This window comes from Hoplias malabaricus, chromosome 6 (genome assembly GCF_029633855.1).
Source record: "Hoplias malabaricus isolate fHopMal1 chromosome 6, fHopMal1.hap1, whole genome shotgun sequence".
Classification (NCBI taxonomy): domain Eukaryota; kingdom Metazoa; phylum Chordata; class Actinopteri; order Characiformes; family Erythrinidae; genus Hoplias; species Hoplias malabaricus.
In genome coordinates, this window is record NC_089805.1 from 48,092,706 (window position 1) to 48,236,884 (window position 144,179).

The 144,179-nt window shown below is 40.2% G+C and overlaps 2 protein-coding genes and 1 pseudogene across 4 annotated transcripts in view; all 3 read left to right on the forward strand.

The window, feature by feature from the left end:
* The first annotated feature begins 16,574 nt into the window (after positions 1-16,574).
* On the forward strand, positions 16,575-27,758 carry LOC136699114 (uncharacterized; annotated as a pseudogene).
* A 28,474-nt stretch (positions 27,759-56,232) lies between these two features.
* LOC136700262 (cytolytic toxin-alpha-like) lies at positions 56,233-82,149 on the forward strand. Its single transcript, XM_066675542.1, has 6 exons — positions 56,233-56,262; positions 56,374-56,482; positions 57,582-57,674; positions 70,264-71,682; positions 72,600-72,842; positions 81,938-82,149. Exons 1-6 carry the CDS (start codon positions 56,233-56,235, stop codon positions 82,147-82,149), a joined length of 2,106 nt encoding a protein of 701 aa, XP_066531639.1.
* A 58,636-nt stretch (positions 82,150-140,785) lies between these two features.
* LOC136699536 (stonustoxin subunit beta-like) overlaps positions 140,786-144,179 on the forward strand; it is a 49,745-nt gene continuing 46,351 nt past the window's right edge. For all 3 annotated transcript variants that reach the window (XM_066674317.1, XM_066674316.1, XM_066674315.1), the window contains exon 1: positions 140,786-140,834. In XM_066674317.1, the coding sequence (XP_066530414.1) occupies positions 140,825-140,834 (10 nt within the window). In that variant the 5' untranslated portion in view covers positions 140,786-140,824. The remainder of the gene's footprint in view (positions 140,835-144,179) is intronic.

A 144,179-nucleotide genomic window follows, 5' to 3' on the forward strand; every position in this document is an offset into this window, starting at 1 on the left:
TGAGGGCAGTAAAGACCCCGGGGGCAGTTCCTGGAACAGTCAGGCTCAGTGTGACCCCAGTGTCCTAAATCTGCCCCTGCGGTCCCTCTCTCTGTCCTCCTGACCGTCCCCGTCTTCAATAAACCGCTCTGTCCCTCCCCCTCATCTCCTCTCGTCCTCACAGCTGGTGTGTGGTGAGGGACTGGAGAGGATTGTCCAGGTGGAGGTGGACACTGGGGGAGGAGGAGGACACTCTTTAATGTCCCAGAGAGTGTGAAGAGCTGTGGGGGTCTAGAACAGCGCTGGAGAAATGGAACTGTCATTCATTCATTCATTCATAAACAGGAGTGAAGTGTGGTTCTGATGACCATAAGTTACATACACAATAAATAAACACATGTACTTCACTGAAACTCTGAAATAAAACAAGCACTAGTTCATATTTGTAACATTTTATTTCTCTGAGAATATGATCAAAAGTAAACATTTCAAAACTAATATTTTGTTAAAAATGTATTTCCATAACCTCTCCTCTCTGATCCCTTCTTCTTTTACCTTTCCCTCAGAGGGAAGAAAGGAAAGAACTGGATCTCTTTTCACTCTTTATTTTAGAGCAATATTTCAAACCCTTCCTAATATTTCTATTGCCCTATGAAGATAATATTTCTAATTAATAATATTATAATAATATTTCTTCCTAATATTTCTATTGTCCTGTCTTCCGCTTCTGGTCCTGTTCTGTCCCCAGTCTTGTCTCCGTTTTCTACACCTGTTCTGCCTCAGTTCCCGTCCATTGTTCAAGCCCAGTCTCCTCTCAAGTCTCATGTTTCCACTCCCATCCTGTCTAGTCCACTCTAGTCCCTGTTACAGTCTGGTGTCTCGCCTCCCGTTTCCACTCCAGTTCAGTGTTCCGTCCCCGCTCAGGTTTTGTCTCAAGTCCATTCCTCTTTTCAGTCCAGTGTTTTGTCACCCATCTCTTGACCTGTCTTGTCCTGTCTCCTGTTCCCTTTCGTAAGTCGCCTGTCCAGTCTCTTATTCAGTCCCTGTGAGTAGAACCAGAGACTTTCTTTACTCCTCTTAGCGGCATTTTTTTCGTTCTAAAAACGACTAGCAACAAATCGAGCTTCTATTTCTGGTGTTTTTTTTGTAGCTGCTTGTGTTTGGAGACTGACTTCTATCACTCTTTCTGACTTCTATCACAGTTTCTGTCCAGTGGGTGCTGCTGAGCCCCTCCACCGTCACAAAGCACTCACAGGCGGACACACTTCACATGGGCCAAGGCCGTTTAAGCCTAGCTCTGCTGGCCATTGAGAGGACACTAGTCAAGTCCCTGGAAAAGACGCCTTGTTGGTACCACAGGGTCACAGATCGTTTTCTTGAAAAGGAACGGGGGGGTAGAGATTACGTATAAATAAACCGACACATTTTATGATGTAGGCCGAAATTGAGCTTCCCCTCCTTGAAAGACCAGCACCTGCCACTGATATATTATATATATATATATATATATATATATATATATATATATATATATATATATATATATTTCAATTGTAGGGTCAAGTGTATATCTTAGTAGAATTAAACAATGTTAACATGAATAGAACAATCTGTTACTGATAAATATTTTATAAAACAAGTATAATTAATAAATTTGAATGTATCTGTTGCTATATGAAGACAAACTCATGCAAATGTGAAAATATACACAGAAGTAGACACGATTTAAGCATATTTAGTAAATATATTCCTTAGACTAAATATATTTATAAATATATTTAGAGCGCATTTACAATACATTATCTAGATGTTTTGACTGAATTATAAATATATATTCTATAGTTTATTAGTATATTATTCGTTTTCTGAAAGGTGGATTGAAATATAATATTTAATTTCACATTTAATATATGTGAAATTGAATGTAAAATTAGTATGTCTAAAATCTACATAAGTATACTTAAAATAGTTCCATTTTAGCACAGTTAAATACACTTATCAGTTAATGTTTGGCCTTTACACATTTTGTACAAAGTAAAATAAGATTTATAAATATATTTTCCTTATGGACATTCCTTACCAATATACTCTGTAGTGTGTCACAATATTTATGTATGAGGCATGACCATTTAAGGACTTCTGAAATTACTACCTATCAATCTGTCAGAATATTTCCTTAAAGAATATGAAAAGTCTGGATGAAGATATAATATTGTGTCTGTTTGACAGTACTTTGCTAACCACTGGCTCTAGAAGATATTTAACCTAAAATGCAACTCTGTGATGAACCATCCAACAGTTGTCAATTTTTTCCACACCTCAGTGCCTTCTTATGATGTCTGAAGAAGTCTTCAGTTACAGTTTCTCACATTTACTAAGAAGCGTTTCCTGAAAAGTCATCCTTATTCTGCAAAGTAAGTATGAGTTGCTAACAGAAACTGTTACGCAATACTCTGATTTTTGTGACACAACTGATAAAATACACAGATTGACCTTTACTTTAAAAAATAATAGGCAACTTTTTACATCAGATTATTATGTATATCAAGAAAGATTAGTCTTTGTATGAACTACTTTTCTGTATGAACCTTTTCTGTATGACTAGGATAAGAATGTACCTTAGTCACTGCATTCAGGCAAAGACAGACCACACACTGATAAAAAATATTGTGCTTGATCTACTTAAAAATATGAAGAGATCTTTTTGCATCAGATTGTTATGTAGATCAAGCAAGACTACTCTTTGTAATTTTTTGTGCATGAAAAACACATTTTAAGCAATCAAACATATTTTTTAAGTAGATGCAACTTATTTTTGCATGTAGAGTCAATATAAAATTTCATGTAGAGACAACTTAATTTTTCAAGTAGTCATCTTTAATTTGAAAGTAAAGTCAACATTTCCCTAGTCATTGTTTTGTGTGTGAGCTACTTAACTTTAAAAGTTTCAGATGTCTATTTTGGGGAGAATGAATGCATTCACCAAATATCTTGTGTATAAAACTGGCATTTTGGTCATGAGAATCTAAATTGGCAGGGTTTAAAGTCTAGAAATCTAACATGAGTCAAACATTTGCCCCACTTTCATCACTACAATTAACCAAGTGTTTGTTACATACTTTCATTCAGTGTGCTTGTCAAGATCGAATCACTTGTCAAGCTACAGTGTCACAGTGAGTAACTGACCAACACAAGAAACAAAACCATAGCAGATATTTATTATTTTAAAAAACAGAACATTTCCCTTTATTACTGAATTATACAGAGTCTGGGAATGAGCAAACAAGCATTCAAACCTGTGCATATCTCATGCAATTTGGGCACCACACATTTAGAATTAGAACACCTGTATGCTGTTATCATGAGCCTGCATAAAAGCATATGTACAGCAGTACATTTAGGAGTTAAACACTTGTGAATTCAACATGCTCCAGCTGCATTGTATTTATGAAAGTTTTTGTAGTGTTAGGGCACTGTTTGTATTTTAGTCAGCATGCAAATTTATGTTCACTATTAAAAAAAAACTTGCACAAGCAATAAAAAAACTATGTAAATATTGTAAAAATAATCATCTAACAAATATTATTTTAGCTTCCAATGAGTCCTGGAAATGTAGTATTTATCTCAGCTTGAAGACGCAATAAATCAATAAATAAAAAACTATTAAGGAGAAAAATGTATCAACCATAACGTAAATACTAAAAAACAGTCTACAGTCTAGTTTAGCCTGTGTGTCTGTGGCCTGGTCCCAGCTCTGGATTGTCAGCAGCTGTTTAAACTACTCTGCTGACTAAGTAAAAGACTATGTGCTATGCTGCAAGTTACAGTATGTTACTGCTGGCACCCCTAAAGGAGTAGCTAACGATAGAGTCTCCTATAACCAGAGCACTTTTAACAGGCTCCTCAATGGGTGCTTTGCTGAGCGGGGTAAACCTGTTTGATACGCGAATCAGAGGAGCGTGGTGTCCCAGTGGGCTAGCTTTGGCCTCAGCGTTAGCATCAGCCTTAGCTTTCTGGCTATGTCACAGAGACGTCACACATTCACCCCACTGTGAGGGCTCTAACGCCAGATTCAAGAGGGTGCTGACACTCCCGAAGGCACCCGGAGTTGCTAGCACTGAATCTCACTGTTTACCCCTTGATAATAATAAGTCCTGGATGCGCACTTCTAGCTGGTCCACTTTATCCACCAGAGAGCTAACTAGCTGACACTTAGCACAAACACAGCCACTATCATTATCGCTAGAGGTGGAAAAGGGGGTTAAACTAAACATGCCACACTCTGAGCAGCAAAACAGCCAGTAGTAGCAGGTACTTACTGCTTTTGGTTGATTTAGGAACTTACACCAGAAACGTTACTGCAGGAGCAGGTGGCAGTTTTAGTGCCTCTGTAATAAATAATCCCGTGGAACCATTTTGTTGGTTCTGGTTCTATAATATCAGCAGTAGCTTACTAAAGTTATCTTTAAATTACACAAAACTCTTCTGATTTTTGTTATCATTTCTACAACAATATGAAAAGTGGAAATACTGTAGAATCTAATTAACTAAACAACTTTATTCTTACCTTCAGTCTGACGTTGGTTCAGTCGTTTGCATTTGCTGCATTCGTGTTCTGCTTGTTAGCAGGTTTGTATGTTTGTTCCTGAGGTGACCAAATGCTCCAAGCAGCGTTTCCCCACCCCATTCCACAACGAGGCTCACGGGATCTATAATAGTATTGTTTTTAAACAGGCGAATCCACAGGAGACTTCTAATTTCTGTGTTCAATTCTATGGCCATAGTTAAATATAAAACTCAGATTGTGTAAAATAACCCACTGCTCCTCCCACTTCACAGTCATATTGGAGCAGAATAAATACAACAAGATAATTTTTTGTTGTGTGGGTGTACCTAAGAATATTGGCTGTGATTACATAAATGCGTCTTTGCATCTTTGCTTTTGCGGTTTTGAGCGTGTGTAGAACCAGGCCCCCAAAAGTTACAGGAAAGCGATACGTTGGTGAGCTTCGAAGAGATCACGGATATGGGTGCGGATGTATAAATGATGTGCTTGGGAGGTCCATCGGCCGAGTGTCTGAATGGTATGATCTGAAAGGCCTTGATGGTAAGCTGTAGAGGCAGCACCGATCCTGAAAGAGTGAGCGGAAAATGTGCTGGGTTAAGATTACTACGTGAAAGGATTCGTCGTAAGTGGGACTGAAACCAGTGGCGAGTGGCGACCGAACCTGATTTAGTTGTAAACAATGGATCGGATTGGGAGGTACCTTGAGATAATCTAAGCTGGAGGTAGCGTGTAAGAGGTTCATAGGGGCTTATAGGGGAAGGGAGTTTAAGGAGAAATATTTGAGAAGAATTGTGAAATTGGAAACGAGACAGAGAGTCAGCAATAGGGTTAATGTGACCAGGAATGTAAACTGCTTTTAATAGAAATTGATGGACGACTGAGTGCCAAGTGAGGCGGCGGACGAATGGCATGTGACTGAGTGAACTGGAGCGTCCTTTATTAATAATATGAACGACTGATTCATTATCTGGATGGAGAAGGATGACTCGGCCAGTCCATTCATGTCCCCAAAGAACTGCAGCAATGACAGCGGGAAAGAGTTCGCGGAGTGCAATGGAGTCACCGCAGTCTAGCACTAGACGGGTGAATTGATCAGGCCAGGAAGATGCGAACCAGTGTCCCTTGTAAAAACCTCCATACCCCACGGACGGGGCTGCGTCGACGAACAAATAAACGTCCTCTGGGTTAGCTAGTGCGTCATTATAAAAGAAAGAGATGCCATTCCATCTGTGGAGGAGGAGCAACCAGAATTGTAGCTCTGAAGCGCAGGCTTGGTCCAGGGAGATTAACTGAGAGAGAAAAGAGGCCGAAGAGGCTAGGTGCAGCAAATGAGAGATGAAGGAACGACCTTGTGGGATAACGCTCATGGCGAAATTAAGATGCCCCAAAAGGGAGAGGAGTTGTCGTTTGGTGACACGTTGAAAAGTAAGAAATTCAGGGAGGAATTCAGTAATGCGGGCCAGCTTGTCATGTGGGAGCGAAGCACGAAAAGAAACTGAATCCAGAAAGATGCCCAAGAACTCAAGTGAGGTAGCGGGGCCAATAGTTTTCTCGTAAGACAAGGGAATGCCCAGGCAATGGAAAGCGTAACCACATCAGGCTCTGATTCAGCACAGAGAAGGTTGGAGGCATGGAACGAGGAGACGGGCAGAACCACCAAACCTGGGGAGAAAACAAACAATAGACCATCAAGGAGATAACATACGAATGCGGGGTCAGGGTGGTGCGAGAGGCAGCTTGCGAGCTCAGGAACGTTGACAGGGGTGGAGAGAAAACGGATCAGTCAGCTGTTACCGAACTTAGGCGGCCGCTTGGTGCAGCTTGGCCGAGCATGTGCTTGAGCGCAGGAGGTGCATACATGAAGGAACCTGCAGGAAGATACAAAGCAGCCAGCGGAATTGAAATTATTGCAGATCATAGAGCCATTAAGAAAGAACAAGCGTCTACCGCGGGCATCACGGGAGCTAGAACAGGTGATACGCTGATTGGGGGCCTGGTCAGGGATGAAAGAAAAATAAGGGCCCGGAGTGGGCGCCGGGGTGGCCTGGGAGCACGCAGAAGTGGGATGAGAAGGGTTGCCGCACAACCCGCAGGAAAGTGCAGTTCAGCCAGCGAAAATGCGGCAGTAGAGCTCCAAGTCGAGTGCACCCCAGTAGGATGGAATATTCCACTGTTGCAAGCGGGCGGCGGCCTGTGCGGAGAAGAGCCGGTGGTAGTCGTAAAAACCAGAGCCTCCGAAGCGGACTGCGAGGTTGAGGATGTTGGAGAGGTAATCGTCCAATTCCTGCCTGCGGGCAGGGAAGGAGGAGCACACCACGTCGCGATAGAGGGAAAATGCGAGTGCGAATTCGGAAGTTGTGAGGAGCTTGGAAGCTCTGTGCTCTGAAGTCTTCAATGAAAGGGTCACATCCCCCACGTCAATGGAGCGGGGTGCTGTACAGGAAGCAATAAAGAGGACAGGTCAACGTCCGCACCTTGGAGAATCTGCTGACGAAGGGTAGGCTGCACCAGGGGTGGATTGAAGACACGAGCATTGGGAGGAGGAGGAGCTGGAGCAGTGGTGAAGAGAGAGAATGTGGCGTCAGGAGCTCGGGGTGCCGGAGCGAGAGGTTGACTTGCAAAACCTGGGGAGAGAGAATCATTATGATAAACAACGGGATACTCGGGATGCCCGCGAGGGGAAGGGGGTTGGGATGATAAGGGTAGGGGGTTGGGATGATAAGGGAAAGGGGTTGGGATGATAAGGGAAAGGGGTTGGGATGATAAGGGAAAAACAGGGTAGGTGGAAGAAGTAGTAGCAGGGGGAGAGAGAGAGCAGGAAGATCAGAAGCACGTAAAAGGGGAGACAAACGAGAAAAAACGGAAGTCGGGGCAGGGTCGGGCCCAGTAGCGCAGACAGGAGCCAGATCTGTGGCACCAGCAGGGGGCACTGAGCTGGTGAGGGGGGCCCTTGCGGGGCGTCCTCGGCGCCGCGTCGCAGGCGCAGTGACGTCATGGCGCGATGGCGTAGGTTGAGCGGGAAAGACCCCATCCTCCGAGGTAGAAGCCGAAAACAGGGAAAAAAGGGGGTCCTCTTGTTGGCTGAACGAGCGAAGGGGATACCGCGCTCTCGGAGCACTCTCTGGAGGCCCGCCACGGTCCAGTCAGAGATGGACGGAGAAGCGGGAGAAGCCGGATCGGGCCGTACTCGTCCGACGGTGAAGGAGGGCTGCCGAGTGCGATGGTCGCGGCGATGAGGTCGCTGGGGAGGAGGAGAAATCGGAGAGGAGCGGCGTCCGCGCGCAGAACCCGCGAGTGTGGAGCGGGAATGACGAGAGCGTGCGGAGGAGCAGCTGAAGTGGCAGGTGAGGCAGGCACGACGACTGCCGAACGCAGTCTCTTAGTGCTGATGACAGGGGTGGCGTTTGGGCGATCGAGTAGGGGAAGGAGAGAAGAGCTCGTGGTCAGAAGCGAGCAGGTCGAGATCCACGGTACCAGTTGGCAACTCAGTGACGCAAGCAGGAAGCGCAAGACTAGCGACTTGATTGTCACGGAGATTACGTGAGGTTGAAGGGTATAAATAGGCCTGGGGGGAGGAGCGTGGGCGTGGCCCAACTCCCAAAATTCTGTTATAGTATAACTTCAATTGTTGAGGAAAAATGCATAAGGTCTTGCGTCTTGTCTTGTGAATAAATGCAGATAAATTTCAAACTAGATATATGCATGTAAAGGCACAAACTTACGGGCGGCACGGTGGCGCAGCAGGTAGTGTCGCTATCACACAGCTCCAGGGTCTTGGAAATTGTGGGTTTGAGTCCTGCTCCAGGTGACTGTCTGTGAGGAGTGTGGTGTGTTCTCCCTGTGTCCACATCGGTTTCCTCCCACAGTCCAATGTTGGTAGGTGGATTGGTGACTCAAAAGTGTCCATAGGTGTGAGTGAATGTGTGTTGCCCTGTGAGGGACTGGTGCCCCCTCCAGGGTGTATTCCCACCTTGTGCCCAATGATTCCAGGTAGGCTCTGGACCTACAGTGACCCTGAACTGGATAAGCGGTTACAGATAATGAATGAGGCACAAACTGACAGTTTTATTGTTAATATCACAAAACATAATTATGCTACATTTACATTTGCTCAGATTGATTTTTTTCAAATGTTCAGCTCCTCCGACCCTGGCGACTTCATCCTGAGTGCACTGTCATGATTTGACCTGGCGCTGCCCAGCATCCTGAGCTCCACCAGCTACTCCTGATGATACATATTCAGCTCCTCCAAGAGATGCAGTGTCAATCAGGAAAAACTGGGGTGTCACCACCACAGAGGCCCAGGAATCCACTGCTGTGCCACTGCAGGGCAGATTTGCCAGTTTAAATTGTTCGTTGCCACAGTGTAAATCCCACTCTTCAATAACAGCCCCAGTTGTATGGAGAGAGATTAGTCTCAAAATACTTTACCAATGCATAAATGTTAATCCACAAATTAAACACAAGTCACAAATATGTTTCACTGTTCACAAATGAACACATCCCAATCTGTGTCTCACGGTCTGCAGTTTGTACAAATACAGTTACATTCATAAATACATGTTTTTGTTTTTCATAGATATATCATACTTTTATACGAAAATAAATACATTTGTTTAAATTTACATTGCACATTTGTGTAAAGTCGAAGTCTCGAATTTAAAATTTATTTGTAAATTGTTGAATCTGCGTTTGTGATTCGAGTCACTCACGAGTTTTCCGTGACGTGCATTTGTTCATTTCCTCTCGCAGGTTTTTGGATTTTGAGACTTTCCTTTCGCTTTTCACCCGCTCCAAATACAAATGAAGCCTGATCCACAAATGTGGCCAGCAGGAGAACAAGACACCGCTAGGTGGCACTGTTGTTTTAGGACGTGTGGGGACAACTTAAATGGAGACGCACTTGCGCAATATTTAATGTGGAAGTTCGAACAAAATGCCGCCCAAGCCGCTGAATTCAGCTTCATATCACAAACAGCTAGGAGCGGGGGATCACTGAGGAACACTTGAAGGTGCCCTACATTTAAAACTGTGAATAAGGAGCTAACTTCAATGTTCTAAAAGTGTTTGTTTTATATCTGACTGTTGACTCCATGCTGTTAGTCTGTAGATGGTCATGGTAACTGTATTTAGCATTTTTCCTCATCTTCATGTTTATGTGGGTGTTTTTTCTACACTGTAAAATAAATTCTGTACATTTTACAGTAAATTACTGGCAGCAGAGAAGCCAGTAAACTACTGTAAATTTAAAGTAAATGTATTGTAAATTTAATTTACAGTTTGATACTGTATTATTGTATTACAGTATTCCATTTGGCAACTGTAAATTTACAGTATGTTATTGGCAGCACAGACGCCAGTAGAGTACTGTACATTTACAGTAGCTGAACTGTATTTTTTTAAACAGCATTTTACTGTATTAAATTATCACAGCATTAGTTTTCATACTGTAATTTCATTACAGTATAATTACTGCTTTGGCTTGTCATTTACAGCAATTTACTGGACATTGTTGTAATTTTACATGATCTACAAATTTTTAGAGGCTGTTGCTGTCTACGTATTTTAAGGCAAATTAATGGCACCAAGAAATTACCTTACTCAAAAACTCCAACTTCACAGTTCCACTTTATTATACTTTATTAGGTATCTGCAGTTATACTAAGATATTTTTAAGCTTTGGATCTGGAATAATACAAAAAAGCATGAAAACATTTGAGGGAAAAATAAATTTAAAAATTAAAACAGAAAATCCTCTCTGATGTCCATCCAGGTCTGTCTCAGCCACATTGGAGCCTAAAAGTAATAGACTAAAACACAATAACAAAAGTATAACTACATCACCAGCACATAAACACCTTGATTAATGATCTTTAGGACAAAGTATAAATCACTAACTTACTAACTTAAAATCTTACTGTGTAGCTGAAAGCTGTGGGCAGGATTTCTACACAATGCATTCAAAGTATTTGCAAACCACCTCAGGAAGAGTCCTAATATAGAACCAGTTTAAAGGGACACTGAACATCATAAATATGGAGGAACTTGATACAAATTTTGTTCTAATTTATGACTTATTTTGAAAATCAATCCTGCTAATAACATTGCCTATAGCAGGGAAGGTTATTGTACTTTTATGGTTCAGTGAGCTGTACTCTCTCCTTTATGCAGTCGAACTACTCTTCCTTATTGGTTATGCTACTTTTCATTTAATCTTTGCTTTTCTGCGTTTATACTCCTCTAACTAACTTGACAGTTAGTTAATTCATCTCAAACACATGGCCAACATTTGTGAACAAAGCTCATACTATGTGTTCATTCCATCCCCCACTCACAGGAAAAAAATGTTTCAGTTCTGTGTCCTGGCCCTGAGTTCGAAATGGGTCACAAATTAAGCACAAATAAAGAAGCGCACACAGAAAGGAGACTATATTTATTAAAACATAGTATAAATTAGTGCTGGGCGATAAAATTATATTCATGTATTTCATGATTAATTTTTGCTTAGTAACGATAAGCTTTGGGTAGTAGAGCTCGATAAACCTTCATTTAAAAAAGACTATGATAGGTTTTATTCAAGTGCTTGTGTGTATTTGTTAAATAAATATATTAAATACATTATAGTCTCCTGTTTACTCTGTGTTTTGGAGTGTATTTTGTCTGGTATGGCGAACCCCTGTGAGAACACGTAAAAAAACTTTCTCTCGTGCGCAGGTGAACCCGGTGAGTTTTTCTTCACTCAAAGTGTATTTTCCTCCTGGGAAAAGTTTTCCCGTTTGCGAGAGCAGTGTTCTTTGCCTGACATGGTTTTCTTCACACAATATTATTTTCTCTGCTCGCAAATTTTTAATTGGATCCAACACCATAGATCAGGCTGTTTCTCTTAAATAAACACTCCCAAGGGCGGAACAATTTCTGCCTTGCACTCTGTGATTCTGGGTGCTCTCTGGACCCACCGCATTCATGAACTGGATAGGCTGTTACAGACAATGAAAGAATGAATGTGCAAAACTGAAAATATTCTAGCTTTCCCACTGTTCTAATCCTTCTAATGGGTTAAGTGAAATATTTTCACAGTTCAGCACTTGGGAGTGTTCATTTATTTATGAACTTAAACTCTTCTTAATCATTTTTTTACTCTTTCTGCTTGAGGTGGTAATGCCATAAGAATGTTTTCATGACACAAGACAGATATTTTAACTTTTGTGTGGTAAGAAAATTTTCATTCATTGTCTGTAACCCTTATCCAGTTCAGGGTCGCGGGGGGTCCAGAGCCTACCTGGAATCATTGGGCACAGGGCAGGAACACACCCTGGAGGGGGCACCAGTCCTTCACAGGGCAACACACACACACACACACACATTCACTCACACTTTTGAGTCGCCAATCCACCTACCAACGTGTGTTTTTGGACTGTAGGAGGAAACCGGCGCACCTGGAGGAAACCCACGCGGACACGGGGAGAACACACCACACTCCTAACAGACAGTCACCCGGAGCAGGAATCGAACCCACAACCTCCAGGTCCCTGGAGCTGTGTGACTGCGACACTACCTGCTGCGCCACCGTGCCGCCTTGTAAGAAAATTTTGTTCCAGTGAAATCTTTCCTTGTGGATGATTAATGGACATACTATGTGCAGATACATGGTAATGAACATTTAGTGTATTCAGGCTACGTTTTCAGAAGGATGTCCTTTGTCACAGTGTGACAAAATGTTAATATCGCGGTAAATATTGAGATTGACCAATATAGAAAAACTTATCGTGATAACATTTTTGTCCATATCTCCCAGCACGAGTATAAATGCAGAAAAAAGTGTAAATAAAAAAAGTCTAAACACAAAAGAGGACTCTTAAGGAAAAAAAGTGTACACTGAATGGTCACTGGATTATCTTGTTTCTACACTCGTCGTCCATTTTATCAGCTCCACTGTCCATACAGGAGCACTTCATAGCTCTCCAATTACAGACTGTAGTCCTTCTGTTTCCCTGCATACATTCTTATCCCCATCTCACCCTGTTCTTCAGCTCTCAGGACCCCCACAGAGATCATTTTAAACCCCGTAATATCACTGCTGGACTGAGAACAGTCCACCAACCAAGAACATCCACCCGACAGCGTCCTGTGTCACTGATGAAGGACTAGAGGACGACCGACACACACTGTGCAGCGACAGATGAGCTACTGTCTCTGACTTTACATCTACAATGTGGACCAACGAGGGAGGAGTGTCTCACAGAGTGGACAGAGAGTGGACACAGGGTTTAAAAACTCCAGCAGCACTGCTGTGTCTGATCCACTCTACACCAGCACAACACACACTAACACACCACCACCACGTCAGTGTCACTGAAGCGCTGAGAATGACCTACCACCAAAATAAGATGCTCTGTGGTGGTCCTGACCATTAAAAAACAGTTTGAAAGGGGAAAGAATGTATGCAGAGCAACAGATCGACTATACACTGTAACTGTAGAATTAATGGGATTATGTAGATTTTAGGTGTACAAATAAGTTTTAAAGCATTTTTAGTGTCACCTATACTTATAACTCAAACATTATCATGCCATTTTTCATTTTATAGTAAATATTGTGATTTTATTAAACATAAATTAACCTAATGAATATATTCATTACTGTATTTTTGTTATGAGATCCATCAAGGAAAAAAGTGCTGAAAAGGCATGTGTATAGATTTGTTCTGTCCTTTTGGATAATATTGTTTCCAAAAGTTTGTGAGTTGGTTTAGACAATTTAAAGATTTTGATATTAGCCATTGTAAAAGTAGCATATTAACAGTTCATTTTTAGGGTTTTTTAAATAAATAAAATGTCAATAGTATTTTTAAATACTACACAACTTTTACCATAGAATGACAAAAGAGTTTGAGAATGTTTGAATTATTAATTACAATTATATGTTACACACACAAACTTGTATACCAAATAATTTGGATGGTAATTACCATATGTTTACCTTTACATGACTTTAACAATACATGCAATACAAGTATTAGCTGACTTTCAGATCCAAACATCCATTTCTGTCTATTAGGCCTTACACCTAAAAGCAAAAAAATCCAGAAGCCCTCTGCCATGTCAGGGGTCATATATAAAATCATATATATTTAAATACTGAATAAAAACAAGGGCGGCACGGTGGTGCAGCAGGTAGTGTCGAAGTCACACAGCTCCAGTGACCTGGAGGTTGTGGGTTCGATTCCCCCTCCGGGTGACTGTCTGTGAGTAGTTGGTGTGTTCTCCCCGTGTCCGCGTGGGTTTCCTCCGGGTGCTCCAGTTTCCTCCCACAGTCCAAAAACACACGTTGGTAGGTGGATTGGCGACTGAAAAGTGTCAGTAGGTGTGACTGTGTGAGCAAATGTGTGTGTGTGTGTTGCCCTGTGAAGGACTGGCACCCCCTCCAGGGTGTATTCCCGCCTTGCGCCCAATGATTCCAGGTAGGCTCTGGACCCACTGCGACCCTGAACTGGATAAGGGTTACAGACAATGAATGAATGAATGAATAAAAACATTGTGCTAACAGAATTATCATTAGTTTACACAATGCACTTAATATAATAAACCTGCTGGCACTCTTTATCTAACCTCAAAATACAATTACTGACACAACCCTAGAAAAATAAATGAATAGAAAAGACGCTGTAGACAAAAAGCTTTTAAACTCTTGGTATGAAACTATTGGTTCTGGGATGCATGTATGATAAATGCATGTATAATGCATGATAAGCTCATGATAAATATGAGCTAAACTTAAATGATAAATGGAGAGGTAAATTTTTAAACCATATACAAATAGTTTGACTGATATCTTAACTCATTTAAATTTACTGCCACAGCGTATTCTTTTTGATGTGTGGAAGAAAGACTGGAGACAGTGGGTTCACTCTTCAAACCTTTAATGGACAGAGATCTCTGGAGATATCACTTCACAGCGCAGTGGGAGTTACATCTGAGAGGCAGTTGTTACACACACACACACACACATATCCTCCCTCAACTTCCTCTATTGATAAACTGTAATTTTCAATATTTTAGTTCATGATCTCAGCATGTTTTCTGCTCAGGACGTTTTTCCTGTTTTGCATTTTTGGACCATTTGGACATAATCTCTATAGTCAAAAAGTGGCCTTCGGGAGTTTCCTATTTTCACCTTGTGACTGGGTTCATGTCCTTTTTATCCTGTGACTGAGTCCATGTTCTTTTGATGTAAGAATTAACCTTTCCTAAGCAAGCAAGCATGTATATACTTTGGCAGTAAAGAAATCTACTTATTCAAAATAGCCATATAATTCCAACATTACAATCTTAAAACGTGTCATACCATTGTTCCTAAGTGATATGGCTGTAGAATGCACCGTGTTCAGTATCAGAATTCAATGGTTATATTTAACGAAGGCTTAGCTACAACTACAGTCCCCTAACTGTAAAAGCGGTGAGCTGGCGAACAGTAACGAACGCTGTCACACATGGGCGCGCTGTTCAAAAAATGCTGGACTGTAATTCCAAAATATTGTACAGAAACGAATATTTACACAAAAAAACAGTGGATTATTCTGCACTGACAAACACATAACTTACACATTCAGTTTACTGATGTCGCCGTACCGCGACCCTGAAATGGAGAAGCGGAGAAGAAAATGATGATGATGATGATGATGTCGCCGTAATGGAAGGGACTAAAGCAAGGAATAAATTGGGGTATATAGCTCCAAAATGCATAGTAGTTTATTACAATAGCTAAATAAATGCAGCTAATGTCACACAACCTATATAGCCACATACTTCTCAGCTTATCATCAGTAAGGTTAGCCAACTTGTAGATAAATTAACGACAAGTCAGTCATGCCCATTAACTTACATTCTGTACTTTAATTAATTTACATTGTACCTGTCGCCTGAGTACCTCAGATATGACGGAGTGGGCTTACCGAAGCCCTGCCGAGACTTTAGCAGACTTGCTAAGATGCACAAGCTTGCTAAATAATATTAGAGGATTAAAGTGCTTTAAAACAAATGAACAGCACCATATTTCTCTCATTAAACGAGACTTAAGTTGATCATTAAAACTTCTACACCGAGAACACTTCAATAAATGTAAATTTTACTCACCTTTATGACTGTGTACAGTGGAGCTGGAAGTCTGAGGTGATTTCAGGTCTGAGGTGAAAATGTCACATGCTCACATCCAAATTTAAAGATGAGGCTGTTACGCAGCCTACGGAGAGCAATTATATAAAACTCGATATATATATATATATATATATATATATATATATATATATTACATAGAATGACTTTAGACTAAAATATATTAAACTCAAATGGACAGGTTTATAAAACACCCTATTCAACACTTCTGTACTTATTAAAGAATACAAGAAACACCGCACTCTGATAAGCAATTTTCATGTGGAACAGACAATAAAATTGCACTTCCTGCTGATTTGTCCATTAAATGCAGTAATATACTGTACGTTCTTTTGATCATTTGGCATGTCCCACAATGCCTTGCTTAAAACAGTACAATACTGTAAAACAGAATTACAGTACCTTACTGTTGAAAATTCACTGTAAATTTACTGCAATTTTTTACAGTGTTTGTGTATGTTTATTGTTTGTTTGTTTGCTTGATATTTGGCTGTGTATCTGTGTTCTTCACTGGGAGAAATCATTCCGTTGTTTTGGTTATGTCTAGCCTTGAGCTAACTGTAGATTATTTTAGCACTTAGCTTAGTGTCAGTTTATTGAAGGACACTAGCCCATTTCCTCTACCATTAAACTAAATTAACTAAATTAATTATTTACCCGTGAAGGACCTATTCTGTGCTCTGATTGGACACCCTGTGGAGGGTGTGTAAAGGGCCCTTGTTCTCCTTGTGGTAGCCACACCACTGGGAGGGTCAGGCACCTGTCCATCAGGAGCTCTATGCCTGAGTTGTCCTTAGTGGCTGATTGGTGGGACTGAAGAGAAGGGGAGGAGCTGATCATTATAAATACAGGAGATGTTCACATCCATCTTCACTTCACCACATCCTGACTGAGAGATCAAGCTCAACTGTCTTCAGCCCTGAGATGAAGAAGCCACCACAACCACATCCAGCATCTATCAGGAGCCATGGTAAGACTCTCTCCCTCTCTCTCTCTATCTCCCTCTTTGCCAGTCTCTTGCTGTCTCTCTATCTCAAACCAAATAAAATCAAATTTATTTGTACAGAGCTTTATACCACTGATGATCTCACAATGCTGCTTCATGGAATTCCAATAAAGAGAAAGTGTTTTGTCAAAACATGTCAAAAACATGTAAAAACATAAAGAATGTAAAAATCCCTGGGGTGAGCAAGCCAAGGGCAACAGTGGCAAGGAAAAACTCCCTCAGAGCTGAGGAAGAAACCTTGGGAGGAACCAATGCTCACAAGGCAGGACCTATCCTCCGCTGGTCAATCTACTGGAAATAATGCAAAACTGTGTAAAAATGCTTAATTAAGAACTTCTCAAAATATAGAATTAAACTTTAATTAACATTGGTTTAAAATGGTTTGAAGTTACATATGTATACCACTATGTGAAATTAATTCCATTTAGACAATCAAAATGAGTGGAATTAATTTACATGTATTTAAAATCACCCATTTATATGAACTTATATAGGAACAAAGGAAGCCACATACTCTGTGTGTTATTGGGTTAAGAATGACATAAAACATGGGTTTGTCTGAATAATATTACTTTGTGTAAACACAATCATTTTTATATTGAAAAATATATTGAAAATTACTGGGAATTGAGAATTCCCAGTAAACAGAGAGCCCCAGCTCTCTTGAGTGCTCTCAGTTCAGAGTTCAGCTCTTCGGAGTTCAGCGTTTCAGCTCTCTTTAGGCTTCTTCAGAAGCTTTCCAGACTCTCTTATGGCTCTCTCTTAAACAGTCTTGGGCTCCTCAAGCAGGGTCCAGACAGAACAAACCCAGAACATAGAAAGAAAATGTAGAGAGAGAAGAAAAGAGGATGGGTGGAATGAAGGAGAATTCGCTTCCAGCCCGGAAGCTCAGCTAAGAGAGCCCAGAATTTCCAATCAGAAGTTTTATTTTTATTTCTAGTAGAAAATCTATACAGGGTGGGCCATTTATATGGATATATCTTAATAAAATGGGAATGGTTGGTGATATTAACTTCCTGTTTGTGGCACATTAGTATATGGGAGGGGGGGGACTTTTCAAGATGGGTGGTGACCATGGCGGCCATTTTACTTTAAGTTCAATTTCGGAGACAAGAACCTACAATGGGTCAATGAGCATAATTCATTAATAATAATTAAATCTAGCTAATTCTGCTATACAATATGTAAAGTCATCCAACATGATGACCTACTTGTCCAAGCTGAGACTGGACAGGTAAAGACATTACATATTATATAATGGCTCCTAAACATGGAGCTTAGCAAAATGAATTAAATAACTGATTATTAATAAAATAATAATTAATTATCACTGACGCCGCTACATATTAATTAATTAACCCAGGCTGCAGCATTTTGAACTAGTTAAAGTTTACTTAAATTTGGTGTATCCTGACAGTAGTGTGTTAAAATAGTCAAGCCTTGATGTAATAAATGCATGTACTAATGTTTCTGCATCATGCACAAATGCAGGGATAAGGCATTTCTAATCATGGTGATTTTGTGAAGATGTAAAAAAGCTGTCCTAGTGATACTGCCTATGTGTTGATCGAATGATAAAGATTTTTTGCTGCTGAACCAGTTTTAACTGGAAAGTCAGCAATATTTAAAATTAAATCTGATCATTTATTTCTTGCCACCTTTGGACCCAAAAACAGGACCTCTGTTTGGTTACTGTTTAGAAGGAGGAAGTTACTCAACATCCAGCCTTTCACGTCTTTTACACTGTCCTGCATTTACTTTTATCTGTGTTTGTCATTGGGCTTGGCTGATATGTACAATTGCGTGTCGTCTGCATAACAGTGAAAGTCAATGGCATGGTTTCTTATAACTGTGCCTAGCCATAACATGTATAATGTAAATAGCAATGGTCCTAAAATAGAGCCTTGCGGAATTCCAAATCTTGCTTTATAATAATTGGAAGATAGATTGTTTACTTTTACAAACTAATAACTTTCCATTAAGTAAGATTTGAACCATGATAGGGCCGTCAATGTCATTCCAACCGTGTTTTCTAAACTTTCTAGGAGAATATTGTGGTCTATTTTATCGAAAGCTGCACAAGGTCAGATCAGAGGCAAGACAAAGATCATTTGTTATCTTGACTAGTGCTGTCTCAGTACTATGATGTGGCCTGAACCCAGATTGAAATTTTTCATATATATAATTCTTATGTAGATATGAACTGAGTTGTTGGGCCACACCTTTTTCTAAGATCTTGGACAGAAATAGAAGTAGGCCTGTAATTAGACAATATGCTAGCATCAAGATTTGGTTTCTTGATTTGGCTACATGGCCCAGGCTAAGGGATGAGTTTACTATAGATAAAAAAGAGGATTGATAACAGCTGGTAGTAATTCTTTGAATAATTTTGTGGGAATTGCATCAAGCATGCAAGTTGTACAGTTTGCTAAATAACATTGAAGTCTGTGTAGTTCTTTTGTAGCTTCAGTTCAAGGCAAGGCAAGTTTATTTATAGAGCACCTTTCATACAAAAGCAATTCAAAGTGCTTTACAGAAGAAACAGTTAACCCTCCTTTTATGTTCATTTGTCAGGAACTGCAATGATTGTTCCCGGGTCAATTTGACCCGGTGCATGTTTAATTATCCAAAAGATGTCTGAAACAAAAAAAAAATCCTAACAAGCAGTGTGAATATGTCATTACTAACTCCATTACTAATTATTCTATCAATATTTAGTGCAGTGGTGTTCCTTACTTCCACCAGGTAATGGTTCAATTAGGATAATTCACTCGTTTTACATAAAAAATACAACTTTTTTTAATGTTTCACCACTTTATTACTTTTGAACAACTGGCTGTACATTCTTCCTTTGACTTATAGACCCCAGCCAGGATGAGGAGCCCCAAATATGCATCTAAATGTGTTTTATTTAATGTTACACTTATATGGCGCCTTTCTAGAAACCCAAGGACTCTTTACAATCAACACTCATCATTCAATCCACACACACACTGGCAAGAAGCGTGGCGTATATTTTAAACATAAGGCCTTAAGTGCAGCATGGAGCCCCCAGAGGAAACCCATGCAGACACGGGGAGAACATACCAAACTCCTCACAGACAGTCACCCAGAGTGGTGACTCGACCCCCCACAACCTCCAGGTCCCTGGAGCTGTGTGACTGCGACACTACCTGATGCACCACCTTGCCACCTCAATATCAGGATCATTAGAATCAGAATTTAGCTCAAGATAGTCTTCGTCTTCATACACATCATCCTCTATTTCACTGTCATGATCAATGATGACTTCCACAGCTTTCTGGACTGTCATCATTTTGCTTCGGCTGCTCATTTTGTAAAGGTCTGCCTGACACTGTGTAATGTTGGTAGGACTCCCATGCAAAGAATGTTTTTTGTTTTGCCCCTCCCATGTTGAGTGTCCACTGAATGTGGGTGGAGTTTTCCTGCGAGAAAAGTCATAACATCTGCACCAGATATTCTGGTCTGGTTCTGTGCTGTGATCTCTCAGCAGCAGTGTTTAGCAGCTGAATTTCCTGGACCAGTTGTGGTACCAGGAGTAGAAGACAAGACTACAGAGCTATACAAAGCATGGCGCTTGGGTCTAGTTTCAATTTGCACCCATTGCCCATCTCTAGCTGTACTCATGGCAGTGTTGCCATCCACCATGACCCTCTGGTCTGGATCTGTGTCCCTCCACTGTCCGCTGCTCTGTTAACTCCTCAGCCTGCTGTCTGCTGCCCGTACTCCCACTCACTGTTACTCCTCGCACAACTCCGGAATGCTCGTCCTTAAACTCTGATAGCAGCTTCTGAAAATCTCTTTCCAAAGCTGTCATTCTCTGTAGAAGTCTGTAACAATTCTGACAGCACGTGTTGAACAAAATGATGAGGCATTTCACAAGTTTCTTCTACTGTAGCCTGATGAAAATGTCCTGGTTGTTGGAACAGTCCTGGTTCCTAGAGCAATCGCACTAATTTAAAAAGTATCAAAAGCAGAAAATATTCAGTTTTGGCTTCGTAGTGCTGCTGACTTGTGTATATTTAAAAGCTCAGATACTCTATCACAGAAAAACAAGTAGGTTTCGAAAAAATAAAAAGGAACAAAATAAAAGATAGCAGAGCTAAGCAGCAAAGTGTCTGAATGGCAAGGAAGCAGGAAGCAGGAAGCAGTCCAGTGTAAAATGTACTTTGTTTTAGGTTATAATTTGTAGTGGGGCTTTTTTTGGCAAGTGTATAGTGATGTTGTTTTGTGTGTGTAATGTCAGTGAGTTGAAGGTCACTGAGTCTCAAGACAAGTTGGGTTAGAGGACTCTATTCACAGTTCAGCTCCTGACTACTCAGTGCTGTACAGAGGAGTGAGTGAAAGTCATTGGATTTAAAGTGCATCCAGAACTTCAGAGCTATTTTCTCAATGTTTAGTATGTAGTGCATAGTAGTAGGCACTGTTTTAACTCCACCATGCAGTAGTGGGTACTCTCCTAATTCCACCCCACATTAATGGGCACTGCTTTAACCCTGCCCTGCATTAGTAGCTACTGTCCTAACCCGTCCCGGCAGTAGTGGGTACTGTCCTAACAGTAGCGCTAATCGGGGGATGGAGGGGAGAGTTGGAGTTAGCCATGCAGAACTGGGTCAAAGCATTGGCACAATATTTATTCTTTTATATATTTATTTATTTATTATTTGTCTCATTTCTTGTCAAGGTTTTTTTTTTAAATGTGCATGACAGCTAAAATACAAACTGTGCCAAAAACATTAAAATCTGTCATATGTCACCCGAAGCTTGTATTTAACAGGAGATAAGCTCTTGAAATAATATTGTGCAAATGCATGGTGTGTGAATGGCAGGTTATATGCCCATTTGTGAATGCTCGCTTGCTCGATCTCAGCCAAATGGCGGATTTTACATAGTTCAATAACAAAGGGACAATTTTCACCAACAAAGGGCAGAGAAATCAACCAATAAATCAAGATACAAAATACAATGGAAAACTAATAAAATACAAAAAAAAAAACGAATTCTAAAATAAACTATAGTCAAAAAGCAATTAGTCTAGACCAACTAATCTCTCTCTCTCACTGGAGTGTTGGCACAAGTGGGCCGATTTTGTATCTTACTCGGCAGCCTGAGCATTTGCACAGGTAGCGCTGGCTGATTCGTCATTTTACTTGACAGCCGGAGTGCTAGCACAGGCAACACGGGCCGATTCGTTATTTTACTCAACAGCTGGAGCACTGGCACAAGAGGCATGGGCTGTTTAATAATTTTACTAGGCAGCCAGAGGACTGGCAGAAGCGGCGCAGGCTGATTTGTTATTATACTCAACAGCTGTATGCCGGCTAAAATACCAACAGCCCCAAACACTAAAACATGTCACAAATAGACTTCCTCTCTCATCTGAAGCTGCTATTTTGACATTTGTTATATTTGTTTTCTTGTTATAATTTTGTTTGTATATTTGTTTTATTGTTATAAATATATACGGGAAACCCATCCTCCTCGGGTCGACACCGGAGAAACAACAGAGAACAGAAGTAAAAGTGAAATGATGACAGATGAAGGGGTTACAGTGATGTGAATGTAGTATATTAGTGATGTATGAGTCTGAGGAAGGAGGAGGCGATCAGTGATTCTGTGAGTTAATTTGAGATGAAACAGCATGGCCAAGCATGATAATGTAGATGAGACAAGGCCAGGAAACCTTTTACAGGACACAGGGGCTGGATCAGAGCAACACGTGGAGAGCAGCAGGACATCTCAAAGCATGAGAGAGACGGGAGAAAGAAAACCAGACAAAGGGAACAAATACAAATACAGAGGTTAGTAGGGTCATGGTAAAGAACGGGAAAAAATGTCCTGCGAAAAAAGCTTCCACGGGTCAGGCAAGAGAACCCAGCAACAGACAGTGTGTTGGCAGTTACTAGAAAGCTAACTAAAAAAGCTGTAGCTATGGTGATATGACAGGGTTAATACAGAACAGTGATAATATGAAAACCAGCCCGAACACCAATAGAGAAGGAGTAACCTGAAGGTGAGTGATTAACCAAAAGCTTGTTTGAAAAGGTAGGTTTTTAATCTAGATTTAAAGATTGAGAGGATGTCTGAGCCACGAACAGTAACCGGAGGCTATTCCAGAGTTGAGGAGCTTTGTGAGAAAAGGCTCTTCCTCCTGCAGTGTTTTTCTTAATGCGAGGAACTAAGAGTAGATGGGCATCCTGTGAACAAAGTGTACGTGACGGGCGATAAGGTATGAGAAGTTCACCCTGGCTGCTGCATTTTGAACTAACTGAAGCTTGTGTAACGCTTTGCACGAGCTCCCTGCCAGGAGCGCATTGCAGTAGTCTAGACGTGAAGTTATAAAAGCATGCACTAGTTTCTTTGCATCTTTTAATGATAAAATATGCCGAATTTTGGCAATATTGCGTAGGTGGAAGAAGGCGGTTTTGACTGTATTGGATATGTGGGTATCAAATGTGAGAGTCGAATCAAAGGCTACACCTAAGTTTTTAATGATGGTATTGTGTTTTACTGTTGAATTATCAAGATTAATAGCAGCATTTCTGAGTGAATGTATCTGAGTATCTGTACCTAGTAACAAGACTTCAGTTTTATCAGAATTTAACATGAGAAAATTTTGCATCATCCAGTCTTTAATTTCAGTTAGACATTCTGTTATTTTATGTAGACAAGCAACATCATTAGGTTTGGCTGATATATACAGTTGTGTGTCATCAGCGCAACAGTGGAATTGAATCCCATGCTTATGGATTAGTCGACCCAGTGGCAGCATGTAGAGTGTGAACAATACAGGGCCAAGCACTGATCCTTGTGGAACACCATATTTAACTAAAGTATGATTAGAGGATTTATTATTCAGATAAACAATTGATAACGGTCAGATAAATAGGATCTGAACCAAGAGAGGGCAGATCCTTTTATTCCTACCAGATTTTCCAGCCTATCAAGAAGCATCACATGATCTATGGTATCAAACACTGCACTAAGGTCAAGCAGCACCAGAATAGAGATATAGCCCTTATCAAGTGAAAGGAGTAAGTCATTAGTTACTCTTGTTAGAGCTGTTTCTGTGCTGTGATTTGGTCTAAATCCAGACTGAAAAATGTCATGAATGTCATTGTTTTGTAGATAAGAGCACAACTGCTGTGACACGACTTTTTCTAGAATCTTAGCAATAAAAGGGAGGTTTGATATCGTCCTGTAGTTTGCGAGCACAAGAGGGTCAAGATTGGGTTTTTTAATAATTGGTTTGATTACCGCTAGTTTCAGAGGTTTTGGTACATATCCAATGTTGAGGGATGAGTTTATTATTGTGAGCAATGGTCTAATGACTTTAGGTAAGATTTGTTTAAATAATTGTGTTGGTACAGGATCCAGTAACATGTAGTTGATTTAGATGAGCTAATTAAACTAAGCAAGTCATTTTCATTGACAGAATTTAAATAGTCTAAGTGCACCTCAGAGCTGGCGGGGGGTTCATCAACAAGAGCCGATGTGACTTTGGACTGATTTTGGATTTTGAGGCGAATGCAATTAAATATTCTCATTAAAAATCATATAAAAAAAATTTAAATGTATATTTATTGATTGCAAAATGCTGCTGCCTGACTTTTAACAGGATCATGAAAGAGGGAGCACATAACTCCCATTCTGGACTGCCTTCACTGGCTTCCTGTGCATTTTTACCATTGCATTGCATTTTACCTGTGCATTATTTCCAGTAGATTGACCAGCGGAGGATAGGTCCCTCTTTGTGAGCCTTGGGTCCTTTCAAGGTTTCTTCCTCAGCCCTGAGGGAGTTTTTCCTTGCCACTGTCGCTCTTGGCTTATATAGTAAATAGGAATAAATAAATAATAATTGTATGTTTTATAATTATCTATGTATAGCACTATGTTTCAGCTTTCATTGTTTTTAAAATGCTCTATCAATAAAGTTGAGTTCAGTTGAGATTCAATGTGGCTTCAAGCTAAGCTAAAGGTGCTAAATACTACTCTTCCAGGACTTAACAGGCTAAAATTGTGTTATTCGTTAGTTCATTATTTTTTACAATATTTACTTTTTTTGTCTCATTGCTTGTCCTGTAGTTTTTTAGTAAACCTAAATTTACTAAAAAAATGCCAACTAAGACCCCAAACACTACAACATCTTTCATAAATGCAAGTGTTACACCAAGAATAGGGCAAATTAACAACTAAAAGAAATTAATCTTGATATAAATTTATTAATCTCCCTCATATATATATCACATATTCTTGAAACAAATTTAAAAATATATAACTACATCTATATCTTTCTATCTCTGATATGTGTAAAAGTGTAAATGTGTGTTGCAATAAGAAAATTAAAAAAATGCACCAAAGTAGGGAAGAGAAATTAACAAATAACCCTAGATCAAAATTACAAAGAAAAATATAAACTAACAAACTGTAAGAAAAATGATACACCTATAGCCTATAGGTGATTGTAATGCATCCTTAGGTATCTAGAAAGGTGCTATAAAAGTCTAACAAAAAATAAATAAATGAATGAATTAATTAATTAAATATAGCAGCAACTATAAATATAAGGGCAGCAGGGTGGTGCAGCAAGTAGTGTCTCTGTCACCCAGCTCCAGGGACCTGAAGGTTGGGCGTTCAATTCCTGCTCTGGGTGACTGTCTGTGAGGAGTGTGGTGTGTTCTCCCTGTGTCTGTGTGGGTTTCCTCCTGCTGACTGTCTGTGAGGAGTGTGGTGTGTTCTCCCTGTGTCTGCGTGGGTTTCTTCCGGGTGACTCTCTGTGAGGAGTGTGGTGTGTTCTCCCTGTGTCTGTGTGGGTTTCCTCCGGGTGACTGTCTGTGAGGAGTGTGGTGTGTTCTCCCTGTGTCTGTGTGGGTTTCCTCCGGGTGACTGTCTGTGAGGAGTGTGGTGTGTTCTCCCTGTGTCTGTGTGGGTTTTCTACGGTGTGCTCCAGTTTCCTCCCACAGTCCAAAAACACACATTGGTAGGTGGATGGTGACTGAAAAGTGTCCATAGGTGTGAGTGAATGTGTTCCCATCATGCACCCAATGATTTCGTGTAGGCTCTGGACCCACACCTCCCTGAACTGGATTACGTTACAGGCAATGAATGAATGAATGAATTAATTAATACAGCTATATCTCTCTCTTTCTGTTTCTCAGAACACTTGTGTCTTTCTCTGCTTTGTCTCAGTTACACCCCTAATTCCAATGAAGTTGGGACATTGTGTAAAACATAAAAACAGAATACGATGATTTGCAAATAGTTTTCAACCTACATTGAATTGAATACATTACAAAAATGAGATATTTAATGTGCAAACAGATAAACTTTGTTTTTTTTTTTTTTTGCAAATATTCACGCATTTTGAATTTGAGGCCTGCGACACATTCCAGTTGGGACAGGGGCATGTTTATCACTATGTTACATCACCTTTCCTTTTAACATCAATAAGCATTTGGGAACTGAGGACACTAATTGTTGAAGCATTGTAGGTGAAATTCTTTCCAACGTCATTTAGGGGTTTTTTTTCTACTGGAAAAATAGTTGTGGAGTTATACAATACCCAACTCTACTCTGAATTGTACATTTACTGATGTGCTATGTTTTTTTGTTATGTTGTCTCTGTGAGCAGCATAGGTTAAATTAATATCCGTTTTGTCATTGTTACCTGTGCAGATAAACAGACTAAACAGACAAGTTTTGCTGTCTTTACTCTGTGTTCAATGTGGTTCATGATGAGGATTTTGTTACCTGTGCAGGTGTGATGAATGGACTGCTTCTGGTCTCCCTCCTCATCTCTGGGATCACAGGTGTGGAGGGGAACATGGACATCAATGCGCTGAGAAGAATCATCACTTACATTGAGAACACGTAGGAAACTATCACTGCAGCTCTTCATTAATCATAATAACAAAAGTAAAATCATGTGTCAGTATTTATGTCTGTCAGTATTCATAAGTCACCATTTACAGAATACGATGATCAGTATTTATGAGTGTTAGTATTTGTCTGTCGGTATTCATGAGTTAGTATTCATAAGTCAGCATTTAAGTGTCAGTATTTATGAGTGTCCATATTTATTGTAAGAACTGTCTTCTCCACAGGTACAAACCAGATGATGTTCCTGTAGCATCTTCACCTACGGGCAAGAGTTATGAAACCCCTCAGTATGCAGTTGCCATCCGGGTCCCCCAAGCACTCTGTGAGAGTAACACTCAGGAGCCAATCACAGGCCTTCCAAACCGAGATGATGTGGTGAAAATACTTAACAACAGCAGTATGAAAGCTGACAGACGGTATGTGGGAAACAACCTGATTGCTGCTCGACCTAGAGGCTCGAAAAGAAATGCTGTACACTCAGAGCGCCTTCTGCTGATTGAGAAGTCACAGAACTCCCAGAAGACTCCCATGGATCTCCTGATTCATAATCACCCGAATGACTGTGTTGTGTTCTACACCTACAACTCACCCTGCGTGGAGCACTGCTTGAATGAAAGCAAAGATGCTGATGAGATTGCTAGATGTATGGCAAAACAAAAAAGAGGCCAAGATGCAAATCCTGTGATTAAGTGTATCATTCCCTCACTTACCATGTTACAAACCCATACAGGTCCAGCCGCCTTTGTGTTCAGTATAATCTACCGCAATGATAAAAACATACCCAACCATAACCGTCTGAAGGCCATGTTGCCTGTGGCACACCAGGTGCCCTTGTATCGCTGTGAGACAGGGCAGGCTTGTATTATGTGTGGTGACAGGAACAGCAACCAGCTTGATCCTAGGTGTTAGTTTTGGTAGAGAATAAGAAATTAAACAGAAATCAGCAAAGCCGTGTTTTAGTTGTCACTTCATTTAATTCTCTTTTATTTCTTTGTTTCTGAATTGGAGAGTAATCCAAGCTAGTCTCATCAGGGAAAATAAAGTGTATGTGTGTATTACAGCCTATAGCACACGTGTAAATGTAAATCTTGCCTTGCAGAATCATGCATTTCTTGTGGTTCAAATGTAAATTACCCCACCTGTAAAACAATCAATAAAGACCTGATTATAATGCAGCACTGCCCTGAATTGATGGGATTTTTATGTTTGTTTTCTGGTGTTGTGGCTCCCTCTAGAGGAAGTCTTACACTGCTCATCTGATGCCATTCCTCAACACAGTGTACAGTAATTAAAGGTAACTAGAGGTGGGGGCTGTCTTGGCCTAATGGTTACAGGATCGGGCTTGGTACCCCAGGACCGGCGGGAACATCCATGGCTGAAGTGCCCTTGAGTAAGGCTTTGAACCCCAAAAACCCAGGGATGGGTGCCCGCTGCTCTGGGTGTGTGATCACATGCACTAGTGTGTGTTCACTGCCACATATGGGTTAAATTCAGGAGACACATTTTGTTGTACAATGACAAATAATTGCATATTTCATTTCATTTTTTGTATTCTGTGATTCTGGTGAAACGTTGTTGATATTTGAGCTCAGTGGTCAGTTAGATTACACCCCTCCCTTAAATCAAGGCTACAGTTCAGTCTGTGTCACTTCACCACACAGAGCCAGGACTGTGTACAAACACACGCACACACACTGTAAAAAAATACATTTTTTACAGACATTAACCATAGAAAATTACAGATGTTTTTCTGTTTTCCTGTAAAAAAAGAATATATCGTTGAAATACAGGAAAATCACTTTTTTAAACAAATCTGTTGTAAAAGCACAGTGAAAGTCTGTAAGTATTTTTAAATTACTAGAATCCTCTGTCTTATAACAGAACTGTACAAGTTATCAGTGTTAAAAAACAGTAATTGTTGGAAAAACACAGACCAATAATATTTTATTACGTACTCTGTGTGTTTATTTAAGATACAGAATATTGTTTTTTTTGTTAGCTGTAAATAATAAACACATCATAAAACCAAAAGAAAGTCAATTTAACAGAACTGAAATTACTTTCAATACATACATGAAAACTTGTAGCTCTTTAAATATTATTGTTGTAATATCAAATTTACTTGCAAATGTTAAGTAAAATTTACTTGACATCAAAGGTAACATTTGAAAATATTAAGTAAATCTTACTTTATTCTATTTAACTTTTTTATAAAATATTTCAGACTCATTAAAATATTAAGTAAAGCTTGTCAGTGTTTTATGAATTAAGATTTTATTATATTCTATTTGATATTTTAGTTTATATCAAGTTATATTACTGACAATTATGATGTAAATTATGATAATTTTCATTTGATAAATGTTACCAAATACGTAACTGAACGTATCATATCACAAATCACTCAGAACACAATCACAATGACATGGGAAAGTCTGGAAACCAGTATTTAATTGTTCATTCAATAATATCTCTGATCATTTGGAACAACTGTAGAATCAACCATTTACATTCATTCATTCATTCATTCATTGTCTGTAACCCCTTATCTAGTTCAGGGTGGCAGTGAGTCCAGAGCTTAACCAGAATCATTGGCAGCAAAGCGTGAACACGCCCTGAAGGGGGCGCTAGTCCTTCACAGGATGACACACATTCACTCAAACCAACAAACACTTTTTTGAGTCATGAATCCTCCTACCAATGTGTGTTTTTGGACTGTGGGAGGAAACCGGAGCACCAACCATAAACATATATAAATAAAATAAAATAAAATAAATTCAGCTGACAAATAAATAACAGCAAGACTGGCATTAACCAACAAAACATGCATACCCTCTCTGATATAGAACCTAATTCTTCTGTTATTTATACTCTTAACAAATGAAAACAGTATGAGTGAAGGTCATCAAGTGCTTACAGTTCTGTAAAACAATGGCCATCTTGAACTTAAACTGTTAATATCACTGCAGTATACAAGGCTAGCTATATTTTAGACTTTTAGCAACATCAACAATCAATGTCTCTTAAATAAATCATCAAATCTATGTCTGTATCTCACCCACCCACTTCCATCCCTATGCAATGTTCTTTACTGTACTATACTGTATCAAAGGTCAAATGTCTTTGTTAGTAAATATTTTTGTGTCAATATTATCTCACTCAAAGAACAATCTACAGTGTCACATATGAAATGGTGCCTTTCAAATAGTCAGTTAAAACCTTACATTCCTCAGAGAATATTCAACAGTGTTTTGAAGAGGCAAAACTGAGGAGAGCAAGTCTGTGTCTGCACAACGGCATCTGAAGGTTCACCCAAAGAGTGGAAGTTCATTAAAAGACAACAGTGGTATGTGAGCGGAGAATACAACCAAACAATGTTTGTGCAAGTGGTTGGTAGTTATTCGCAAAATGAAAAAGAATAGTAATATTGTGTAGCGCAGTGTTGAGGGTATGCAAGAGAAAAGAAATTAGCCCCATAAGCACTACCACATCCTGGCAACATCTTTCTTTCAAGAAGGATGGATACATCCTCGGGATCCTCTCCATCATCACCACAGACAACCAGGATCCTGATGTGTCGAGTAACGTCACTGCATCTGTCCTGCTGCATGAAATCAGAAAGAAAAATTAAGTTAATTATATTGAAAGAAACTATCAAAGTGATTCAATTTTAAATGACATCATTATTAGGACAAAAAAAATCAACACACACTAAAGACAACCATCATTAAACATAGCTCAAATTACCTTTTTATTCTATTTGGAGCCTATTTTATGGTGAGCTGGCATTAGTAAAACATTTAAGGAAGATGCTCTTAGCAATAAATTGTGTGCCCATGCAGCTTTACTTAGCAACACTATAGTTTTGAAATGGAAAAGCATGTGTAATATTAAATAATTTTGAAAGAATTTTTGAAAGAATTTTTAATGTATTTTTTTGAGAAATCCTCTAAGATGAATCTCTATTTTCATCCTGTTGCCTTCCCTTACAGCTGCACTTTAATAACATTAACCCTACTGTACTGTTTTTGGGTTACTTTATGGCAGACTACAAAATTCGTCTTTAGGCTGCCTTTAAAATGTTAAGATGAATTAAGTGTGTTTTATGGAGCTGTCGTGAGGGGGTCTTCACTTGTATTAGAATTATGAATTCATTACAATAGATATTTGGGATGTCGACTTCCCTTCCCTAACACCATTTACTGTGGTCTTATTTCTCCCGTTTCTGTGTAGTGACGCTGCTCGGTGGGAGAGATTTTGAATCACGCTCTGAAAATAACTTCGAATATTTCCCAATATCTGCCCCATGTTGCATCCTTGCGTCCTGTGTAGTAGCTGCTTGGTAAATGGTGAGAGCAGTGGAAAACAGTAAAAGTCAATAAACAATTTATAAAAATGGTCTTACCGTTTATCACAAACAGCATAAAAACCGGCCTAGTGACAGTGTTTAAAGTTTAATTATCTGAAAAAGCTGCTTGAGATTAACGTTAATCATCGCCAGCTAATTAATGTAAACTAACATGAGCACTTTGAGCAATAACTCAAGCTCCCAAAACACACACAGACCAGTATATTTTCACAAATTTAAAAATACAGGCAATAACTTACATAACTGTGGTGACAGCTCGGCCAAGCTGCGCCTCCACAACTGCTCCAAAACTTCTCCTCACTGCCTCCTTCTTTGCTCCTAACGTCTCTGTTAAAAACGGCGGGTATCGTGTCTTGTATCATGCCAAAAGGGCATGCGTGAATTTGAACACGCTTTACTTCAGTAAAATCAGCTTAGTATTGTTATTATTACGTTTATTTAGGGTGACCAGGACATGTCCCCTTTTACCAGGACATGTCCTCTTTTTCAGACTTAAAAAAATGTCCGGGCGGAATTTCACATACGTTCGGGATAGAATTTGGAGAAGCGTTTCGTTCACAAACTAGTCCCGCCCTCCCCTACTCCGATTGGTTCGCTTGAGAAGGGGGCGTGGTGAAGTAGCCTAAACTCTTCTGATTGGACGGTCTGACTGTAGAGCTACCGTTATTGGTCGATGACCTTCTCTGTAGACTTTTAATTGGTCAGTCTGCACGTCAGTAGTCCCCCTCCCCCGTTCCCCTGAGACGTGTCCTCTTTTTCACCATCTCCGATCTGGTCACCATTAAGTTCCATATCAAATAAATGGCATTCAATCAAAAACAATAGCTTCTGCAATTGATCAAACCTAGAATTATGGTTTTTAAGTAAAATATCTGTTAGGTTTCCTCTCTCAAATTCAATACAATGCAAATTAATACATCGGTTACCAAACCAGCTGTAAAATATGTTAAATAAAATACACAACTACTCACTCACTCATTAAAACAGAGCTTTGTTTCACTATAAATTCCCCCTAAACAAAGCTCTACATAAATTACACAACGATTCACTGACATTTATATGTAGTAAGTATTTGATGGCGTGCAAATTAAGTACACTTAATGAAAAATATAGTGAGAAATAAAAACAATAAAAGTATAAATACAGAAGCAGAACAGTTATATTTATACTTCAGTGTGACTAAACTGTAACTCATTAAGGTCAGTTGATTAGGTTTAATGCCTTTTTTTTTTGTCAACAAGTGCCCTTCAAAATGTGTAAATCCCTTCAGTGTGAAGCATTTATGAGGATAAATCCCCGGTTTAGTAAATTAATTACTTTGTTCTTACAGGACAGTAGTGACAAAAAGTTCCTTTACCCAATAAGAGTATGCCCATGGTGACATCTGTCACAAACTGAAATGAAGCAAAATGGTTAACATGTCACATCAGGATTTGAACCTGAAAATAGCTTCAGAATATGCTGTGACCCCTTTGACACAATAAGAAAAGGTCCTAATGAACAGCTCATTTGTTCTGTTTTATACTCCTTTTTGTCATTTAATGTAAACAGGGTCTGGGCTCTGATGGGTTAACAAGTCACCCACCATCTTTACTTCATCAGCTGCCCAAAGAAAGAATGCTCCACAACTTTAAGATCTAACAATCCAAAAGGGACAGGATTTTAATATCTATGTTGAACATAATATTTTTATGTATTTATTTATTTTATAGCAATGCGCTGGTCCTGTATATGCACACACAGAAATACCCACTGGGAATACAATTAAAAACCACAGCATATATTAATTCAAATGTCTAGGTTTAGGAAAATCAAGTAATTTAATAATGTCAAACTGTTCAGTAATTTGTTACTCTTTTCTTTAAAATAGGTGGTAAATTGCAAAATTAGCTCAGTTATTTTACTGAATTATATTTTTTACAGAATAAACGCGTAAACAATAGAAAATTATGTTGGCAAGCAGTTCTGTCATGCCATGTTTTAATGCTCAGCATCAACTAAAGGTAATGTTCTACTTTTATTTCTTTCTAGATAACTGCTGTTTTGCTGTTCTATGGAGTTAGTAGCATTCTGACATCAGGCTAATGTATGAGACATTGCTTTACAATAGATTTGGCCTAAATTTATTTTTATATTAATTAAAAGACGATAGAGGGTGCTGTGCTGTAGATCAGTCTGAGTCTGAACACGCTGTTTATAACTGAATATAACTGGTACAGTTCAGGAGTAGAGTCTGTATTTACTCTTACAGATGATAGAGGGCGCTGTGCTGTAGATCAGTCTGAGTCTGAACACACTGTTTATAACTGATTATAACTGTTACAGTTCAGGAGTGGAGTCTGTATTTACTCTTACAGATGATAGAGGGCACTGTGCTGTAGATCAGTCTGAGTCTGAACACACTGTTTATAACTGATTATAACTGTTACAGTTCAAGAGTGCAGTCTGTATTTACTCTTACAGTCGATAGAGGGTGCTGTGCTGTAGATCAGTCTGAACACGCTGTTTATAACTGATTATAACTGTTACAGTTCAGGAGTGGAGTCTGTATTTACTCTTACAGATGATAGAGGGCGCTGTGCTGTAGATCAGTCTGAGTCTGAACACACTGTTTATAACTGATTATAACTGTTACAGTTCAGGAGTGGAGTCTGTATTTACTCTTACAGGCGATAGAGGGCGCTTTGCTGTAGATCAGTCTGAACACGCTGTTTATAACTGATTATAACTGTTACAGTTCAGGAGTGGAGTCTGTATTCACTCTTACAGATGATAGAGGGCGCTGTGCTGTAGATCAGTCTGAACACGCTGTTTATAACTGATTATAACTGTTACAGTTCAGGAGTAGAGTATGTATTTACTCTTACAGATGATAGAGGGTGCTGTGCTGTAGATCAGTCTGAGTCTGAACACACTGTTTATAACTGATTATAACTGTTACAGTTCAGGAGTAGAGTATGTATTTACTCTTACAGATGATAGAGGGTGCTGTGCTGTAGATCAGTCTGAGTCTGAACACACTGTTTATAACTGATTATAACTGTTACAGTTCAGGAGTAGAGTATGTATTTACTCTTACAGATGATAGAGGGCGCTGTGCTGTAGACCAGTCTGAGTCTGAAAACTCTGTTTATAACTGATTATAACTGTCACAGTTCAGGAGTGGAGTCTGTATTTACTCTTACAGATGATAGAAGGCGCTGTGCTGTAGATCAGTCTGAACACACTGTTTATAACTGATTATAACTGTTACAGTTCGGGAGTAGAGTCTGTATTTACTCTTACAGATGATAGAGGGCGCTGTGCTGTAGATCAGTCTGAACACACTGTTTATAACTGATTATAACTGTTACAGTTCAGGAGTGGAGTCTGTATTTACTCTTACAGATGATAGAGGGCGCTGTGCTGTAGATCAGTCTGAGTCTGAACACACTGTTTATAACTGATTATAACTGTTACAGTTCAGGAGTGCAGTCTGTATTTACTCTTACAGACGATAGAGAGTGCTGTGCTTTAGATGAGTCTGAGTCTGAACACGCTGTTTATAACTGATTATAACTGTTACAGTTCAGGAGTAGAGTATGTATTTACTCTTACAGATGATAGAGGGCGCTGTGCTGTAGACCAGTCTGAGTCTGAAAACTCTGTTTATAACTGATTATAACTGTCACAGTTCAGGAGTGGAGTCTGTATTTACTCTTACAGATGATAGAAGGCGCTGTGCTGTAGATCAGTCTGAACACACTGTTTATAACTGATTATAACTGTTACAGTTCGGGAGTAGAGTCTGTATTTACTCTTACAGATGATAGAGGGCGCTGTGCTGTAGATCAGTCTGAACACACTGTTTATAACTGATTATAACTGTTACAGTTCAGGAGTGGAGTCTGTATTTACTCTTACAGACGATAGAGGGCGCTGTGCTGTAGATCAGTCTGAGTCTGAACACACTGTTTATAACTGATTATAACTGTTACAGTTCAGGAGTGCAGTCTGTATTTACTCTTACAGACGATAGAGAGTGCTGTGCTTTAGATGAGTCTGAGTCTGAACACGCTGTTTATAACTGATTATAACTGTTACAGTTCAGGAGTGCAGTCTGTATTTACTCTTACAGACGATAGAGGGCGCTGTGCTGTAGATCAGTCTGAGTCTGAACACACTGTTTATAACTGATTATAACTGTTACAGTTCAGGAGTGGAGTCTGTATTTACTCTTACAGGCGATAGAGGGCGCTGAGCTGTAGATCAGTCTGAACACGCTGTTTATAACTGATTATAACTGTTACAGTTCAGGAGTGCAGTCTATTTTACTCTTACAGACGATAGAGGGCGCTGTGCTGTAGATCAGTCTGAACACGCTGTTTATAACTGATTATAACTGTTACAGTTCAGGAGTGCAGTCTATTTTACTCTTACAGATGATAGAGGGTGCTGTGCTGTAGATCAGTCTGAGTCTGAACACACTGTTTATAACTGATTATAACTGTTACAGTTCAGGAGTGGAGTCTGTATTTACTCTTACAGGCGATAGAGGGCGCTGTGCTGTAGATCAGTCTGAGTGAACACACTGTTTATAACTGATTATAACTGTTACAGTTCAGGAGTGGAGTCTGTATTTACTCTTACAGACGATAGAGGGCGCTGTGCTGTAGATCAGTCTGAACACGCTGTTTATAACTGATTATAACTGTTACAGTTCAGGAGTGGAGTCTGTATTTACTCTTACAGACGATAGAGGGCGCTGTGTTGTAGATCAGTCTGAACACACTGTTTATAACTGATTATAACTGTTACAGTTCAGGAGTGGAGTCTGTATTTACTCTTACAGATGATAGAGGGCGCTGTGTTGTAGATCAGTCTGAGTCTGAAAACTCTGTTTATAACTGATTATAACTGTTACAGTTCAGGAGTGGAGTCTGTATTTACTCTTACAGACGATAGAGGGCACTGTGCTGTAGATCAGTCTGAGTCTGAACACACTGTTTATAACTGATTATAACTGTTACAGTTCAAGAGTGCAGTCTGTATTTACTCTTACAGTCGATAGAGGGTGCTGTGCTGTAGATCAGTCTGAACACGCTGTTTATAACTGATTATAACTGTTACAGTTCAGGAGTGGAGTCTGTATTTACTCTTACAGACGATAGAGGGCGCTGTGCTGTAGATCAGTCTGAGTCTAAACACACTGTTTATAACTGATTATAACTGTTACAGTTCAGGAGTGTAGTCTGTATTTACTCTTACAGGCGATAGAGGGCGCTTTGCTGTAGATCAGTCTGAACACGCTGTTTATAACTGATTATAACTGTTACAGTTCAGGAGTGGAGTCTGTATTCACTCTTACAGATGATAGAGGGCGCTGTGCTGTAGATCAGTCTGAACACGCTGTTTATAACTGATTATAACTGTTACAGTTCAGGAGTAGAGTATGTATTTACTCTTACAGATGATAGAGGGTGCTGTGCTGTAGATCAGTCTGAGTCTGAACACACTGTTTATAACTGATTATAACTGTTACAGTTCAGGAGTAGAGTATGTATTTACTCTTACAGATGATAGAGGGCGCTGTGCTGTAGACCAGTCTGAGTCTGAAAACTCTGTTTATAACTGATTATAACTGTCACAGTTCAGGAGTGGAGTCTGTATTTACTCTTACAGATGATAGAAGGCGCTGTGCTGTAGATCAGTCTGAACACACTGTTTATAACTGATTATAACTGTTACAGTTCGGGAGTAGAGTCTGTATTTACTCTTACAGATGATAGAGGGCGCTGTGCTGTAGATCAGTCTGAACACACTGTTTATAACTGATTATAACTGTTACAGTTCAGGAGTGGAGTCTGTATTTACTCTTACAGATGATAGAGGGCGCTGTGCTGTAGATCAGTCTGAGTCTGAACACACTGTTTATAACTGATTATAACTGTTACAGTTCAGGAGTGCAGTCTGTATTTACTCTTACAGACGATAGAGAGTGCTGTGCTTTAGATGAGTCTGAGTCTGAACACGCTGTTTATAACTGATTATAACTGTTACAGTTCAGGAGTGCAGTCTGTATTTACTCTTACAGACGATAGAGGGCGCTGTGCTGTAGATCAGTCTGAGTCTGAACACACTGTTTATAACTGATTATAACTGTTACAGTTCAGGAGTAGAGTATGTATTTACTCTTACAGATGATAGAGGGCGCTGTGCTGTAGACCAGTCTGAGTCTGAAAACTCTGTTTATAACTGATTATAACTGTCACAGTTCAGGAGTGGAGTCTGTATTTACTCTTACAGATGATAGAAGGCGCTGTGCTGTAGATCAGTCTGAACACACTGTTTATAACTGATTATAACTGTTACAGTTCGGGAGTAGAGTCTGTATTTACTCTTACAGATGATAGAGGGCGCTGTGCTGTAGATCAGTCTGAACACACTGTTTATAACTGATTATAACTGTTACAGTTCAGGAGTGGAGTCTGTATTTACTCTTACAGACGATAGAGGGCGCTGTGCTGTAGATCAGTCTGAGTCTGAACACACTGTTTATAACTGATTATAACTGTTACAGTTCAGGAGTGCAGTCTGTATTTACTCTTACAGACGATAGAGAGTGCTGTGCTTTAGATGAGTCTGAGTCTGAACACGCTGTTTATAACTGATTATAACTGTTACAGTTCAGGAGTGCAGTCTGTATTTACTCTTACAGACGATAGAGGGCGCTGTGCTGTAGATCAGTCTGAGTCTGAACACACTGTTTATAACTGATTATAACTGTTACAGTTCAGGAGTGGAGTCTGTATTTACTCTTACAGGCGATAGAGGGCGCTGAGCTGTAGATCAGTCTGAACACGGTGTTTATAACTGATTATAACTGTTAAAGTTCAGGAGTGCAGTCTATTTTACTCTTACAGACGATAGAGGGCGCTGTGCTGTAGATCAGTCTGAACACGCTGTTTATAACTGATTATAACTGTTACAGTTCAGGAGTGCAGTCTATTTTACTCTTACAGATGATAGAGGGTGCTGTGCTGTAGATCAGTCTGAGTCTGAACACACTGTTTATAACTGATTATAACTGTTACAGTTCAGGAGTGGAGTCTGTATTTACTCTTACAGGCGATAGAGGGCGCTGTGCTGTAGATCAGTCTGAGTGAACACACTGTTTATAACTGATTATAACTGTTACAGTTCAGGAGTGGAGTCTGTATTTACTCTTACAGACGATAGAGGGCGCTGTGCTGTAGATCAGTCTGAACACGCTGTTTATAACTGATTATAACTGTTACAGTTCAGGAGTGGAGTCTGTATTTACTCTTACAGATGATAGAGGGTGCTGTGCTGTAGATCAGTCTGAGTCTGAACACACTGTTTATAACTGATTATAACTGTTACAGTTCAGGAGTGGAGTCTGTATTTACTCTTACAGGCGATAGAGGGCGCTGTGCTGTAGATCAGTCTGAGTGAACACACTGTTTATAACTGATTATAACTGTTACAGTTCAGGAGTGGAGTCTGTATTTACTCTTACAGACGATAGAGGGCGCTGTGCTGTAGATCAGTCTGAACACGCTGTTTATAACTGATTATAACTGTTACAGTTCAGGAGTGGAGTCTGTATTTACTCTTACAGACGATAGAGGGCGCTGTGTTGTAGATCAGTCTGAACACACTGTTTATAACTGATTATAACTGTTACAGTTCAGGAGTGGAGTCTGTATTTACTCTTACAGATGATAGAGGGCGCTGTGTTGTAGATCAGTCTGAACACACTGTTTATAACTGACTAACCGTTACAGTTCAGGAGTGGAATCTGTTTTACTCTTACAGGCGATAGAGGGCACTGTGCTGTAGATCAGTCTGAACACGCTGTTTATAACTGATTATAACTGTTACAGTTCAGGAGTGGAGTCTGTATTTACTCTTACAGACGATAGAGGGTGCTGTGCTGTAGATCAGTCTGAGTCTGAACACACTGTTTATAACTGATTATAACTGTTACAGTTCAGGAGTGGAGTCTGTATTTACTCTTAGAGACGATAGAGGGCACTGTGCTGTAGATCAGTCTGAGTCTGAACACACTGTTTATAACTGATTATAACTGTTACAGTTCAGGAGTGGAGTCTGTATTTACTCTTACAGGCGATAGAGGGCGCTGTGCTGTAGATCAGTCTGAACACGCTGTTTATAACTGATTATAACTGTTACAGTTCAGGAGTGGAGTCTGTATTTACTCTTACAGATGATAGAGGGCGCTGTGCTGTAGATCAGTCTGAACACGCTGTTTATAACTGATTATAACTGTTACAGTTCAGGAGTAGAGTATGTATTTACTCTTACAGATGATAGAGGGTGCTGTGCTGTAGATCAGTCTGAGTCTGAACACACTGTTTATAACTGATTATAACTGTTACAGTTCAGGAGTAGAGTTTGTATTTACTCTTACAGATGATAGAGGGCGCTGTGCTGTAGACCAGTCTGAGTCTGAAAACTCTGTTTATAACTGATTATAACTGTCACAGTTCAGGAGTGGAGTCTGTATTTACTCTTACAGATGATAGAGGGCGCTGTGCTGTAGATCAGTCTGAACACACTGTTTATAACTGATTATAACTGTTACAGTTCGGGAGTAGAGTCTGTATTTACTCTTACAGATGATAGAGGGCGCTGTGCTGTAGATCAGTCTGAACACACTGTTTATAACTGATTATAACTGTTACAGTTCAGGAGTGGAGTCTGTATTTACTCTTACAGACGATAGAGGGCGCTGTGCTGTAGATCAGTCTGAGTCTGAACACGCTGTTTATAACTGATTATAACTGTTACAGTTCAGGAGTGGAGTCTGTATTTACTCTTACAGACGATAGAGGGCGCTGTGCTGTAGATCAGTCTGAGTCTGAACACACTGTTTATAACTGATTATAACTGTTACAGTTCAGGAGTGGAGTCTGTATTTACTCTTACACCAGCTCATATTTGTACCATTTTATTTCTAGGAGAATATGATCAAAAGAAAACATTTCAAATGTAATAATTTGTTAATAATGTATTTCCATAACCTCTCCTCTCTGATCCCTTCTTCTTTTACCTTTCCCTCAGAGGGAAGAAAGGAACGACATCATGGAGAACTGGATCTCTGTTCATTCTTTATTTTAGAGCAGTATTTCTAACCCCTCTCTCCAGGCTCCATAGCGACTGTTGCTAGGTTGGACAAGCTTTTACAGAACTGTGGAATAAACCCCTTTCAGACCAATGACAAGCTGCAGAGATTTTGTTTAAAGACGCAGCCTGTTTTTTCGCCACTGATTCTTCATGTTACACTGACACCTAGTGGTCTGTCTGTGTCAGAGACTCTGTACCAAACCTGTTCTAAAAATGACTGCCCCCATGTGGGGGACCCACTCTCTGGAGCTTAAATTGGTGCATTATGGGACGACAGAGCGGTTTAATTCTTCACATCATGAGAACTGCACTTTACAGAAAACAAAGTAAAAATAATCAATAATCACTTTGATAAACATTGTTTGCTACTTTTTGCTTTTAGAGCAGGACGCCTGGTTCCACTCACCACCACTGTCCACTGTTCTGACACCTGGAAGTTCCTCTAGAACCAGAACTCTGTGTTTACGTCTCCACCAGAGGAGGATGCAAAGAGTTTGAGAATCTGTTGCACAGTTGTGATCCAGAGAAAAGCAGATTACCACAGGGCAGGACAATTGACTATTGTGGAGGACTAAATTAAAATTGCAAAAATTAAAAATAAATACATTATAAATAAAAGAATAAACTGTAAAGAGTACAGACAATCTACAAATGTATAAAGGTATAAAAATGTTATTTGATTTTAATTAAGATTTTATTCACATACATCTTTATTTCCCTATTATTTTCCATAATTAATTTATCCCCTCGTTATTTATTATGTATACATTTATTTCTACATTATTTATCTGTTCTTATGATAAAGGGGCTGTCCTTCGGTGATGTCACAGTGTGTAAACGTTCCTATTGGTTGATCAATATCAGCTTCCGTAGAGGGATTGGACATGTCTTGCTCTGTCAGTGGTGTCTCTGAACAAGGCCGTGAGTTGACGGCAGCAGACAGAGAGAGCTCTGAGACTCGACTGAGAATTCAGATGCAGATTATTAACTCTTCTGTGTGGAGGCTGTGGCTGAGAGTCTGTTCAGTTTTGCTGCGTCTGCTGATAATTTGGAGGTGTTTCATAATAATTTCCTGTAAAATTTAGATCTTGCACAAACATCTCACATTCTCCTCTAAAGTTGTCTCTCAGCATTTATCTTTGGAATCAGTGTAAGAACAGTTCACTGTAGAGCACACGGTGTGTGTGTGTGTGTGTGTGTGTGTGTGTGTGTGTGTGTGCGTGTGTGTGTGTGTGTGTGTGTGTGTGAGAGTGTGTGTGAGTGTGCGTGTGTGTGTGTGTGTGAGTGTGTGTGAGTGTGTGTGAGTGTGAGTGTGTGTGAGTGTGTGTGTGTGAGTGTGTGTGTGTGTGTGTATGTGTGTGTGTGCAGAAGTTCAGTTTCTTATTGAGCCTCATGTCGTGTTCTGAAAGTCTTCTATCCTCTGATCACACCACTGAACTCGTCAGTGTCTCCGACTCCTTCACTACGACTGATAATGAAGAGCTGGATGCAGAAGGACACAAGATCCTCTGTGACCATCCAGCAGGATCTAATCTGATGTCTGGACATCTCAGCTCTCAAGGCATTTTCATGGAAATGATCAACTAATAAGAAATGAGACTGAAAGTGGTCTTTGAGTAACCTTTATTGAGAGCAGCTAAAAGCATGCACTAACACTACTCTGCTCTGCCCTATCAAAAGAAAAAAACTTTTTTTTTATGTATGTTTTATACCTACACACACACACACAAGCACATCATCATCATACAAAGAGTTATTTTGTAACTGAGCCACCGATAAGGGAAGAAAGAGATAACAGTTTTGTGCAGAAACAGAGTTCAATGAACCTGCTACATCTCGTGCTCATTAAAACAGGAAAAAACCTCCTTGATACCTTGGATGCAGGAGTGTAACTCTTTCAAGCTGCACTCCTATGAACTCCCATCCAATTCCTCAAAGACTCAGTTGGTGAAACAGTCTAAAGACAGAATAATGCAACATACATTTCATAAAACAACTCATCTTTATATAAAACAAAGACCTTTACTAATAAAAACCATCCACCAAATAATGCAGCCAACCAACTCCCCCAATCATTGCTAACCTCTTGGGGTGTGGTTACTGCACCTCTCATGTGGTCTATAAAATTGGTCACATTCTCTGAAACATCAGGTATATAAAAAACAACATAAAGTGTTCATCATAGCACAAACTTCTCCTTGCTGCATAGTTATTAAATCTAAAACTTGTCTATGTTGTATGACTGCGGCCCTTAAAGCCTGTTGCTCTATACTAAAGGCTTATCGCTCCTGTGGTGTCATTCATTATTATCAGGATTTCATATACAAGTTCATTCATCTTTCACAGGGCTGTTGCTGCTCACAGGCTGCCAAAGATAGACCAGACAATGACTGCTCCCAGAGTGGTCGATGGGGGTGTAGAAGGTTCCTCCTGGAGATATCAGGAGCCCCAAAACCACCAGACACAGGAAAGCCATAGCCCTTTCGTTTCTTGACGTACCTGCTCTCAGAGAGGCACTCCCCTTCTTCCAGCAGTCCCGACTTCTAGGGACTTCTATTTTTTACAGGGAATATAGGTGTTCTAACTGGGGAATCCAGACATGGAATCATTACCCCTGCTTTCAATAGAGATTGAAAAACCGGTTTTATATCCTATATGGCTTCAGGTTTTAGGGTATTGGTGTTGTTTAGGCCTATAAGAGCTCTTTGGAGTGATTGTTACAGGTGCACACCCTTTAATTAACCCCACATCATCCTTTGTTTTAGCCCACAGTGTTTCAGGGACCCCAGCTAGCTCTTCCTCAAAGGGGTGTTCCAGCCGAGGTGTCTGAAAGTCCCACTGGTGTTCTGATACCAGCTGCACTGCTCAGTGCACAAGCACAGTACAGTGCAGAGGTTTTCTCCATGCCTTGTAATGGGCACTGTATTCAAGCCCCGGTGTGGCCCCAGGTTCCTATTAGGAACTCCAGGTGACTCTGAGCATCCATGGCCCCACCTCCTTCCATTGAGCTGAGGTGGATGCCTTTCCCAATGAAATGTGGGGTACTGACTCATCCACATTAAAACATGTGTTTTGTTCAGAATTTAGCGAGACACTGGCAGCCACTCACTCCTCACTCCAATAGAGGTGAGTGCTGTGGAGGGTTTCACCAGGAGTGTCTCATTCCAGGAACTCTTTTTCATATTCCTGGTTAGGCCCTTCATGTACATATGAAGTACAGTGAAGCTGGTCTGAACACATGTAATCTGGAAAGTCGGTCACAGCCTGGGCCTGCCGAAGCAGGTGTCCAGCTGGGTCCGAGGTTCCCTTTATCAGCTGCCATTGATAAGCATACAAGGGGGTGTGGGCATTATATTGTACTAATTGAAGATCATTCATCTCCATTCGAACTCATTCTGAGGTGCTAGTCAATACACATCCCAATTTGCACATTAAATTTGGTGCTAGTAAATTTATAGGGCATACATCGGACATTAGAAAGGAGTGAATGATCTGTCTGTCTGCTATATTACACTGTACAGGTATGGAATATTTCTCTACAGTAACATGGCCCCCTGCCCCGAGGAATTTACAGTTTTCCCCGACAGGGCAGTTTAAATTGTTTAGTCTGAATCACAGAACATGCAGCTCCTGAGTCTACCAAAAACGTTAATGCCTTGCCATGTACCCTCATTATAATTAGCAGGAGCCCAAAAGGGGTGGAGCTCAACTGTTTTGCATATAAACAATAATAATGGTTAGTTACTTCCCTGTCAAGTGTCTCTGGGTGTCCACCCCGTCCCGCCGCCGCCTGTCATTCATCAACCTGCTCCTCAGCCGTTCTGGCTAGACCTGAAAGGGTTAACCAATCACGATGATCCCCTCCTGTTCGCTGGTAACCAATTAAACTGGTTCTTCCTCTAATCAGCGCTGCCTTCAGAAAGATTCAGAGCAGTGATTGTGAGCATTATGCCATGCAGGGATTTCCCTTTAATCGTAACTGCATGTATATGAATATTTTAGAGGCTAATGATCACAAACATTTCCAGTGAACCCTGCCCCTCAGCAGTGGCCCCTGTGTCTGAGTAAAGCAGAGTGATCCCTTTACCACTGTGTGTTTACAGTGAGTGTCAGAGCGGTAAGATCAAGTTCATGTCCCATGCCCGGGCACTGTTACTGTAGAGATATTCCTGCTGTTTGTTCATGTGTTTGTGCAGACAACTGTCTGTGTTGTGAATGTAACTGTTCACAGACTCGCCTCTGTGCTACTCTTGTAACTGGAGGCTTCCACTAGAGGGCAGACCAGAGAAAGGCGCAGTTATTGCAGATTTGGCTCTGACACATTCATTCATTCATTCATTCATTCATTGTCTGTAACCGGTAATCTAGTTCAGGGACGCGGAGGGTCTAGAGCATACCTGGAATCATTGAGCGCAAGGCGGGAATACACCCTGGAGGGGGCGCCAAATCTCATGAACAACTGTGTTTACTTTCAGTTTCATTCTGACGTCATCACTGTCGTTCTTTCCTCAATTGAAAATATACAAAGTCTGTCTCATCAGATCACTGGGTATAAACTGATAAACTTCAATATTTCTTTGTATGTATTTTACATAAGTATTTATTTCAGCATATTTTAGACAAATTGTGTTAATAACAACAACAATAAAAAATATTATTATTACTATTATTATTATTATTATTATTATTATTATTAATGATAATAATAATAATAATTTTTATATCATAAGCAGCTAGGTAAATACCAGTTTACCTAAAAGTTTTTATTAGTTGTGATATTGGCACTGAACTAAATACTCAAAGTCTAGGCCTGTGACTGTCAGAGTCATCACTCCTAGATCAGTCCTAGAAAAAAGTGTGCCTGTCATTTTAATTTGTCACAGTAATAGACCATGTAAAAATTAGAATCAATTCAAGTCAAGTCAAGAGAGTTTTACAGGACATACAAAGGATTGAAATTACGTTACTCTCCTCTCCAAGATGCAGTAACATTTAACAAAAAATAGACTAAATTCAACTAAGCTAAGTACATCAATATATTAAAGTGTACATATAGTTATATACGTATATACCTGTTTTCAGCTCACAGACTCTAGTCTCACAGTTTCTGAAAAGATATGACTTTACCCCATGATGTGAAGGCTTTACATTCACAAATATGTTAAAATAACAGGCACTTTGTAAAATGTTGATCAAAATATCCAACACCAGTTACACCGAGTTGATCACATGTTCAGAAACGAAAGAACATACCGACTCTGGCTCTCTCTCATCTTTACTGTTTAATTAAAGCTGACAGAGGCACTGACAATAAAACAGAAATAAACCAATGCTAGGGTTCTAGGGGCTAAACAAAGCCAATCATCTCTTTAGTGTCACTTCAGAAAGGGCTTCATACAGCTGTGTAAATGTAAAGACCAATCACGTCAAAAACACAATATTTTCTCAACATGAAGAAATTACAAATTTGAAACCCAAAGGCAGAATTAGAAAAGGCTTAACTTTACAGGTCTGTCTCCCACAGGTTTAAGCCTAGTCCTGGGTCTCTTAGCATTCAGAATGAAGAGGCTCAGCTAAAAGGGTACAGTCTGAGACTAGGCTTAACCCCTTTCTGGGAAACAGACCCTATAGGAATTAAACTTGAAGAATAAACAACAATCTTACAACATGAAGACTTTTCTAAAACTACTGACACCAGGCGAGTCCCAGGGCAGGTCACAGAGAGGACCGTGGATCTGTGAACCCCGAAGTTCTTGGGTCCCTTCAAACTGATCAACGACATCAGAGTTCATCAGAAACTGAGTGTTTGTAAAAACTTTCAAATGTAAACTAATGCTTTAGGCGCTGTTCTGGTGTTTGTTGTAAAGGAGAAATCAAGCTTAACACTAGTTTTAAACAGAAACAACAGCAATCGTGAGTGTAAAACTGTTGCGCTGCATGTGCACGTGAATGGAGTCTGATTCTGGGGGGGCTCTGTTGTTCTGTGACACACATCACATCTCTAGGTGTGCAGCAGCTTTCAGGGTCCCTCCAGAAAACGTTCTCTGTGTTGTGACTGGATTCACAGCGTTTCTGAACTTGATGGATGTCATTTTGTTGTGGACTTTACATGTATTTCAGTAAAAAACTTATATCTCCATTTTCCGACTGCATTTTTGGTAAATAGATACACTAGCGGTAATGCTACTGAGCACTGATTGGCTGACGCTGGAGTTACAGCTGGTTACGACACCACAGCTTTGTTTGGTGGTAACTACAGCAGGGAGTTAACGTCCTCTGGTCCTGGACTAACACTAATGAGACTATCTGTATTTTTTAAACATATACATTATTACAATAAAGGATTATTAAATTAGTGTCTCACACATTGAAACACATGTAGTGTACATTGTTAGACACAGCACACTACACCAAATAATATCCCAAACATCCAGAGTGAAGAATGAAGTGTGTAAATGATTAGATCACTGAAGTGTACAAGAGCAGAGCAAATGAAGTTATTTCATAGAGGAACTACGTCAGTTCATCGTTATCTTCATACTGTAAAGAGCCCTACACTATAAACAACACGACTAACTACAATAAACTAAACGTCCCTCTCTGAGTTTCTCTGTGTCAGCTCTGTCTCCTGCTCTGAGAGAGTCTGAGCTCAGGGGGATTTTAGACTCTAACCTGTTTGTACTCTCTGTAAAACACACTCCAACACAAAGCCCTTCTGTAAGCTGCTCTGGATACGAGCGTCTGCTAAAGGCTGTAAAGGTCAAAGCTAAGACAGATATTAGCATGAGACAGAAGCACATTTTATAGGACATTTGTCTATTATTTATTCACAGACACAAACCTGAAAATGAAACACTACTCTGTCAGTAACACTTCCCTCCTGATGTCTGTGGTTTCTGAACATTTGACGTCTACAGGTTTGTGTTTGAAAATGTCCTGCAAAGAAAAATATAAAACCCCAAATCCTGAAGATGTCCATCCTCCTGCCCCCAGTGATCTGAGCCCCTGCACTCGCTGTGTGGGGTGTGGGTCAGAGCTCTGGTCAGAGCACATTACTGAGGGGTTTGGCCCTGGAGCCTCACTGGGCACTGACCCGGACAGGCTCCTGAACATTTAGTCGACACAAAACAGTGGAAAACTGAAACTAAGCACAGTTTCCTAATCGGGAATCCTCTGTGTATCTGCTGCTCTGAAGTCCCTCCCCCGTCTGCTCTGGGCGACTGCTGTAAAGTTCACACTCACTGACTTCATCCTCACAACTGAGACACTTTTACAAAGTCTTTAAACTGGAGTTCAACAGTTTAAAAATATGTCTGCGGTGGGGTCTCAGACATTTGTTACTGTTCTGTGTTGAGGAAATGACTGCATTTCTTTTGTATAAAAATGATCAGATTTTATAAACTATGGTTTTATTTGAATTCTCCATAGAAACACATTCATTTTTAGAGCGCCCTCTAGTGTCTGACAAACCCGGAAGACACCAGGAAGGTACTTCTCTCTGCACCAGCCCTTCCTTCCTTCCTGTGTCTGAAAGTGAAGAGACTGCTGTTTGTGAAGATCAGGAGCAGAGAGGAAAACTGGTAACATTTAACTTACCTGAAGATTATAGATATTTCAGTGTGTGTGTGAGAGAGAGAGACTGTGCGTGTGTGTGTGTGTGAAGACGATAAACAGTAAAACTAGAAGTAAATGAGGAAATTTAACTTTCAGGATTACATATGTTTATCTTTCTTCTGTGAACAGAAAAACATGACGTACAAGAGAATGGATATATATATATCTCCATTCTCTTGTATGTCATATTTTTCTGTGATATGTATATCTCAGTGGCGGATGCTGGTCTTTCAAGGAGGGGAAGCTCAGTTGCGGCCTACATCATAAAATGTGTCGGTTTATTTATACGTAAATTCTACCCTCCGTTCCTTTTTAAGAAAATGATCTGTGACCCTGTCGTACCAACAAGGCGTCTTTTCCAGAGACTTGACTAGTGTCCTCTCAATGGCCAGCAGAGCTAGGCTTAAACGGCCTTGGCCCATGTGAAGTGTGTCCGCCTGTGAGTGCTTTGTGACGGTGGAGGGGCTCAGCAGCACCCGCTGGACAGAAACTGTGATAGAAGTCAGTCTCCAAACACAAGCAGCTACAAATAACCCACCAGAAATAGAAGCTCGATTTGTCACTAGTCGTTTTTAACAAAGAAAATGCCGCTAAGAGGATTAAGAAAGTCTCTGGTTCAACTCAGAACAGACTGAAAATTGAATGCTCCCACTGATCTTTACACCAAAGGATCGCTGATTCGCTCATTTCGCTGTCAATCAAAAAGGGATTCAGCCTCAGACAGATCATCCAATCATCATGCAGAAGCTGAGCGTCTGGGCCAGCCGAGGCCAGCCCACTGCCCCATAGACCCCCAGAGACGCTGAGCGTCCGATGGGCGGGACAAAGCCCAGCATTTATCCAATGACTCGTCTCGTTTCGCTGCACTTCGCTATTGAACTCTGTGGATGCTCAGCGTCCTCACTGTTTAAAGCACTGTGAAGCTGTGGGAATGATTGTGAGGAAAGCCACGTCTTTACCAGTGATAAGAAGCTGATTCTGAACAAAAGTTGAGCACGTAGTGCATATTTATTGAATGACATGTACACACAACAGTATATATTTGATCACTTATTTTTTTACATTTTAGGGGAAGCTGAGCTTCCCTTGCGGTCTTATATAATTCATAAAAAATCATTAATTAAAACAATTAATTGTTTAATTTAATGAAATAAATGTATAAATTAAAATAAACAAATCACTAAATAAATATTGAATATTTGATTAATTGTATTATTTAAATATTTATTTCTTGCACCTTGCACAATGAAATAATTAAATAATCATTCGTCAGTGGGCGGGGCTAACTCAGAACCAGCCAGACTGATTGGCTAGATGGCAAATCTCAGGAGATTTAAATGAGGCGTTTGAGATGTTTAATAAGACTATTTAATAAAATAGCGATAGCAAAGCTATGAAAATTTAGGAATATGTTAATGGAAATGCTGTATGTCAGCATTCACATTCAAAAGCAAAGTCCCGCAGTGTTTACTGTTGGAAATTGGTTGTGGTTAAATGTGACGTCACGCTCAGAATCCAGAATCCCACCGGGCGCCACAGCTGCGGGGAAAATCAGTTGGAGCGGTTCAAATCAAAACACTGGAGAGTTCTAAACCGTCATTTGACTCCAGACGCTGTTTAAAGAGTAGCACTAGCGCTCGGACTCTCCGTTTACTCTCTTCTGGTAACAACTAAATGTATAAAATATAATAAACTTACAATATTATATAACCCCTGGTGATTAAAAATACCGTTATGTTTTCAAGGAAACATGGTTTTTCCCGGAGAGACGCTGTGAAGGAGGAAGGCAGCGATGATGAATATTTTGTATATCTATGTGTGTGTGTTTGTGTGTGTGTGTGTGTGTGTGTGTTTGTGTGTTTGTGTGTGTGTGTGTGTGTGTGTGTAAGCGAGTGAGAAACGAAGAGAGGGTTAATTTATTTAGTACGTTATGAACTGATCAGCTATAACATTATAACCACTCACAGGTGAGGTAAAAACACTGATTATCTTGTAATAATTGCACATGTCTGATAATTGTCAAATCTGATCTGCCTCACAGTGTAACTGAGTTTAAACTGGGTGAGGAACTGAGTGAGAGCCGGAGTCCAGAGGTTTATTAAAAATGGTTCAGTACAGCTGGTTTTAATATCATGGGGACTGATGTATTTTATAACTTGATTTAAAGGTAAATGTAAATTATCTTAAATTTTGTTTCATAACCTTAATTATTTAAATGTGGTTTTTAGATACTAATGTTTGTAATTGAAAATTATTTGAAATATATTTGTAAAAGTTTTCATGTTACATTAAATAAATGCAGTAATAGTCCGCTTTAATTTCACACTGTGTATATTTGTGTTTGTGCTGCACTTTTAACATCTTTGCTATGATTGTGACTGGGTATATATTTTAACATTTTTCTTAAAAATCTTACGCTTGTTTACATGTGATATGGTGAATACTGACTTCTCGTGTGAAACATTAACTACACAGAACAAATTATGACTAAAGTATGGTTTTAAAGAAAACTTTTTATTAAAATGACATAAGACGTGAAATGACCTAAAATTCACTTGGTAAACGACTGTGCGGATGTCACGTGGGTGTCAGGAAGAAGACATCTAAAAAACATCCAAATTCAACCATATTTCGGCCATTGGCTGACATCAGGGAACGACGCAATCTCAATGTCCTTTCAACTGACCTGTGCCCACTGAGAGACATCATGACAGCACAATATTTCAAACGTAATTCAGGCCTTTCACTGTCTACTGAACATTACACTGTGAAAATACTATGAAACGTAGTCCACCCAGAATCAGTGGGCACAGGAGCTCACCCTGAACATGCCGTCCACAGTTCCATCACATCACATCACAGATAGGGGGCAGCAGTGGCACAACAGATCCTGCCACTGTCACTCAGCTCCACAGTCCTGGGATTTTATACCCTGTCACTGTGAGGAGTGTGGTGTGTTCTCCCTGTGTCTGTGTGGGTTTCCTCCAAATGCTCCTGTTTCCTCCCACAGTATCACACCCATTCTTAAGAAGACTGGCTGTTCATAGGTGTCCAGAGGTGTGTGTGATGCCCTGAGATGTACTGGCATCTCACAGGGTGTGTTCCAGGTTTTGCGCCCAGTCATTCTGGGTAGGCTCAATATTATGGAGTCAAAAAAGGGTAAAAAAAATGTTGAGGTTGTAAAAGAATATTCACAGATGTGAGTTTGTAACTGCATTTGAACAACTACATACACGTAATTGGAATTGTATTGTATTGGAATGCTCAAACTTCAAATGACAACAATAATAGTAATTTAAATTCACAAATTGTGAAAGATTTGTAATGTACAGAAATCATTTTGAAATGTGTAGAAAAGATTTGCATTTGTGAATCAAATATGGTGAATGTGTGAATCAGTACCTTCTCAAACGGCTTAAAATGTGCCAGAGGAAACATTTCTGAGGTTCCAAATGTGACAGTGGGGGTTTTTCAATGTGGTGGAAAAAATACACACATTCACCTTCTCTGCTGCTTGTGTGAATCTGTTTTTGCGGCTGTGGATTTAAGACCCTGTTTTGACGGCCAATAGGAAAGCTTTAGTTGGACCAATCAGATTGCGAGGTTTGTTTAACCAATCAGAACACTGATTTGTTCCTGTCAACCACAGTGCTTTTCCACCAAAAGAACTGGTTCCGTTCCTGATTCTTTCCAGTGAACCGCCACGTTTAGACAGGAATCAGGAATACATCATCAGTGGGTGGCGTCACTGTGGCTGAATACAGCGTCAGAGCCAATGATAAACTGTCAGAGTCATGACAGGGTCATTTTTTATATTGTGTTTACCGTTGAGTCTGATCAGAGTGAGATATAACACTGTGTAAATGTTGCCGAGTTCAGCGGCGTCCTGTTGAGCTTGTGAACTATGGAGAAATGTAATCAAGAGCCAAGGCTCAGACCATGGCATGGCATCACGCCTAACAGCCCCAGAAACACACACAAACAGAGTGTGTTCCTGTTTTATTTATTCATATGAAATGTTGTAAATGACCCCATCCAGCTCCACTGGGGGATAACGCTGTGTGTGAGGTTCTGAGTTCTTTTTTGAATTACTGAACCTCACCATGCCCACGGTTCGTGCTGAAAAACCAACTCTTATTTTTGGTTCCAGGTTGAAATGAACTTTTCTGGTTCCCAAACCAGTTTATGTCGGTGGAAACACACCGAACGGTTCCAAATTTATTTCACAAACTGAAACCGTTCTGGTTCCTTGTGGGTGGAAAAGTGCTATCAGAGATACAGTGGAGAGTCTAGCATTGTTACATACCTCACTCTCCATTGTATCTCTGGCTGGTAGCACCATGACGGAGAATTGGAGGCATTTACCAACATTTGTGGATTTAAATTATTATTATTATTATTATTATTATTATTATTATTATTATTATTATTGTTAACATTGTTATGTTGTTGTTGTTGTTGTTGTTTTAATTTTGATCGTTCCAATACATTTGTGGATTTGAATTTTACGTGTTTGCAGTTGCTCAAACACAGTTACAAACTCAGTCACATCTGTGAGTATTCTTTTACAAGGTCAAAACCTTTTTGACCCACTTTTGACTCCATACCGGACCCACTGCAGTCCTGAACTGGAAAAAACAGGTTACAGAAATGAATGAATAAATGAAAGGAAGATAATTATCACCTCTCAGATTCACAGAATACTTTGTTGTATTTTATAAAATCTCCTGTTCCTGGAGTTTAGTGTGTGTTCAGCTGATGTGAGCTTTGATGATTCATGTGTTTTTCAGGGATGAAGTTCCTCATTGTATCAGCTCTCATTCTCTCCAGCTTTATGGAGACTAGAGCAGGTATGTGTCCACACTCCTATATTATGTTCTCTCTCTCTCTCTCTCTCTCTCTCTCTCTCTCTCTCTCTCTCTCTCTCTCTCTCTCTGTGTGTGTGTGTGTGACCCAGCTGCTCGAGATCCGCACTGAGTTTAGAAAGGGCTCGTTCCTCTGCACTCACCAAAATCTGAGAGCAGAGAACACAAAAGTAAACTGGTTAATGATATGGAAGACACAGTGAATTAGAAAGAGTGATAAACAAGGCAAAAATGTAATGGAGAGTGTAAATAAATGTCAAATGAACTTAGTAAGCAGCAACATCCAGCAAACAAGGATTTGGGGAGGATGGAATGGCCTGCCAGCGTTCTGACCTCAACCCCATTGAACACTTGTGGCTCCAAATTAACAGGCTCCAACGGTATAAGATTTATTGCCAAGAAGCAATATTACAACAAAGAAATAATCTGCCACACACACATTTCCTTACTATTTGTGCTATGTTTATTTACCAGGCGGAGCCTGTTGCCTTTTAATGAAGAAAAAACAAAACATAAAAAAAACCTCTGGATTCAGGATTCATCTGGTGAACATTGATTTATAGGCTACATATTTGTTAAATGATTATAAGTGATTGTATTTATAATTGTGCTGGATATTTATGGAAACTATTCCAGTAAATGGATCAACACTGTTTTTGTTTGTAATTATCTGATTCATTTATCTTACTGCATCATTTTATTTGATGCGTGTGTATAGAGGCTGTTTGCTGCAGACGACTCAGTAAATAGTAAAGCACAGCTGACTGGAGGAGAATTTTTACATTTTTGCTTGGAGCTTATAAAATAAAAAACCAAACCAAAAGAAAAAACCCTGCTTTACAATATAAGCAATGTCCACTAGCCAGGGGCCTATTCCAAACTGGACCAAGGTTCACTCCGACACTAATGCCCTGTGTCTGCAGACACACTCTCCATCAGGATTGTGAGGGGAGAATGAGGCAATCGTCACTTCAAGCTCAGAACTCTCAGGGTTCTCTGTGTGACTGCGTAGAGTCTCAGGGTTCTCTGTGTGAATGTGTAGAGTCTCAGGGTTCTCTGTGTGACCTGTGTAGAGTCTCAGGGTTCTCTGTGTGACCTGTGTAGAGTCTCGGGGTTCTCTGTGTACCTGTGTAGAGTCTCAGGGTTCTCTGTGTGACTGTGTAGAGTCTCAGGGTTCTCTGTGTGACTGTGTAGAGTCTCAGGGTTCTCTGTGTGAATGTGTAGAGTCTCAGGGTTCTCCGTGTGACCCGTGTAGAGTCTCAGGGTTCTCCGTGTGACTGTGTAGAGTCTCAAGTTTCTCTGTGTGACTGTGTAGAGTCTCAGGGTTCTCTGTGTGACTACGTAGAGTCTCAGGGTTCTCTGTGTGACTGTGTAGAGTCTCAAGGTTCTCTGTGTGACTGTGTAGAGTCTCAGGGTTCTCCGTATGACCCGTGTAGAGTCTCAGGGTTCTCTGTGTGACTGTGTAGAGTCTCAAGGTTCTCTGTGTGACTGTGTAGAGTCTCAGGGTTCTCTGTGTGACTGCGTAGAGTCTCAGGGTTCTCTGTGTGACTATGTAGAGTCTCAGGGTTCTCTGTGTACCTGTGTAGAGTCTCGGGGTTCTCTGTGTACCTGTGTAGAGTCTCAGGGTTCTCTGTGTGACTGTGTAGAGTCTCAGGGTTCTCTGTGTGACTGTGTAGAGTCTCAGGGTTCTCTGTGTGACTGCGTAGAGTCTCAGGGTTCTCTGTGTGAATGTGTAGAGTCTCAGGTTTCTCTGTGTGACTACGTAGAGTCTCGGGGTCCTCTGTGTGACTGTGTAGAGTCTCAGGGTTCTCTGTGTGACTGTGTATAGTCTCAGGGTTCTCTGTGTGACTGTGTAGAGTCTCAGGGTTCTCTGTGTGACTGTGTATAGTCTCAGGGTTCTCTGTGTGACTGTGTTTATCATATGATGGGCTTTGTATCAGCACTAACACAGTAAACTAAGTTCACCTAAGATTTTCTTGTGTGAAAACCTCTAGTTTCTGATTGGCTGCTCTCAATGTGGGTGCGGAGAATCGAGCCCCACAGCTCAGTACTGTAAGGGTGTTAATCCTGTGCACAGTGTTTTCAGCTGCACAGGAGGATGTTTATATGTCAAACACACAAAACTGTTAGTTATGTAACCATTCATTAATTCGGCCTCATTCATGAAGCGTGAGCAGAAGTTTGCTGCTAAATCCTTCGTAAATCACTTTTTTCGTAAATATCTGGATTCATAAAAATGTTTTTAGTGTTAAAATGTTTGGAGGTAGAAACAACATTTACACCAGCTCCTGAAAATGTGTAAAGTCTGTGTATTGTCCAAAAGACACTGATAGTCTTATCTGACATGTCTGAGCTTTCATTAAAATTAATTAAAATGTATTTTAAATGTATGAACGAAACAAATAAATAACTAAAACAGCTAACGTACTTTCACAGCTCAGTTCTCTTCCTGATTCAGTCTGTTGTGCAAAGTAACTTCCAGCAGCTAAAGAACAATTGTTTGCTAAATTCAGTTACTTTTGTTAATCTTGTTGCTGGTCAATCACTTACTTAGTGTGGATTATTTCAGTATAAAAGAGTTTAGGGTCTGTACACACCTGTGTAAAGGCTGATGTTGGGTTTAACAGACAGAGCTCTACAGAGAGAACTGTAGTGTCTTTGGAGACGTCTCAGGATTATTATCTATTTATTATCTGAGAGTGATCACTCGCTGCTGTTAACTTTCGAAATCCATTCTTTCCTTTTTTGTGCAACATTTTAGACCCAGCTTTGAGAAGGGAATCCAGCAGACCCCATGCTGACTCTGTTCAGGTTCTGTCTGTGCTTGGCTCCTTGGACACTGGAGCGTTTAAGACATTAGTTTTTAAGCCCTCAATCGTCCAAGCAATTGCAGTGCTGGAGCCTCTCGCATTTCCTGTGTCTGGTCTTTGGTCTTGTGCAGCTCTCATAACTTCATACAAGACGAACACATATGAAGGAGCTCTTGCAAAGAAAAAAAATCCACAGGCGTTTATCCCTCTGAGAGAGACTATAGAGAGAGTCAAATGAGAATAAAGAATAAATGCCTTTAGCTGCTGTGCTGCAGTGGCGGATGCTGGTCTTTCAAGGAGGGGAAGCTCAATTTCGACCTACATCATAAAATGTGTCGGTTTATTTATACGTAAATTCTACCCTCCATTCCTTTTTAAGAAAATGATCTGTGACCCTGTCGTACCAACAAGGCGTCTTTTCCAGGGACTTGACTAGTGTCCTCTCAATGTCCAGCAGAGCTAGGCTGCTTAAATGGCCTTGGCCCATGTGAAGTGTGTCCGCCTGTGCTCCCACAGATCTTTACACCAAAGGATCGCTGATTCGCTCATTTCGCTGTCAATCAAAAAGGGATTCAGCCTCAGACAGATCATCCAATCATCATGCAGAAGCTGAGCGTCCGGGCCAGCCGAGGCCAGCCCACTGCCCCATAGACCCCCAGAGACGCTGAGCGTCCGATGGGCGGGACAAAGCCCAGCATTTATCCAATGACTCGTCTCGTTTCACTGCACTTCGCTGCTTCGCTATTGAACTCTGTGGACGCTCAGCGTCCTCACTGTTTAAAGCACTGTGAAGCTCCGGGAATGATTGAGAGGAAAGCCACGTCTTTACCAGTGATAAGAAGCTGATTCTGAACAAAAGTTGAACGCGTTGTGGTGCATATTTATTCAATGACATGTACACATAACAGTATATATTTGATCACTTATTTTTTGACATTTTAGGGGAAGCTGAGCTTCTCTTGCAGTCTTAGAGCAATCGCCTCTGCTGTGCTGTCTCCCCCATCTTTAGCAGAACCGTGCAGGAGAAACTGCAGTGAACGTGCAGCACTGTGTAAATGTCTTAGACACTTACATTATTTCAAATAACAATTTTATCTTCTAAATAAGCGTAGTGCTTGTATATATTTATAAATACAAAAGAATAAATACAGTAAAATGATTTTCTTTTCCAAAACGTAGTAGCTGTGTTGTGAGTGAAGAACAAAGTGTGTTTCCAGATGTTTCTCCTGATCGTATGGATTTGTTAAATCTACAGCACATTCTCACACAGTGGAATAACGGGGTTGGGTTTATTTTAATATTAGTGTTTTTTGCTCAAATAAATAGCTTCTTAAATCTCCACAGGACCGGAGTGATCGATGGGGTGAGACCTTATCTTACTCTGCAGAATGAGCTGTGTGTGGCTGGTGCTACTAGAATTCAAGCAGCATTACTGATCTCAGACAGACTTACTGTGAAATGTGAACCTATGTGTTAATGTTAAGAGTCTGATTGAGCAATAAACAAAGAAAAGAATGCACAGAGAAAGGCAGGTGACATAAACATGTCTTCTCCAGGCTGAGTTCTCAGAGAAGTGTTACTGATTATACAGTATCTGCTCAAACACAGGATCAGCACGTGATGACCACATGAATTGTGCAGTATGTTGAACTACCAAAATATAACATATGAGCAGAGGGTGAAGAGGGTGTAGGAACAGGAAGAACTACCAAATGTGTAAGACAGAAGAACCAGGCAGTCAGTTTGGGAGAGAGAAGAGCACGCTGGTCTAACAGATATATTCTAGCAGTTATCCCACTGTAAGTAGAGAAACTGTGCTCCTTTATTTAGACGTATCATCACTGTCACTACATTAAACACATGTTAGAACAGTAAAGGGGACTATGACCTGATCAGTGGGTCTCTTTTGTGTCTCTCTTTTTGTTGTGAATTACCAAAGGCATGATACTGGATTATTTTATTTACTTTCTGTGTGTTGTACTGCATCTTCCCGCCTACACACAGCCCACGTAGCCCTTCAGTTACACATTCTGTTGAGTTAAATGATGTGTAAACAGAGTGTTTTCAGTGTTATGTTGTAAACTAACAGACTATCATCAGGTACATAGCACTACTGCTCTGAAATGTTCTGTTTTCTCGTGCTGTTCCAGGTAAAGGAGACTCTATCCTGGAGATCAGTGCCCTCAGCAGACCACTGCATCTGGGTACACTCTACAATGCCCGGAATGACCAACTAATCCCAGGTACTCACCACACACCTCATGATCCCCTTCACAAATCCACATTTCTTCTCATTTGTTTCAGTAGGAAATGTAAAAGGGCAGTTTGTTGTTCTTCTGAATATTGCTTGGTGTTGTGATCGATTAATGCACAAAAGTAACCTGTTGTTAAAGGTTGATGACAACAAAGCACTTTAGGCACATACACAAATTGTGTAGTTTTATTTACTATAGAGTTAATTTACTTACTAAAGTTAGTTTAACTCGCCAGTAGAGGCTATACATTTTCACTACTATTTTGTATGAAACATGTGAAAGTGTGTACATGTGAAAGTAAAGCCTTTAACAAAATATTTTACTTATTTACCTTTGAGATCTGACCACAGACAGATTCTCTGCGAAATGTGAACTGAGGTGTTAGGGTTAGGTACAGAGCCCTGGAGGGGACCTGGGTAAAAAAAAATACTAATTCGAGTGAACGATTTACAGATTGTGCGCACAATTTAGTTAATTCGAGTGAACAAAATAGTTATTTGTGTGCACGAATAAGGAACTGATTCTCTGGGGGCTCCGTAGAAGCCAGCTGCCTTTTGCCAAAACGCTTATAATGTGCAAGCTGTGGAACTTATGACTGCAGTCACTGCACATGAAGTAAAATGACCTTATTTAGTCCGTAAAGACCAAAGGTATCAGTTCAGTGTTGATCACACTGGGTACATATGGATTATGAAGTGAGTGTAAGGACGTGAGTGAGTGTAAACGGTGTGCATCATCTTTTCGTCTGAGCACTAGAAGCTCATAGCTGTCATTTAAACACAACGACACCAAAATAAAATAATTATTTGCACTGGATCGAATTCCAGAGCCCTACATTTCACACAATTGTCCTGTTTATAACTGAGGAGCCATAGATATTTTACATAATTCCTGTGAAGGTTGGTTAGGCTCCTATCTGTGCGTCAGCCTCCACAGGGACATTAAGGGTTTTAAACTCGCGCTAATATAAATAAATAAAGAACAATATGTAGGCTTAGTTAGAAACGAACTGAATCAACCTTCAAATAAACAACAAATAAACAAATTAAGAAATAAATGTTTAAATAAACAAGGAATATTACATGTATGGCCTTATCACATAGATTTACACATACGTGTGTCCCATATGGACTCTAAAATTTGCGTTGTGTTTTAGATCGATCAGTGACAATTTGTTTGAGACAGAAACTCAACTGTGCTTCCTCAAACAGAAGAGCTGATACTCCGGCTCCTAAACAAAGAACGCGCTTATCACTTTTAAGCAATTTTTCTGTCAATTATTCAGTGTCGCAGCCAATGGAGTCTCAGTCCCTCCTACAGGGGCTTGGTGTGAGGCAGAGCTGAAACACTGAGAACTTACAGCTCTGTTTTAAGATGTCTATTTTTGTCCGGAGAAAGTACACTTAATTTTCCCAACTGACTTTTAGAAGTCATTTTTTATATATAAAAATCACAGTAGATAATTTCATATAAGATTAACAATAACATCCATCCATTATCTGTAACCGCTTATCCACTTCAGGGTCACGGTGGGTCCAGAGCCTACCTGGAATCATTGGGCGCAAGGCGGGAATACACCCTGGAGGGGGCGCCAGTCCTTCACAGAGCAACAAACACACTCACACATTCACTCACACACACAGTCACTTTTGAGTTGCCAATCCACCTACCAACGTGTGTTTTTGGACTGTGGGAGGAAAAACCTTCAGACAAATACATTTTATGTAAAACATCTACACAACGAAAATGTGGACTCAATGAATTTCACCGTAGCCTTAAAACTGTTCAACAACACAATGTTTTTAATCTTAAACTTTATTCTGTAAATTATTCCAGGCAAATGATGCAGAAAACCTTAAAGCTGTTTTTCCCAATTTAGTCAGAACTTTGGGAACAACATATAGACATCTAGAGAAAGAAGATGGTGGGTTCCATGATTTACATTTAAAAGAGAAGACAAACAGGAAGTCTTCCAATAATCACAGATTGAGTGTGTCAGTGAATGTGTGTGTCGCCCTGTGAAGGATTGTCACCCCTCCAGGGTGTATTCCCGCCTTGCGCTCATTGATTCTGGGTAGATTCCAGACCCATGGTGACCCTGAACTGGATAAGTATTACAGACAATTTGAACAGTTCACTAGAAGATCCAGAAAAAGTCACTAAATCTAGTGTCCCAGATCATTTTTCTGGTTGCAATTCCAGATTAAAAAATATATATATAATCAAAACCAAAGATTAAATCTAGTTCTATGCAGATCACATTTTTAACATTATCCAAAAAAGGGTCCCAAATTCTATGGGATTTTGTATTGGAGCCATAAGCCTTTCTACCTCTGCTGCACCAAGAATATCTTTGATCCACAGAGTATGCGAGGGAGAGGAGAGTGACAGGATCCCTGATGAAGGAAAAACTCCAAATAGGGCTATAAAGGCATTAGACTCAATAGTCTTCCCTAATGTTTCTGATAATGTTTAAATATCTCAGACCAATAAGGGTTCAAAGAAGAACACGACAAAACCTGTGTGAAAGAGTGGCGGGTGCTTGGCAACATCTATCACAAATGGTGTCTATATCTTTATACATTTTGGCAAGTCTGACTCTCAGTCTGTGTTTGGCACAAATAGATGATTCATGGACCTGCTTAAGGAACCTCCTTATCCCAAAGAATTCTGAAACATCCTCCTCAAGCTCCCCTTACCACAGAGATTTAACAGTATTGAGAGAGCCTTTTCATAATGAATTAACCTGCTCATAAAAATATGAAATTAAACCTTTTATAGAGGGAGCCAGTCTTTAAAAATATGTCCAAAGGGGTGTCAGAAGGTAAATTGGGAAACTGTGACGAGATATTTTTTTTAAAAAAAGCTACGGATTGGCAAATATCTGAAGAAATGATATTGTGTTAGAGAAAAGTAATCAACTGTTGAAAAGATGCAAAAGTACCTTAAATATACAGGTCTTTAACTATCTGAATACCCTTTTTATTCCAAATATCAAATGCGCTATCTATACACAAAGGGGGAAATACGGGATTTTAAATTATACGGGAGAGAACAGAGAAAGCTAAAATAACATCTAAATTGAGTCCATATTGTCAGAGGTTTTGACCACTACATTCCTGTTACATCACTAAAGGGGCAACCAGACTAGGGCAGTAAGCAGAGATGAAATAATATTTAGTTGTAAATAAGTTGTTAGTACAGTGATGAGACAGTAAGGCACCATAGAATATATTTATTTAAGACACTGACACATAAAAGTGCACACAATCCAAAGATAACATAGTTACTCTTACCTGGGAGAGAGAACATGGATGGTAACAAAGTAAAGAACAAAACAAAACTACCTTAAGATGGATTAGTCAGGTCTGGCTAAGCTATCAACTAAACAAAGTAAAGCTAGCTAACTACACTCGGCTAAACTACTGCAGAAATACAAGGGTTGGTGTTGTAACCCTGGAAAGGGCAGATAAGAAAAGAGAAGACTCAAATGTGGTGTTTTCTCACTGCTGTATTGCAAGTAGTGTGTACATTCAAGGCAAACACATTTGTCACAAACAATTTTATACTCAATATTATTATCATTGTCACACACAATAGAGCACAAATTAAACTGACCTATGTCACAATATATATTCACTAAACGGGCAGCACACTCGCTCACACTTTCCTCTCCAGAGACCTCAGAGCATTTGCTTTGCTTTGAATGCATTTGACTAAACAGCCATGAGAACTGTTTCTTTTTAAAGTACATTTAACTAACAGAAATGAAAACATTAACACACCTGTCTCTCCACACAGTGATTATGTTCAACATTTTATTGTTCAAAACGTATTTAAGACGTTAGTATAGGGGAGATGATGAATGAGAAGGCTCAAACGTGGTGTTATCACTGCTGTATTGCAAGCAGTGGAAAAAAACGCAGAGAGCTCTCCCTACTGTCTGTTTAGGCAAAAACAATCAATTGCAGATCTCATTTTCCACTAGAATTAACCATTTTAATTGTGAATTACAACTGTTTTTTTTCTACTCATCAACTGAGTTAATGGTTTCATTTGAGGATGCAGTAGATGAAGCAGGAAGAAGCTGAAGTATGCAGACTTAGTGGCTGAGGTAAGGGAACGCATGTGGCAGGCACGTTAGACCGGTGGACATAGGTGTAAGGGGATGTACGATTGTTCATGGTAAAGGGTAAGGTAGGACGGAAAAGCTGGCTTGGAGCGGGGTGGGTCTGGGACGCCAGACTTCACTGTTGAGCCTTCTGGAGGTGTTGTGGGCTTAAATTCAGTGAAACACTGATGAGGGGAGGTGCCTGAATGATGACCTCAGTGAAGAGGTAGTGATGCAGTGGGTGGTTTGAGTACTCATGGGCTGGGCTCAGTGTAGTGATGGGAATTTCGGCTCTTTTTGGGGAGCCGTCTCTTTTGGCTCGGCTCTTCATAAAGAGCCGGCTCTTTCGGCTCCTAAATGGCTCTTTGTTTTACCACTTATTTCCACTGGTACAGAACAATATTACCTACATTTTACATGACTATATGGACAAAATATTACTGTTCAATATTAAACATAATAAATAGTGTTGCAATGGCCAATTGTTTTTATGGCTGTCTTGTAATAACTCAATGATGGCACTCACACATTCAATTGTATAAATAACTGGATTTTTATTTAAACACCTTAATAAAAATCACTTGTAAACTCTGAAATATAGCCAATGGAACCCAAAAGGTAGGTATTACAAAATAGCTTATTAAATTAAATAATCATCCATTTCTAGGAAATAAACAAATACTCTGCAAATTGCAAAACAGCAGCATTCAACGGTAGTGATTAAAACAACCACAACTGTCAACAAACATTCAACTGATTTAACATTTTCTTCAACTATTTTTTGGAAGGCAGATTGGCATTCAGGAAAACCAAGTGTCTCCCCAGTAAACATTTAGCCATTGATTCAACGTTGAAATAACGTACTTGACTGTCGTCTAATCAACGTTTTTTTAAGGTTGAAAATGAAAGTTGAAAAGACGCCCAAACACAGACGTTGAAAAGACGACTAAAAAAAGTCACATTAAAGACGTCCTTTTAAAGCCGTTATTTCAACGCTGAAATCACGTACCTAAATGTCGTTCAATCAGCGTTTTTCTAAGGTTGAAAATGAAAGTTGAAAAGACGCCCAAACACAAATGTTGAAAAGACAACTAAACAAAGTCACATTAAAGACGTCCTTTTAAAGCCGTTATTTTAACATTGAAATCACGTACCTAAATGTCATTCAATAAACACTGAATTAAAGTTGAAAAGACACCCGAACATAAACTTTGAAAAGACGAGTAACAGAGTCACATAGTGTAGTACAGTACAGTAGGTTCCATTAAGAATTTAATGGTTCCTAATAGTTTATCCATTATTATAAAACATTACACCCATAGGTAAAAGCAAAATATTTATAAACATATTGGCAAATTTTTGTAATTAGCCCAAAATATGTGACTCATACATGGCATACATGTAAATATTAAAAAAAAATAATAATAATAATATATATATATATATAATGAAATTTTTGTTTCATTTACATGTGTAATTGAATTGAATACAGAATATTATTTTTTATATTTTCATTATATATATATATATATATAATGAAAATATAAAAAAAAATATTCTGTATTCAATTACACATGTAAATGAAACAAAAATTTGCATACTAAGATAATGATGTACAGATTTGAACAAAGTACAAAGTATAGAGTGTACAAAAGCTTGTCACGGGCTGTACCTCTTTTAGGTACAATACAGTACCTTTCAGTGTTCTTTCATGTAGTCATGTTTTTGTATTAGTTAATGTACTTGGAACCATAAGGGGCTAAAATGTATCATTAACATTAGCTTTATGTATACCATCCCAGTGACAAACCATTTTGTACCCTGTGGTGACTAAAGTGTACCAGAATTATTAACACAAATAATCATAATTGGTGGCACGGTGGCGCAGCAGTTAGTGTCGCAGTCACACAGCTCCAGGGACCTGGAGGTTATGGGTTCGATTCCCGCTCCGGGGGACTGTCTGTGAGGAGTTGGTGTGTTCTCCCCGTGTCCACGTGGGTTTCCTCAGGGTGCTCCGGTTTCCTCCCACAGTCCAAAAACACACGTTGGTAGGTGGATTGGCGACCTTCCATAATCAACAGTGTACGAAACAATTACTTATGTAAAAAGGCAAAATCAAAAATATAGAAATTTTTAAATTAATAAAAATCCACCTGAAGAGGAAATACGCAAAACTGACATTTTAATATATACATTAAATTTTACCTTTTTTTTTTATCTGTTTAACCCAATACATTTAATTAATAAAAATATGACAGTGGAAGGAAAATTTTTGCTTGTGTTTTCAGTACACATCTGTTAGAATGAAACTTGAAAATAGTGTACCGGCAGTCATATACCACAGGTTATACTGTACATGTCCACACACAGGCCAATGTGTTGTTTGAGTTTGGCAAAGGTAAACTTTCTATGCAGAAATTGTGTGCATTGGTTCAGTGAAGGCATGAAAGGTTTAGTACAGGAGGTTGATCACTTGAGTCACACTCTGCAACTCCATGTTTAAAATGCATCTCTGGAGAAATGTCATGACGTTTTCAAGTGTGCAAGGTATTCAATTTTGAAGTTGTGATACATACAGGTGTTTGTGAAGAAGGCATCATCTACTGCACTATGACAGCAAACCTCAACTCAGCTTTCACCACACTCTGGCTTCCTCTGGAAACACCAGTTTCCCAGTCCTGATCTTTCAGCTGAATTATCAGATATAATGTTGTAGGTTCACCCTACAGAAAAACAGAATAGACTTGGCATGACACACTAAGGCATAATACTGACTTTCCATTGACTGTGACTATTTCAGTTGGTGTGGCAACAGTTTACTTTATCAGACTTAATGAGGGGGTCAGAGTTGTAAGTCAAGAAAAACAAGTGTATTCTTGAAGTCAATGCCTATACATCATGAAGGAAAATGCTTTAATAATGATCCCATACCTATTAACCATTAATTTATATTGGTGCCCCCCTCTGGAGTTTGGTGTTTTCTTACTGTGTCTGTATGGGTTTCCTCTGTGTGCTCCTGGTTTCCTCCCATGATCCAAACACACATTGGCAGGTGGATTGGCTACTCAAAAGTGTCCATTGTGTGAGTGTGTGAGTGAAATTGTGGGTGTGTGGTGCCCTGTGAAGGACTACAGCCCTGTCTAGAGTGTGTCCCCACCTTGCGCAGAGTGACTCCAGGTAGTATGTAAATATTTTGTACCCACCACAACCTTGAACTGGACAAGCAGACAATGAATGAATACATGAATGAATGAAAGCACAGAAGCCACATTGATGCAATAATTGTTAAATTATTATTTAGGTCAATGTTTAAATCAAACCTGTAAGCTTTGAAGTCCTCTCTCATCTCAACGTCAGTGTGGTGATGTGTATTTTAGGGAGTACAGCTGTAAATCCATTGCTGAACTGGTGAGTTTTGTTCACTGTTAGAGTATGGATTCCATCAACCTCATCAGACAACTGTAAAAACAAAGCAGAACACAATAGATGAAAGCTTCATTATAATAATCCAATAAATTATATCAATAAAGACAATAGTGTAGCGCAAATAAGATAGAACAAGGAAACGATATTAGACAAATATTAATATAATAGAATAATAATAATGGTCTTACAGTAAAAAACTAATATAAATCTAGTATTATATTATAGTATTATATTATAAATATTATAATAATATTATACATATTATATATAATATTTTCAGAATTAAAGATAAAAAGATGCAATAATACTTATATGATGTTGGTTCACTTGCTACCAGCACTGGGCATTTGGTGACAATGTTGACTTCCTTGCCTGATAAAATTACCGAAACCTTCAGATCTCTGCAACATTGAAAAGTGGCACATTTTCTAGCTTTTGCTTGAGTGACATATGCAAGGTGTGCTGGAGGATGAACAGTATTAACTCAAAACATGTATGCTTTCATTAATAACCAGACCACAGCAAATACGTTTTAAAATTTTATTACTAATTCTACAATATAATAAAATACATACTTGCATTAGTGTTCCCCACAACATTTATATTTCACAGTTAAACCTTTGGGAACATGAACATACTCCATGTTGGATACCTGAGTGGGAAAAAATTGTCAGTCTAACAAAATATTGTATCATATGTAAATGTTTTGGTGCACCTGATAAAATTATATGTATTGATTTTCTAAGTAAAAGTAATAACAGAGTACAATACATCGATATTTTACACACAACTTCAGATAAAAGTACCGTTCATCTGATGATTTTCACATATTTGGAAAAGCACAAATGTGGCCTGCACAAATGGTATTGTATGATTTTACTTTCCAGCCCAGCACTTCTTTTGATATTTGGTTAACATTCGCATTGTTAGCAAGGTGGCTTGCATGTAACTGCAACCCAGACCTGCTGAAATAAATGTCAAAAACATTACTCTTAATAATGTAATATTACTTTGAATTTTTTATACAGAATGGGTTAACTATTATCCTTCTCTACTCCTTCACTTGTCTTCACTGAGATGCTAACCTAGCATAGCTGTTGCTTTGCTAGAGCTTTTTAAACACTTATACTTTACCAGAATGAGTGAAACTAATGTTTTATTAAGATTAAATATCAATTACCTCTGAATATACGAGCCTCCTCCGCTGTTTTAGTAATGCCTGCTTCCACAAACCGTTGAAAAATCATCCACTGAAACTTATTTTGACGCCGTATTCAAACTCAGAGCAACCGTTATCTGAAGGGGAGGGGCTCTCTCTCAAACACACACACATTCTCTCTCTCTCTCTCCACTGATGTTGTCAGTTCGTCCCAATATAACTGACTTGTTTTAAACGCCTTTTGGACGTCCATTGACATTATCAATTGGTCCCGAAATAACTAACCTGTTTTCAACGCATTTCGGACGTCCATTGACGTTGTCAATTGGTCCCGAAATAACTGACTTGTTTTCAATGCATTTCGGACGTTCATTGACGTTATCAGTTGGTCCCGAAATAACTTACCTGTTTTCAACGCATTTCGGACGTCCATTGACGTTATCAATTGGTCCCGAAATAACTAACCTGCTTTCAACGCATTTCGGACATCCATTGACGTTGTCAATTGGTCCCGAAATGACTGACTTGTTTTCAATGCATTTCGGACGTCCATTGACGTTATCAATTGGTCCTGAAATAACTGACTTGTTTTCAATGCATTTCGGACGTTCATTGACGTTATCAGTTGGTCCCGAAATAACTTACCTGTTTTCAACGCATTTCGGACGTCCATTGACGTTATCAATTGGTCCCGAAATAACTAACCTGCTTTCAACGCATTTCGGACATCCATTGACGTTGTCAATTGGTCCCGAAATGACTGACTTGTTTTCAATGCATTTCGGACGTCCATTGACGTTATCAATTGGTCCCGAAATAACTGACCTGTTTTTAACGCATTTCGGAAGTCCATTGACGTTGTCAGTTAGTCCCAAAATAACGGACTTGTTTTCAACGCATTTCAGACGTCCATTGACGTTATCAATTGGTCCCGAAATAACTGACTTGTTTTCAACGCATTTCGGGCATCCATTGACGTTATCAATTGGACCCGAAATGACTGACTTGTTTTCAATGCATTTCGGACGTCCATTGACGTTATCAATTGGTCCCGAAATAACTGACCTGTTTTCAACGCATTTCGGACGTCCATTGACGTTGTCAGTTAGTCCCAAAATAACGGACTTGTTTTCAACGCATTTCAGACATCCATTGACGTTATCAATTGGTCCCAAAATAACTGACTTGTTTTCAACGCATTTCGGACGTCCATTGACGTTATCAATTGGTCCCGAAATGACGGACTTGTTTTCAACGCATTTCGGACGTCCATTGACGTTGTCAATTGGTCCTGAAATAACTGACTTATTTTCAATTAATTTTGGACGTCCACTGACGTTTAAAATATGTCCTTGACAGGCCGACTACTTTTAGACTTCCAGGGACGTCCCTTGTTTACTGGGTCAGCTTGGAGGGGTTTGATATTCAAATTCAGTTTATAACCAGATATAAAAGAGAATGAGTCCAGTATCTCTAAAGCACTGGGTGTAGATGTCTGCAGGTCAGACACATATATAAGAGCAAGTCATATGTATAAACATTTTTTGTTCTGACCCATTCTTAATTATGCCCCTGATTTGAGAATTATTACGAAGAGCAATGGACAATGGTTCCACTGCAAGGGTGAAGAAACAAGGACACAGCAGGCACCCCTGTCTTGTAGAGCGATGCAGTGGAAAATAATCAGAATGACTATTACTTGTGTGCACTGCTACTACAGGCAAAGACTATAAGAGTATGACCCAGAATATGAAGTTCTTCTCGAACCCAAACCTCTCCAGGGTATAGAATATCTATGGATACAGAGAAAGCCTTTGATATAGATATTACAGTTTCTGAGAGATTAGACTTAAAAGGAGTGTAAATTGTATTAAACAATCACCTTAAATAAAAAAACAATAAATGGATCTTGACAAGGCAATTTCTACAAACAGGGCAAGTAATTTAGACAACATTTTTAAATCTGCATTTAATAAACTAAAAGGCCGATATGAAGAACACTCAAGTGGGTCTTTGTCTTATTTCAGAATCAGAGATAATAATTAGACCTGATTAAGGGTTGAGGGGAGTCAGAATCAAATGACTCATTAAACATGTTCATTATTAAAGTAGCCAATTTATCAGTTAACATCCTATACAATTCATTTAGCCAACTGAACCAGGACTTTTACCAGTCTGCATAGATCTGGCAGTTAAGGAAAGGTCTTCAATGGATATTGGTTGATCCAACAAATTAACTAAGTGCAAATCATGTATAGGGTGTGCCTTGGTGTCAGATGTGTACAGAGAACAACAATATTGTTTGAACTCATCATTAATCTTTATGGGGTCAATTGTTATACCATTTACTTTCCCTATTTGAGAAATCGGATAAGATGAAACAGACTGACACAAGAATTTCCCTGCTTAATCACCATGTTCATATTAATTAAGTTTAGATTTAAGTAGTAGCTCTGCTCTCTGGTCTGTGGCTAACATCAAATTGTGCATGTAATATAAGACACTGCTTGTATAAATCCTTACACAGAGAGACCTCATATTGGCTATTCAACTTAGTGATGTTCCTTATTAAATTGTTAAATTTGCTGCTTCTTTGATGTTTCTTAACCTTTACATATGAGATTATCTCTTCCCTAATAAACACCTTCAAAGGTTCCTGTAAGATTGATGCGGAGATGTGAGGTTTTATTTGTACTGAAGAAAAAATCTATTTGGCCCAAGATATATTTTACAAACTTCTCATCACAGAGTAACCGCATATTAAAATGCCAAGGGGTACAGCCAGCATTTATATTCACAGATAATAACGGCCATGAACTGAAACGAGCCAACAATTAAGGTCCCCACCTAATCGAAAATGTGGGGTCAAATCTGGGATAATAGAGAAAAGCTGCCTAAAGAACTGATCACTGTCCCAGTCTGGGGCATATACATTTACTAAGTGTACTGGCATATTACAGTTTCCCAGTGAGAATTACATACCTGCCATTAAATCTGAAATCACACTGAAGCATTGTAAAAGGAATTGATTTATGTAAAATAATTGCCACTCCCATAGCTTTACCACTAAATGAAGAATAGTACAAATGACCTACCCATCCTCCTCAACCTTCTGTGGCCAAGACTTAGTTCAATTCAATTCACTGTTATTGTCACATCACATTAACACAGGTGTGAAAGGTGAGTGAAAATCTTAGATGCATAGTCCCTCAGAATGTGCAAACATATATTATACTATTACTTAAAAAGAAAAGAAGAAGAAACCTAAATAGAGAGCTCCTGTCTGACAGCTGTTATTTCCGAGTGCAAGCTTGAAGAAAGAGAATTGATTTTACCACCAGTGTTGTCTTTTAATGTTTCAATCATAGCCTATAGCACCAAAACATTAACGGTGCTGCTGGGCAAACTATCATCCCTCAAACCTGGTGAACTTGGGAGACACAGCGCTTTTGGAGCATGTTTTCGAAACTTCTGTCTTATTGCGAAGAGGACATTTTAGTTGCTCAGAATATCAAAACGTATGTAGCTACCTGTTCCCATACACGTATCAAAGAATTTAACACACACAAGTTAGACAACTGTGCAAAATAAAATCAAACGTAAGCCATATTCTCTCAATGCAATGGGGAAGAAATGTCTACATCCTCAGAGTACCCGACATACAGCGCCCCCCACTGTTATATGCTTTTATGGCTATTATAGAAAGAGAAATAATGCAAATGAAATAAAATCACACTCATATGCACATGACTGATATATTGCACTATCTACTGATAATGGACCTGATGGTTCATTGAACTCAAGGCTTATTTTACTGAGATCATAATGACAGACTTAGCTCTGCAGGAGGTTCTCTAACATTATCGTGTCAATCTTTTCAGGATTCAGCATCTGGGAGACTGAGGATATTGATAAAGCTACTAGAGTCAGACCACAGCCCAGTACAAGGTTCCAGGTAGCAGGGTCAGAGTCTCTCAGTGAGAAAATCAGTCTGTTACAAGTGAGCGCCTCAGTGAAACTCAGCTTCTTTGGTGGACTGATAAAGGCTGGAGGTTCTGCCCATTATCTGAAGAGCAATACATCCTCAACTCATCAGTGCAGTATTTCTCTGCTCTTCCATAAATCTACAGAGTATAAAGAGCTCAGAATATCTGATCTAGACTCTCCAAATGCTGAGATATTGGAAGAGACAAATGCTACACATGTTGTGGTTGGGGTGCTCTATGGGGCTGACGCAATCATGGAATTCCAACAAACAGCCAGCGATGCTTCGGATAAGAAGGAAATCCAAGGAAACCTACATGTGATGATCAAAAAGGTCCCCTCAGTGGAGATCAGTGGGGATGGAAGCCTTAAAATGGATGATAATGACAAGAAGAAGGTGCAGAACTTCAGCTGCCAATTTTTTGGAGATTTTGATCTAAAAGAGAACCCTTCTACATTTGAGGAAGCTGTGAAGGTGTACAAAGAGCTGCCCACCCTGCTGGGGGAGAAGGGAGAGAAGGCAGTGCCTTTGAAGGTCAGGTTGTACCCACTGAGCAGGTTTAACAACACAGAGTCCAAATTAAAGACAATGATCTCAGAGGCACTGGTGTCTGAGGTGGAGAAGGTTATGGATGATTTCCAACAAGCTGAGAAGAGGACAAACGACCTACTGGAGAAGAGCAAAGAGATAAAGGCTGAAGACCTTGTCGACAAACTAGAGCAGTTCCAGAGCAGTCTGAGGGTTTTCATTGTTGAGTTTCTGAAGAAAATGGCAGTTCTGATTCCAGAAGTCAGAGGGGGAAGTGTGAAGGAAATGACACTGAAAGACCTCCTGATGTCCCTGAATAAATCAGGCTTCAGTGGAAGAGAAATGAAGCAGTGGCTGGATGGAAAGGACACTGAGATTGATGTTGTGATAAAGTACATCAGTAAGATACAAGATTACACAATTAAACCTCCAGGACCTGAGCTTGACTCATTCCTCATGGACCCTAATGTTACTGATGCCTTTGTGTTCAGTTTCACCTCTCTGAAGTATGAGGAACCATACCTCAATAAAATCTCACAGGCAGCTGAGAACTTCAGGAGTGGTTCCACCAGTGGCCCGGCTGAACAGGACACAACAGAGGACGTCCCCTGGTACAAGAAAAAGGGTGTCAAGGAGGTCCTGGATTCCACACTCAGTTTGTACAACACCATTTACCCCAGCAAGAAAGTGATCAGTTTTATTTCAGACCCAGAGCACCCAGGAGCTTCAGTCCGCTGGTATAACAACACAGTTCTCAAGGATCCACATGTAACAAGCCTCACAAGAAGTATGCTGAAAAAATGTAAGGTTTTTATCATAACATTCTTTATTACATTAACGGGCCATTATGCAACAATTTGCCAATTTTTGAGGAGTCAACTAATTTTAGAAACATCTACAATTATTGATAGGTATGTAGTCAGTTCAAATAAAATCAAATCTAATTTTTGTATAGTGCTTTTTATAACTGATGTCACAAAGCAACTTCACATAATTCTGGTAAAAACAAAGTTTTAAAAAAGTTTTCTTGGGAAGGTGCTATATAAATGTAACTATAAATAAATAAATAGGGGCAGCACGGTGGCGCAGCAGGTAGTGATGCAGTCACACAGCTCCAGGGACCTGGAGGTTGTGGGTTCGAGTCCCGCTCCGAGTGACTGTCATTGCGCCCAATGATTCCTGGTAGGCTCTGGACCCACCGCGACCCTGAACTGGATAAGCGGTTACAGATAATTAGCTAGCATGCAGCTAGCTGTAGATGGGTACCCTCGTTTGATATTACCAGTCGCTTGCAGTAGTTTTAGCATGCCGCTAGCTGTAGATGGGTACCCTCGTTTGATATTAGCAGTCGTTAGCAGTAGTGTTAGCATGCTGCTAGAGCACAGTCCCAGAAAAACAGATCTGTTTCTTTCTCTTTATCTCTCTGTTGCTCTGTTCTCATCTTTATCTTTCTTTTTCTCTCATGTCTCAATTTATTCTTCTATCTGACATTCTCTCTTCATCACTCTCCCACTTTTATTTATCTCAACAATTCTTTTTCAGATCTTATCTACTCTCTCTACCTTTATTCATCATTTTCACACTATTTCTCTCTCTGTGATGGTGTATGTGTGACGGTGTGTTTATTGTGTGTGTAAATGTGTGTGTGTGTGTGTGTGTGTGTGTGATGGTGTGTTCTCTAATGTGTGTTTATTGTGTGCGTAGATGTGTGTGATGTCACTCTGGATCCAAACACAGTACATCCTCATCTCATTCTGTCAGAGGGAAACCGGAAGATGGAGCATGTTGGGAGGAGTCAGTCGTATCCATATCGTCCAGAGAGGTTTTATGAGTGGGGTCAGGTTCTAAGTGTGGAGAGTTGGACTAGACGCTGTTACTGGGAGGTGGAGTGGAGCGGGAGGGAGGTGTATATCTCAGTGTCATACAGAGGAATATGGAGGACAGGAGGTAGAGATAAGAGTCGGTTTGGATTCAATAAAAAATCCTGGAGTCTGTTGTGCTCTGGGAACAATTTCTCTGTCCTCCACAATAATCAGGAAACTAAGATCCTTGCCCCTCGCTCTCCCTCTAACAGAGTTGGGGTGTATCTGGACTGGGAGGGGGGCACTCTGTCCTTCTACACCATCCCCCCCAACACACACACACTCACACACTTACACACACTCACCACCACATTCACTGAGCCCCTCTACGCTGGGTTTAGGGTTCCGTATTCTGGGTCATCATTGCGAGTGTGTAAGGTAGAGTAAACACTGGTGTGGGGGTGGGTGTCTCTCACTGCTCTTACAATGAACACACCATCTGCTCTTTCTGTAAATTTTACTGAAAATGCAGTTTGTTCATATGTTCTTATAAGAAAATTATTCGGTTAAAACAAATACAATTAGATCCTCCTTTTATTTTTGACTCCCTTATTCCCTCTAAACATTTATTATTATTATTATTATTTAAATATTGTAATTGATTTGTTAAGCAATTCAGTATCAGAATTTTTTTTTAAATCACTTCGCTATCAGAATTGATCATATTTTAAAATTTCAGTATTTGTAAACATTTCTGCAGTAGAATTTATCTTAGTGTAATCATTAGTTTCTCTAAGCTTCTTCTAATATCCAGAAATTTTGTACCAAATAAAGTTATACTTTACACCATGAGGTATATTTTTCTTGTTTTAATGAAATCACAAGCAACTTTTCCCAGAGCCAGCTTCCGTAACTGAGGATCAGAACGCCAGGGTCCCTGCCCCTGGCTGCTCCCCGACCAGCTCTTCACCCTCACTATGTTCCTGGAAGGTGCTTAGGTGTTTTCTCAACCAGTCCACATGTGCTTTGTGGCTTTGGAGAAAGTATTCAGCTGTGACTTTCAGGGAATTATTTGGGTGTTGCTCTGGGAGTATGGGGTACTGGGCTCATCTTTCATTGCTACGAGCTATCTAGTCCCTATATAAACAGAGCAGGAACCTGGTCTGCATTGCCGGCAGGAAGTCAGACCGGTTTGCAGTTTGGGTTGACCTCCTTCAGGGCTCACCTATGATCATGAGATTTGTGTATGAGATTGCGGGTACAAGCAGCTGAAATACATTTCCTCCTCAAAGTGTCTGGACTCTCTCTACCGACATCCGGGAGAGACTCATAGTGGAGCCGCTGCTCCTCCACGTTGAGGTGAGCCACTTGAGGTGGTTCAGGCGTATGGTGTGGATGCCTCCTTGGTGAGGTGTCCAACAGATAGAAGACCACAACACTCTGGAGGGATATGTTTCGATGGGCCTAGGAAAGCCTCAGTACCCCTCAGAAGAGCTGGAGGAGGCGCAACACCAGTTGCAACACCACTACCCTCAACACCAGGACCAGAATAAGTGGCAGACGATAAACTGAACTGGAAAAGAAAGGTTTTCTAATGATACTGTCAGGAAATCAAAAACCATTCTTCTTTATTTTTTTTTCACACAAGTGCAGTGTGAAAAAGCTTTAATCTTCAATAAATTAGTCTTCTGTCTCTGTCTCACCTCTCTCACACTGTCCACACAGTCTGCTGTCTCACCTCTCTCACACTGTACACACAGCACCACTGGTGCACTTCACAAAATAGATGGCATCGTGAGGAAAGAACATTATGTGGCAATACTGAAGCAACATCTCAAGACATCAGCCAGGAAATTAAGGGTTAGGCGCAAATGGGTCTTCCAAATGGACAATGACCCAAAGTATAGTTACAAAGTGGCTTAAGGGTAACAAAGTCAATGTTTTGGAGTGGCCATTACAAAGCCTAGATCTCAATCTTGTTGAAAAGTTATGGGCAAAGCTGAAAAGGCAGGTGTGACCAAGGTGGCCTACAAACATGGCTTAGTTAAACCAGTTCTGTCAGGTGGAATGGGCCCGAATCCCTACCAACTATTGTGAGAAGCTTGTGGAAGGATATCCAAAATGTTTGCCCCAAGTCATACAGTTTAAGGGCAATGGTACTGTAGCGGAGTGACCATATTCAAACTAGTTATGCTTAATAGTGACTTATTATTATTATTATTATTATTGACTTAAATGACAAAAATATTAACAATTAATTAGAGAGGGAATACTGTCACCGCTACGTGAGTTCTTCAGGATTTTCAGACTCTTAATGAACATACTCCACACACTATTATTTCAAATAATGGAAATACTTTATTAAGAGGAAAGATAATATTTGATAAACATAGCACAATCATCAAAATCTCACGGAATCAATGCAGGTGAAACCGGTTCGAATTTAGAGATAGGCTAGGAGATATGGCTTGGGAGTGAGGCTTGTTATGATCTAATCTGATCAAGATATGATTTTATCAAGAGATTTAATTCAATTTCAGCTCTGAAAATGAGGAATTTAGCTTACTTTTCTGCCGATTTCGGGTTATGAACACAGCCGCTGATGTCCTGCAGATCTTTGCCACTTTTCGACGTCCTTCGGATGGTGTGACGTCAGTCGGGGATTCCCTTCACAGAGAGCTGCTGGCTTGGCTGGACTTTCCACTGCCCGATAGGTAAAATCTTGCTGTTTTCCTCCGATTCCCAGAACTATTCTTGAATTATTTAGCTTATACTTATTTTACGATTTTCCTCTATCTTAGCGGTGTCTTTTATTCTGGCCACGAATAAGTTTCACCTGCTTTGATCAGTCGTAAAATTAAAACTTCGGCTACAAACACGAACACAAATAAACAAAGAAAAGATTACTGACAATTACTCGACGTTACTCCGTAGTTTCTGTATCGCACTGCTAACTGGCACAAGGCGTCCCTTGGGAGTTGCGTGAGGTCCTTTTCTTAGAGAGTTCTTTTGAAGAGTCGTCTTGTCGGCGTAGAGAGAAGACAAAGGAGCGAAAAGAGGAGAGCTCGAAAGAAGAGAGTGTCGCAAGGAAGCGTAGCGAGAGAAGAGAGAAGAGGATGTCAAGGGCTGGGTGACCCCTTTTCAGATGTGATGCGGTCACGCCCATTTGGGAGGTCTCCTTTCTCTGATTGGATCCCGGGTCTGAGGCTCACGTGACTTCCTTCACGTTTCAGAGAGAGGGAGAGAATTCACATTTTTGGCTCTTACAAAATACTGGATAAAATAAAATACTTATACATACTTGGGCATAGCATAATGAGTGTACTGGATTATTTTTATCAAATATATATGTATGTATATATCTTGAGTACATTACCAACTATTCTAGATGTTAGAAACTAATTTGTTTTCCTAAACAGAGACAGAAATTTTCCTTCATGATTGAAACAGTAATACACATCACTTCATTAGTTAGTAGACATTCACCAGAGAATAACAGAGGGTAACATTAATACATAGTGCATAAAACATGTTTATAAACAGCGGTGCCCCGACGCGTCCATTATGTATTTAGAGGGCGGCAGGGCGAAACGTGATTTTGCAAATGTCCACTTGGGGGCACTGTTGGTCCATGCTGTTTGTCTGGTTTGAACTAGGGTTGCGAGAGTTCACTACAAGGTCAGTTCTGGGGGCCATCTGTTGATTTTGCAGAATATAATCATTGCGCTATCTAGGCGCCAATAGCTATAAAACTGGGGTTCTTTAATCCTGGTCTCCAAAACTTTGTTTGATCTCCTCGGCTTAAAAGACTCATAACCCTGGGTTAGGAGCTCGGACATCCGGGAGAGACTCGGAGTGGAGCCGCTGCTCCTCCACGTCGAGAGGAGCCAGTTGAGGTGGTTCGGGCGTCTGGTTCGGATGCCTCCTGGACGCCTTCCTGGTGAGGTGTTTCAGGCATGTCCAACGGGGAGGAGGCCCGGGGGCAGACCAAGAACACGTCGGAGAGACTACATGTCTCGAGTGGCTTGGGAATGCCTTGGTATACCCCTGGAGGAGCTGGAGGCGGTGGCTGGGGGTAGGGAGGTCTGGGTTTCTTTGCTCCGACTGCTTCCCCTGCAACCTGGACCCGGATAAGCGGTGGATAATGGATGGATATATATACATATACATATATATGTATATATGTATATGTATTATACTTATTATTATATTATACATATATATTATACATATATATGTATAATTTTAAAGATTATTTAAAAAAATGAATTAGAATTATTATATTTACACATATATGGGTTTTTACTCAGTATGTACATCTGTGGTATCAGAAGAATCCTATGAACCTGAACTTTAGTAGAGGCTTTTGCTGCTACTGAGTGGTGTCATAAATGAGAATCTTTGATAATGACATAATTTATAAAATAAATAATAATAATAATAAGTCATTATTATAATATAATATAATATAATATAATCATTAATGAGGAGATTACAGCAAATATTTGATAGCCTTAGAACTAACTGGATTATTTCAACAAAATTGTATACATGTGTGCATCTATTTTGGGACCCTAAACAATCTACTGAATTATTGGCCACATGGGGGCTTATAAGTAAACATACAATTCAACACGGAAAATAATGGTGTTTCATCCATTCTTGCATCAAATAAGACTGCTTAATGGTCTGTGCTTTCCATTGTTTGATTATCCTCTTTTTGATGACCATATGAGACAGAACTCGACCCCAGGACAGCCAAGCATAATATGAGGAGGAAATGATCATTCTGACAAATCACATTTGAAAAACATTTAGCCTGTGAGATTATTCTTAAAAGTCCTAGCCCAAATAATGAAACAGTATGACATCATTGAATAATATAGCTTGAGAAGGACATGCTGAGGTAATATATGTTTAATTTGACTGATGATTCCAGCTGAGTTTATCATCAATAAATACATAAAGAAATTGTGTACATTGGACACAGGATATAATGTTCTTGGTTATGTATACTGGTAGGGTTTATTTTATTTATTTATTTTTTTTTTTGAAGCAAAGGGTATGTAATAGTTTTACTTGATGATCACAAATAATTTATTCATTTTAAACCAGGTATTGATATTACTAAATTCTATATTAATAGCTGAAATTAGTCTGAAGCAGTCTTTATTGGACAGAAAAATATTGGTGCCATCAGAAAACAAAACAAATTATTGACAGTTAAAGGTTCATTCATTATTTGTAACCACGTATCCAATTCAGGGTCACGGTGGGTCCAGAGCTTATCTGGAATCATTGGGCGCAAGGCAGGAATACACCCTGGAGGGGGTGCCAGTCCTTCACAGGGCAACACAGACACACAACCCACCAACCAACGTGTGTTTTTGGACTGTGGGAGGAAACCGGAGCACCCGGAGGAAACCCACGCAGACACGGGGACAACACACCAACTCCTCACAGACAGTCACCCGGAGTGGGAATCGAACCCACAACCTCCAGGCCCCTGGAGCTGTGTGATTGCGACACTACCTGCTGCACCACCGTTAAATTGCATTAGTTTAATTAAAAAGAGTAGGGGTCCCAGTATTGACTTCACATTTAACTGTCTGTAGATCTGAGTTGAAGTTTGCCCATGTGAAACACTGCTTCCTATTTAATAAGTATCTTCTGAACCAGTCTAACACTGTGTTGTTGATGCCATAGCAGTGGAGCTTCTGTAATATGTCATGATTAAGTGTGACAAAAAAATAATGCATGCCAAATGCATAATGGCTGCTATGACATCCACAACAGTGTTAGAATGGTTTGGAAGTTACTTATTAAATGGAAAAGTGTGTCACAGGGGCAAACTTCAACTCTGAATTACAGACTGTTAAATGTGGAGGATAAACCTATGTTGTCAAGTAACAATGGGATTTTTTTTGTCTATTAGCTTAATTACAGCCATAAATGGGGTGTTTATCTCTAAATCCATATTGATATTGATATTGCAGATTCTATTTTTTATTATTTGAGCAATGAGGTGGTTATAAGCTGTTATTTCAAAATTTTGTAAGACTGGGAAGGAGAGAAATGGACCTGCAATTGGAGAATATGAATGGATCTTCTGATTTGTATATAGGGATTACTTTGACCCATTTCAGTTGGTCATAAAATATACTGTGGTTAATGATTGGTTTAAAATATGAAGTAAAGGCTAAGATATATCAGACGAATTTCTTGAGTCTATCTGTTCTTAGCTCATCGAGCCCAGCTGAGGTGAGCTTGAGGATATTTATTATGTTGTTCACCTTCTGTAATGTTGCCTGATGGAATGTGAATTGTTTCAGAAGGGGATGGTGAGTTGGCATGACCAGTATGTTGTAGTAGGTATGTTGCAGTAGGTATGTTGGGCATGCTTGCTGCTAATGTTCACAAAAAAATGTTAAATGAATAAGCAATATCCAGATTGTTGTAATGACTTGTAGGTTGCCTTGTTTGAATTTGGTGAGTGGTCTATAATGATTATCTTATAAATGGGTTCACTGATAGTTTACCATATATTTTTTATGTCATGATTTACTGGTTTACTTGGAATTTTTTAATACTGCTTTTTCCTTGCATTTCTGAGTTTAGTTAGTAGTTTGTTGCAAAAAGATGTAAATGTGTGTAGTTTGTTTTTCTCTGGGTGACAAGTTGGCGCAGCAGGTAGTGTCGCAGTCACACAGCTCCAGGGACCTGGAGGTTATGGGTTCAAGTCCTGCTCTGGGTGACTGTCTCTGAGGAGTTTGTGTTCTCCCTGTGTCTGCGTGGGTTTCCTCAGTGTGCTCTGGTTTCCTCCCACAGACCAAAATCACACATTTGTAGGTGGATCGATGACTCAAAAGTGTGAGTGTGTGTCACCCTCTGGGGTATGTTCTTGCCTTGTGCCCAGTGATTCTGGGTGGGCTCTGGACAATGAATGAATTAATGATATTTTCAGACTCCTTTTTAAGTTGTTTGTAATCCATGATTTCTGAGTTTCATTTTTGTTTTTGGTTTAATATGAAAAAGCTTTACTAACCACTCAATTGATAGTTTCACTGAGCGTAGAGTTGTTTTTGGACGTTGGCTCAGTATTAACACAATTCCATGACTCATTTGAGATATGGATAATGAATCAATATTCCAGTTGCTAAAAATCCTAACAGTCATTGTTTCATGTGATTTGTGGGTGAATTTTTTGATTATAGCAAACATCGGCAGGTGATCAGAGATGTCTCTTACCAGAATTCCACTGATTCTGGCCATAAAGGAGTTTATTATATTGCCTACTAATATGGTAGAGCTTGTTATTCTTGTTTGTTGGTTTATCAGTGGAAAGAATGATGATGCATTTGGATGATTTATGTAATATATCTGTATATATATATGTATGTAATATAACTGTTCATGAGATCAATATTGAAATCACCCATCAAGTAACAATTTATTTTCTTCAGTGACTTTACTAAGAATGTTCACAAAATGGTCAGTGGGGGTTTGGGTGTTCATGTTAGAATATTTATAGAAGCATTAAATAATTAGGGAGGTGTTAATCTAAATTTAATCTAAATTATGGATTAATAAACTGTTCTTCTATGGTCCCAAGCTTGACATCATAATAAGAACCTCTCCGAAAGCTTTTATATATAGAACTATCTATAGCACATTCTCCATCAGTCTGAAGAACCCCTTCATGATGCAGAGAGCCCTTTATTAATGAAACGGTCTCTTCAAGTGTACAGGGTTCTATAGATAGGGTGACGACATGTCCTCTTTTTGCCGGACATGTTCTCTTTTCAGGACCTAAATATGTGTCAGGCCGGGATTTCTAAATCGTCCAAAAAGTGTCCGGGATTTAGCCATCCACAGTCTTCCCCCTGTTCCAATTCCTACAATAAGCCCTAATCCCTTCCTTGAAGTGTGCACTTCAGTGATGTGTGATGACATTGTTGTAGGGGAGCAAAATGGGTTGGAGTGTTCAAGTGTTCAAGGGGTTGGAGCTGAGAGCCGAAATGGGACACACTTTGCTGTGCGCGCCTTCTTGTGTATACATCACTACAGTTTAAACACAGTTTTCAGCCGAGCTCCACTCAACATCAGTGTTTTACTGGAGCCAAAACAGAAATGTGTTGAACGTTGTTAAGGTTGTTTGTGATAGTCTCTTCTTCATATTTGGAAGCATTTCTGTGTCACAGCTTTTCACTTTCTACTCTATATATTACAAATCTAAAAGTTATCTCTACTTTACCTAAAATGACACGAATACACAGACACACCTGACGGTTAAGACAAGAATCAACAGAAGGATATCATGTGTAGTTCCTAACATATTTATTGTGATTTTACTCACTTCTTTTCTCTCCTACAATTTTATTCCTCTCTTCTACATCATCAATTACAAATGGACAATTATGCAAATTAGATGATAACATCTTTTAGCAACTTCTAGCTACTTTTACAACCATAGCAACGTTTCACTATTGAGGAGTTGGCAAAACTGGACTGCAAGACTGAGTCAGATTGACTCCTTGGTCAGGTCAACTCCTGAGCCAATCAGAACCGGCAGAGCAGGGCATCCCAAACTGTGGTGCAACAAATTCCAGTTACAATTTATTTAAACAGTGACTTCAAACTCAACCTAAGACTCACCCTCAGATGACTTGAGATTCACGACTCGTGAACAAAATTTATTTAATTTTATTATTATTATTTTAATTTTTTATTTTAATGTATTCATATTTAAATGTTTTTTTTGGGGTAAGCTGCATTCAGTTCCCACCCTTGCAGCTTAACACCTGTGCACAGTAAATAAAATAAGACAATATGCATTGATCAGTTGTTGCACCGTGGTTAATGTGACTTTCACTACAGGTTATTTTTTTTTCAAACACTGAAAAGTGTTACATATGCTATGGCAGTCAGTTAATAATTAGTCACAATCAATTCTCAACACAAACACAAACATTTATCCTATAATGAGGTGCAACAATAGCTCAAATGTTGCAAAATACAGTTGTAAACTTCAAACAAAACTTTCATTGTTTCTACAAATGGCATTGAAATATCCTTTAAAGTGATCATATAACTAATAATCTATCTCAGGGGAAACAGAACTGTGGAAGGGAAACACTGCAGGAAACAGGAGAGCTACACCTGGGTGGAATTATAACTAAATTGGGTAAGAATAAATTAGAGAAATACAGATTTTTGTTGATTGATTTATCTTTTTTCCAGGGCCCTTTAAAGTAGTTGGTGCAAATGCTGCTCTTGTTGTTGAAGCTGGTGAAGACCTGGTTCTCCCCTGTTCTCTCCGACCTGGAGTCAATGCTGAAGTCATGACAGTGAAGTGGTCCAGACTGAAACTGGCTCAGTCTAACACACTAGTTCATCTGTATGAAGGTTTAAGAGACAGGAATGATGGGCAGAAGGAGGACAGCTCTGTTTAAAGAAGAGCTGAAGAGAGGAAACACATCACTGAAACTCTCCTCAGTGCGAGCGTCTGATGAGGGAGTTTACCAGTGTTTCGTTCAGGGGGGTTTCTGGTATGTGGACACATCTGTTCATGTCAAAGTCAAAGGTAAGAGCCTTAAAATTTATGTTGGATGTGGATAGTGGAACTCACTGAGTCTGGACTGAACTGTGTGATCAGAAAAGGCTATTTTCAACATGTTTTCTTTTATAAAAAAAACTTGTTTCTAGCGCCTTAACTTGTGATAATAAATTACGATAATATACCACATCAAACAAAAATAGAGCACTTTGAACTGATTTACTAAAAAAAATGAATACAATAAAACATTTTGATTTTGAATACAAAAAAAATAACTCTGTATCTTTCCTTCTTATGACCGACTGGTTAGTGTTTATATTGCTGTTAAATCTGTGGTTGTTGTTTATGTTTCAGTGTGTTTCAGGAAAAGGTTTTCATTCCTGGATGATTGTGTTCATCTGTATTTCACTTTCTGTCATTACATTAGCTGCAGTTACAGCTTTGATCTTAAAAGGTAATTTTTAATGTTGTCTACATGATACTGATATTATTCTATTGTCCACACCAGCATCAGTATATATATGAGCTGTGTTTGCAGGAGTGTGGAGACTTTTTGTATGAACTAAATTTAATCTGTTGCCTTTTTACTACAGTTGATACGAAGACATTATTATTTTGAAACTTTTGTTTGATTTAGTGTTTGTGTACGTTTATCAGGTGATTATTATGCTCTATTCTGATTATTAAATAAGATCCACTCATTTTGAGAACTGACCTATTGTCAGACCCTGTTCTACATGTCGGTCTCTTATGGAAGCAAATCTGTCTCATCAGCCTTTGAAATATTTCCACCTTTGAATTTGTAGCACTGATTTTTTTTGCACTGAAATTATGCATCTGAATTTTTTCTGAATCTGAATATAATTGCTCTTGAATAGAACTCGTGAATTTTCTAGAACACGTTTTCACTGTTATTATTCAAGGTTAATAAATTCAGATAAAAAAATTCAAGTTAAAAAAATTCAAACAATATATTTTGAAGTCGCTCAAATTCGGTAGACGAAATTCAGATACCAAAATACGAATTACAAAAAATTCAAATTTTTTTTTTTTTTGGCCGGACATTCATTCATGGGATCCGGCCGGGCTCATTCTGAAGGAGCAACATGGGTCCACTCTCCCATGGGCCCACCACCTGTGGGAGAAGTAGCAATCTGGGTCTGGTGCATTGTGGATTGGGTGGCAGCTGGGGTCGGGGGCCCTGCCGTTCTGATCCTCAGTTACTGAAGCTGGCTTTTGGAACATGGAACATAACCTCTCTGGTGGGAAAAGAGCCTGAGCTGGTGTGCGAGGTTGAGAGGTACCGGATAGACATAGTTGGGCTGACCTCGACACACACTATGAGCTCTGGAACCAATCTCCTTAAGAGGGGCTGGATGCTCTTTCACTCTGGAGTTTCCCAGGGTGAGAGGCATAAGGCAGGAGTGGGCTTATTCATAGCCCACCAGCTTAGCGCCTGTACGTTGGGGTTTACCTCAGTGGACAAGAGGATAATTTCCCTGTACCTTCAGGTTGGGGAAAGGGCTCTGATGGTTTTTTGTGCTTATGCACCGAACAGCAGTTCAGAGTACCATGCGTTCTTGGGGACCCTAGAGGGGGTGCTGGAGAGCACTCATTCTGGGGACTCCATTGTTCTGCTGGGGGACTTCAATGCTCACGTGGGTAATGACAGTGAGACCTGGAGGGGCAGTGCCTCTGGACTGGCAGACTGGAGTGGTGGTTCCCCTTTTTAAAAAGGGGGATCGGAGGGTGTGTTCCAACTACAGGGGGATCACACTCCTCTGCCTCCCTGGTAAAGTCTATGCGGGGGTACTGGAGAAGAGAAAAAGGAACAATGCGAATTCTGTCCCGGTCGTGGAACACAGGACCAGATATTTACCCTCGCTAGGATCCTGGAGGGTGCATGGGAGTTTGCTCAACCAGTCTACATGTGTTTTGTGGATCTGGAGAAGGCATGCGACTGGGATATTCTGTGGGGGGTGCTCTGGGAGTATGGGGTACTGGGCTCTTTGCTATGAGCCATCCAGTCCCTGTATAAACAGAGCAGGAGTCTGGTTTGTATGGCTGGCAGTAAGTCCGACTGGTTTCCAGTCAGAGTTGGATTCCATCAGGGTGGCCCGTTGTCACCAGTTCTGTTCATAATTTTTATGGACAGAATTTCTCGGCATAGCCAAGTGGCGGAAGGTGTCCGGTTTGGTGGCCTCAGGATTCCATGTCTGCTTTTTGCAGATGATGTGGTCTTGTTGGCTTCATCAGGCCGGGACCTCCAGTTTGCAGCCGAGTGTGAAGCAGTAGGGATGAGGATCAGCACCTCCAAGTCCGAGTCCATGGTACTCAGTCGGAAAAGGGTGGAGTGCTCTCTCCAGGTTGGAAGTGAGATCCTGCCTCAAGTGGAGGAGTTTAAATACCTCTGGGTCTTGTTTACGAGTGAGGGAAAGATGGAGCAGGAGATTGGCAGGCAGATTGGTGCAGCGTCAGCAGTAATGCAGGCTCTGTACCGTTCTCTTGTGGTGAAGAGAGAGCTGAGCAGAAAAGCAAAGCTCTCGATTTACCGTTCAATCTATGTCCCAACCCTCACCCGTGGTCACAAGCTTTGGGTAGTGACCGAAAGAACGAAATTGCGGGTACAAGCAGCTGAAATGAGTTTTCTCCGCAGGGTGTCTGGACTCTCCCTTAGAGACAGGGTTAGGAGCTCGGACATCCGGGAGAGACTCAGAGTGGAGCAGCTGCTCTTCCATGTCGAGAGGAGCCAGATGAACTGGTTTGGACATCTGGTTCGGTTGCCTCCTGGATGCCTTCCTTGTGAGGGCATGTCTAATGGGGAGGAGGCCCCAGGTCAGACCAAGAACATGCTGGAGAGACTACATGTCTCAACTGGCCTGGGAACACCTCGGTATACCCCCAGAGGAGCTGGAAGCGGTGGCTGGGGAGAGGGAGGTCTGGGTTTCTTTGCTCCAACTGCGTCCTCCATGACCTGGACCTGGATATGCGGTGGAAAAATGGATGGAGATTATTTATTTGTTGTAACAATGCTTCTTGGCAATACCTTTTATACTGTTGAAAAGCCTGTTAATTTCCCTTTTCAGTGGTCCCACATTTGTAAGGAACATGCATTGGTGGGATGAGCAGTAGAGCTGAGAATGTGGGTTGCACCCATGAAAAATTTGCCAAATCCTGTCTACCAAAGCCAATTACATTGTACAACCTATGTTTATAAGTAATTTCTTCAGTTTTACTTGTATAAGCTCCAATTCTTAGTGCTGTTCAAATGAAAGTCAAATGTACATATGTTTAAATGTTTAAAAAGACAAAGGCTTTCATGGGGTGTTCTAATTATCACATGACTGTATACCCACACTTCATGTTTCCACATATTCTGTCATATCACATGCTATATTCACAGGGCCATTACAAACAATTTCCATGGTAAAATTTCTTCATCTTCAGGATATCAATAGTATGTTATATTGTGTCTTTAGTGAGCCTTTCAGATTTTTGAGACACTTTGAAAATAAAGAGATAATATCCCCGGAAGGAAGCTAAATGTATAGGTTTTCCATGGTGTGGAAATTTGTTCGTATTTTGCCATCTAGCGGCGACAGAATGCAACTAGTGCAGCATTTAAGGTGAAAGAGAAAATCCAAATCAATCGATTGCTCATCCTTAGTATCCCGGATGTGTACTTGTGCATAATTTCAGTGCAAAAAAATTCAGCGCTACAAATTCAAAGCGAAATTACTTTCCGTCTTTCCACTCACATAAGTGTGCGCAACAGACGTGATGGCAGCAGGTGCATGCGCCATCTTACAGTTAGAAGAAACAGCTGGATTACAACAGGGAAATGGTGATAAAAAAAAGGTCACAGACTGTGCTTTTAGGAAGCACAGTGTGTGATCTTGAAAAAAAACCACCTGTAGCACACAAGCAATACACACACAGAAGTTTCAGAGATGTGGACAAAAGCGGTAGGAGGCGGGTGGAGGGGGTGGGGTGGGGTTCAGTCTGTGAAAAGTCCGCAGAATGGAGAAGTGATCACATTGTCCTTGAGCCCAGCAGTTCAAGACGGGAGGGTGCAGCAGATCTCAATAGCAACCGTTCCTCCAGGGGAGTTTGACTATCAGCAGCTCAAGGCCGCTGATAGCTGGGGCAGCCAAAACAGATAAATTCAGTTTGTTAGAATCAGAGACCTGAAGCTAATTTTGAGCAAATAGTCCCTCTGATTTAAAGTTCGATTTTTGCTCTGGTCTTCCAAACGTTCAATATTGGAGTTCAAAGCCGTTAGTTGCTCCATGATGGAATCCAAGCTTCTACTCACAGTCACAGTCTGTGTGCCAAAGGCTCTGCCCATCCCATCAATCATGTTGGTTAGTTTCCTTGGACTGTTTACAACTGACTCGACTCTTATAATTTTCAGATAAACCAGGGCAATGTCTAAACCAATCAGCAGAAAGCCCACGATCGTAAGTCCAAATAGATCGTAAATTTATGCGCATATTCAATGTCCTCGAAAAAAGAGGCACCAGACACACCACGCCCCACTTCTCTCATCCATCCATGGCATATCCAGCGGGCATCGTCCCATCAGGGCAGGTGGGCTCCCCCGAGCCCAAGCTTCTCCTTAAGAAGATGGTATCAATAGCGTTGGGAGACCAGTTGATCAATTCCATTCTAATTTTAATTTGAAGAGCGGTGCTGAGAGAGTCTCTGAAGACAAGACAAGACCAGGAGAAGCCAAGCAGGAAAGATAAGGAGCGGGAGAGGAAGAAAATGTGACCGCCTCCCACAAGAGCAAGAGAGAAAAAAAATCTTCAACACCAGTAATAAACAATCTAATAACTGCATCATAAAATGTGTAGTGATTAAAAACAGAAATATGTGTAAAATATGGTGCAGTTAAAGCCAGCTCTGTCTCTCTGAAAAACAGTACTAGACTCACAGAGACACTGTGGTCCACTGTGAAATCAATGAATCATCACACACACATACACAGTCCCTCACACTAAACATTTACAAACCTCCACCACTGGGCAGTTTCACTGAAGAATACACAGATAAAATACAGTCCACCTTTATCAGGACTTATCTTTCAATGTTCAATCAATGTTCTCTTTCAGGTTATTTCAGAAAGTTACAGTCAGTTAATGACAATGTCTCCCTCTGTCTCTCTCTAACTCCAGACGGAGGCTCTAAGAAGCAACTGTCTCCTGAAGAGTGCTCAGCCATAGCCTACGTACATCACCATTCACAGAAAATGAAGACATTGAACCTGAAGAAATACAGCACATCAGAAGAGGGTTACCAGAGACTCATCCCAGCGATCTCTAACTGTGCAACAGCTAAGTGAGTGTCACCTACACATCATTCACTAATGGAGACACAGACCAGTGAATGAATATTACACTAACCTCCCTCTGGCTTTTGGAAGAACATCAGTCGTTCCCCTTCTGAAGAGAACAGGGCTTCTCTCTCAGCTCCTCACCTTTCCTCCCTCAGACACACTGCTGAGAGCACAGCTGCAAATGGAGTAAGCACATAACACACAGCTACTTTAGTGTCTCCTATTTCACCTAAGTCTACTGTGCTCTCCAGCCAGGTCAGAGGTCACTCCTGTTCAAGACAGTGTTCAAGTCCATTGTCCAGTTTGCCTCTGAATGTGGACATCAGCACTGCAGAATGACAACAAACATTTCTGTGGTATTATATTCTAAACTGTGCTTCTGAAACCTACCAAAAACTCTCAGTAAATTCATACTCACTCTTTACTCTCCTTACTCTACAGATCATACAGTATATTTTAAAACTGTTAAATAAGCAATGCACTGAAAGAAAATGCAAAGGGGGGAGAGTGGGCAATCAGATTTATGAAGCCCCTCATACAGTACAGTACACCATTCAAGTTATATTTGTCTAGTGTGCAAATATGTTATATTAATAACTCTAAAAACAGAAAAAAATATTAAAACATAAGCATTTAGTCTAACATTAGACACTAGTGGGCCAGTATGTCACATGTCATGAAGCTTTCAGACTGTTTGAGCCATAAACAACAAAGAGTAAACAAGTATATCATTTTTAGCATCAATTGATTCTTAACCTGGGATCTAAATATTCAGTTGCTGCAACTCAGAATTGTGGCATTTTTTCTGCAGCAGTTCTCTGCTTCCAGGAATTGAAAGCAGAGAACTAATAGACTGGAGTAGTAACAAATGAGCTGTGTTCTCATTTAAAGCATCTGTGTCTGGAGGGAGATTCTGTGTTATGGACTGAGATATTTTATTTTCAGTGGTGTTTAATCTTTACTGCGTCACCTGCAACACTGTGAAAACAACATGGTTATTCACTACTGGATTTCAGAAAATTCCAGGAGTAGCTCATGATTATCTGTCTTTGTAAAATTCACTGAGGGAAGAAAGCGTGTTGTCGTTATCACAACGTGTTAATCTTATATCTAATCTAACTATAATACTTGAAAGAATAAGTTCAAATAAAAGTTTTTAGTTCTTTTAAAAATACTTGAAAGACGAAGACGATTTCTTGGAAGATCAGCAGGTTCTTTATTTGGAGAGCAATCACAGAAGGCCTCCTGCAGACTCACTCACAATGACAAACTGAAAACCACAGTTTACATACGCTTTTTGTGGTGAGATCATCTCGCCCCTCCTATTTTTTTAATTAAGTTGCATTCCATAGAACCCCAATTAAAATGGTACCCTCGTCTTCTAGGTATGCAGTGTATCATAGGAGCCCAATTAAGAAGGTATCCTTATCTTCTAAGGATGTCTTATCATGCTGTACCAAACAATCTCATGCTACCAGTCTCCTTTTTTCCCACAGAGTTCAGGCCTGAGTTTTAAACTCAAGTATCCCTTTGACCATTTTAATATTTTTTGCCATAAAACTCATTTGTTTAAAATAATTCTCATGTCTTTATATTATTTGTTTATGACAGTCACATGTTTTCTATATTATTTGTTTATTACAGTCACGTGTCTGTATATTCTTGCCTCTGGGGAAATGTCCCATGCCTGATCTATGAATAAGTGGATTCTCCATCAGTGTGGTGATCTTGGGTGTTTGCAAATAAAATCTGTACAACTACAAAACATTTCTCTTAGCAGTTTGGAATGTTGGCAGTTACAGAAAACACAAACAGCAATGAAGAGATTTTGTAAAAGGAGCCTGTTGTAAAAGGAGCCTGACAGTTAAAAGCCAGAAGAGTCCTATACTGACAACAGCAGATCACCTATAGTCTCCTCATAATCTACACTTCTACATCACCTATAAAACCTCCAGTTGTTTTGGAAGGGCTGAAAATGGAGGGAGCTATTAAGGACCAAACATATTCTAGAGCCATCCTTTAGCCAGACATTAATGGAACATGTTCTATGATCAAATGAGATCAATACAGAGCTTTTGGGAATTGTGTTTTGGGACATACATAAAGATAAACTTGTAGAAAGGTTTAATCCCCACTGTGAACTATTATAGTGGATTTGTCAGACAGTTTTTGTTACAAAGGCCCTGGACCAATAGAGTTCATTGACTCACAAACAGGAGGCTAAATCTAGACCATCATTTGATCTTCCATCAGAACAATGATCTAAAACACACTTCAAAATAAGTACAACTATCTTTCACTGACCATAGCCTCAGATCCCATTCTGTGTGTTCCCTAGACTCAAGACAGCTGTTATTTTCACACAGATAAGCACACAGATATATATTTGATTCGTGCCAAGAATTTCTGATATTGTTAGATATATTTTTTTGCATTTTAATTAATATTAAACTTAAAAAAAACTATATAAATCATATTTTCTAACATAACTGCTGTGTTTGGAGGAGTGTGGAGACGTTTTGTATCCACTGAAATGTATCTGTTACTTTTACTACAGTTGATATGAACAGCATTTTAATTTTGACACTTATTTGATTTAGTGATTGTGTACACTTATCAGGTGTACACTTATCATGATGGTGCTCTGTTCTGATTGTTAAATAAGGTCCTCTGAGGAGTGGGTTTTCATCTCTACAAACTAGAAATATCTGTTTTCTCCTTCTCTACTTAGAGTGCTGTACATTTAAAATATTCACTACTAAAAAGCAGTGCTTGTTTTATGCACATCCCTGATGATGATGATGATGATGCTCACTGTATCATAATCTACACATCTTTTCACATACAAAGCTCTTCAGCAACTCATTTGTTTTGCTCATTTGTAAAGCTTCATTAACAGTGGGTAAAAAAGGGTGTTTGCTCTGTCTCTTGTAGATTTGCTGGCTGTAATCTCTCTGAACAGTCCATCACTACTTTAACTGCAGCTCTACAATCAGAAAACTGCTCTCTGAGAGAACTGGACCTCAGTAACAATGACCTGCAGGATTCAGGAGTGGAGAAGATCTCTGAAGGACTGAAGAGTCCACACTGTAAACTGGAGACTCTCAAGTCAGTGTTAAAGTTGATTTTATTGAATTAACACTAGAAGCGCAAAAACACATTTTTATTTTTTTCATAAGGCAAATATCCGCCGCCCTACAACAGAGTTTTAGGGCTACAACACTGAAAAAAAAGATTTTGAGAATAAAGTAAGAATTCTGAGAATAATGTTGGAATGATTAAAGTCAGAAAAAGTCTGAGGAAAAAATTCAGTATAATTCTAAGAATAAGGTCAGAAATATTTCGCAGCACGTATAATGGGGCAGACACAACCACATTGTAATTGAGGAATGCAGTGTGTTGCTGAAGTCATACTATGGTATAGATTTCAGGAATAAATACTCAATCCTCTGCTACATCAGAACCATATTGTGATTAGTATCGGGTGCAAGAACACGTTTATTCAGAAGAGGGCATATGGTCTCACAGGATGCAATTAATGATCACAAAAATGATGGATCCAGAGGGAGTGGAACTCCAGCATACCCACAAGGCTTCTTTGCATTATGGTTTATTTACTCGTAGTCAGAGGCTGCACTGATGGGGTTAGTTGTCATATCTTGTGTGCTTTTAATAAATAATTCTGTTTTCTGACTTTATTATCGGAATGATTCTCAGAATTGTGACTTTATTCTCTAAATTATTCTGACTTTTTCTCAGAATTTTTCCTACTTTTAATCTCAGAATCATTCCAACATTTTTCTCAGAGTTATTCCGAATTTTTACTTTATTCTCAGAATCTTATTTTGTTTTATTTTTTTCATGTGATGGCCCTAAAACTCTGTCTTACCCACACCCCTGCTGTGAAGCAGTTAGTGCCTATTGTATTGCTAAGCAGAAGCGCTAAGTGAGGGATGGGGTGTGGAGTGACAGGCTGCAAAATTTGTGCTTTGGATGAGATTAAACATAAACATGCATATTGACTAGACAGTGCGCAAACACCAAAATATGTCATATAAACAGACTTTATAAACACTCATCCGAAACTGGTATTTTATGAGAATTTTTTTTGACAATATTTACATAATGCCTGAGATATTCTCGCCATATTCATTTTTTTATTTATTGATTTATCTAAGCTAAATACTACATTTCCAGGACTCATCAAAAGCTAAAATTTTGTTATTCATTAGATGATTATATTTACAATATTTACTTTTTTTGTCTTATTGCTTGTCCAGATTTTTTTTTTTTATTTTTTTTTTGCTAAACATAATTAAACATGCCAACTAAAATACAAACCACCCCAAAACACTAAAAAATTTCCACCTCAACTCCCTCTCTACTATCTAAGTCACAGTCATCCATGGAACTCAGCAAAGCCAGTGCTTCTAAAGCTGTATACTTCCTCTTGTGCTCCATTGCAGGTTTAGTTTTCTCCAAACAGGTAGCAGCAAGAAAGAGTAAAACTTCAACCGCGTCTGTACATACACTTTTGTGCAAGCTCATAACGCCTTGCAGTTCGTGGATGGCAGGAGATATGCTCTTGCAATAATATGGTGAAAATGCTTGGTGTGAAAATGTTGATTTGCTTGTTCACAGCCTAATGATGGACTCTGTATAGTTCAATAAGAAAGGGAAAATTTGCACCAATGAAGAGATCAAGATCCAAAATACAAAGAAAAATATAAACTAACAAACTAAAAAAAATGCATATAACTATATAGTTCCCTTTCTCTCTCTGAGAACTTGTGTCCTTTGGAGTTCTTCTTTGCTTTGTCTCATTTACATATGAAAGGGTAGCTAATAGTCCACTAATGGGCTGCAAAGAGGGGTTGTGTCCTCAGGATTCCAAAATATCAAACTTTCTTGTGTTAAATATTTATAGAATTACAGAAATGTGATTTTTTTGTATATAATATTTAATCATCCTCAATTGACAGTATTCAGTTGTATTCAGTTTCCTTTTGCAGGCTTTGTGTGTGTAAACTTGACTATCAGTCCTGTGAAATACTGAAGTCAGTTTTAGAATCAGAAAACTGCTGTCTGAGAAAACTGGACCTCAGTAAAAATGACCTGAGAGATTCAGGAGTGGAGCTGATCTCTGCTGGACTGAAGAGTCCACACTGTAAACCAGAGAAACTCAGGTAAGTACTATGTGAATTTATTATTGAGTGTTCTTATATAAACTCCATGAAATGATGAAATAAAGCCAGTTTTTATGAACTGAAACACACACACACAGACACAGACACACACACACACACACACACACACACATATATATATATATATATATATATTTATATATATATATATACACAAAACCATACAAAAGTTTTAGAACACTGTGAAATGTTCTTGTTTTCAATGGAAACACACAAGATTAGGACATATTAGGACATTCTTCAAATACTGCCTTTATCAAAAAAGCCACCTTTTGCAGCAATTATAGCCTGGCTGACCCTAGGCATTATATCTGTCGATTTTTCGAGGTAATCTCATGAGATTTCACCCCATTCTTCCTGGAGTATGTCCCACATGGATTGACTTGATGCAGTCTTCCTCTGTACCTGACGGTCAAGCTGCTCCCACAACAGCTCAGTAGGGTTCAGATCCAGAGACTGTGCTGGCCATTCCATTACAGTCAGAATTCTGGCTGACTCGTTATAAAGCGTTGTCCACAGGGTATGGCATGGCTTTGAAAAATCTTGTGGTAGCCTTCCTTCTTCAAATCCCTTCAGCTCTATATAGATCTCCTATTTAACCACCTCCAAAGCATCCCCAGACTCTGCCTCTACCATGCTTGACAGATGGCATTAAGCATTGGTCTTGCATCTTTTTGTTGTTTCTGCACCTCATAAATGTTCCTCTGTTTGATCCAAAGACCTGAAACTTGGACTCATCTGTACACAACACCTTCTTTCAATATTCCAGTGTCTTTTCTCTTGGGTCAATCGTAGTCTTCTCTTTATATTGGCCAGTCTAAGGTATGGCTTTTTCTTGGCCATTCAGCCATGAAGTACAGCATCCTGAAGTCGACTCTTCACTGTTGGTGTTGACACTGGAGTTTGATGGGTTCAATTTAGTGCAGCTGTCAGTTGACAACTTGTGAGGTGTCTTTGTCTCAAACTGCACACTTTAAGGTATCTATCTTCTTGAACAGTTATGCATCAGGGCCTCCCACTCCTTTTCTGTCCTTATTAGAGCCAGTTTGTGCTACTCTCTGAAGGGAGTAGTTAACGGCATGGTAAAATATTTTTAGTTTCTTTGCAATATCTCGCATTGAGCAGCCTTCCTTTCTTACCACACCAATAGACTGATGAGTCTCTAAAGAAAGTCATTTCTTTCTGGCCATTTTGAGCCTGTAAGCAAGCCAACAACTGCTGACACATCAGATACTAAACTAACCTAGAATGTTATGCTCCCTTTTATGTTCCCTTATTAGTATACTGTTTTTCAGCTGTGCAACAATGTAGGGAAAGGGTTTCCTATCAATCAGTTAGCCTAAAAACATTCTAAGCTTGAACTGGCAGCCATAAAAGGAGATTGAGACAGAGGACTGAGAATTGCTGATAATAGGACTATATGCAAATTAGGCCTCTATACAAAAATAGGTCTTAATTCAAACATTTTCATTCTTTAAATGATCTAATCCATTTATCTGATCTAATACATTTAAATTAATTATTTAATGGAAATTGTTTGTGAATTGCATGAAAATCTGTTTTCCTTTGGAAAAGAGGGAAATTTTCAAGTGTTCTAAAACGTTTGAACAGTAGTGTGTGTGTGTGTGTATGAAGGTAAATAATATATGTAAACATAAATCATGTCTTCTACTAAATTAGCAAAAATAATGAGACATTCCCTCATTATTGACGACACTTGTTGACAAGAGATTAAATTAATAAAAATCCTTAAAGAAAATAAAATATAAGAATGGTGTGTAATAAATTTCACAGTTGGTTGCTTTAACTCCTGCTGTGGGTTGCAAAGGTGTTGTCGATTTGTTATTAGATGAGTTATACAAATTTAAAAGTAGGCTAAAAACCTTATTATTAAATAATAAAAAGAAGGATATATGAGCTTTGCTGTGGCAACATTGCACCAGGTCAGTAAATTCATAAACATGAACTCATCCATCCATCCATCCATCCATTTTCCACCGCTTATCCGAATCCGGGTCGCGAGGGAAGCAGTCGCAGCAAAGAAACCCAGACCACCCTCTCCCCAGCCACCGCTCCCAGCTCCTCTGGGGATATATCGAGGCATTCCCAGTCCAGTCAAGACATGTAGTCTCTCCAGCGTGTTCTTGGTCTGCCCCGGGGCCTAGATTGAACGGTAAATCGAGAGCTTTGCTTTTCTGCTCAGCTCTCTCTTTACCACAACGGACCGATACAGAGCCCTCATTACCGCTGACGCTGCACCGAACCGCCTGTCAATCTCCCGCTCCATCTTTCCCTCTCTCGTGAACAAGACCCTGAGGTATTTAAACTCCTCCACTTGAGACAGGATCTCACTTCCAACCTGGAGAGAGCGCTCCACCATTTTCCGACTGAGTACCATGGACTCGGACTTGGAGGTACTTATCCTCATCCCTACCGCTTCACACTCGGCTGCAAACTGGCCCAGCAAGAGCTAGGGGTCGCGGCTCGATGAAGCCAACAAGACCACATCATCCGCAAAAAAGATAGAGAAAAAGAAAAAAAACAGACATGGAATCCTGAGACCACTGAACCGGACACCTTCCACCACTTGGCTACGCCGAGAAATTATGTTCATAAAAATTACAACGGGCAGCCATGATGGAGTCCAACTCCAGCTAGAAACCAGTCTGACTTACTGCTAGCCATACGAACCAGACTGCTGCTCTGTTTATACAGGGACTGGATGGCTCGTAGCAAAGAGCCCAGTACCCTATACTCCCAGAGCACCCCCCACAGAATATCCAGAGGGACACGGTCGAATGCCTTTTCCAGATCCACAAAACACATGTAGACTGGTTGAGCAAACTCCCACGCACCCTCCAGGATCCTAGCGAAGGTAAAGAGCTGGTCCTATGTTCCACGACCGGGGCGAAATCCGCATATTTCCTCCTGGATCCGAGGTTCAGCTATCAGTTGGACTCTGTTCTCCAGTACCCCCACATAGACCTTACCGGGGAGGCTGAGGAGTGTGATCCCCCTATAGTTGGAACACACCCTCCAATCCCCCTTTTTAAAAAGGGGAACCACCACCCCAGTCTGCCAGTCCAGAGGTACTGCCCCATATGTCCACGCAATGTTGCAAAGACGTGTCAGCCAGGACAGCCCCACAACATCCAGAGCCTTGAGGAACCCAAGGCAAACTTCATCCACCCCCGGGGCCCTACCGCCTACGGCCACCTCAGCCCCAGTGATAAATGAGCCCCCCCAGGGTCCCCAAATTCTACTTCATCTTCGGAAGACATGCTGGTGGGATTGAGAAGATCCTCAAAGTATTCCTTCCCCCGCCTAATGACGTCCCCAGTCGAGGTCAACAGTTCCCCACCCCCAACATATACAGTGTTGGTGGAAAACCGCTTTCCCCTCCTGAGTTGCCAGATGGTTTGCCAGAAACTTCTCTGAGCCAAATGAAAGTCATTTTCCATGTTCTCACCGAACTCCTCCTACATCCGTGTTTTTGCCTCAGGGACAGCCAAAGCCACGAGCCGCTTGGCTCCTCGGTACTGTACCTGTCAGCTGCCTCCGGAGTCCCCCAAGCCAACCAGGCTCGATAGGACTCCTTCTTTAGCTTGACAGCCTCCCTCATCTGGGGTGTCCACCACCGAGTGCGGGGATTGCCACCTCGACAGGCACCAACAACCTTGCAGCCACAGCTCCGTTCAGCCGCCTCAATAATGGAGGTCTGGAACATGGCCCATTCGGACTCAATGTCACTGGCCTACCCCAGGATGCAGTCGAATATATGGCCGCAGGTCCGATGATACGACTATAAAGTCGATTATGGAAATGAGGCCTAGGGTATCCTGATGCCAGGTGTACTTGTGGACACCCTTATGCTCGAACATGGTGTTCGTAATGGACAAACTGTGATGGGCACAGAAATCCAATAACTGAACACCACTTGGGTGAAGATCAGCCAATCACGCCCCTCCAGGTCTCACTGTCATTGCCCACATAAGTGTTGAAGTCCCCCAGCAGAACCATGGAGTCCCCAGAATGAGTGCTCTCCAGCACCCCTCTAGGGTCCCCAAGAAGGCATGGTACTCTGAACTGCTGTTCGATGCATAAGCACAAACAACCGTCAGAGCCCTTTCCCCAACCCGAAGGCAAAGGGAATTTACCCTCTCATCCACTGGGGTAAACCCCAACGTACAGGTGCTAAGCCAGGGGGCTATGAGTAAGCCCACTCCTGCCTTACGCCTCTCACCCTGGGCAACTCCAGAGTGAAAGAGCGTGCAGCCCCTCTCAAGAAGATTGGTTCCAGAACCCATACTGTGTGTCAAGGTGAAGCTCAACTATATCTAGCCGGTACCTCTCAACTTCGCGCACCAGCTCAGGCTCTTTCACCACCAGAGAGGTTACGTTCCATGTTCCAAAAGCTAGTTTCAGTAACCGAGGATCAGAACGCCAGGGCCCCCGACCCCGGCTGCCACCAGGCGCTCGCCAATGAGACCCCCCCTGGCCTGGCTCCAGGATGAGGCCCCGTTAACCCTACTCCAGGCGAAGGTAGCTGTGTCCCTGTTTTTGATCTCTTCATCTTGGTCTTTATGGATCACTTTGTCTGGCCCATCACCTAGGACCAATTTGCCTTGGGAGACCCTACCAGGGGCTATTGCCCCTGACAACATAGCTCCTAGGCTCACGCAGGCATGCAAACCCCTCCACCATGTTAAGGTGGTGATCCGGGGAGGGGATATACATGGACCCATAACTATAATCTCATAACAAATATGAAGAGCTTATATAAATAGTATTAAAGCTCCTAACAGCCCTCAGAAGTAGTTACTAATGAATGCAGCAGATGAGAATATTTTGTCCTCACCAGAAAGTCCAGCTCAGTTAGAGTCCACAATATTGTAAAGAAGACCGAAGTTCCCTGAAAGTGTGACTGGATTTCATTATGGAGAGAGATATCCAGTTTGTTGTGTAGAAAGTGCATTTTGTTTGTTTGACTGTGAATATCGATATCACAACTCCCTACCAGCAGCAGAATCTTATTTAAAATCCCTTTTAGTTCAAGCAGTAAAACAAACAAAAAAAATCCTTAAAGAGGATAATTCCTCCAAACCCTGCTAAAATTTGAATCTATATTCTTTGTGTACTTCTGTGCATATATCAAGCAGTGACTCACAAGTCAGTGGTTGCCCCCTGCTGGACAAAAACAACAACAACAACACAAAAATCTATGGTAATAATGGTAATCAAATTGGTTATTGCAGTGGTATTACAGGTGGTTGTAAAGGTATTGTTAGTTTGCTTACTACAAGTTTTGTTTACATAGGGTGTTCATATTTTGGTTTTTAAAACAGGACACTTGGAGCATGATGGCAGCAGACAAACCTGCTTGCAGGGGGTTTATGATCATGGAAAGCCTGTCATTTTCTGTGTAGGCATCCTTAGATGTGTCAGTGTAGGACAATAGGACGATATCAAATCAAATCAAATCAAATTTATTTATATAGCGCTTTTCACATCTGATGTTGTCACAAAGCAGCTTCACAGAATTCCATAATTTTTTAAATTATCGAGTAGAAATGAAAGCCTTGTGGGTCACAGAAACGCTAAAACACACAAAGAAGAGCTCATAAATAAGCTTAATGACTTTGAACACATTTCTGTTTGAGGCTCTAGTAATATGCTGTAATGTTATGTCCAGCTCAGCTAAAAAACACACTACACTGTGGCACATGAAGTTATGAGTGTCCCAATTCTGCTCAACTCTGAGCCCTTGATTTTAAGTCCCAAAAAGAGGACATGTGTCATCTGTAAGATTATGGCTGCTAGTTGGAGATCTGTATGTTTTTTTGTTGTTTTTTTCTGTTCTTCCTAGAATGCTCTTCTGAAGAGGTAGATAACATTCTCTAAAACTATTTTAAATGTTTGTGATTACATTGTGGGTGGCACAGTGGTGCAGCAGGTAGTGTCACAGTCACACAGCTGCAGGTGACTGTCTGTGAGGTGTGTGGTGTGTTCTCTTGGTGTCTGTGTGGGTTTCCTCCGGGTGACTGTCTGTGAGGTGTGTGGTGTGTTCTCCCTGTGACTGTGTGGGTTTCTTCCGGGTGATTGTCTGTGAGGAGTGTGGTGTGTTCTCCCTGTGTCTGTGTGGGTTTCCTCCGGGTGACTGTCTGTGAGGAGTGTGGTGTGTTCTCCCTGTGTCTGCGTGGGTTTCCTCCGGGTGACTGTCTGTGAGGTGTGTGGTGTGTTCTCCCCGTGTCTGTGTGGGTTTCCTCCGGGTCCTCCGGTTTCCTTCCAAAGTCTAAAATCACATGTTGGTAGGAGGATTGGCGACTCAAATGTGTCCATAGGTGTGAGTAAATATGTGACTGTGTATGTTGCCCTGTAGAAGACTGCCGCACGCTCCAGGGTGTATTCTGGGTGTATTAGAATATTATGCCCTAACATTATTACTTTACCTACTTTACAAATATATCTCACTTTGTTGCTCTTGGTAAATCAACTTCCCCTAGTACTGTTACACCAGGAGTTTCCCAATGAACAGGCCCTATACTATTCATTATATTCATGCTGACCCTGGGTCAGATCATCAACAGCCATGGTCTTAAACATTGTTATGCAGATGACACTCAAGTGTGTGTGAGCAGCAGAAAGTGGTAGGAAAGCTAAAATTCCAGCTTAATTTAAGTGCAAACCAGGCTTATTGCTGAAATAAATATAAATATATAAATATAATATATATCATAGACAATCTAAAATTTACTTTAAGGAATTAACTTTTATCCCCTTCTGCACTGAGAAGTTAATGTAGCTAGCATAGATGTTGATTAAGTTGGCTAGCTAGTGCTCCTCCATGGTTATTCAATATTAATGCCTCTCTCTCTCTCTCTCTCTCTCTCTCTCTCTCTGTGCTTCTGTTACAAATATATACCCTAAAAATGTCTGTTTTTTGCAGGCAAAAATAAAATATAATTTTAAAGAGTGTGAGACAATGACAGCCATAGAAATAGAATGATGGAAATTAGTATAATGTTCTTACATAATGAAAAAAACTGTATTGTGTAAACTGCCTTTACAAAATATTACATAGACTGAATATTGTCCCTGTCCAATGAAAAACATGTATCCCAGAATAGTAACTTTACAGGAGAAGGAAAAAAACCCTTCTTAAATCTCAGTAGAAGTCAAGGTAAAAAAGGTTTTATTCCAAGAAATTTTTCTGTTGGTTCATTGTTGGTACTTTATGAAATTTTCAAATGACATGATGTGTTACTCTACTGTCCTCACTGAACTGCTCCAACAAGTCATATGGACTCAGACTTGGACAACTTAACTGTCACTGTATCACAGACAAGGAGCTCATGGCTGCAAAACCAGTTAGTGTGTCTTTTCTCACAAAGACATGTCAACAACCTGGTGATTATCTCCACCTCAGTTTGTGGGCACCTAGTAGTTTTAGATATTTACTTGAGCCCAGGCCTCAGGGGAAGGGTGGTGATTTTAGTGATATCTATGATGATTCATTCAATAAGCCTTAATTCAATTCAAAAAGTGAAACTCACATAGATTCATTAAAAACAGAATTATTTATTTCAAGAGTTTATTTATTTTATTGTTTAAAGATTATGGCTTACATCCAATGAAAACCTAAAAGTCTTTATCTCAGGAAATTAGAATTTTTAAATGTAGTGTTTAGAAATGTAAAAAATGATTTGTAATACAGAAATGTTGGCCTCTTGAAAAGTATGTACAGTATATGCACTCAATACTTGGCCTGAGTTCTATTTGCATGAATTACAGCATGGCATGGAGGTGATCAGCCTGTGGCACTGCTGAGGAAGCCCAGGTTACTTTGATAGTCTTCAGCTTACTAGTCCAGGTTACTTTGATAGCCTTCAGCTCGTCTTTATTGTTGGGTCTGGTGTCTCTCATCTTCCTCTTGACAACACCCTGTAGATACTCTAGGGTTTAGGTTGGGTGAGTTTCCTGGCCTATCAAGCGTAGTGATACTGTGGTTATTAAACCAGGTATTGGTATTGGCACCCAAGCTGTAACTCTTTACGTAAAAGTCTTCGCCTCTGCTCCTCATTTTCTTCTTTTACATTTCAGTTTTTCTCTCAGGACTTCTGCACACCTCTGCTGTCCTAAGTGTCATCTCTCTCTCTCTCTCTCTCTCTCTCTCTCTCTCGTTTGTCTCCTTGTGTAAAGAGACCTTGGGTGTTAGAAAGGTGCTATATGAAGGCAAATTACAATATAAATGCAGACCAGTATAAATGAGGAATTATAAGGGGCTTGTTAATAGCTGTGTTAATAAAGAAGTGTCTGAAGCAGGTGGACAGCAAAAAGTTCTAGTTAAAGCCCAGTCACAGCAGTCCTCAGTTGACTGAAAGGGGATGTTCTGTCTTACATTCAAAGCTAACTGGGAGACTGGCAGGCAAGGACCCCACCCACCTGGACAGTCCTCCCACAGCATCATAATAAGACAAGATGGGCAGCTGTTCTGTTCAGCACAGAAACATACAGAGAGTGACCGAACATTTTAAGAATGATGGACTGATTTTGTGTTCTCCCCGTGTCTGCGTGGGTTTCCTCCGGGTGCTCCGGTTTCCTCCCACAGTCCAAAAACACACGTTGCAGGTGGATTGGCAACTCAAAAGTGTCCGTAGGTGTGAGTGTGCGAGTGAATGTGTGTGTCGCCCTGTGAAGGACTGGCGCCCCTCCAGGGTGTATTCCCGCCTTGCGCCCAATGATTCCAGCTCTGGACCCACCGCGACCCTGAATTGGATAAGCGGTTACAGATAATGAATGAATGAATGAATGAATGAGTGAATGAATGGACTGATTTTCAGCTGATTGTGAAGCAGAAAGAAGAATTCTTCTGACAGTCATTCTCCTTCATGTTGAGAGAAGGTGGTTAGGGCATCTGACCAATTTGCCCCTGAATAACTCCCACTGGAGGTGTAAAAGTCACAAACAACTGTGAGGAGGCCCCAGGGTAGACCCAGGGCTTGTATTTCTAGGCTGTCCTGGGAAAGCCTGGGCATCCCTCAGGACGATTGAGAGCATGTTGCTTGGGCCAATGATGCTGGACTTCTTTGCTTGCCCCGTTGCCAACCTGACACTGAAATGGATCGAGCTTCCAAAGGAAGATTTAGAATGGGTCTATATTTTGAAGGTTTGCAGGGATCAGTGACTGGTCTCTTGGTCAATAATAATCACTGCAAATTTAAATACATTTGGAACAATACTGAAAGATGATATTATCATTATCAGTTGAGGCTCAGATATTTCTGGTAAAACTTCCTTTAGTAAACTTGTAGGAATAGGTTGTAATCTTCACATAAATGGTTTAGAGGAGGAAATGAGTTTAACTAGGTCCTATTCCGGAACCAAACTAATGGAGTCTTCCTTTCATACTGTAGTTTCCCTGTATTCTTGATCAGCCATGGCTACATACAACCATGGATTACATGGGGTTAGAGTTTGTGGTGTGACTCTGTTAGTGTTGTCTAAAATGTAAGGTTTACTATTGAAACAAGCATTTTTCAAAATAGTTACAAAATTTTGATAGCATTAATGCATTTGTAGTTTTATTTAAACACTATCAGGTTGGTTTGATCAATATCAGAATTTTTACAGTCTGTATCATATGACATTCCTTCATATATTTTCTTTGTATGTTTTTCAGATTAGTCACCTGTAACCTCACTATGAAGTCATGTGAATATCTTATGTCAGCTCTACAATCACAGTACTGTCCCCGAGAGAACTGGACCTCACTCACAATGGCCTACAGGATTCAGGAGTGGAGAAGCTCTGTGATGCACTGAAGAGTTCACAATGTAAACTGGAGACCCCCAGGTCAGCTTTCTAGGAATTCATTTAGATATTAATGTAGCATTGCAAGGGTAATGAAAATACATTTTGTTTGTAAATAAATATATTTGTAATTAACTTGGTAAAAAGTCAAATCTTTTACAGGTGACCTTCAATTAGTATTAAGGGATTAATTTGGGAAGTGGTAAACTAAATGCTGTCATATGTGGAAGAAAGTTTTACAAATAAACTAAGAATAGTGAATATCATGTATTCATTCATTCATCCATTTATTGTTCCATTCGTCCATTCAAGGTGGAAACACACACTGGAGGGGGTGCCAGTCCTTTGTTGGCGACACACACTCACACCTATGTACACTTTTTTTAATCCCCCACACAGACATGGGGAAAACACGAATAATGAATGACTCTGTCAATAAACTGTATTGGCATCATCTCTGAATGCATGTTGATGCATTACTGTGCTGGAGACAAGATGGATGCTGGCCTTGTCGACATTGGAAGTTTGAATATGAGGGCGGTGGATCCTCTACGCGTTTAAGGAATTACTGCCTATCCAGGGGTTTGTCTTCTGGGTTCTCCTGATGGAGTGTTCTCAGAGGTCTGAATAGTCAGGATTGGTTTCCCCAAACTGGAGACAGGAAGGTTCTCTGGTCTGGCTGGAATGGCCGGGCCTGAACATTGTCACGCAGCAACTCTCAAGCCTGTCTAAGGTAGTGTCAGCAATAAGCAGGCAATAAACCACTTAACTTGACTGAGAGGGGGAAGGTTGTAAGAAAGTCCACATTCCTTTCCCAGTCTTGAAAATAGGATAATAAGAAAATTTGTTCTTACTCCACTACATTAAAACAATAGGCTATGAACATACTGTAAATTGTTCAAAATCAAATTTGAGTTTTTAGCTACATTACAGACAAATATTGTAGGAACCCTGACTTATAAAAGAGCGTTTTTTAATTTACACCAAACCATTGAATTACATTAAAATGTCTATATTAGCATGAATTTTTTATTTTCAATACAGTTAAAAGAAAGAAGTTAAATTTACCCCAAAGATTCTCAGGCTTATTCTAATATAAAGAGGGCATGTCTGAAGAATTATTTATAAATCCCACAAGTAATTGCATTCGGAACATTGTGGAGTTTATTAATAGAAACGATCTATGTTTTAATATCTTACACAGGGATTATGCTGAAACTACTTCTCGCTTTCATTATTTAATAGACTGAACACCTTACTTCACTCAGAATGATCCTATAAATATTTCCTCTGCTTTCAGACTAGCCTTGTGTGATCTGGGGGAAAAGTCTTGTGACAGTCTGGGCTCAGCTCTACAATCAGAACACTGGACCTCAGTATGAATGACTTGCAGGATTCAGGAGTGGAGAAGATCTCTGAAGGCCTGAAGAGTCCACACTGTAAATTGAATGTTCTTAGGTAAATATTAATTCTTGAAGGGAACATGTTAAGCTGTTAAACTCAGTGCTACTCTGATATACATTTAATATCAGAAGACAGATTAATATTCCACTGAATGTATCTGTCTGTCATAAATTGATGGTTTTAAACTGAACTTCTACACATCACTGATCTGGATACAGCTATTTACCAGATTTTAGCTACTCCCCTTTGTGCTTCTTTCCTTTATATTTAAGCTTTTAATATTTTCAGCAATCCCAAGTCATCTTTATAAGTAGAAGATATTTTATTTTGAACTGGATTAAAAAGTTGTTTTTGTGTGTGATGGTTTGTTGTAATCTACATGTGGCAGCACAGTGGCACTGCAACCCCAGGTCCCTGGAGCTGTGTGTTCAAGCCACGCTCCATGTGACTATGAGGAGTTCTCCCTGTGTTTGCATAGGTTGCTCTGAGTGATCCTCCAACAGTCCAAAAGCACACATTGGTGTGTGGATTGGCTACTCAGAATTGTCTGTGTGGGAGTATGTGGTTCCCTGAGATGGACTTGAGCCCTGTCCAGTGTGTGTTCCCAACTTGTTTCCTGTGATTCCAGATAGACTGAAGACATTCTGCAACCCTGAACTGAAATGAAGCAGATGAATGAATTAATGAATAATGTACTGTGTTAATAATAATCAGAGATATGTCATTCTTGCTGAAGAACTCATCTTAAATGTAAACCAGATCATTTTACATGCTGTTAGAAGTGGGCTGAAATTTGTTGGGGTTAACATGGCTCTGTTACCTAATTTTAATGTCAGAGTGTTAGAGCATGCTTCACAAAATTTAATGTTTACTGTTTCTGTTGTTGGCGGCCTGGTAGCGCAGCAGGTAGTGTCCAAGTCACACAGCTCCATGGTCCTTGGGTTATGGGTTCAAGTCCCACTTCGCTAACTGTTTGTGAGGAGTTTGGTGTGTTCTCCCCATGTCCACATGGGTTTCCTCCAAGTGCTCCTGTTTCCTCCAATGGTCCAAAAACACATTGGTAGGTGAATGTGTGTTGCTCTGTGAAGGACTGGCACCCCGTCCAGGGTGTGCTCTGGCCTTGTGCCCAGTGATTCCGGGTAGGCTCTGGATCCACCATGGCCCTGAATTGGATAAGTGGTTACAAACAATGAACAAATAAATGTTTCTGCTGTAAGGTGGTATATGCATCATCTTTCACTTCTTTCGTGTCTCCATTTCCCTATGCTTTCTGCAGATTATCTGGTTGTTTAATAACAGAGATAGGCTGTTCTTCTCTGGCTTCAGCTGTGAAATCGAACCCCTCCCACTTGCAAGTACTGGATCTGACCAACAATCACCCCGGAGATTCTGGAGAGAAACTTTTCTCTGCTCGACTCTGCAGTCTACACCCACTCAGGTATGGGGAGAGAGAGAGACTTTGCCATTAAAAACCCTTTAAACATCAGGTTAATTACAGTATGGACAGGTTAAAGTTGATATATTCTTCCCCAACCCCGCAGTGGAACAAAGTTGTTAGTGAAATAAGAAAAATAATGAGATGTTTGTGACTTGCTTTGGTCTCTAAAAACCACCCTGTTCAGGTTGGCTGGTATTAGCATCTGTTCCTAAACGATAATGAGCCACATACAGCTTAAACTTCTCACACACACACAGCTGTCAAAACCAGGCAGACTGAATGAGGCAGACACAAATGCAATAAAAAAAAATATTTTAACAAAAGAAAATAAACAGTGATACAAGACAGATCAGATACAAGACAGACCAGATAGTTAGAGAAGATACCAACCGACTAGAGAGAGAGAGAGAGGCTACTAACAGGCTAGGGAGAGATACAAACATACAGACTAGAGCACCAACAATCCAAACAGTAGAAACAACTCAGATAGATACTGACATGTATAATGATAGAACAAAGGTACAAACAGGAACTGACAGACTTGAGGCAAAATAAAGAAGCAGACAGACCAAACAAGCACGCAAAGGGGAAAATGTCCAACAACCAAACAGTGAAACAAGGGAACTTAAATACACCCCACAGCAAGGAACGCCTGGGACAGATAATGAGGGGGCAGGACCACAAAGTGGGCATAATGAGAGGGTGGAGCTAAGGAGGGAGACAAGAACAAAACAATAACAGAGCCATGTGCTCCTAGCACATGACAAACAGAGAGCAGGAACATTCTAGACAGTATGACAACAGCACACACACACAGGTCACACACATTACACACAGTGTGAAGAAGATGCATTTATTAAGACACACAGAACCTGTTTTAAATGAATCCTCTTCCTTCTCTGCTCATTATTGCTAGTTCTCTCAGTTTTGTCATTTGCTCAACTAATGTTTTGATTATGTTTTCTTAAGTCTCCACCTGGTCATGTCTGTTTTACACTGGTTAACCCCATCCAGCCTGAAGCATTTCCAAATCTAGTTTTAGCTGTTGCACAAAAATTACCCAGAATGCATTTAATTCTCTGAGAGTGTGTGTTTTTACAGTCAAAAAGAAACACAGTTAGTGTGAACAGTAACCCCACCCATCCAAGAGCTCCACCCAGGCGTTCAGAGAGGGGAACCAGTCCTGGACAATGAGTGGGTATTATATGGTCTAAATCCAGATCAGCCCCATTCAGAGCTTTCTCTTGGTCCAGTGATAAACACCAAGCTGACTTTTTCACCTCCACTAAAGAAATGTCTTCCAACAATGCTATGAAAAATGTAAACAGAGAATATAATGATGTAAAAATGATTTAAGCCATTATTTGAGAGAGGTAGGCTCTGGACCCACCATGACCCTGAACTGGATAAGTGGTTACAGATAATAAATGAATGAATGAATAAATGAATGAATGAATGAATGAATGGCCAAATATTAGCTAAAAGTCTAATAAAGGTCCCTTTAACATTTTGACCAATAGGGACGAAATTTTGGCCAAATACTTAGATTTACCCAATCTATAATAATAATTATAATAATAATTAATATAATAATTAATATATTATAATTATTTATTAATTATATACAATTAATTATATTAATATAATAATTTATATAATAATAATAAAAATCTAACTAATAATTTATACAATTTATAAATGTAAATTACATCAAAAAGAAAGTACATTGTAAAAGGTTCTGTAGAACTAGCTAGAAATGAATATCCATGTTAAAAAATCTCACTAAACTACAGTACCGTATTTTCCGCACTATAAGGCGCACCTAAAAAACTCAAATTATCTCAAAAGCCGACAGTGCGCCTTATAATCCGGTGCGCTTTATAATCCGGTGCGCCTTATATATGGACCTATATTGAGCCAGGTCTCGCAACTACGGTAAGCAGCCGCCTACTTCATTTTCTTCCGCGCGTGGTGCATGCTGGATATATACCGGTGTATATATTTCATTTCCATTTGTTTTTTATGTAAAGACCCCAAAATGGCTCCTATTAAGAGACACGCATATGACGCAGAGTTTAAACTCAAGGCGATCAGTCACGCAGAAGAACACGGGAATAGAGGAATAACTTAGTAAAGTGAGCTTTACGTGTTTATTTTGTGTGTTGTGTGATTTTAACGTTTGAGCAACATTGAGTTATTGATATATTGTTATCGCTTTGCACTATTTCGAGTGTTACTATATTGTGATTATTATTATTATTGAATCGAGGAAAAGTCCCCCCCCCACACACTATGTGGGGTATATTAACATTGCACTACATGTTTTACCTTAAACTACGCTGGGTTGTAATCTATTAATAAAGTTGAACTGACCTATCTGACTGTTTTGTTGACATTCCCTTTAGCGCAGCTCCATCTAATTGATGCATAACGTAACTCCCAGCCTCTACTGTAGCGTCTATTGTATGCGCCTTATAATCTGGTGCGCCTTATATATGGACAAAGTTTTAAAATAGGTCATTCAATGAAGGTGCGCCTTATAATCCGGTGCGCCTTATAGTGCAGAAAATACGGTACATCATAAGTATATGTGTAGAAAGGCTCTTTGGCACCTCTTACAGGACTGTGTGTGAGCTACAGGTGAGAGATGTGCCCCTCCTTTTTTGCCTCAGAAAGTCATAGAGATAGAGAGAATCCTTTAAATATTATATATCCAAGTTCTTTAGCAATTCCACTTTGTGTCTGTTCATGAAGACAGTGTTTCTCTTTGAATTATTTAGAGACAATTTATAAATGTTTAACCTGATTCCAGTTGTAATGATTTGCTCAGATTCAGAGGTTGCATTGTGTATTTTGTGAATACACTATACTTGTTAGTACAGGTTGACCAAATGTAATTAGGCCACAGTTAATTCTGACCCTGCAATGTATGTGGCTGATTCTTCCACCTTATTCTGCCATGCCCTTTTTCAGCATTTTGCTTGTGCTAGACTTTCTGGTACAATAGTACCATACGAATGCATATGTGTGGATAGAAAATTTAAAGTCAGTGTTTTCTGTTATACAAGAAAAAGTGGAATAACAGGAATAACAGCAGTATTAGAGGTGTCCACTATATAATTAGAAAGTTAGGAATAATAGACAGAGTGAAGTCACTCTGAGCAGTCAAACCAGTGGCATTATTTATATATACAGACAATGCCATAATACACAAGTAGAAACCAATAGAATCAAAACAGGTTACAAAACAGGATCCATTATGTACTATACATACATTAGACTTCCATTACAGACCAACGGGAATCCATCAATAACCATAAGAAATCCCTAATGGTTTCTAATGTCTTTTTTTTTTCAACAGGTCAATTGCCGTAAAAACTGAAACCTACATATTGTGTGTACAGTGGAACCTCTACTTACGAACTTGATCCGTTCCGTGACCCGGTTCGTAAGTAGAAAAGTTCATTTCTCGAGTCAATTTTCCCCATTTAAAATAATGGAAAAGCAATTAATGTGTTCCAGCCCCCACCCCGAAAGTCACCCTTTTGCACTGATATATGTTTACAACACTCTCAAATTAGTAAAAAATACATGTAGCGTTACTAAAAATAAAAGAGAAATACAGTGGTAACAGTAATAAAAAAGAAATAAAGTTGTAAGTGGTTACACATCGCTACCTTGAAGACGTGACGACTGGCTGGAGGACTAACACAGGCACTGGCTGTATGACGGGAGGTGGGGGGGGGGGGGGGTGGAATAACGGAGAGTAGGCGGTGAATGTGGGGAGACGAAGCATAGATAAAGCTTAACTTAACACAAATTTCGATGTCTGCTATTTACACTAATGCTAAATTGCTAAAATTACAATTTGCTAATCTTAAAAGCTCGAGGGTTGAGAGAATGAGAGAAAATGGGTCAATGACTCAAGTCTGGGCGCTGGGAGACTCGTCTATTGGGGTCAGTGGCCATTTGCAGCCGCCGGCTCGGCGGAGGCTCAGGTTCGTTTCTAGAGTCATGATTCGTTGGTGGAGCAAAACATATTCAAATGCCTGGTTTGTATCTTGGAAAGTTCATTAGTATAGGCATTCGTAAGTAGAGGTTCCACTGTATATATATATATATTTGATGTTTACATATACAGTTGTGTTCAAAATAATAGCAGTGTGTTTAAAAACATTAGTTAAGCACAAAATCTTAATAGTAGTTTTTATTTACATGCATTGGGAACATTGCATACTGTTTTCCAAATCAAAACATGAAGAGAAATGTATATAATTTTTAACTCTTGTACAGAAAATACCAAAAACATTGGGCTGTTGAAAAAGATAGCAGTATCAGCATTTGTCTTTACTAACTCAAAATATGTACTCTTTTTTTAGGATTTAGCATTCCTGTGAATCACTAACCTAATATTTAGTTGAATAACCACAGTTTTTTAGAACTGCTTCACATCTGACTTCTGGCACCTGTCAACTGGTATTCCAGCCTAGGATGCTTTGATTACATCCCACAATTCATTTGCATTTCTTAGTTTTGCCTCAGAAACTGCCTCTTTGATGTCACCCCACAAGTTTTCTTCAGGACACCAGTCCATCAGAGGACTCGGATCTGTTTATTCTTTATTACTTCTGTATCATCACACTTTGTCCTGTGTGTGTGTGTTTCAGGATGGATAATTCAGGGGAGAAGTGGCTCAAACCCAGTTTGAGGAAATGTAAGTGTCTTCTCTCAACATGTGTGTGTCTGTCTCCCTGTTGCTAACTGGGAAATGTATCCTCTGTATTAGCAATGTTCGTAGGCTGCTAATAGGAGATGTGTTCCCTCTGTTAATATTAGCAGCCTCTACCAGCAGGGTTAGTATTATTTGGAGCCTGGTACCCTCAGTCAATTATAGCAGCTGCTAGCAGCAGGGTTAGCATGATGCTACCACACAGTCCTGGAAATACACGCATTTCAGCCTCCCTCTCTCTGTTTCTCTTGCTCCCTCACATTATCCTCCTCTTTTTCTTTCTGTTCTCTATCTGTTGGTGTGATAACAATTTGACAAAACATATGTTTAGGTTACTTTTTATTTTGAATTTAGCACAATGTTGCTTCACCTTCTACACAAGCTTCCCGACTAACCTTCTTTCTTCTTTCGCTTCTCTTACTGTTCATTGTCATCTACTTTGTAGCTGCAGTGCCCCCTACTGATGCTTAGAACATAAACAAGATCTCATAACCATGTACATTCACCAGAATACACATTTCCTCCTCTTTAACATTACATTAAATACTATTTCCCAAAACAGTAATTAGTAGAGCTTATGAATTAGTTTTTAGAACCCTTAGTCTACGTTTTCTACAAATGCAGAAAACACAAAACTTAAATTTCTTCTGCAAATAACAAGCAACTACATTTCCAGCAACGTCTGAAGTTATTTATTTTTAATTTAATTTATTTTATTTTTTATTTTTTTTTACAGTTCATAGACTAGGTTTTTTCACAGACATCCATGACCGACAGTGTTGTCCCATCACCCTGAGTTTTATTGCTCTCACTACGACTCACTAATGAAACTATATGAAACAATTGAGTCCTTCTATTTGTGAATCACAATACATTTTCAGCCTCTGGTTCTAGTGGTTGGGAAAGAACATGTTTGTCGAACAATTCGCTCTTTATAATCCGACTCTTCTCTCCAGCTAGGATCTGATCCACATGTCTCTGTACAATCTTACCATCACCGATAACAACCTTGTATGATAAAGGACCTGTCACCTCATCAATGACTCCTCAAATCCACTTAGGACCATTAGGAAATTTCTCGTTATGACCACAGCTCTTTCCTTCAACTGTTGACATTTATGTTTCTTGCCATGATTCTCCTTCTGTTTGCCTTGTTTGTACACCATCCTCCTCTTTAAGTTTGGACGAACTCGGTCAAGAGCTTACCTCAGCTTCCTACCTTGAAACATCTCTGCAGGTGGTTTCCCCGCAGTGGATTGTGGTGTAATCCTATAATTGAGCAACACTCAAGCTGCTTTAGTGGAAATGCTACCTTCCCCAGCTTTTCTCATCATGGTCTTGAAGGTCTGGACAGCTCTCTCTGCCAGACCATTGGAGGATGCATGAAATGGTGCTGAAATCACATGTACAATTCCATTTGTGACATGAATTCTTTGAACTCTGCACTCACAAATCAAGCACAATTGTCTGATACAATCATTTCTGGGAGTATTTGGTTTCTGAATTCTTCCTCAAGAATTCAATGGTTACAGATGGTGTAGGTGAATGTATAGGATATACATCTCCCCATTCAATGAAATCAATGACTATGAGAAACATCTGTCCCATAAATGGCCCTGCATGATCAATGTGAATTCTTTTCCATGGCTTGTCCGGCCACTCCCATGGATGAAGTGAGGCTACTGCTGGACATTTCTTCATTTCCTGACACTAATAGGCCTTGATGACCCCTTTTAGGAATAATCACCCATGTACCCCACAATATACAATCATCTTTACACTCAGTTAATCTTTTCTGGTCATTGAACATACTCTCTGACCCTCTGGATCTTTGTCCATTTTTGCACCTCCTCAGCAGTGCCAGTTCCTCCATCATTAGCACTCTATCTTTGGAGTCCTCCATGGTTTCTCCACCTGGTAGAAGCAATCTGCATAAGGCATCTGCATTGCCATGGTCTTTTCCTGGTTTGTATAAAATGACGTACTCATAAACTCGCAGTGTCATGGACCACCTCTGTATCCTTGGTGATACCATTTGAGGAACTGCTTTCATCTCATTGAACAGAGACTAAAGTGGTTTGTGATCTTGGCATATAGTAAACTTCCTGCCATATAAGTATTTATGGAAGCATTGTTCCAGTTTATGGAATTTATGGAATCCAGTTGGGAATAATTATGTTCTGCTGGTGTCAGTGTTCATGATATAAAACTGATGGGTCTTTCCTCCCCATTCGGCATTCGATGACACAAAACAGCACCAACCCCATATGGAGATGCATCGCAGGACAAAACAAGACTTAATGCACTAGGACATTAGATGACTGAAGTAGTTCTTTTGACTTCTCAAAAACAGCCTCTTGTACTTTCTCCCAGTGCCAACTCATATCTTCCCTCAGAGGCTTATGCAGCAACAAGATTGACAAGTTGGGTAGAAATGTGTTGTAATAGTTCAGTGATCCCAAATATGCCTTGAGCTCTGTCACATTTCTGGATGGCGCATTGTGGGTGCTGGTGCATTTTGAATGTTTGCCAATGGATGAAGTCCAGTAGCATCCACTTTGTTGGCCTAAAAAGGAAGGGAGGCCATCTAGTCCTGTGAAAGATTGATTTTGAATAGGCCTTTGTGTGTACTGATGTGACAATTTATTGCCACCAGCTAGTTTCTTAAATAGATCCTCAATTTGTGGAATTGGGTACTGCTCTACCTTGGATACTCTTTGGGTAGGTGCTGCCTATTCCAAGAATTTCACAAGTTCCAGGGTATTCTTATTCACTAGCCCTTATAACTCAGCTTCTACTTTTTGTTTCATGTCATAGGGTACACAGGTCTTGGCTTAAAATATCTTGGGACAGCATTTTTATCTACATAGATTTTGTAAATGCCAAGTTCCTAGTCCCTCTTTGAACACAGTATCATGTTTTGCTAGCATCTCCTACACGACCGAGTAAATTTGCACCTTTCCCAGACACTACTACTACAGTTAGCTGTTTAACAGTGTCCCTTTATACAATGGCAACATTTGCTAAAATCTCCACTCTCTCTCCAGTATAAGTTTTGATATTGAGGGAACTCTTACTCAGCTCAGGAACCTCTCCCCTAGATTGTAGTTTGAGTACTCTGCCTCCCAATGTTCACACTACATCCTGTGTCCACTTCACTGTCCACATCTGAGTCATTTACCTTCTGTTGCAGTTTAATGGGCACTACTCTGGATATGTTTGTCTCAGTCAGATGCATGGTTAAATATTCTTCTCCCTCACTGTCTGAATATGCACATTATCTTATGTAGTGAGCCTTGTTTCCCCTTTTTTCATTCTCTCCAGTCATTATAGTTTTGAACTTGTCATGAGGTAGTTTTGCTCTGCACGACCTTTTGATGTGTTCTCTGTGTGTTTATTGTGTGTGTAGATGTGTATGTGTGTGATGGTGTGTTCTCTAATGTGTGTTTATTGTGTGTGTGTGTGTGTGTGTGTGTGTGTGGGTGTGATGGTGCGTTCTCTAATGTGTGTTTATTGTGTGTGTGTGTGTGTGATGGTGTGTTCTCTAATGTGTGTTTATTGTGTGTGTGTGTGTGTGATGGTGTGTTCTCTAATGTGTTTATTGTGTGTGATGGTGTGTTCTCTAATGTGTGTTTATTGTGTGTGTGTGTGTGTGTGTGTGTGTGTGTGATGGTGTGTTCTCTAATGTGTGTTTATTGTGTGTGTAGGTGTGTGTGTGTGTGTGTGATGGTGTGTTCTCTGATGTGTGTTTATTGTGTCTGTAGATGTGTGTGTGTGATGGTGTGTTCTCTAATGTGTGTTTATTGTGGGTGTAGGTGTGTGTGTGTGTGTGTGTGTTCTCTAATGTGTGTTTATTGTGTGTGTAGATGTGTGTGTGTGATGGTGTTTTCTCTAATGTGTGTTTATTGTGGGTGTAGATGTGTGTGTGATGGTGTGTTCTCTAATGTGTGTTTATTGTGGGTGTAGATGTGTGTGTGTGTGTGTTCTCTAATGTGTGTTTATTGTGGGTGTAGTGTGTGTGTGTGTGATGGTGTGTTTTCTAATGTGTGGTTATTGTGTGTGTAGATGTGTGTGTGTGTGTGTGTGTGTGTGTTCTCTAATGTGTGTTTATTGTGGGTGTAGTGTGTGTGTGTGTGTGATGGTGTGTTCTCTAATGTGTGGTTATTGTGTGTGTAGATGTGTGTGTGATGGTGTGTTCTCTAATGTATGTTTATTGTGTGTGTAATAATAATAATAATAATAATAATTTTTTATTTGAAAGCGACTTTCAAGTGACCCAAGGACACTGTACAATAGATAATAAAAATAAAAAATAAAAATGAAAATAAAAAGTTAAAAAAAAAGAAAGTGAATGTGTGTTTATTGTGGGTGTAGACACGTAACACAGGTTCCGGTTATTTGCGTGATCAGATGAGCCTGCCGTCGCCTGGGAAGATTTACGGCGACACGATGACCACAGTGAGGGAATATTGTTAGGATGCTGATAGTAGTTATAAGTCCGACCAAGACCCCAATGACAATATTTAGGTCGTTGCAAAATACCAAGGTGACGATGGATCAATAGAGGAGCAGGAGTTTTACACTGTGCATTTCGGAGCGTAAAAAGTTCACCAAAAGAGTACCTTATCCTCCTCGTCATCATGATAAGGCCACAATGGAAGTTGCAGCCATAACAGCCCAGTAGAAGCCAGAGAAATAATCCCGAAATAATCCACATAGCACTGGCGACACAGGTGCTCTCGCGGCAGATGTTAAGCACAGACACGGACGCTAAACTCTAAGAGAGCTCAGAGCCATAAGGAGAAATCCAAGGCTCATATTACAATAAATCCAGAACAAAGTTTGATACAGTGTGTTGGGTCCACAGCACTTTTGCACACAGCAGGCAGAAAAACCGAATACAAACTTTAAAACTATTACAAACTTTGTCACCGGGGGAGAAGCGGCAGCCAAACGCGCCAGCGTATCTCTCGCAACCCGGAGCTTTAGAATATGCTGTGACCACTTTGACACAATTAGAAAAGGTCCTAATGAACAGCTCATTTGTTCTGTTTTATACTCCTTTTTGTCATTTAACGTAAACAGGGTCTGGGCTCTGATGGGTTAACAAGTCACCCACCATCTTTACTTCATCAGCTGCTCAAAGAAAGAATGCTCCACAACTTCAAGATGTTACTCTAACAATTATTTATTTATTTTATAGCAATGCACTGGTCCTGTATATGCACACACAGAAATACCCACTGGGAATACAATTAAAAACCATAGCATATATTAATTCAAATGTTTAGGTTTAGGAAAATCAAGTACTTTAATAATGTCAAAATGTTCAGTAATTTGTTACTATTTTCTTTAAAATAGGTGCTAAATTGCAAAATTAGCTCAGTTATTTTACTGAATTATATTTTTTACAGAATAAACTCGTAAACAATAGAAAATTATGTTGGCAAGCAGTTCTGTGTAGTGATTTTACAAAGTTGTGGTTGCCAGGACTGAGTCACAGGCAGTTCAGCCAATGAATGCCTGAGAATCATTTGTTTGAATTGGAGCGCCAGCGCCACCTGGAAACCTCAGGGTCAGTTACTGAAACACAGGATACTGCACAGAAGTTTGCTCAGAGACGCTGCTCATGCCATGTTTTAATGCTCAGCATCAACTAAAGGTAATGTTCTAACTAAAGGTTTATTTCTTTCTGGATAACTGCTGTTTTGCTGAGAGTAAAACAATATACCTTGTATGGAGTTAGTAGCATTCTGATATCAGGAACGCTCCGTATGAGACATTGCTTTACAGTAGTTTTGGCCTAAATGTCTTTTTATATTAATTGAAAAAATGTATTTAATATCAGACCACTTCAGTGGCTTAACATTACTTTATATCACGACAATGTAATTATGCAAAAATATAAATGAGTGGAAATTCCCTTTAATGTAATTCTGCATGTTTTATGTTTTGTGTCGGCAGACAATATCAAACCTTAATTAGTTTGTAGTTTTGAGATGATTTACTGTGTAAACAGTAAAAGGGAAAGGGAAAAAAATGTAACAATGTAATAGTGATATCCTTGTGAAATTTGTATAGCTTTTTGACATCTTTTGGGGAACCATATTTAAATACATTTTAACACCATCCTTCCCTCCTATCATTTCAGTCTAACCTGGTCTGAAATAATTGAAAAACTATCTTGAAAAAAAATTGAAATTGAAAAATTATCTACCTGCTTTTCTTGATTTCTGGCTGACCTGCAGCTTAAGGTTTTACTAGATATATTTGTAGAGCTGATTAGCATATGGGTCTACATGACTACCATGTCACACATCAATTAGAAATCAAGAAAAAGGGGTCAGAAAGAAATGTTTAAACAGCTATTCAGCTAAAGCTCAGTAAAATCAGTAAGACTTAGCTATATTTCATATATGGCCCACGCACTGTAAAGTGAGCATATATTTAAAAGGTATGGTCCAGATCTAGCTCATACAGTTGTGGCCAAACTTACTGGCACATTTTAATAGTTTAGTATTAAAAAAAAAAAACATTATATTCAGAAATACGTCAGTATGTACCAACCTTGTCACAAGTATTTTAGTAGCATGTCCAAATACAATAAGTGAAGTTATGTAATAACATAATTTTGGGAGTAGGACCACGCCCGAACTCCTCCTCTCAGCCCTATATATACCCTGCAAATTCACGTCATTTCCGCGTCGGACAAACTCGCCTCATTTAGTTCAGGAGATGGATCTCGACTCGACTGCTTCACGACGTCAGCTCGCTTCTCCGCGCTGGGTCATTCCTGCTGATCCCCATATTCGGAGCTGTGTTCGGCCTTTATCAAGCCCACTGAGCCTCCTGTTTTAAACTCGCTCCGGCTAAACAGCTATGGGACTGCCCGGTATCTGTAGTTACGTACGGCCATTGTCGCGCCTGCAACCGCTTCAACTTTTCTATGCTCTGCTGTCTTACCCACTCCGGATCAGTGCTCTGTTCTCCTGCTTCTCCTCCCGCTCTATTCGGCCTCCCGAGTGACCCCCCATATCTGCCTCCGACGCTGGCGCAAGGCTTCGAGCCTCCCCTTATCTTCATCTCCGGCTACGCTGCTATGGGACTGCCTCGTGTTTTGGGGAACGCGAATCTACCGTCGTCATGGCTGCTGCTCCACAGCTACGAGCTCTACAGCGCCTTGAGACTCCCATTTCCTCCTCTCCGGCAGAACAGCCTTGGCGTTCCTGCAACGTGCTCCGAAACAATGGCGTCCCCTTCGTTCACTCAGCTAAAGAGAGAAACCCGTCTGCCGGTAAGGAGCCCATGCAATGATGTCATAACCTTCTATCTCCGACTCAATGCCCCCTGCTGGAGCATTCTTCATCTTCCTGTTACCCTTTCTGGTTGTGTCTAAGCTGGAGACATTAGCCTCAATGTCTTATAGTCTTTGCTGTCTCACAGGTCGGTGCCTTAGAGGGCTGTTTTGATAATAATATAATTATCTGAGCTGAATTGGATAATGGCTTAGAATCTGCAATATTTATGCACATCTCCAGGGCAGTAGTTTACCTACACTGCTTGCCAAGATGGTCCTATCTGAAATGTTGGAAAAGAAAGCAGGCAGCATGTTTACGCCTCCATTCCAAATCGGCTCCTCTTTCAATCTGAACACTGCCTTGATTGACAGCATTGCACCCATTTAGACACAGCCCTCCAAGATCGTTTCGTTCTCTCTTATCCTGTCTACGCATCATCCCACCCCTCCCTTTATCATCCCACCCCTCCCTTTCTCTTCCTCTACATCTGTCTCTACGCATCATCCCACCCCTCAGACCTTCTAGCTCGCACCCCTCTATAGGTGCTGCGGTGGGCCTGTCTCCTGTCCAGCCCTCTGAGCACTCGACACGGTCCACTCTACGTAGGTCTACTCTACGCATCATCCCTACCCTCCCACTGCTCACACTCTACAGCTTCTAGCTCCTGCTCTGTTTTCAGGTGCTTCGGTGGACCTTCATCCCCCACTTCTTGCTGCTGCACTACTCCGAATTTCTGACTTTCCAGCTCATCGTCTTCCCGGGTGCCGTTTCAGGCCATGTCCTAATCCTCTCCTTTGCGGCTGTCCCGCACCCCGCCTCTTCCTTTACAGCACACCCTCTCTCCTGATGTGGACGTTCATCCTAATCCCCTTCCCCTCGTGGTTTCGCTGCATCCTGCCTCTTCCTTTACAGCCCTCCTCTCTCATGCCACAGACCTCCGTCCTAAACCCATAGCTTTGCGGCCGCACTGCCCACCTCCAACTTCTCAGCTTGCACTCTCTCCTCAGAAACTGCTGTGGATGCTCATCCCTATGCCTTCCCCTCACAAACAAACGGCGCCCTGCATCCACTGTACGGCTTGCACTCTCTCCTGCTGGATCTTACCTTCTGCTTCTGCTTGCAGCTAAGCTTCTCCTAGCGACTGCACCTTGCACTGCCTCTTATGGTACTGTTCGTACTAATTCTTCCAGCAGCTGCGGGCTTTCAACCTGACCTCTCCTCCTCGTGATCATGCCGCTCCGAGCCCCTAAGTTCCAGCTTATGCTCTCTCCCCAGGTTACCTTGGACCAGCATTCAGGCACTTGACGCCACCTCTGGCACCTGTTTTTTCAACACCCTCTAGGCATCTTCGTTATCTTGTAGTCTACTTTCTACCTTGCCTCCTTGCTTGAGCTCCTCAGCACCTTTTGGATTTTTCTCTTTCAGAGTTTTCTCCTGTGTGACAAAATGCCTTCTCTCTATCTTGCTTTTCCTGCGGTGCTGACCTTTTTGGGCTTCTTAACTGGCCTCATCTGTCATCCATCTAAATCACGATTCCGTTCTCAATTCCCTCTATGCCATTGGAAAGGCACCACCAGGGCATACCTGCCAATGAAGCATATCTTGCTTTATTAACGCTGCCCCTCTGTAGTACTTGACTTCAAGGCTGCTACTAATCCACTTTCCACCTATTGTTGCCAGCCTCAGACCCCTCAGAAATTGGACTTAGCAACACTATGTCCAGTGCATACAGCCTGATGCACTATCATGGTGGCCCCAGATAAATGTCACTATTATTGTTACACCGTAGCTTAATGACATTTAGCTGGTGATACTTTAAAATTCTATTATTAATTGATCAATTTGATTTCTGGCGATGCGATGATCTTGTCCATCTTAAGACCAACTCTGACTCTATATCACTTTTTGCAGTCATCACCCCTTTACCGCTGCGGCATCTGAATACTCGAATTACCAGTCATGCTAGAATTTCCGTTATCATAATCAATAAAGGACATTATTACTCATGCTATTTATCTGTCGTCTCACATGACACTCAGTCATGCACCAGTTTATTAAAGGTAGTTCATTCAAAGACTCACTAACCCCTTCATTCACCTACACACAATCAGGACACCAATCAAACCCTTGAACAGAGTACCTGAACCTATCCATTCTGCAGCACTTAATGACCAGCATTCCTGTAAATTTTTTGGGGTCTGGCTTCATATGCATTCATAAGCGGCCCTGAATTCTTCCCCAAAGGACTTCTGTGTTCACCTCCCCGTTTCAGCCTCTACGGGCGTGGTCCGTACTAGCAAAATGAAGTTATGTAATAACATAATTTTGGGAGTAGGACCACGCCCGAACTCCTCCTCTCAGCCCTATATATACCCTGCAAATTTACGTCATTTCCGCGTCTGACAAACTCGCCTCATTTAGTTCAGGAGATGGATCTCGACTCGACTGCTTCACGACGTCAGCTCGCTCCTCCGCGCTGGGTCATTCCTGCTGATCCCCATATTCGGAACCGTGTTCGGCCTTTATCAAGCCCACTGAGCCTCCTGTTTTAAACTCGTTCCCCACCCTCCTCACTTCTCCACCCCTTTCCCTTTTCTCATATTCATTTATCCAACGGGGGGGTCTGGCTTCATATGCATTCATAAGCCGCCCTGAACTCTTCCCCAAAAGACTTCTGAGTTCACCTCCTCGTTTAAGCCTCTACGGGCGTGGTCCATACTAGCAAAACTAAAATTGTTGACTTGTCATCATACATGCAGTCATCTCAAAAAAAAGAAATAAAGATGAAGCATAGTAGTATATGATGTGGACAGGATTAAAGACACCCTTCCCTAAAAGGTGCACTGGACTTTCCCTAAAAGGCACTGACAAGGTGGAAACAGGTGATGCATTTCAAATTACCGTGGTGAATGTGTACTTCTTCTAACTGAACAAACATTCATGCCGGAACTGGCCGATATGTCTAAAGATCAACCAGCACTTGTAAGCCAGAATCTTGTTTTTGAGGTTATCATGGTTTCAGATTTTTGGATTTAATATTATGATGATATGCATGCTAAATTGATTAAATATTATTGAGCCACTTTGGGGTGTTTTGGAGGAGCGAGTCAGGAAACGTTTTCCTCCACCAGCATCACGTAGTGACCAGGCCAGTATCCTGCAAGAAGAATGGCTTAAAATCCCTCTGACCACTGTGCAGGACTTGTATATGTCATTCCCAAGATGAATTGACGCTGTATTGGCCGCAAAAGGAGGCACTACACCATACTAATAAATTATGGTGGTCTAAAACCAGGTGTTTCAGTTTCATTGTCCAACCCCTGTAGATTCAACTATGTATGTAGTCTCTGAAAATAGCCCACAATAAGGGGATACAAACACTTGCTGATTTATAATACTGGGTGACTCAAACTTATTGTCACGCCCTCGTCTCGTCGTGTCTGTTTTCCCTGATCATGTGCTGGTTCTCAGCACATGGCTCTATGTTTGTTTATGTTCTTATCCCGCCTTTGTTCTGCCTCCTCGTCTGTGTCATTTGTTAACCTGCCCCCTCGTTAGCTGTCCAGGTGTATCGTGTCTGTGTTCAGTATTTAAGTCCCCTTCCTGCACTTCCTGTTTGTTGGTCATTTGTTCTTTCGTTCTTTGTACTGTGTCAAGTCAGTCGTGTTCTCAAGTCTGTCGTGTTCTCAAGTCTGTCTGCAAGTTCGTCCGTTATTGTTTTCCACGTCGTCGTTTCATTTCCTCTGTCGTTTGGTTCTTTAGTCTGTCTGTCCCGTTTGCCTTGTTTAGCTCCCCGTGTCCCGTTTAGCCTGCTTGGCTCCCCGTTTCTGTTCTTGTCCTTCTGTTAAAGTCTCTTTGTTTTGTTATTATTGTAAAATAAAGTCTATCTGTGCTTTAGCGTGTGCGTCCGCTCTGTCAGTCCGCCCCCTCGTGCCTGACACTTATTTATTATTTTATATTTATTATTTTACTTATTAAATATATATATATATATATATATATATATATATATATATATATATATTTTATGTCACAGTAATTGCACAGCTTTGTCAATACCTATATTTTAAATAATTAATTAAACAGTTAAAGCAAATTAGAATGATTGTAAATAATAATAGATATATTTATAGATAAAATTTTTATCCATTTCTAATATATATTTTCCAAAGTTCACGATGGCTGTTTTATGACAATTGCTCTGTAAAATTTAGTGACACCTAGTCTGTGTTTCACTTTAAATGATCAGTTCTTTAGGAAACCTTACCTGAATAAACCTAGGCTTTTCTGCCAGTGTGAGATTATCTCAGTGATACACACATTATCATTCTGAACTCATGCAGCTATTAGTTGAAGCATGTGTTTATTTCGTTAACTATTTCATAACCATATTTAATCATTTGAACAACTCCCGGCGGCATGGTGGCGCAGCAGGTAGTGTTGCAGTCACACAGCTCCAGGGGCCTGGAGGTTGTGGGTTTGATTCCCGCTCCGGGTGACTGTGTGTGAGGAGTCCGGGTGCTCCGGTTTCCTCCCACAGTCAAAAAAAAGAAACACTCCCACTGTACCCGGATAGTGCCTGCAGCTCTGACCGAAGGACTCTGACAGAGACGTGTGTCTTACCCTATAGCAGCACCTGACACTGTGCTCTCCACTTCTATCCGCCTCATCATAAACGCCTCGTATTCTGTGTTGTGGTTTAACCTGATGTGTTTCACATGGTTTGTTTTGTTGCCATAACTTCTTACCATTTTTTCTACAAACCACTCTTGCTGTTTACATGACTGCGTTTACGCTCTGCCCTTGTGTCTGTCTACAGACATAGTGACTGACCGACTGAGCAGTATGTCACTGCATTTACGCATTACTCACTTCCCCAGACAAGATCTCAATAGTTCAGTTACTTTCCCCTGTGTTTCTGTTAATGACACACATTACCTCAAATGACTGGAGCATGAAAAGTGTTGATATTTTGATTTGAGAATCAATTTCAGAGCATAAAGATCTGGTATCAGAGGTATCAATATTTCAGTATCAATCCACACATCACTAACAGGTGACAGCAGTGCGAAAACCTGTGAATATGAGTGATAACTGTAAAAGAAGCACCTGATTTTGTTAAATGTCAATCTGCACTAAAGGCTTATACAGTGCTTCAACATTCTGAGTTTGGTTCTGCTGTTGATGTTGTAGATTTGTTTGCAGCGTGAGTTTGTCCTGTGTCCCATTAGAAGTTTATTTAAAATGTTAAACAAAAGTAAAAATGTTTTTTTTTTAACAGGACAAATGCACAAAATAAAGCAATTATAAAGTTTATCATAAAAAGACTGAAGGCAAAAGGGCTTCTCAGCACATAAACCATTCATTTTTTCTTATTTAGGCTACAATTTGAGACTACAAATGATAAGTAAAGAGATGTTTGGAAGCCAAAAGAGCTGTCTCTTCTTTAGGATCTGAGTCTAAAGAACTTTCTTTGGCTCGTCGGTGACACCCCAATGACCACTGCAAAAAAAAAAAAAAAAAGACTGCATCATACAGAGGCTCTCAGACCTCAGGAAGTCTGTACCAGACCCTCCTGCACCGCCTCAGACCAGAAATCACCCCAGAGAGGTTTGATGACAGCTGAGAGAGTAATCAGGACCTCACGTCCACCTGTACAAGATCTGTACCTGTCACAGTGTCACAGCAGAGCCACCAGGATATCACAGATCCCACCCACTCAGCTCATGGACTGTTCAGACTGCTGCCCTCTGGCAAATGCTAGCGCAGCATGCGGTGCAAGACTGCCTCAGAAAAAGCTTCTTCCCACAGTCCATTAGACTGCTCAACACTGTTTTACATGCAGGCCTATGAGGACTGTTGAACTCAAATGTTAACATCAAATACTCAATACCCATGTCATCCTCCATAGGCTCACGAACTACTCAACTCACACATATGAGGCCTATCAGAACTGTTTAACTTCAAACACACACTCAACTGTTTGAACACAGTAGTATTATTCATATATTTATTGCAACCCACATCTCATTTTTAATGCTGCAAATTTGTGCAATAATCTCACTGTTACCATAATCTAGCACTATACTACTTTCCAGTGTTACATTTACACCTGCAGTGTTAAGTTTACATTATCTGTACAGTATGAAATAACAAAATGTACAAAGTATAATTTCTTTTTTTCTAGAAATTTCTATTTCTTCATATTTTTTTCTCTTCTATTTATGCTCATGTCTTCTCTGCACTAATATATTATCTCGTGTGCTTTCCCTATGTTTATACTTGCACATCGGAGTCTGGAGAAACACAATCTTGTTTAGCTGTGGACTCGTTGTAAAGCCAGGATGACAAAGTTCACTTTGACTTTGACCTATGGCAACTTAGTTATACCACTAGATGGCACTGATACTGGAAGAAAGACCACTGAGCCTCTCTCAGCTGCCAGCCCTAAGGGCACTTTCATTCTTTCATTGTCTGTAACCCTTATCTAGTTCAGGGTCACGGTGGATCCGGAGCCTACCCACACCCTGGTGGGGGCGCCAGTCCTTCGCAGGGTGACACACACTCACACATTCACTCACACACCTTTGAGTCTCCAATCCACCCAGTGTGTTTTTGGAGCTTTGGAGGAAACCCACACAGACACAGGGAGAAAACACCTCACTCCTCACAGACAGTCACCCAGAGGAAACCCACTCAGACACAGGGAGAACACACCATGCTCCTCACAGACAGTCACCCGGAGGAAACCCACACAGACACAGAGAGAACACACCACACTCCTCACAGACAGTCACCCTGAGGAAACCCACACAGACACAGGGAGAACACACCACACTCCTCACAGACAGTCACTCAGAGGAAGCCCACACAGACACAGGGAGAACACACCACACTCCTCACTGACAGTCACCCGGAGGAAACCCACACAGACACAGGGAGAACACACCACACTCCTCACAGACAGTCACCCAGAGGAAACCCACACAGACACAGGGAGAACACACCACACTCCTCACAGATAGTCACCCAGAGGAAGCCCACACAGACACAGGGAGAACACACCACACTCCTCACAGATAGTCACCTGGAAGAAACTCACACAGACACAGGGAGAACACACCACACTCCTCACAGATAGTCACCCAGAGGAAACCCACACAGACACAGGGAGAACACACCACACTCCTCAAAGACAGTCACCCGGAGGAAACCCACACAGACACAGGGAGAACACACCACACTCCTCACAGACAATCACCCAGAGGAAACCCACACAGACACAGGGAGAACACACCACACACCTCACATATAGTCACCTGGAGGAAACCCACACAGACACAGGGAGAACACACCACACTCCTCACAGATAGTCACCCAGAGGAAACCCACACAGACACAGGGAGAACACACCACACTCCTCACAGATAGTCACCCGGAGGAAACCCACACAGACACAGGGAGAACACACCACACTCCTCACAGACAGTCACCCGGAAGAAACCCACACAGACACAGGGAGAACACGCCACACTCCTCAAAGACAGTCACCCGGAGGAAACCCACACAGACACAGGGAGAACACACCTCACTCCTCACAGACAGTCATCCGGTGGAAACCCACACAGACACAGGGAGAACACACCACACTCCTCACAGACAGTCATCTAGAGGAAACCCACACAGACACAGAGAGAACACACCGCACTCCTCACAGACAGTCACCCAGAGGAAACCCACGCAGACACAGGGAGAACACACCACACTCTTCACAGACAGTCACCTAGAGGAAACCCACACAGACACAGGGAGAACACACCACACTCCTCACAGACAGTCACCCGGAGGAAACCCACACAGACACAGGGAGAACACACCACACTCCTCAAAGACAGTCACCCGGAGGAAACCCACACAGACACAGGGAGAACACACCTCACTCCTCACAGACAGTCATCCGGTGGAAACCCACGCAGACACAGGGAGAACACACCACACTCCTCACAGACAGTCATCCGGAGGAAACCCACGAAGACAGAGAGAACACACCACACTCCTCACAGACAGTCATCTGGAGGAAACCCACACAGACACAGGGAGAACACACCACACTCCTCACAGACAGTAACCCGGAGGAAACCCACACAGACACAGGGAGAACACACCACACTCCTCACAGACAGTCACCCGGAGGAAACCCACAAAGACACAGGGAGAACACACCACACTCCTCACATACAGTCACCTGGAGGAAACCCACACAGACACAGGGAGAACACACCTCACTCCTCACAGACAGTCATCCGGTGGAAACCCACACAGACACAGGGAGAACACACCACACTCCTCACAGATAGTCACCCAGAGGAAACCCACACAGACACAGGGAGAACACACCACACTCCTCAAAGACAGTCACCCGGAGGAAACCCACACAGACACAGGGAGAACACACCTCACTCCTCACAGACAGTCATCCGGTGGAAACCCACGCAGACACAGGGAGAACACACCACACTCCTCACAGACAGTCATCCGGAGGAAACCCACGAAGACAGAGAGAACACACCACACTCCTCACAGACAGTCATCTGGAGGAAACCCACACAGACACAGGGAGAACACACCACACTCCTCACAGACAGTAACCCGGAGGAAACCCACACAGACACAGGGAGAACACACCACACTCCTCACAGACAGTCACCCGGAGGAAACCCACAAAGACACAGGGAGAACACACCACACTCCTCACATACAGTCACCCAGAGGAAACCCACACAGACACAGGGAGAACACACCACACTCCTCACAGATAGTCACCCAGAGGAAACCCACACAGACACAGGGAGAACACACCACACTCCTCACAGATAGTCCCCCGGAGGAAACCCACACAGACACAGGGAGAACACACCACACTCCTCACAGACAGTCACCCGGAAGAAACCCACACAGACACAGGGAGAACACACCACACTCCTCAAAGACAGTCACCCGGAGGAAACCCACACAGACACAGGGAGAACACACCTCACTCCTCACAGACAGTCATCCGGTGGAAACCCACACAGACACAGGGAGAACACACCACACTCCTCACAGACAGTCATCTAGAGGAAACCCACACAGACACAGGGAGAACACACCACACTCCTCACAGACAGTCACCCAGAGGAAACCCACGCAGACACAGGGAGAACACACCACACTCTTCACAGACAGTCACCCAGAGGAAACCCACACAGACACAGGGAGAACACACCACACTCCTCACAGACAGTCACCCGGAGGAAACCCACACAGACACAGGGAGAACACACCACACTCCTCAAAGACAGTCACCCGGAGGAAACCCACACAGACACAGGGAGAACACACCTCACTCCTCACAGACAGTCATCCAGTGGAAACCCACGCAGACACAGGGAGAACACACCACACTCCTCACAGACAGTCATCCGGAGGAAACCCACGAAGACAGAGAGAACACACCACACTCCTCACAGACAGTCACCCGGAGGAAACCCACACAGACACAGGGAGAACACACCACACTCCTCACAGACAGTCAGCAGGCGGAAACCCACACAGACACAGAGAGAACACACCACACTCCTCACAGACAGTCACCCAGAGGAAACCCACGCAGACACAGGGAGAACACACCACACTCCTCACAGACAGTCACCCAGAGGAAACCCACGCAGACACAGGGAGAACACACCACACTCTTCACAGACAGTCACCTGGAGCAGGGCGTGAACCCAAAACCTCCAGGACCCTGGAGCTGAGAGACACTACCTCTTGCACCATCATGATGCCCCAGGGCGCTTTCTATGGAGCTAAATCAGTGACATTAGTACTGAATCTGAATTTTGAATATTTGAGTTATATTTGTCTGAATATATTATATCTGAATTATTTTGTATGTCCTTTGATCAACTTAATATTGAGGTGGTGAAATATTCAGATTTGAAAAATTGATATTAAAAATATTCAGATTCCCAAAATTCAGAAAAGCAGCGCGGCTGTGTGTTCCAGCGGTTCACAGTTTAAAGTTTCTCTGGAACTTCCAGAGGAGGAGGCAGTAAGTATAATCCCCAGATTGAACTATGAAACTAAGGCTAGGGAAAGGGACGGATCTGCCCCAGCTTTACTCTCCAGGTTCCTGTAGAGAGCTGGATTTAACTTCTCTCTCTGCCCCGTATTTAGAGAGGATCCTGCTGAAGCCCACATCGGGAACTGTACTGTTTGTTCCAAGGTTATTAGTCCGGTTACCACGCTGTGCCCTCTGGTCATAGTCCTGTAGTGTTCAGAAACATGACCAAATCTGATGTGTGAGGTGTGGAGACAGAGGATAGAAAGCACACAGTGCTGTGGATGTGTTCTGTGTGAATTTCTTTCTGCTGGAATTCTCTGCACCACCACAACCACCTCTTTTTTCCTCCATTTAATCATTTAATTATGCGTTTATAGAGATCAGCAAGAATAAATCAGACAGACAGTTTGGGAACACATTCGTGGCTCTCCATCCACATAAAACTGGATAAAAGCACTGCCCGACATGTCTAAGCTTGTCGGCGGTCCCTACGTGTTCCACTGGAAAGGCTAATGGGTCTCTGGGCTCAGCAAGATGCAGGAATGTCTGGGGAAACCCTTCAGCCTAATAATCACCTCTGTCTCCAACCACGTATAACGCAGGAAGAAGGGGGGCAGGGTGTGGAAGACTTTAAACTTGTCACCAGGGCACTGCTCAGTTTCTACTCAGACTGTGGTCCCCGTTCTCATTTAACATTAAAAACATTCTACACTGTGGTCCCTGACTAAACGAAGCGTTTCACATAAGGCAACTACGCATGCGTGCGCTGAAGAGCACATCAGACGCTGGAGAGCGCAGGCAGTGAGGTGGACGAGGAACAGGACACACACTTAGATGAGGACGTGAGTAATATTGATGTGACACTCAGTTCTGACGCCATGAGTGACACTGAACCAGGGACTGGGGGCTGCACTGACAATGAGGGCTCTTTAATAAAACACTGAGAGAGAAAAAACATGTATTTATTTAATGTCTCATTCTCTTTATTTACCTTTCTGTTGTCCATCAGACTTCACCTTAACCTCCCACGCCATCCCTACCTTTAAAGAAGGGAACAATATTTAATCTTTAATCATAGAGAACTTACACTGAAAATATAAACTTCTCTGTGGATGATGCAGTGTTCAAAATGGTCCAGTAGATGGAGACTTAAGCCCGGAAAAGAGTTCATATAAAGTCACATTATCTCCGCCTAGTGCACGGTTAAGGGAAAGGCGCTTCAGTGTGGGACAGCAAGGCTCTAGTGGTGCACAGGGCACTGTGTTCAGGAGCTGTGTGTGTTCTGGGAGCTTTGGAACGTAGTTTTGTTTTGTGTGAGAGGAGGGAGTTGGTCCTTAGGAGCTGTTTCTGTGTCCTCAGGGGGAACCGTGGCTGCTGCTGGGAGCTTGAAATACAGGAGTATGATTGCTTTTGGGCCAGGTGCGTTGTGAATGTCGTTCCTGGTGTTTCAAAATATTAACATTATTCTCATGTTATTTAACATTCACATTATTCCCAGTGGATTCACAGAGGTGGGTTTGAGACCTGAGAGCGTTCACTGTGTGGTATTTATAACAGTAACTGAAGCCCTGAAGTACAAGGGGGAAAATACATTTTAATGTACGTTCCTGAGACTAAGTTCCACATTATTAATCTTTTCTGCCTGTTGTACAAACCACAAAGAGTTGAAAAAACATTTCTAACATCACTAGTACAATTTTAGACATCAAAAGCATCATTTTTCTTTTTCCTTCCGCAGTTTTTTTTCCTTCTAGTGAAGTGAGCCTGAAGGTTACAGGGGAAAAGGCTAAAATATAGCATGCTTTTCCAGCTTTGACGCATTAAACTTTCTTTCCCCCCTCGTACCCAGATAAAAATGGGGGGAAGATAAATCTGAGGAGCTAGGTGCTAACAATTAGCATGCTGTACAGAAAATGGCAAATATGCTTCTGAATCGTCTCATTATGTATGTTTTTATAAATGATTATTAAAACAATTAAAATAGAAAACACCTGTGGTGTTCGGGGGCTCATGGTAAGTTTGTATGAACCAGGTGGTTTCTCTGGGTTCGGGGGCATGGCTGAAGAGCCACACAATGTACACAACAGGTCCCTAAAAATGATCATTAAAAAAAACCTAAATGATTTTCAGTAAAAACAAATCTGATCATATGTTACTTTTATTTACAGAAAACACACAATGAGACGATTCAAATTCACATTTACCATTTTCTCCATTTACAAGTGGGAAAATTGGTATTTCCCAGTTTCCAACATCACAGCAGAGGCCAACTTTCTCGTGTCAGTGAGTTGGACTGCTCCCTTGTGGTCAAAGCTGATACAGCATGCTAAATGCCTTTTTTCTCCCCGTAAATAAATTGATATATATATATATATATATATATATATATATACAAGTGATGCTAGATATATATTTTCAACTGTTTTTATTTTGTATAAAAGGCAGAAAAAATTGTTTAACTTAGTCTCAGGAACATACATTAAAATTTAATTTTCCCCTTGTACTTCAGGGCTTCTGTAATATTGCCATTCTGATATGTATTTGTATTATATATCAACATGAAAACATCTATTCACACACACACACACACACATAAATGGTACAGTTAAAGTGCCAGTTGTACTCTGTCTTTTTTCATGCTTTGTTTGAACCTTTGACCCCTGGGTGAGTCGTGTAGTGTAGAGCAGTGTAGAGCAGTGTAGAGCAGGGGGGAAATCTGTGAGAAAATAACTGCTCTATGTTTAGGCCCTAATCTCACACTTAAAAAACATGGTTTTACAATGGGTTCTTTAGTAAAGAAAATGGTTCTATATAGAACCTTGAGCACTTGATGAACATTTGCATGATTAAATTTCCTTTGCATCATGAAAGTGTTCTTCAGATTCATGGAGAACGTGTAATCCTTGTAGAAAAGGATTATCTACGGCACCATAAATGGTTCCTTTATTGTTACAACCTTGAAATCATAACAATCAGAACACTTTTCTAAATGTTGCTCTATAAAACCATCCATAGCTCATTCTCCATCAGTCAGAAGAACACTTTAATGATGCAAAGAAACCTTTAATCTTACAATGGTTCTTCAAGTGTTTAGGGTTTTACATAGAACCACCCCCCTCCCCCCCAGATGAGTGAATAAAGACATAATTCTGAATCTGTCGGGACTCGTTTTTAACTGAGCGTTCAGCTGGAGCTGGGAAATTGGGCTCCTGTTGTGAGGCACAGAGCCACGGCCAAGATCACAACTCATTCTCAAGCAAATTATTCAGTAAAATCCAACTGACCTGCTATTGTCATTTTGTTCAAGAATGAATGTTTAAAACATGAATAAAACCATAAAAAACAAGCGCGCTGTGTAGAGGATTACACCTCGGTGCCACTGTAAATTTGCTTATTTGTAATTATTTGTAATTAATTTGTATTTTGCTTATTTGTAATTAATTGTAATTTGGTCTCGCCAAACTCGCTCGATAAAAAGTGGTTGAAGTGTAAATAAGGAATGGACAGGAGAGATCAAATGTGTGTCCTACCATAGCCTGTGTAATGTCTGTCTAAACTGAGGGAATGGATTACTAAATTGAGAGAACGGATTACTAAATTGAGGGAACGGAATACTAAATTGAGGGAACGGATTACTAAATTGAGGGAACGGAATACTAAATTGAGGGAACGGATTACTAAATTGAGGGAACGGATTACTAAATTTAGAGAACGGATTACTAAATTGAGGGAATGGATTACTAAATTGAGGGAACGGATTACTAAATTGAGAGAACGGATTACTAAATTGAGGGAACGGATTTCTAAATCGAGGGAACGGAATACTAAATTGAGGGAACGGATTACTAAATTGAGGGAACGGATTACTAAATTGAGGGAACGGATTACTAAATTGAGGGAACGGATTACTAAATTGAGAGAACGGATTACTAAATTGAGAAAACGGATTACTAAATTGAGGGAACGGATTACTAAATTGAGGGAACGGATTACTAAGAACGGATTACTAAATTGAGGGAACGGATTTCTAAATTGAGAAAACGGATTACTAAATTGAGGGAACGGATTACTAAATTGAGGGAACGGATTACTAAATTGAGGGAACGGATTACTAAATTGAGAGAACGGATTACTACATTGCGAGAACGGATTACTAAATTGAGGGAACGGATTTCTAAATTGAGGGAACGGATTACTAAATTGAGGGAACGGATTACTAAATTGAGGGAACGGATTACTAAATTGAGTGAACGGATTACTAAATTGAGGGAACAAATTTCTAAATTGAGAGAATGGATTACTAAATTGAGTGAACACATTTCTAAATTGAGAGTACGGATTATTAAATTGAGGGAACGGATTATTAAATTGAGGGAATGGATTATTAAATTGAGGGAACGGATTACTAAATTGAGGGAACGGATTTTTAAATTGAGGGAACGGATTATTAAATTGAGGGAACGGATTACTAAATTGAGGGAACAAATTTCTAAATTGAGAGAACGGATTACTAAATTGAGTGAACAAATTTCTAAATTGAGAGAATAGATTATTAAATTGAGGGAACGGATTATTAAATTGAGGGAATGGATTATTAAATTGAGGGAACGGATTACTAAATTGAGACAACGGATTACTAAATTGAGAGAACTGATTACTAAATTGAGAGAACGGATTACTAAATTGAGTGAACAAATTTCTAAATTGAGAGAACAGATTATTAAATTGAGGGAACGGATTATTAAATTGAGGGAATGGATTATTAAATTGAGGGAACGGATTTCTAAATTGAGAGAACAGATTATTAAATTGAGAGAACGGATTACTAAATTGAGGGAACGGATTTTTAAATTGAGGGAACGGATTATTAAATTGAGAGAACGGATTACTAAATTGAGGGAACAGATTTTTAAATTGAGAGAATGGATTACTAAATTGAGAGAACTGATTACTAAATTGAGTGAACAAATTTCTAAATTGAGAGAACAGATTATTAAATTGAGGGAACGGATTTCTAAATTGAGAGAACAGATTATTAAATTGAGGGAACGGATTTCTAAATTGAGAGAACAGATTATTAAATTGAGAGTACAGATTATTAAATTGAAGGAACGGATTATTAAATTGAGGGAACGGATTTCTAAATTGAGAGAACAGATTATTAAATTGAGGGAACGGATTTCTAAATTGAGAGAACAGATTATTAAATTGAGGGAACGGATTTCTAAATTGAGGGAACGGATTATTAAATTGAGGGAACGGATTACTAAATTGAGAGAATGGATTACTAAATTGAGGGAACGGATTACTAAATTGAGTGAACAAATTTCTAAATTGAGAGAACAGATTATTAAATTGAGGGAACGGATTATTAAATTGAGGGAATGGATTATTAAATTGAGGGCACGGATTTCTAAATTGAGAGAACAGATTATTAAATTGAGAGAACGGATTACTAAATTGAGGGAACGGATTTCTAAATTGAGGGAACGGATTATTAAATTGAGAGAACGGATTACTAAATTGAGGGAACGGATTTTTAAATTGAGAGAATGGATTACTAAATTGAGTGAACAAATTTCTAAATTGAGAGAACAGATTATTAAATTGAGGGAACGGATTTCTAAATTGAGAGAACAGATTATTAAATTGAGGGAACGGATTTCTAAATTGAGAGAACAGATTATTAAATTGAGAGTACAGATTATTAAATTGAAGGAACGGATTATTAAATTGAGGGAACGGATTTCTAAATTGAGAGAACAGATTATTAAATTGAGTGAACGGATTTCTAAATTGAGAGAACAGATTATTAAATTGAGGGAACAAATTTCTAAATTGAGAGAACGGATTACTAAATTGAGTGAACAAATTTCTAAATTGAGAGATAAGATTATTAAATTGAGGGAACGGATTATTAAATTGAGGGAATGGATTATTAAATTGAGGGAACGGATTTCTAAATTGAGAGAACAGATTATTAAATTGAGAGAACGGATTACTAAATTGAGGGAACGGATTTTTAAATTGAGAGAACTGATTACTAAATTGAGTGAACAAATTTCTAAATTGAGAGAACAGATTATTTATTTGAGGGAACGGATTTCTAAATTGAGAGAACAGATTATTAAATTGAGGGAACGGATTTCTAAATTGAGAGAACAGATTATTAAATTGAGGGAACGGATTTCTAAATTGAGGGAACGGATAATTAAATTGAGGGAACGGATTACTAAATTGAGAGAACGGATTACTAAATTGAGAGAATGGATTACTAAATTGAGGGAACGGATTATTAAATTGAGAGAACAGATTACTAAATTGAGGGAACGGATTACTAAATTGAAGGAAAGGATTACTAAATTGAGGGAACGAATTATTAAATTGAGGGAACGGATTACTAAATTGAGGGAACGAATTATTAAATTGAGGGAATTAATTATTAAATTGAGGGAATGGATTAAGTCTCTAAATAATATTTTTCCACTATGAGACTTTAGGGGCTCCGTATGATTCCTTTGCCTGTGTAATACCTGATGTGTCATGTGTTTTGTCCCTGTCTCAAAATCCTTTAAGTATGAAGGTATAAGAGGACTCTAATTCTTAATAAAAGAGAAACATCCACAATTTTATATTTTAAGAATGGACACAATAATCATAATAACTTGACCAGGGTATTTTGTGCACATTTGGAGCTCTAAATTACTCCAAATGAGGAACAATTAAAAAAAAAAATACGCGTACACTGCTTTTTAAGACAAGAAGAACAACAAAGATGTATTGCTCTGATATATGAATTACACTTGATATTATTTAGATTTTTACTGGGTAATTGTTGAGTATTCTGCCTATAAATACTCAGAATATCCAAACACATGTTTGATTGTGAAAAAGCAGATATTGGGGCCTCATATAAACATGTATCATGTCTGTGTGATGGTTTGCCTTGAATAATAAACAAAAGGTCTAATAAGCCAACATGACAAACAATAAAGAAAATTAGGAACACATAGCAACAAGAATAAATGAACATCACACACTGTTAAATGAATGCCAAAGTAGGAGCACAGAAAGAGAGCTTATAAAGGAACATGTAAAGGGCAACACCTGTGAGTAATCACATATTTAGATCTGGTGACTGTGCAGGCCATGGGAGATGTTCAACTTCACTTTCATGTTCATCAAACCAATCTTTCACCAGTCTTGTTGTGTGTATTGGTGCGTTGTCGTCCTGATACACGGCACCGCCTTCAGGACACAATGTTTGAACCATTGGATGCATATGGTCTTACTGGTGCAATGTGCAGTTGAAGATGAAGATTGGCCACCAGGCTGCTCCAATTTAGCCATGAACCCTCCCACACTAAAATGACAGGTGTTTCACTTTCATTGTCCAACCCCTGTAAATAGGATTAAGCATTCAGTGCAGAAAAGCCCCATCATTTGTTTTGCCCTGTAACTTATATCATTAGAAGATGGTTCCCCAAAAGCAGCAAAAATCAATATAATGAGCCGCTACCTCAATATACTTCAGAGTTTAAAATAAATAAATAAATAATTCTGATGTCTTGTATTCTTTATGAAGCTATGAAATACAATACTCTTTTAGATGTACCGGACACATTGGGTGTATTTGAATAAAATATGGGTATCGGATCAGTATCGTCGATACCACCCTGAATTTTACTCAGTATCGGATCGGAAAGGAAATCGGCAGTATCCAACATCACTACCCGCTGTGATCAACACTGTGCATATTTAACTGAGGAAGAGGAAGAGTCCCACCACTATTCAAGCTCATTTTAGCCAATAGCAGGTTGCTACGTCTCTCACTTTAGGCACCAGGTGATCTGGGAGGAGGGAAAAGACTTTAAGGTTGTTGGCGCTGCACAGATTAATAAAAGTTAAGGTTCTAACTAATATTATCCTTTGAGTAGTCTGTTAGTCAAGACATCGTTTGTTACTTAATGCCTAGTATTAACTAAGAACTTATGTTAACCTGAATAAGACTTGCTATATAGAGATGCATGGGTCATGTTTCAAATCATGCCTTCTTCCCTATGTAGTGCACTCTGTGGGTCATGAATTGCAGGATGTCCACACAAATAGTAAATGGTTTGTCTGAGGTAGAAGCATTAAATTAAGAAAAACAGAAAAAAAAAAACATTCAACGGCTATTTATTTAAGAATTTCTCGCCTTCTAGATATATATATATTTTTTTAAAGTAAAGCACCATGTAGGGTACACGGTGTGATTTGTCTCTTAAAGTGGTGAAAGGAGACCGGAACATTTAATTGTGGAGACTAAACTTTAGCTTTGTTCACAGAATTGACGAGTTTAACTTAAACTTTATTTAAACTTTATGTAATACATTAACAAAGTAAAACACATTTTTGTGACAGAGTAATGGATTCTTCATGGACAACTAAATGGGGTTCAGTTAACTCAAAATGGACAGGTAACTTGTTTTAAACATATAACTTTTGCAATGTCAGGACTTCACACTGATGATCTGACTAGCTTTAACCAGTGTTTCTGTTTGAATGTGTGTTGCTAGGTGGCTGATATCCACCAATAACACAAAGACGCAAAAGAGCTTGTAATCTGAGTGCAGAATACTAAGACCATGGGCCACTTTGCAAATGAAAAAGTTGTTGGAAAGGAACACTATATAATGTTTATAGTTTCAAATTACAGTGTCAACATCATCGTGATGCTCCACTGAGCTGTAAATTTGGGGTAGTGTGTAATACATAGTACTGTGTAATATATATTACCCAGTGTTCCTTTAAAAGACCATTAAAAAGTTACATTGTTCTTTGTGCTGTTTTTGCATTTGTTTGTGCAGTCAATGTCAAAGTCACTCTGAAATGGAGAAGGAACCAGGGAGTAATTCTTTTACTGACAGCTCCTCCCAGTGAAGATTTGTGATCAACAAAGAAAGTCAAACATGAAGAAAAGCATTCTGTGTAATGTTGAGTCATTTTGAGTGTTTAACCTCAGTTTGTTAATTTGTAATTATTAAAATGGTTATTAGTTTATCACTATGGTAACACTTTACTGAAGGATGCTGTACTTAAGGCTACGTGACACCTATATAAAGCCTTTATGACAACTGACATAACCATACATAAACATTTATAAACATGACAATTTTATCAAATGACAGGTATCTGGTGACATTAGGGTGTGTCATAACATTTTCAGGGGTGACATGACATAGTATGTTATGACAACTGATGCTGTAGCTTTTTTCTTTTTTGTTATGTCACATGACATAATGGTGATGATGTAATTTTACTTGTCAAATGAGAAAAAACTGAACATGAGAACTTCAAGATGATGCTCTACACTATCAGGAAGTACTTTGATGTAACATTGACATGAAAACAACCATATATTAAATACACTGAATAAAGTTACACGGCTTAATGTTATATTTTTGTAAAATGGCATCCATTAAAGGAAAAGTACTATACAGAAAATCTACAGTTTTTAGGACTATAAAATTCTCTTTGACAAGTGCCCAGTCCGGAGCAGAGCTGCTGTGATCCCACACACCGAGGTCCTGCCTGTGTCCCGCCCTCTGTCCAATCATTTTACAGTCCACCGTGTGGCCAGGTTTACAAACAGAGTCTCACAGCCATGAAATGACCAAGAGAACAGAGTTAATGTTATATTTTACCCCCCACTGCCCTTCTACAACTCTCCAGGACCAGAGACGGAGTAAAATATTGACCCTGTGTTTGAAAAGTGGAGGCAGTTTAGAAGCAGAAACACAACAGAACAGAGTCAGAGCTGAGAATCTCCTCCTGAACTGGTAACAGCTAATCATTTCTGAACAAATATAGAAGTACATATGCCTATGAACAAATTAAAAGGAGTAAAGGCCATAGGTTGTGTGTTTTATTTAAAGAAAGTGAGGCATAGTGATGTTTGTAGTGAAGTGTGTAGGGTAGTGAAGCTAGAGAACAAAGCATGTAAGACTCTTAGACTCATTTAAGGTGGAACTAAATACTTGAATACAGTTGGTTTGTGTGTTTTAAACAGATACAGTGGAATAAGAGATGCTTCAAAAAGTTTCAAAAGCTATAGCCTATTTTCAGCTCTTAAGGTGGAACAGATAATTCAAGAACATGGCAAATAACGCCATTAGGACTCGTAAATGGACTCGTGAGATGGAACGAAATGTTTGACTATGGAAATTGTGGATAAGATCTGCCTCCTAAAGGATGTTTATGATGAAAGGAAAATTGATAAGTAACACTAGTCTTGTCTAATGTGGAAATATTTAAGGTGGATTTGTACAGATTTGAACAGTAAAGACTTGTAAATGCAGGGAAATGGCCGCATGTTCACTTTTTTGCGTAGGTCGATGTTTTAGTGAAATGATGAACACTTTTCTGTGTAAATGTGTTGATTATGGCACACTTTTCTTATCGATTACGGCCAAAGTTCTTAAACTGGTCTCTTTTTGGTTCAGATTTCCTCAAACTGGCACCTGCTGGAGCTTCACGTCTGAGGAGGAGGAGGAGGAGGAGTAGGAGTGGGAGGAGGGAGACAGCGCTCTCCACTGTTTTAAAACAAAGTTTACACATGACTGTATGTGTTTGTGACTGGTGTGACAAGGGATATTGTCCACTCTCTCTCTCTCACACACACACACACACACACACACACACACCTGTGGATAATTTCAAGTGGTTAGTGTGTTTGGTCCTAACCAAATTGGCCAAATGAGTGCGAATGGACATTTCCCTTCTTCATTTTTAGGCAGGAGATGGTTCTGATCACTCAGCATCCTGATATAACACAGCTGTGAGGTGGAGGGATTATCTCAGCAAAAGAGAAGTGCTCACTAACACAGATTTAGACAATTTTGTGAACAATATAAGAGAGAATAAGGCCTTCTGTGAACATAGAAAAGGTCTTAGATGTTTGAGTTCAGCTCACGAAAAATGGGAGCAAACACAAAAGTGTTGCGTTTATACTTTTGTTCAGTACATGTCCCTGTTTAACAAGCTCGTGAAACACTGTGGATACAAAACGTAAACGCCATAACTGAAGCAGCCATGATTTATCACAATCTTGGAGATCGACTCTTACACAAACAGGCCTGCTGCTGTGGAGCTAAATTTGTCTAATCTGAGTAAAACATGCCTGTAGCATTTGAAAAAACATTTCTGAAATGTTCCTGCAGGGACAGGAACATTTCACGCAGGTTAGATAAAAATCACAGGGGCAGCATGAACTGAAGAATGTACACTACAGAGAAAAGATGTCAGGAAGTGTGTCCTCATTTCCTTGTTTGTTTTAACACACTCTGTTCCCTCATGGCGTGATTTTTGCTAAATCTTGGGACAACCGTCCTGTGTTTGGTTTCATTAGATGCCTTTGGTTTGAATTTCACTCACATTTGATACAAACCAAATATATATATATATATATATATATATATATATATATATATATATATATATATATATATATATATATAAACCATCAGAGTTAGTTTAGAAATGGACTAAACTAAAAAAATTTAAAAAAGCATTCACACTTACTCTAACGAACCACACAACAGAGCAATCACATCAGGGTTTGTTTTAGCTAAACTAAAAGTGGACAAGTCTGAACACACCCTAACTGTGTGTGTATAATGAAAGTGATGAAAGTGACATGACAACCAGACTTAGATGTGCTCAATTGTGGATAATAATCAAATTTTTCTAGAGTATGTTTAATGTGTACATTCCATGTGCTTGTTGTCTAGATGGCTAACTCATAATTAGCCAACCGAACAAGTCACCTTCGCCCACCCACACTCTCACACACACACACACACACACACACACACAAAAGTTCCACTGCTCATATCTTGCCCTACTGTGACATTAGACCAGTGCTCACCAGACAAGATCACCTTTTGAAATCTGAACAAATGAAAGGTCTACCAGTGTGAACACCAGGCTTAGGCTTCTTAAAAAAAAACAAGGCTATGTACATCCCCATTGCCTCCAATAACATAAAATTACACAGTTTATTTACTTCATTCATGTACAGCTGAGTGTGGGCTGTAGTGGAATTCAGTGCCTGAGGTTGTCTACAAGTGTTAACATGTTCTGACAAATGCTAAATATCGATTCTTATCCTACAGCAGCTCTGCACAGTCTCAGACCCACTGTTTTTATGTTTTCCAGTGTTTTTCATGGGAAATCTGTTTTCCTCCTGTGCTTTATACAATCTTAGCTTACTGTTAACTGCTTCAGTGCCGCAAAACTGTACCTGCTGAATCAAATGTTCAAACAATTACCTTAATCACCTTATAATTACCCTCATACAGGGCTCCCATCATTTACACTGTGCATATCTTCTACTTATACTTTTGTTAGGAGCATTAACTGATATACTTGTAGCTTATTCAAATATCCTACCTTTAATTTACGCAGCTGTACTTATAAAAGTACACTATGGCCACACATTTCCACAAGGGAGCACAATCTGACAGAACACTAGAGTGAAGAGGGACGCTCACTGTGTTGTAATCTGTAATCTACATGTAATATTTGTGTAATTTCTCCCATTTTGAAACCGAAACTGCGCTGCCACCTTGTTGACTCAGACAGGGCAGAGACAGAGAAGCAGCGCCAGTCAGGGACATGAATTCAAGTGTCAATATTCGTGGACACAAACCCTGTGTGACCACAGCTTTATATCGGACAAAGATATCAACACAACACTATTGTTTTTGCTCTCATTTTTCATGAGCTGTTCTCAAAGGTCTAAGACCATTTCTATGTTCACAACAGGCCTTTTTATCTCAGATATTGTTCATAAATTTGTCTAAATCTGTGTTAGTGAGCACTTCTCCTTTGCCGAGACAATCCCTCCACCTCACAGCTGTGTCCTATCAAGATGCTGATTAGACAGCGTGATTAGTTTGTCTCTCATAGTTGAAGTGTATCTGTGATGAAAATTACAGACCTCTCTCATTGTTCTAAGTAGGAGAACTTTCACAATCAGTGACTGACTAAATACTTTTTTTGCCCCACTGTACATACACACCCACATAGGTATTCAGACCCACCCTGTTATGTGTGTGTGTGTGTGTGTGTGTGTGTGTGTGTAGGTGTGGGTGTGTGTGTGTGTGTGTGTGTGTATATAAGTGTCTATGCTCCTCAGTACAGACACTCTACTGACTTTAGCAAGACAGCTTCTACACACACAGAAACGTGCACAGACCCAACATGACACATGGTGAGTATTATAGTAAATGTGTTTTTACTGCTTTTATTAACATAGGTCTCTAGTTTTATAACATCCTCAATGTTAATGCCTTTAATCATTTTCCAATGGTCATGTCATGTGCCCCATGTCAGAAACCTCAAAAAGAGAATGTGAACTGCTTTCACTGCACAATGGGGACAAATGATTCACTAAAGACAGCTGGTGAGGTTTTATCAATAATAACTGTGTTTGCAGGGTGAGGAAAATATTATCTACATTCTACAATGTTGCCTCCAACTAAAACTGCAATAAATTTTGCTGACCAGCTTAGTCCCTCTGTACAATGTGGTTTAAATTGTTATTTCTTTGCATTTTAACTCTTTCCCCATTAAACCAGTGTTTGCAGTGCACACAAATAGAGAGTGAACACATGCAATTGAAACTCACTCAATAATGTAATAATTGTCATAATTGTCAGTGTAAGGGAGTCAGAATTATATTATTAAGAATTAAATTATAATGGTTTTTAACCAGTGATTTGGTGGATTCAGCTGTAGGGATTCTTCCCTCAAACTCATTGAGGGTTCCTGACGAAGGGTACATTTCTCTACTGCACACAAGTCTAAGCCTGTAACGCAAAATTGTGCAAATGTTTAAATCTACTTAAATCTAAGGTTTGTGTGCTGCCATGAAGGCATGGTTTGTCTGGACCTGTTCTTACGTAAACTCTATTTATTCTCTATTCTGCCCTCAGCTAATGCACTTTTCACTTTAGCATTCCTGAGGCCTGAAGTAAGTCTAGTTTTACTACATGAAAAAACATCCTATTGCCTTTTTAGTGTGCTGTAGGCCTACAGATTAATCAAGTTGATTATGCCATTTTTGAGATAATCGGCACAATGCAGGCAGCCCTGTCAGTCTGGCTTTAACTAAACTAGCTAGATAGTTTACAAGACTCAAAGACTATTGTTCTCATCTCAACTCAATAATACGTTATCAAAACTATACATTATACATTACCCAAAGTTATTTACATTTGCTAATTGGTGACTTAACATATTGACTTACATCAACAGGTCTGAAAGGTAGCATCAATGTTATCAACTTACCTATACTTGAATTTGACTACACTTTGAATTGGTTCTGTATGAAATGTGCTCTATAAATAAACTTGCCTTGCCTTGCCTTGCCTTACAATGTTTTGAGCAACAAACATTATGGGCTTCTAGCTAACAAACTTATGTACTTCTGTTAGCCCATTTCCCACAATGCTTCTGTTCCCATTCCATCACCTAATTTTGAACCATTCAGAGCATTAAAAAAACAAGAGCAAAGAGAAAACAGGAAAGCCCTTGTCAGTGGAAGTTCTGGTAAAGCTTTGGTGCTTCATATCAATGTCTTTGTTTATAATAATAAATAAAAACAAACTATAAAAGTAGTTTATCTTGTCAGTTGCTGACAGTGTGTGTGTGATCAGGGAAAGCATTTTATTTTCTGTTCATACCACGCTACAAAACTGAAGCACTGTGTTGAGATGACATTAAAGCCATTCGTTTACCAGAAAGCAACAAGATAACATTTAAGTTGTTGAACATTTCTCAAACCAAGCACCTTAACATTTTATCAGTAAAATAATCTACACTCGATAAAGGAACAGGGCCTCGCTGGAACTAGATATTTATTACTGACTTACATTTCTATAAGGGTCTGACTGATAAAACAGTGCTGTAACTAATCCACAGACTCGTTTATTTTGAGTAACACCTCACTCTGGTGTTCTTTAATGATCCGGAGATTTCCCCCGTTGTGGTGTAAAGTTAAACACAAATCTGTGCAGATGTAATTCACTCGTCAGAAAGTCAGTGATGGTGAGGTGTGTCCGTGTATTTGTGTCGTTATAGGGACAGACAAGATGAATTTATGTTTCTTAAATATATAGTATATAGATTTAATATATAGCGCAGCCGCGTCCCAATTCAGCTCTCAACTCTCTGACAAGTTGAACATTTGAACACACATTTCTTTAGGTCCCAAAAGGAGACTTGTCCAGAGAAAAGAGAACCTCTGGACACTGCTGAACGGTTCCAAATTAAGTTCATGATCAGGAATGTGAAATATGGCTGAACTAACCACAGACGGTGTAGTAGCGCCACCTTAAGTCCTCTCTGTGAATTACGGCTGAATTAACAGTTCTTCAGTGTGAAATTTAGAGTTGTGGGCGTGTCATCATCTACAGGTTGGAAGTGAGAAATCCCTGGGAAAACAAATCTCTCTAATAACAGAACAAAAGCAGACAGGTAATCCACAGTCTCTCTGCTGCTGTTATATAGTCTGCTGTGCACTGGGTAAAACCCTCCAAAGATGAAGGGATAATGGAATAGAATTAAAATAGCTACCACATTTTAACACTTGAGTTGCACACGGTAAAGTAGAATGTAGAGTGTTTCTAAAATGATCCGAGCCTAAGGCACCCACATGAAGCACATAAAGGAGCAAACTGCCTGTCGTTCTGGTGCTGTCCGGACAGCATTTCAGCCTGACCCAGCAGGATGTCCAGGGATAAGATAAGGTAGCTTTTTTGTCATTGCACAGAGTACAACAGAATTGAGCAGCAATCCTTAAAGTGCTTAAAAAACATACAATAGGAACATACAGTAAACAAAAGTATAATACACAAATTTAAGACATTGGAAGTATGACAACTATATACAATATAAACAACAGATTATTGCACAGGCCCTGAGTAGTTTAAGAGATTAATGTGCATGTGTTTACAGTGTTCAGTTCCCGTACAGCACTGGGGTAAAAGCTGTTTTTCAGTCTGTTTGTCCTGGATGTGATGAACCTGAAGCATTTTCCAGAGGGCAGCTGTTGGAAAAGATGGTGTCCAGGGTGGGAGGAGACTTTCAGTATGTTGGCTGCCCTGCGGAGGCAGCGGGAACTGAACAGATCCTCCAGTCTGGGCAGTGGACAGCCGATGATCTTCTGGGCCATGTTGATCACTCTCTGTAGTGCTCTCCTTTCTGCCACTGAGCAGCTGCTGTACCATGTTGAGATGCAGTAGGTCAGCACACTCTCGATGGCACAGTGGTAGTAGGACACCAGCAGCTTCTCCTGAAGATTGTTTTTCCTCAGAATTCTCAGGATATAGAGTGTCTGCTGTGTCTTCTTGACCACAGCTGTGGTGTTGGTGGTCCAGGACAGATCTTCAGAGATGTGTGTACCCAGAAATCTGAAGAAAGGGACTCTTTCCACGCAGTCCCTGTTTATGAAGAGTGGTGCGGGGTCTATGCGTTTCCTCTAGAAGTCTATGACCAGTTCTTTTGTTTTGGAGGAGTTCAGGAAGAGATTGTTCTCCTGGGTTCTCCTGGGATT

Excerpts from the sequence above, each read along its gene's own strand:
- LOC136700262 (XM_066675542.1), top strand. The coding sequence starts at position 56,233 with ATGATTGAGAGGAAAGCCACGTCTTTACCA. Across the intron at positions 56,263-56,373 it reads GGAAAGCCACGTCTTTACCA|GGGAAGCTGAGCTTCTCTTG; the intron begins GTGATAAGAAGC and ends TTGACATTTTAG. Across the intron at positions 56,483-57,581 it reads CAGTGAACGTGCAGCACTGT|GTAAAGGAGACTCTATCCTG; the intron begins GTAAATGTCTTA and ends GTGCTGTTCCAG.